We start from the raw sequence: 144,179 nt of genomic DNA on the forward strand, positions 1-144,179 counted from the left end.
CATCCACTCAACAGCTACCTAATTTTAACACCCCCATTTTTCACACATTTACTTTGGCACTGTAATTCAGTAACCCGCAGTAAAACAGCTTGGCAGTCCGACCAGCATAACTTTGGAAATTTTCTAAAGCCAACCTATCTCTACTACACTGATAGTTATACTGCATTCTCTCCTGGGTAAGGAGAGCCCAAATGATTTTGGGGCGGAACAGGCGGGAACTGATGGGCACTTTTTTCCAAGAAGGGAAATCTGAGTGCAGGATGACACATAGTCACGCCACTTTAACCACTACACGGTATTGTTTTTTGTTGCTTTCAAAGTAGATTCGTAGTTTCTCATTTTGACTCCAGGATACTATTTCTAGTTTTTTAGTGGCTTTTAGATATACACAACTAATCTGGACCGAAACTGACAAGGAGAACGGCGATGTTTTGAACGAGGCTGTCCCATCAGAAATACGAGCTATCCAGGTGCCTCGGTTCAGTGATTACACGGTGCCTGGGGCTGCCAGGTACAATTTACAGGTCCTCGTCCAAGAAGAAAAAAGATTTGGGGATGGACTGTACAAGGTACGAAAGTACTGAGTAGCAGTACCAAAAAGTGATTGAAACAAGTGAAAAATCTGCATTTGCTTTGCTTTTGCTATTTGAACATTAGTGAGGAAAGTATACTCTGAGAGTATGTCACCTCTATCAGTGTGGGATAGATCAGGAAAGAGGTTAGAACAGAGCAAGCTCCACGGCTGGTGCTCAAGAGTGACAACTAACTGATGGAGGATAGGAGCTTGTACCAGTGAGGCTCTGACGGACGCTGGAAACATTCATATTTCTTTTACATCTTCTTCCTTTAATTCACTATGCATCTTTTTGACAGGAAAGTTAATGAGGAGGAGCAGCTAATTGCCACTATACAACGCAGTATGATTTGGTCAATTTGGAGTAAAATTGCATGTGTCATTTTTTTATAAAAATGATAATGATAATATGTGGGGTGTCGTGGTTTTTGGAGAATGTACATAGTGTACTTACACGTACTAAGAATGAACGCACCTCCCCAGGCATAATAAAAGAGCTGCCCAGAGTAATGTGTTTTTGGAGACCCATAAGAGATTTTTGGGGAAAGGGACTGCTTGCTACCCTACTCGATCTATTACTAATCTTTGGACTTCATACCCACTATCACTTGGGAATTACACATACACTCGGCTGCCTAATTTTTTAGAAGTTAAGGGAATGCTTGGATTTGGCTATCCTGGGCCATTTCTATATTATAACAAGCCACAGGTTAAGGGTTATCCGGGTTGTGACAAAAATATTATTGTGATAATTTCTATATGGAAGAACAGAATTTAATGCTGGTGGGTTGGCACTACAGGCAGTTGACAGTACGTCGAGAGGCTGATTATCCTGCTTGTTGCCCCATAGTGAACATTCCAGATATCTTTTTGTACATCAATTGTTTAGGGCCGATACTATATAAACACATCTTTCCTCTAGTCAAAAAAAAGAATTCACACTCTTCAGGAATTAATTTGAGATATGCTACAGTGAATTATGAGGGGATGATATATGCACATCAAGGGTTTTTCTTTCTGTCTAATTGGACTTATTCCAGCGTCCATAATGGCCCTGATGAAGTGGCTCTTGGGATGGTACTGCCTTTGGGTGTGCCATGTAAATATGCTCTACCTAAAACAAGATGGGTGAAAAGGACGTTAACGAATTCTGTGAAGGAGTAACAGATTTGGAAGTAAATAGCTATGGTAATGGTATTACATTTAGATACATCCTCTCCTTTATTTTCACACTGCTATGGCCAGGGGTGAGAAAGCTAGAGAATATTTTGGGTGTAAACTGCAAATTCTATCCAATATTACAGTGGCGGCTCTACTCAACATCACTTCTCAGGTAGAAAGCATGCAGGTGTATTCGGAACAAACTAGATATGCAGTGAATTTTATCTTGGCTATGAGTGGTGGTGTATGCGCAGTGGTCGGCAACCAGTGTGGTTGGTATCAAAAATATGGAAAAGAATACAACTCAACACATCATGGATATCATTGACAATGTTACAGGGATGGAAAGTGGGAATTGGAATTGGTCCCTTTTCGGCAGCTGGGGTTGGATTCTTGCGGAAATTGTTCATCTTATAGTGGTGTTGGTGCTCTATTGCATCCTCATTCAATGTATTCCTATCTGTTGTTCCTATTGTGCCTCTGTTTTTACACCTAAACAGAAAATATCAGCCCATGTTACAAATGTCGCCATGATGCTCCAGGAGGATATTGACGATTTTATGAATACTGATGAAGGAATTTTCAAGGATTCCTCCCCCCCTGCTGTTCCCTTTTCTAATGCGAATAGCAAGGAGTGCCCATAATTTCACCCTGCTTACACTTCTCAATTTTAATGCTTTGTTAACTTCTGATCTGTTGATGCTGTCATAGTAATGCAACCCATGTATCACTCTTTTCTAGTCCATATTAGAATTTTTCTTTTTAGCTCATGCTAAAAGGAGGGTCTGTTAGATTAGGCCCATTGATTCTCACGCAAATGTCATGTTTTAGTTAGCATTCACTGCACCATTTTCATTTTCTGACTCCATTTTGTAAGATGATTTAAACTAATTTGTTTTAGTTCTTAGAAATGCCTTTTGCAAAGTTTTGTTTCAGTAAAAAAGATTGTTAGTGCCAGCTCATAGCTTTCTCAATAGATAAAACCTTCTCCCACCTGTCTGGTAGTTTGATTGAGGCCCAGGGTGAAACAGCCTTGGACTGTGCTGAGTCTTGATTTGGTATGGAAGGCTGAGAAGTGGTCAGTGGTGACCTGGGTGGCTGTTTTTGGGGCACTTTCTGCACAGCACATGGAAATTGAAATGATTGTATCTGTTGTTTGACTGTTGGGTTCTGAGCTCATTCGTCCACACTATCTCCTTTTAATGCTCACTTTTAATACCCCAGCAGTAAATTGTGGATAGGGGTGTGCCCGGCCCAGTTTGCATAGTCATTGTTGGACAGACCACAGGACAGTAGTGGCAAATGACCTCAACCACCATGAGTTGGGCGCCTGTTTGCCCATTACCCCCCAAACATGGTCTAACAATATACACTGCACATCATCTATGTAATGTTTACAAAACTGCAACTTGGATTGATGTGGGTTGGAGTAATGTTAAATTAGTAAGGCCTCAAAGTGGGCTACAATGGTCTTGGCTAGAATAGGCTTGAACGTGGCACTCATCAAGGTACCCAAATTTAACAGTAATATTGGGCCTGAAGTTGCCATAGTTGATCTCTATTCACTGTATGATAAAGTGCATCACTTTGACATTGAACCACCTAATCTCCCTCAAGGACCTCTGCACAGCCGTGAATGTGTACTGCTGGAGTATGCTAGGATAGAGGGGCCTCAGTGTCCACGTTTACCAAGATTTTATTGGTGAGGTAATATTCCATGTTCAACTATTCAGCATTTTACACTGTATCTCTAGTATACAAGGTCATGCTGAGGACTATTTCTCTTAGGGAAACATCATTTCATTACAAAAGAGTCTCTAGAATAGATTATGTTCCAGAGACTAGGAGGCATCTTCGTGGTGGATATTTGTTTTTGTGAAACTTTGGAGGAGTGTAATGTCTAAATGTGCAGGTATGTACATCATTCAGAAAATCAACATCTTTTAAAGTTATTCACATATTGTACTTGGCTAATTTGTACTTTCAAATTCTGAACCACCTCCTTAGCATAATTGGCATTCATCTTTATAACTTGTATTTCAACTGTACTTTATTGATTTTTGGTATTGACAGTCCACAACACACGTTGCATTCCCAAACAACCCCACCCACCCTCTTCTTCCGCCTCCCTCTTAGGTATGTGAGCAGTCAGAGTAAAATACAATAGATACCACCTTCTTATGCTTCAAAGAGAAAAGCAGAGCTTACATAAGGAACAGCAAAAGAGCATCAAGATTATGGTATTTTAGTATTTAGAGAGTCTGGGTGCCAAGAACCTGAAGCCACATACCCCTAGACTTCCAAGGGTATAGCCCTAAAACTTAAGAATAAAGCACAATGGTTCAGCACTCCCCACATCAAACAATAATAATCAAGTAAGAATTTAAGGAATCCGTTCAGTAGGGCTTAAAATTTCTTTTATTCTTTTTCTTCATACAAAAAGGTAGCCAACGCATTTCGTCCAGAGGACTTCTTCAGGGCTACAAAAAAGTGAATATACAAAAATACATATATTACACACTACTATTTACAAATAAAAACACAGTTTATAATACAACGTATTCACAAGTGCGTGGCCAATTACATACATATTAGAAATCACATTCCAACTGTATATAAAAGCATGGTTGACCTACTAGACAGAATTAATTACATATTCATCATATTGGTTTTTCAAACATGCTAGATAACAATCTTTTAAGAATCAAATGAGGGAAAGAACCTAATGGACACGATACTGAGTACAGTGTATTCACATTTAAACAATATTTCTATGGAGAAGAACTATTCATATCATGCGTTTTCGGTGATCAATTCGGTTTTAAAGGAAAAAAAACAACACATACTGACACTGTGTTAGTGAAAGGTTAGTTATTTTCTTATACACCACCTTTTGTTATAATACTTGTATATATTGAAACGTATGCTAACATGTGGGGTGGCTAATCAAATTAGTATTAAGGCATATAATTATCTTAACATAAAGTGATGAGACTATATTGATAGTCAATTTGATGCAGAGTAAGTATATTCACAGAATTTGTCTTTCAAAGTATCCCAAGGTACACAAAGATAGCCACCCGTTGTAAAAAGGAATAATTCTCCTTACTTAACTCCAGTCACTAGAACCCCTATTGTAACTCCACTATATTAGGGATACAAATCTACATACCTTGCTAATATATTGCTAGACAGTCTTTCAAGAATTTATTTCTTTTATCTATCAAGACCAAGATTTCTTTGGATGGTGCCAAGTTTCGCATCCAATCTCTGAGACTATAATCACCCTTGGCGAAGAGAAAAATTAAAATGAAAATGTAAAATATATGTAAGATCATAAGTCGTATAGATCATTGATCACATTTATATAATATAAAATGTGTCAGAAAATCACATAAAGTCTCCACATGTGTAATATACAACTGATGGTCGAGCACAGAGAGAGAACTGAAGTAGCTAGAAACCAAAGAACAGTGCCCCCCCAAGCGTCCACGCAAGATCTCCAGAGCCGAGTGACACCCAGCAAAACCCAATTCGCGAGCAGCCAGAGTGCACATGGCATGCCCTCTTGCAAGACCGTGCTCTGCCAAGACCAACCAAGCCCCGAAGATTGCATAGTCTCCCCAAGGGGACCCAGTCAACCAACTACCGGCTCCATCGAGTGTCACAGGCTCCCCCGACTCCCACAGAAATACATGTGCATATGACTAGTTATTGTCAATGTATATATGCGAAAAACTGGTGCATTAGACAAATACATAGGCTCGAGGGGAACAGGAAGTGGGCCAGTCAAAATGTTTTCAATCATAAATAAAACGGGACTACGTTGTAGTCTATAATGATCGAAAACTTCTAGGTAAACATGGGATAACACTCAATAATATAACGACAGTGCTCTGAATTTTAACGGTTTAACTAAAATGTTACCGTGCCTATGACCACATGGAATATGTCAATAGAAAAAAAGAACAAGCATTGGAAATGCAATAGGTCTCGCATTAGAAAAGTTGGAGCTATTGGTCTTGTAAATGACAAATATTTTACTTATTTGTTGGTTTTTAAAATAGCTAAATTGATAGCTTTGTCATTTACAATGCCAATAGTTATAACTTTTGCGAATGTGACACCTATAGCATTTGGAATGCAACATTGCTAGCCATAAGTGAAGGACTCTAAAGGAGTGCAGGAGTAAGGGACCGTGAGAGAGGCTTACCGGTGGAATGAAGCTGAGAGGAGTTCAGCGCTGTATGCAAAGTATAAGAAGTGTCTAAGGGGAAAGGAATTACAACTTTACAAAAGGCCCCTACCCAGCAAACAAACAAGGAAAGAGACAGACCGCATTCTACTAGCCAGACCCAGGCCAGACGAGTGACTCACGTGGCAGCGTGCAGAACAGCAGAGAAGTCGCGTAAGGACACGTTAGTCAGCGGCCAGCCCCCGGAATGCATGCAGCGTGGCCTACAGGCGCCAAGGACACAATGTCACTAGAGCTTCCAGTGACACACACGCATGCAAAGGAAACGCGTCGCTTTGTTGTTTGAAAGACTTCTTCCTCTTTCACGCAAGAGCCAGTGTGCAGGGGCGGAGCGGGGAGAGGGGAGAGGTGCGACACGGCAGGCAGAGTAGGAGGAGGAGGGGGGAGGAGAGTAGGGGAGGCACGGCCTAGCGGCCGTGCAATCAAGAAGTGAGGGGGCGGAGCTGGGGAGGGGAGCTGGGGATGAGAAATGCGACGTCTACCTCGTAGCAATAAACACTTTCAGCAGGAGACAGCTAATCTGCAGGAATTCTTGCCTTAAATGACGTTCCAAAATTACCCGTCATTACTGTCGGGTTTTGATTGATCGTGTCTTCGAGGGGCCTACCTGCGCTTTTAAGTCAGCCAGACTGTGTCGGACAGAATGTTATTGTTTTTTACGTTGGCAATGCAAAAAAAATCCACAGAAAAGAACGCAAAATTGCGCAAAAATTCATGTAAGCCAACTTTACAAAAGGCCCCTACCCAGCAAACAAACAAGGAAAGAGACAGACCGCATTCTACTAGCCAGACCCAGGCCAGACGAGTGACTCACATGGCCGCGTGCAGAACAGCAGAGAAGTCGCATAAGGACACGTTAGTCAGCGGCCAGCCCCCGGAATGCATGCAGCGTGGCCTACAGGCGCCAAGGACACAATGTCACTAGAGCTTCCAGTGACACACACGCATGCAAAGGAAACGCGTCGCTTTGTTGTTTGAAAGACTTCTTCCTCTTTCACGCAAGAGCCAGTGTGCAGGGGGTGGAGCGGGGAGAGGGGAGAGGTGCGACACGGCAGGCAGAGTAGGAGGAGGAGGGGGGAGGAAAGTAGGGGAGGCACGGCCTAGCGGCCGTGCAATCAAGAAGTGAGGGGGCGGAGCTGGGCATGAGAAATGCGACGTGCGGATAAGGGAACTGATGTGCACGCGCTTTTAAGCTCAATGCGCATGCGCATTGAGCTTAAAAGTCACGGGCACTGCAAGGAATCGCCACGATTCCTTGCAAGTTGGACAAAGAGTGGATAAGCCCCCATAGTCTCGCTTGCTCGATGCGCATGCGCATCGACAGGCGAGACCTAAAAAGTCCTCTGGACGAAACGCGTTGGCTACGTTTTTGTATGAAGAAAAAGAATAAAAGAAATTTCGAACTTACATTAGGCACTGTTTCTGAACAGCCTTATAGCATTTAGCGGCTCATACTAATCTAAGAGCTTCTTGTGTGTCAATTCAGACTATTTTAAGCCTCCAAAAGATATAAGAATGGTTTGGAAGGCAGGTAATAGACATTTTAAGGTGTACTGAATTAATAAAGAACTGCTGTTGTGCTAGTCCCTATATTAAACAAACAGCGCCACCATATATCGAACAGTCATAAGCGCCGGTGTTGACAATGAACTGCCTGCGGCGAGGACCGGAAGCCACAGCCTCAAATTAAGCACTGCTGTGTAGTATATTTTGTATTACTACAAAACATAATACAAAGTGCAGTTTGTGAAGCACGCCCTCCATCTTTATTTGTTTCAATATTTCCAGCACCTGTTAATTTCCTTGCCTACATAAATGGAGCAAATAGTGCAAACAGTGCCAAAAAGTGTAAGTTCTGAAATGTTATGGTCTTACCTAATACGTTTCCGTTGCTTTCCTGTCTTCCTCTAAGGTATAGCTCAATGCCATTTTATCTGTTATATCCAATATATATAGTCACCTAAAAAAACAAATGTTAAAGTGACATTATAGTTAGGAACTGCTAATGTATCTTAATTTGCATTAAAACAAACTTAGAAATTCACTGAAAAGAACAAAGGGTAAAGGTACAATATAGTTAACTTAATTTTGACTAAAAGCATTCAATTTTAAACAAGCAAAACCACTGAAATTAATCAGTTATAGTTATCTCAAGTAAATATAACTCGATCCTGAAGTAACAATAACTTGCGCCCCAGCAATGCTTAGTTTGTCATCAATGATTTAATTTCAGATGTTGCAGTGATGGTTATCAGCGATGTCCTATAACATCATATAATGGATTATGTAATATGTGAGGCCATAGACAGTGTATGGTGAGGGTTTGAGTTAGTAGCTATTAAACGACTTCATTGATGACATCACTGACAACATCATACTCCTACACATCATACATTATAAATGATATATGTACATACATGTACTTAGAGTACACATGTGAGTGAACAGAACAGAAATAGTGCTAGTCCTGGAGGCAAGTGTAGATGTGCATGTCAAACGTTTATATGATGCACAGTTTACCAACGGCTCAAGTTTGCAGTGCAGCAGCTCTCTACGGTTTGCAAGTATTCATTTTATCTCATTCCAAGACCTAACTATAACATTACTTGCACCTTCGGTTTCCAGGTGAATTTCTGATTTTTTTACATAATATAAAATCTTTTTATGATACTTAACTACAATTTCACGTTACCCTTTGCTTTTTTCACTTCATTTCTGGAAAGGGGCGACCACTCGGTCCCCCCGAACGTATGGTAGGGGGCCCGGATCCCCCCGGGAAACCATTTTGGGCGGGGGGCGTGTCTCGGCTGGTATGCCCGAAGCGGCGTAGCCGGGGCGCGCCTTTTTCCCGCCCAAGGAGGGTTGTCCTAGACACCTACACCGTTGGCCACGCCCCGTAGGCGTACCTGAGGAGGGTACACGCCCTCCCGAAGAAGAATAAAAGGAGCAACAATCCAAAGAAGCATCCTCTTGTTCCTGTGCTTGGAAGCTGCACCGTCTCGTTGCACGTGAGCCCTCGACGGAACAAGGAGCAATTTTTGACCCACCCACCAGCCCCTTATGGCAACGTTAGTATTGCAATAAAATTGTTTTTTTGCTTTGATAATATCCTTTTCTCCTGATGTAGTGGTTAATGAAGATGTCGATGTCTGTACTGCAATAAAATGATTTGCTGCATAACATTTTTCTCCAGTGAGGCATAGTATCACAGTCTAATTGAAAGATGTGTGGAATGTTTAAGTTAAAGACGATAAATATAGCAACGTAAAGTTTAATTTTCTTTATTCAATAGGTAGTTAAAAACGTCGTATTTATTTTTTGGTCGGGCGGTAAGGTCATGATCGGTGAGCAGTAATTTCAAGGTCCCTAGAGGGGGGCACCACCCATTATGGATGGGAGCGCCCGGGGGGAGGCGGCCATTGGCCCCTCACACGGGGAGGCGGCACCCACTAAGTATGGGGTCGCCGAAGGGAAGGCGGTCATAGGCCCCTCCCAGGGGAGGAGGCGGCGAGATGTCCCTCCTACGAATTTCCTGGGGCCAGGATATCCGCGACGGCGGATGTGAGAAGCAGTGTGGGGTGGGAGGGGGGTCCACGCTACCTTCTAGACACCTCACACGAGTCCTCGGACGACCATTAAGATGGCGTCGAGTTAAATAAGGGGCCCCCGCTAAGACAAGGGAAATTGGAAGTTGGCACAGAGGTACAGTCCTCTGTGCGCCCGCCCCTCACACCGTGAGGGGGGAATTTTGGTAGTGGGGACCTGACACCGGTTACGACCTTGCCGTTGGCCCGTAATGTTAGAATGTACAATTTTATTTAGAAAGTATGCATTTGCAGGATGCGTAGACTCGGCTAGGAGAACCTTTGTATTAGAGATTTGTTAAGGGTAGCCAATAAACATGTCTGCATCGTAATGTCATAAATATAAAATTGTAGATAATATGAAACTGTTATTTTAATGTTTTTAATTTTGTTTCATATTTTAATAAATACGGCCGGGAGGGTAACTCCCTCCCGCCTTCCAAAAGTTCAGAACTGCGTCCGTCTTCCCATCCTTGGGGATTGTGTTGGAAGGGGGTGACAGGCATCCCGGCCATATTGGTGTGTGTGATCATATTCAAACTTGAGCATATGCCCAACGCCCTCTACCATGCACTGTGTTCTCACAAAATATATAATTTGCGATGTGATAACTATTATTGTAAATAATACTATTTTAAATGATATAACTGATATAATATAAAAGAATATAAGCAGTGTATGAAGAAGGTGTGAGTTATGGTTAATGTATTGTGGCTAGCAAGTTGAATTCACCATATATGGAGGTACATGACCTACAATAATTTGAAAGTATTGCGTAAATAAATAAATTAAAGGTGCAAGTTTCGATTTTGAAATTTGTGTGTACTTTAACTTTTATTTGTAGCTATAGAATAAGTAAAGTTATATAGATGGTAAAGTGGTGCTTTAATTATAAATGTAAGGTATAACTATAACTGAAGAATTTCTAGGGTTTGTGTATTTTATATTTGGTTTGAATAGAACAAATAAACAAAGGTTTACTAATCATAACAAAGTTTTAACATATGTTTTTTCATTGTCAGTCAGTCAAATTTACTTTATTCGGTTTATGTACAAACCATAAAAGCATACTAAAAGACATGTTATGTCAAGAGAATATAAAACCATGATTTACATATAAAAACATTTAGAAATATACAGATATTTACATACACAAAACAAATGAAAAATTAATTTGGGCGAATTACATAAAACCACAACAATAAATTAAATTGATTCAGATTAAAAGGTTTGGGCAGTTTGAGCTTGACTTATTTTCCTTTTAATCCTTACAGCCGCAGAGAGGAAACTAGCAACATTGAAGATTTCCCACACATTCGACAATAACTGCAGGTAAAGGAGAGCTGGCTTAACTTGCACAAAGCCTTTATTTGCTAGGATTGGGAGAATAAAACGCTCCCGGATGCCAGTAAGATGCTCTCAGGAAAAAATAAAATGCATAGTATCCTGACCAGAAAAATCGTCACATGAGCAAACCCATAGGTCTTCCACCCTCTTCCAACCTGGCGACTCACCTAAAAGAAAACGAAGTTGATTTAGTCTAAATCTAGCCAATAGGAATCGATGATTGGGGTTTGTGACGATGTCCAAATATGGTTCCATGGTCAGGGTGGACTTCCGCAGTTGATGAGCCCTTAATGTCGGCTTTACCAACTCCCTCTCTTCTCTAGCCATTGTAGCTATTCGCAAATATGATTATTTGACCCACTTTACATCTCCACTCAGCAGCTTTTCAGGTGAATTGTACATTTTAGGTCTGCCCAGTCTTACTGACAAGTTGTGGACATATTTGAGCCAGGGGATGCGATACCCATAATCAAGAGACAAACAGTCTTTCAAAATTTCGTGATTTAGTCCTAATTCAGGGTTTAACCTGGTCACGATCCATTTTAACAGAGGTGCCATGGCAATTGAGTCTCCAACAAAACCTGTTCCGCATTCCTGATGGGCGATGTAACTAGCTGTTGATTGCGGGACAGATAGAATGTTCCTAAAGAACTTACCTTCAGCCACCTGGATGGCCTTCACATTCCTGATACCCCACAAGTCAGCCCCATACATTGCAAGGGAGCCACGTTTGGCTCTGTATATTTTTAGGAGGGCCTACATTGCTCTAGCTCCCAATTTACGGGCAAAACCTAAGACAGCCGATGTAGCTCTGGTCAGAACGTTTCTTTTAGCTAGGATTTGAGTTCCCCAAGAGCCCTGATCATCAAATAAGACTCCTAAGTACGGGAACGTAGATACCCTAGACAATACGTTCCCTTCGCAGTAAAAGGTTTTGACCCTTGTGGTCCTACAGCCAATTGCTATTACGTGGGATTTGGAAAAATTTATGCTGAGATCCAAGGATCTCATGAAGGCCGCAAAGGAATTTAAAAGTGATTGTAATCCTACCGCGGTTTTAGCTAAGAGAGCGGCATCGTCCGCATAAAGAAGTGCCGGGATCAGACATTTCCCAGCTCGAGGGATATCTTTACATGCAGCACTTAAGGTGGAATACAAGGTATTGATGTAAAGCGTAAAGAGTAGAGGAGCCAATATGCACCCCTGCCTGACACCGTTAGCGATATGTATTCCTTTGGTGCAGTTACCCTTCTGATCGTACCTCACAGTGGCAGATAAGTCCCTGTGTAGATCTGCGAGGAAGTGAACGATGTTTTTGTCAACTCCTATGTTCTGGAGCAGAGTCCACAGGTCCATAAAAGCCAAAAAAATGCACCCTTCCTGGCAACTGTGTATTTTCCGATCAATAGGTGTAGGTTTAGGCATTGATCTGTCGTGCCCATACCCTTTCAAAAACCATACTGCAGGGCTGAGAGTTTTTCTGTTTCTACTAGTCATCCCGTAAGTTGGCCTAACACCACCCTTCCAAGTACCTTAACTGAAGAATCAATAAGAGATATTGGGCGATAGCAGCTGGGATCCCATCTATTGCCTTTCTTGCGCTGTTGTTAACAACATCGATAGATAAAAGCTCATTTCAGGCCTCCTCCCTAATTTCCCTTTTACGGTTCTTCAGGGCCAGTTTGTATATTTTCCTAAATTCGGCTATGGCTAGTTTATCCGATGGAGTGGATTTTAGTGCGGCCAACAACTTCTGATGGGCTACAGAACAGTTGTGGTCGAACCATCTCTCCCCAGTCCTGTCTTGATCTTTGCATGGCAGTTTGAGGTCCCTGTCAATCTGGGCACAGATTTTAGAGTTTGCCACCAAAACATCCTTATCCACATTGCCCTTTGTCAAACAAATGGACATTTCATGACCAACCTTGGCCAATAAATTAGCATAAAACTCATATTGCACTACCCGGTACCATTTTAATCGGTGCGCTTAGTCTGTAGGCCCTATATCTGAGTTACCCACTGTTCTATTAGGTTTTTCCTTTTTCTTTAAGCCGTCCACCAAGGTCAGTGGGACAGGGTTATGGTCACTGAACGTGGACCAGGATGCGCAGTACCCACTTACCCTATTAGCCAGTACAGTGCTTATAAAAATATAATCAATGATTGAGCCAGTGCCATTACCTTTAAAGGTTGGGACTAACAATTCCCCATCAGTTAACTTTGGGTAGATCAAATCATTATCTGCCACCAGTTCCTCCAGGTAAAGTCCTTGTGGCGAGTGCTCAAAATGCATATTCTCTTGATCGATCGGTCCCAAACTGTCCCACACATGACAATTCTCTTTACAGCAGTGAACATTAAAATCACCCAGCACAAAAACCGAATAGCAATTTGTGTTTTCTTTACTATATGACTCCAAAACATCATGTAATCTAACTAAATGTTCATTTAAAAAAGATTTCTCAAAAGAGTTATAAAAATTAACAATAAGCCAAATGCCAGCATGTCTAGTTACAATTTGTACAGCCAAACAATAAGGTGTACCGGTCTCCACTTTGGTGTAAGTGCCCTCAATTTTTAGGGAGATCAGGGTCAGTAACCCACCCTTAGCCCTCCCCATAGAGGAAGCAATTGCCGGTGACCAATAAGCTGTATAACCAGCCAAATGAAAGTATTATTAATATCCCTAGTTTCCTGCAACCCAATAATATCACACTCAGTTAGACAATCCCTCCACCTAGCGTCCTCGGACTTGTTGTTTAGTCCCGCAATGTTCCAGCTAAGTATCCTTGTCCCTACATGAGTGTTCCTTATCAGAGTGCTTAATACTTGAGATTCCTTGTTTTTGATTAACCCACTATCCATATTGATCTTTGTTGGTACTGGGAAACCCAGTCAATCTAACTTCTCAAGATTAGTGAATGTCTCAAATCTGTTATGTGTTGGGACAGTAAACTCATTTGAACCCTGAGTTTGTGTTCTATCAGTCAACTCTATCCTGCTTCTTTCTGTTGGTGCCAAGTTTCGATAAAAGAATCCTAAAGGTAGAATATTGATACCTACACTCCTTAGGTTGCTCAAATCAGGTTGACAATATGCGGGGATCCAAAATTAAGTACCACACAATCCCCACTGTTCAATCTTACAGAGTCCCCTATCCAGGGAATTCTGCGTGTCATTTTGAAATCTCTGAACAGACAGCTGCCACGCCCAGTTAGATTGTCCAAATGGTGGAGAGATTTATTTCTAAGAGATGTCCAATGTTCCTCCATACCTTGTTGCAAAGGGGGGACATTTGATAAGATAACAGTATAAGGAGTGGCCTCAGGGGGTAAATTAAACTGGTTAGCTCTATTTAGTTGGTGATTTATTCCCTGGACCAGTCCCCGAGGTACACCCTTACTTGGCTCTGGCCTACTACTCATGTTTGCAGGAGTAGCGTCCATAATGCATCTCTCTACTAGAGGGGCTTGGGTGTCGGTGATTTACCCTCTAACTGGTCCCATGGGCATTTTGTTTTGTGCGTGACTAGTTCCCTTGTCCGACCAGCTAACCCTTTTAATCCTCCCCCCGCCGGGGTGCATTGAGGCAAAGATAGTTGATTCTCAATTTTACTCAATCTGCAAACTATATCCTCAAGTTTAGAAAAAATAGGCTTAAGTATAGACAGTAATTTCTCTTCAATTTTCACTACTATACGATCTTCCATGTCAGACTGAACCTGCGTGGAAGAGCACTGTGAATTCACACTTGATGACATATGTTTACTAGGGGTAACAGTCTCTGGCAAGCGGCCCTTCCTCCCCTGAGTACCTCTGGTTTTTGACACCTTGCTAGCCTGGTGTGAAGTAACTGGGATACTGCCTGCCTTCCTTTTCTTCGCTGTAGCGCTAATGCTGGCAGCGACCCCACCTTTCCCTGCATGCGCTAGTCGTTGATGACGTGTGAGATTTTTTTAGGGGGTAGGTTGATTAGAGAAAGAGTTCTCCACCGCAAGGGGTGAAGCATCTAAAACTACGACCGGAGATGCAGAAGCTGATTGGTGTATCTGGGCCTTATGAACATTTTGAACCTCCCTTGTTTCAACTGTGTCTACTGCAAATACAGAGCCAGGCTGAGGTATTCCCATAGGGGCCCGATTAAAATCTAGGGACAACCTCTTTTGGGTCTTCTCTATCTCCTGAAGTAGTTCTGATTCAGCCCTGATAAAGAAGGTGTCAAGGGTCCCCACAATGCCTAGTCCCCCAGCCCCTTTCGTTTGGCCCCTATTCATTGTTGACAAATGGTCCAAAGGCTGATACAGAAAAAAGACAGCAACAACAACCCCTGATAAAGTTCCATTTAAAATTTGTGTTTACTGACCCAAGTTCCTTAATTCACAGTAGACCGGGCGAAAGAGAGGCGGCCCAGCACAGCCTCTTCCAGTCGCGGACAGGCCCGCCATTGGCCCCCGGGCACGCCCGGTCGCGTCCCGCGCTGCGGGAGTGTTCTGCCTGATTTAAGAGCCTCCTGGCGCTGCTGGATGACGCGGCAGTCCACGACGTGAGGGACTTCTGGGTAATGTAGTCCCTGACTACAGACCCGGCATGGAGGGCGGTAGCAGCAAGCCCAAATGGTGGTCCCCCTTGGGGTCAGCGCCCCGTCCAGTGGTGATGGCAGCGAGTGTCCTGAGCAAACAACAGGTAAGTGGAGAATCCCGCGCTGCGGGAGTGTTCTGCCTGATTTAAGCGCCTCCTGGCGCTGCTGAAGGATGCGACAGTCCGCGACGCGAGGGGCTTCTGCGTAATGAAGTCCCTGACTACAGACCCGGCGTGGTGGGCAGTAGCAGCAAGCCCAAACGGTGGTCCTCCTCGGGGTCAGCGCCCCGTCCAGTGGTGATGGCAGTGAGTGTCCTGAGCAAACAACAGGTGAGTGGAGATGTTTTTTTTTTTGTTAATAAAATTTATTATGAAATAATTTAGTTTACTGTCGTCGAGTGGAGTGTTATTAAGTGGAGTGTGGTACAATACAGTAGAGGAGAATGTTGTAAAGTATACTGCTATAGAGTACTTAGTCATTGAGTGGAGTAGAGTGAAATGTGGTACAGTTGAGTGGTGTACAGTGGAATAGTGTACAGTGGAGTGGTGTGAAGTGGTGTACAATAGAATAGCGTACAGTGGAGTCGTGAAGAGTGAAGTGTCGTAGAGTGTAGTACGGTAGAGTGTAATAGCATACAGAGGAGTAGTATAGAGTTCAGTGGCATAGAGTGGAGCAGAATACAGAGGAGTGAGTGTAGTGGCATAAAGTACAATACTGCAAAGAAGAGTGCTGTAGAGTGGAACAGCGTTTAGTGGAGTGTCGTACAGCAGAGTGTCATAGAGTGTAGTGGTGTAGTGTAGAATAGTGTATAGTGGAGTGGCATACAGTGGAGTGGCATACTGTGGAGTGACATACAGTGGATTGCTGTAGAGTGGAATAGCGTAGAGTATAGTGCAAGAGTAGAATAGCATACAGTGGAATAGCATAGGGTGAAGTACAATAGAGGGCACTAGCATAGAATGCAGTAGCTTAGATAGGAGTTGCATAGAGTGGAGTAGCATTGAGTGGAGTTGCATAGAGTGGAGTGATGTAGAGTGGATTGGGGTACAGGAGAGTGGCTACAATGGCATAGAGTGTAGTGGCTTACAGTGGGATACTGTATATTAGAGTGATGTACAGTGGAGTGGTAAGTGGACTGGCAAATGGAATTCCATAGAGCGAAGTGCCATAGAGTAGAATGCCATACAGTGGAATTGCTTACAGACGGATAGTGCAGAGTGGATTGGCGTACAGTGTAGTGGTGTTCAGCACAGTGATGTAAAGTGGAGTGTGATAGACTGGATTAGCACACAGTGGAATATGCAAACATTCGCCATAAGGGTGCAAAGTTATCACCGATCAAATTTCAGAGGAGTTAGTTTAACTGGGAATTCTAACTACAACCAGAACTACAATGCAAACTCTCACAGCAGCCAAGCACACCAAATACAATACTCATGACCTCACCCTTGATGCGACAGATGCAATTACAAGTGTCTTAAATGATTTTACAGATGAGTTTACACATCATATTAGCCTTAGCATAATCAAATGGATGACTATAAATGTAGTAGCATTGATTTATTGGTTTGCCTATGTATCACTTTTTTATTATTTTGTGCTTTTACCTGTTGCTACATGATTAGTAGGTCATAAGCATTGCATTTGGTGTGTGAGTTATATACATGTGTTCTTGTATGTCTCTGTCAAGTGGTGCCAGTGATGGCACTAGCAGAATATCATGACCAGAAATAAGAGCAGTGCCCATCTGTAGGCGTTGTGAGGTATATTTCCTACAATTTTTTAGCTTGGCATAGGCACTGAGTTTGAGTGCACAGGTGATCAGAGATAGATCTGTAGTTGTCCTTTATTTAGGATGATATTTTATGTGCTTTGTTAGGATCTAGGATTAAGCAGTAAACTAAAGATCAGAAATATGTGAGCAAATTCATTGTAGCTTAATTCTAATGGCCTTTTTGATGTGCACCCACATTCAAGGCTTATATTGTAAGTCCATGATAAATAGAACTATAATTTAATTTAAAAACTCTTTAATTCCTTACACTTTGGCACCAACCCGTGTTATTTGGAAATAGCAATAATTGTTGTGATGTCCTGTGCTAACCCATCTTTACATAGTGACACTCACAGTAGTGCCTGTGAAAAGGCATATGGTATGAGTTTTGAAAACAGAATAGTGGAGTTCCCACCCAGCTACCCAGGAGTCCAACTTTGGCACTGCATGTCAGGCCTTTATCCCCTGATAGTGCATGTCACGTCCTTATCCCCTGATAGACCACTCCTTCAGGAGATCGTACAAATCAAGCCCAAGACCTTTGCCATGAAAGCCAACCTCCCCCCTCCGGACACCAACCTCCCCTCCGTCTACCCCCTCCCCTCCGATAGCGCACAACACATTCCCCCCTTCCAAAACTTATTGGAGGCCCGTCAGAGATGAGGCTCTCCAAACCCCTACCGACCACCACCCACCCCCTTCAGCCTTAAACCACCACTCCCAACAAACAACCAGCGAACCTAATCCACAGTCAGTTACTCCTTAATCTCTCCCTCCACCGACACACAAGAGACGGCGCTTGAACCGCGGCGTTATCTTCCACACCCTATATCCAGAACTACCCATAGGGACAACATGGGCAATACCAACACAAAAAGCCAACACAAAAATCCCAGCCAACACCCACACCTGACACCCACATTTACCTATACTAATCACTCAAGACCTCCCAAGACTTAACAGCACAGCTCCACCGCGACTGTTAAAATCTAGTTTGCGACATCAACATTATCGGCGCCATCTTGTCCCTTTTTAGGCTCATTCGTGCGCGTAAGTGGCAGCCATTTTGAAAGCCATGGCCTCTCTGCCCACTGCCGATAGCCAGCGCGTCTCTCTCTCTCTCTCTCCTAACCTCGCAAGCATTCCCCCGCACGCTGACAGCCCCTGCTCTCACATGCTTGGGCCATAAACCCCTCTTCAGCGCAACCCTGCCTCGGAAACCTGTCCTGTTCCCAGCTCAACACCTCACTCCATTCCTTTCCTGATCCCGTATCCTTTGATAAACCCCCTTTTCCTCTGTGCCCGATTGTCCTGCTCGTTCCCAGGCCGCCACCTGGCCCTGCGGATGCTGTTTATTGCCCCCATACAGTAGGAAGTCTCCCCCATCAAAGGATCCACAACTGATCAAAGCCCCCACCCCATGAGATCCGATCAACCACATGCATTCCGGGAATCGACGGAATGTCCAGCTGCGTGACAATCATCCCCTATTGTGACCGGGGTGGGGACTTCTACTGTAAATGTGTGTGGGAACGGACTTGAAGCCGGGATTCCGAGGATGTCTTTCCGTACATCAAAGTATTGACAAAGATGTGTTTCATGCAATAAAGTCATAAACCTGTGTATAAGAGGCCAGGCCTCAGAGATGCGGTTAGAGCACCTCGAGAAGATACCCTGTTGTCTGAGTTGACGTGTTCTGCTCCGTCGGAATAAAACTTCTGTTTCCTGCCTTCCAGTCTCCAGCGCCTGCCTCTTTGTTTGATAGATTCGAGTGGTATGAGAGGCGGTTAGCGCCGGCAATACTTAAAAAGGTTCTCGATCAACATTCGACCCTACCTTTTTCTACAATTGGCGTCCCAAACGTGGGGCCCATCAGAGACACGTGGTTCCAGTGGGAGAGGTCCTGACGACAGAGTGAACGACTGCAACGATCGGGAGAGCTCCTGTCCGATAGACCCTCATCTGACAGCCGATCATCCGAACTTCACTGGTTCCGAACAGACCTCTCTCGAGTGATCTACGGTCCTGACTGGGAACCATCAGGAGTGCCGCAACAGTCACGGAGAATAGAGGACGATCGGGCGCTGGATTCGGAAGACAAGAAACTGTCCAAGCGGTCCGGGTAAGGTTGTGTAACACGACAAATTGCGAAATGATTGTTTGATTGTTTGGAAAATACTAGTATTACTCTTTGATTGTTGGTTCTTTTTGGAGATATTCTCTGTCTGCAAACGGAGAAGAATAGAAAGATTCTCTCTTCCTTTGCAGGTAGTGAAGGGTAGGTAACGCGGACTTTTGTCCCCCGTTGTAACCCGTCGTGCCTATTTCTCTCCCCCACTGATTGATTGTTTGCCCGAACATTGTTTGTTCGAGGATTGTTCTTTTGAGATTCTCTCTGTCTACAAACGAGGAAGAATAGAAATATTCTCTCTTCCTTTGCAGATAGTGAGGGGTAGGTAACGCGGACTTTTGTCCCCCGTTGTAATCCGTCGTGCCTATTCTTTCTCCCCACTGATTGTTTGATTGTCCGAACATTGACTGTTCGAAATTGGTTCTTTGAAATATTCTCTATTTGCAAATAACGTAGAATAGAAATATTTTGTCTAGTCTTTGCAAGTAGTGAAATGATAGGTAGTGCGGACCTTTGTCCCCCGTTGTAATCTGTCATGCCTATCTTCTCCCCACTGACTGGTAGTTGGTTCAGCCCGGACCGCTTATTAGAGATGAACCATCCAGCTCCACTGGAAGGCACCCCTAATAAGGACATGTTCATGAAGCAGGGATTAATCGCCATAGCCTATAGCAAACTATGGCATAAATATACGAGAAAGGATCAGAAAAGTCAGTGGCCACTGATAGGATCCTTCAACGAGAATAAAATAAGCGCGCTAGAAACAGCCCTTTGTAATAATAGGACAACGCCCACTATGCTTGATAGTCTCGGCATGTGGCGCAAAGAAACAGAACAACGTAAAAAGAGAAACAAAATCAGAATAGAGAAAGAGCTACGAAAAGCAGCTCACCTAGCTGCCAGAAAATAAGAAGAAGAGATAAAGGAGAGAGAGGAAGCCAAACGGAAGCAAGAGTCCGAGACATCGAGTCAGTGTCCTGTTCGAACACCCTCTACGCTCTACCCTGAATTACCCTCGAAACAGCGAGCCAACAATGATCTTTTATTAGGCCCTCCGATCATCTACATGACCCCTGCATATGCCCCTTCCCAACCTTTAGCACAGCACCCGCCACCCCCAAGCACAGGCGAGAGTAGTACCAGGGCCTCGGTCCCCATGGCCTCCGCACCGGCCGAACCCCTTGTACTCGATACAGCACAAGCAACAATGTTAGATGACCCTGAGGCCCGAAAGACAGATTCCACGAGAATGAACAGGTTGAGCAAAGATGAGCGAGCAGGGATTGACAAGGTAGTAAAGACACTAGTGGAACAGAAGGAGAGTGAGGAGCACATCATGGAAATGTTCAACTCATATGCTGGGAGCCACAGACGGCACTTTGTTGCACGATTATGTTATCATGCCCTAAATGCGTATGAGGATCGATACCGAGACAAAGGTCCCGAGAGCCTAACGACTTTGTATAGAAAGGTCGATATCGGGGATGAGGGTGAGTGTGACGTGATGGACCTCCTTGCGCGTACGCTTGAGGTTTTCCGCCACCTCACCGAACAAGGGTTGGAAGCTAAACCTACGACTCCTGTAGCGACCGAACCACGAATAGAGCAAGTTGGCGCCATGATGCCAATAAGAGAGGCTGCTCCTTACTGGGTCCCCCCACGAGGCCAGGGAACACACGATGATGTTAACCATCAAGATGCAAAGGGGAGGGTAGTGTATAACTGGGTCTACCAACCATGGGATCGGCAAGATATTCTGACGTTCCGAAAATCTCTGCCCGAATTACGTAAAAACCCACCTGCCTTCTATACTGAACTAGGTACAGCCTTCGGTTCGACGATTATGACCCTAGCTGACATCGACTTGTTTTTCGGGTTATGTGTGCCAGCTGATGTGTGGAAGCAAATCCGGAAAGTCGACCACCTCGAGCTGTTTGGACATACCTGGTCACAACTCGAGGGCATGGATAGACAACGAGAGCCTGGACAGAAGCCTTTGAAATCCATTTTAGAACTCCCAGACAAAATTGTGCAGAAACTGAAAACCCTGATCCCAGAAAAGAAAGTGGACTGGTCAATATTAACGGCCTGTCGTCAGAAACCCCAGGAAGACGTATCAAAATACTTCTCCCGGTTTGAAACGGTGTTCTCCAATTACAGCGGCCAGGACATGACCACTGCAACCGGACACCATCTGTTCGTCCAGAATTATGTCAAAGGTCTGTCGCAGGAAGTCTCTCAGAAACTGCAGGCTAGCGAGAGTAGTTGGGCAGCCTCCAAACCCGCGGCGATCCGCCAGATGGCTCAATATTATGAGCATCAGAAAAACGAAAATGATAGGGCGACTGAGAAAAGGGACTTGAAGGAGAGAGTGATGATTGCACAGTTGCAAGGAGTGACTATAGGACGAGAACAGTACAAGGGGAATTACCAGTCAAATGCTCCTAGAAACCCACCTCCTAAAGACCGTACACCCGCACCCCATGTTGGACGTAAGGATATTGGTGAGGACCAGTGTGCATTTTGTAAGGGATTCGGCCATTGGAAATCCAATGAATAAGAATAGGGACCCCAGAGACGTAGCGGGTGGACCAAGAAATAGAGGACAGGGACGAGGGTCCACAAATGACACAAATAACGACAGATCAAGCAGACCGAACATATTTGACTGTCCCCGACAGAACCAGTACCAACAGTCTGACTGCGACGACGCCCACGACTTCGCATAGGACTGCAAAGGGCAAGGGTGGGATCCAGTCGAGCTCTATGTTGACCAGCAAGGTCCTTATGTCACCGCTAAGGTCCTGGGTACGAAATCTCCATTTCTGGTAGACACTGGCGCAACACGTAGTGCGTTATCTAAACGACTGATTCCAAGGGCACCCTTGTCTGGCTCACTTGTAACATCGATAGGTTTCGATGGAACGCCCTCCACTAACCCTTTGTCCACACCGATCTCCTTTGACCTAGAAAATAACATCACTGACACGACGTTTTTGCTTTCCTCCAATACCCCTGATGCCATTATGGGACTTGACTTGCTGAAACATTTCCGAGCTACAATTAGGTGTTCGCAAGATGGAGTTCGGGTCTTTCTGTACGATAACCCGGGGTCTGCTCAGACTTTGTCCTTCCCGACGCATGTTTTCCATCTCTGACGCTGACTCATCCCTGCTTGACACTCTGCCTCCGTACCTGTGGGCCAAAACTGATTCGGACGTAGGACGCATGATGATCGACCCAGTGCACATAACTGTTCGACAGGACGCAATACTCCCAAAACTTCCACAATATCGGATATCGCCCGAGGGCGAGAAGGCATTGGTAAAGATTATTCAGTCCCTGATAGATGCAGGAGTGGTAGAGGAAGTAGTTAGCAATGTTTGCAACAGCCCTATCCTACCCATCATAAAGAAGCAAGGAGAGGGAGATGAGAAAGCGTACCGCTTCATCATTGACCTACGAGAGGTCAACAAAGTAGTTGTACCTCAGTACCCCGTAGTCTCAGACATCACCACTATTCTGACTCTGATTCCTTCCACTGCCACAACCTTTACTGTCATTGATCTAAAGAACGCCTTCTTCTCTATCCCCATCCACCCAGACAGCCAATACCTCTTTGGCTTCACCCTAAAAGCCTGCTCGTATAGATTCTGTCGAGCACCCCAAGGCTACACTGAAAGCCCCAGCATCTACAGTCAGGCCCTCAAGAGACAACTGGACGCAGTCCAGTTACCAGATGGAGTGGTGTTGATACAATACGTCGATGACATCCTTTTGGCGGCTGACACCATTCCACTTGCGGTCACAGCCACCATCCAACTCTTGCACTTTCTTGCGGAAAATGGCCACAAGGTCTCCAAGAAGAAGCTGCAATTCTGCCAACCCCAGGTCACTTACCTAGGCCACCTCTTGTCCAAAGACGGAAGGAAACTTACTCCCGACCGAATCCAGACCATTCTAGAGACCCCTGTCCCTAAAACCCAGAAACAAGTCCGCTCCCTACTAGGCCTCACTTCCTTCTGCCGACAGTGGTTACCGAATGTCAGCCTCATTGTGAAACCACTGCTTTCTCTGTTAGCTAAAGATGTCCCCTTCCCACTCCCTTAGACCCCTGAATGCCAATCCTCCTTCATAGAACTAAGAGATGCCCTCTGCTCGGCCCCTGTCCTAGGAACCCCCGATTACACGAAACCCTTCTCCCTCTACACTCAAGAAAGGGAGGGATGCGCTTTGTCTGTCTTGACCCAGTCCATTGGCCCAAAGCAACGCCCATGCGCTTACTTCTCTGCCACTCTTGACCCTGTAGCCAGAGCTCTGCCTGCCTGCCTTCGAGCTGTAGCTGCCGCCGCTATATCTATCCGACAAAGTGAGGGGATCGTGCTCTCGAACTCCCTCATGGTGTTAGTACCCCATGCGGTTGACACCCTCCTGAACCAAACCAAGACGCAACAACTGACTAGTGCACGACTGACTGGATATGAATTGACTCTGCTTGCACCCCACATCACATTGAAAAGATGCACCACCCTGAACCCAGCCACTCTGTTGCGCTTACCTGAGAACGACCCCAATGTGTCCCCTGAACATGACTGTGTGACCCTCACGGACGAACAGACTAGGAGTAGGGTTGACCTCAGAGACACAGCTTTCCCTGACCCTGACGGAGAGCTGTGGGTGGACGGTTCTTGCATCAAACTCCCCGATGGCACCACCTCAGCTGCTTATGCAGTTACCACAGCCCGAACTGTAGTAGAGACAGCCCGCATCACACAACGATCTGCACAGGCAGCAGAACTGATTGCCCTCACACGAGCATGTATCCTGGCAGCAGGAACCACCGCAAACATTTACACCGACAGCCAGTACGGCTTCGGGGTGGTTCACCATTTTGGGCTCCTTTGGAAGGAGAGGGGATTCTTGACCTCACACGGCACCCCCATCCTACACGGAGATCTAGTCTCCGCCCTAACTGAAGCAGTCCTTCTTCCCAAACAACTTGCAGTAATAAAATGCCAAGCACACAAAAGGGTGACAGACATCATTGGGCAGGGGAACGCACTGGCTGACATCACTGCCCGAACCACAGCTGAGAATAGGACAGCGACACGCTTGTACGTGACCAGGTCACAAGCAGAGAAATGGACGGACGCTAGGGAAACTATTAGGGACATTCAAATGGCCAGCTCACAACACGAATTGACTGAATGGGCACGGGTGGGACTGAAAGACGATGAAGGCTGCTGGCAGACAAAAGACACAAAAAAAATGGTTGCTACCCGATTCATATCTGATCCCCATACTGACCATGGCACACTCCCCTGCACACATAGGATCTGCCCCTATGACCGAGCTTGTCTCCAGAGTTTGGCACAATGACAAGATCGCAGACTCCGCCAAACGTCTGGTCCAACAATGTCTGATATGCCTGCAACACAACCCTGGGAAAGGAACTGTAGTACCCCAGGGAGGGTTTGGGGTTCCCAATCATCCGTTTGAAGTCCTGCAGATGGACTACATAAAGCTAGAAAGATGCCAAGGACTAAAGTATGTACTTGTTGTGGTGTGCGCATTTAGCAAGTGGGTGGAAGCCTATCCAACCCGTGACAACACTGCCATTACCACTGCAAAAGTACTACTGAAAGAATTCTTCCCTCGTTACGGCCTCTGTCGAATTTAGTGGAGCGACAATGGCCCCCACTTCGTAGCCGATGTTATCCAACTCATCCTGAAGGGGTTGGGTGTAAAACAAAAGTTCCACGCAGTCTTCCACCCCCAATCTGCTGGACTAGTTGAACGACATAACGCCACATTAAAACTAAAGCTAGCTAAGATAGTGGCTACCACAGGACTGAAATGGCCAGACGCTCTCCCACTGGCATTGCTATCAATGCGTTCCACCCCCACCAAACACCACTTGACACATTACGAGGTCGTTTTCGGCCGGCCCATGAGCGTCTGGTCTGCACCAAAACCAACTTCCATTCATGACGTCCCGGACGTCCTAATGTCTGATTACATGTACAAATTAACTAAGACGATGTCTGTTATCCACCAACAGGTGCTGCATGCCATTCCCGATGCTTCCAGGGGTCCCGGACACAACCTCCAACCCGGGGACTACGTGTTGATTCGAAACTTCCAGCGTGCAAAGAGTCTGGAACTCCGGTGGACGGGCCCCTGGCAAGTCCTGATCACCACCCGAACAGCTCTTTGAGTGGAGGGGAAGCGCAATTGGGTGCATGCACACCACTGTAAGAAGATCTCCTCGACTCTAACGACGACCGAAGACGTGGTTAACCAAGAAGAGCTCCTGAACAACGACCGACCATCCCTGAACTGCTATCCTGATACAGAGACACTCGAATTGATAAAATATCCCGATCCCACTGTACCATCCAGAGAAGGGTATAACCTGCGACGAAAGGAGGGAGCTTAGGCTAAGCAGACCACTGACTAAGTCATAATTCTCAGAAGCGGTGGCCTAACACTACTAAGGCTGCCAGGAGAGAAGTCAGACGAAGTTTGTGATTCTGCCCGCTACCGAGCCCCCTTGAAGATGATGGAAGCGCCCGACAGGAAGATGATGGAAGCACCCGACAAGAAGATGATGGAAGCACCCGACACAAAGATGATGGAAGCAACCGGACATCCGAAGATTCGCTACAGAAACCCAAAGACTGACAAAATCCACAGTTCAAAGACTATTGCACTTTTTATCGCCCTTCTCTTTTGCCTCCTCCTCATGACCAACCTCTGGATTGTGGAAGAGAGCGCACCAGCTCATGAGAAATTCCTGATCACTGCACAGCCTACCACAATGAAAGAACATTATCTGATTTCTCTTTCACCCCAGCTCCGAGAAAGGCGTAAGGAGTTTTGTAACAACTCCTTTGTGCAACTGCTGCACCAGCACAATCTTGCCACCAATGCCGCCAACTGCTGGATCTGTGGGTTGCTACCTCACGCCACTGGACATTCTATACCTTTCATCCCTTCACCCTTCTCAGTTCACGGCTCCTGCCTTGCTTGGCTGATCCTCTTGCAAGAAAGCTATAGGGATAATGCCACCTCCAGCAGAACTATGACACATTTCTTTCATGAGGTCTGGCAGAACAAAACAAAGAAAACTGCTGCACACTTTTGCCCACAGACATCCAACGACTCTATCCACATGGACATCCCCGTCAAAGAACGGATTGAAATGCAGGTGTTCAACAATCCGACCAGACCCACCTTCTCCTACCTCCGGAAACGAACAGCTGCCACTCTGACTGTGGCCCTATCCGTCATCAACGTCACAGGCCTTATGTGTATCGAAGGGCTTGGGATACAGCTGGTAGGCCGAAGCGCTTGCCGCATCACCAGAACTTTGGACTCCACTGATCCACCCACTTTTGTCACTTCACCGAATATGTACTTTGTTTGTGGTACAAAGGCTTACACCTGGCTCCCCAAAGGCTGGGGAGGCACCTGTTACATTGCCTTCATCCTTCCTCCGACCTATGTGGCTCCAGCGAATCATCACAGACAAAAACGAGCGAAAGACATCGAGCAAGCCGACTCCACTGGAGCACAGTTCCTCGACGCAATGAAGGGACTTGTTCCACTCTGGGGTCCGATGACGAACAGCCGTGCGATCCGACATTTGACCCAGGCAGTTGAAACGACAATGAACATTACAGCTGGCATCCTTGCGAACAATACAGCCGAGCTTCAAGCGGTTCGCCTGGTGGCTCTCCAGAACCGCCTTGTTCTAGATGTGGTTCTAGCGGCTCGTGGAGGAGCATGCCGTATCATTGGGTCCAGTTGCTGCACCTATATACCGGACAATTCACCCTCAGTGTACAAAGCCATTGAACACCTCCACAGACTTTCCTCAGAAGTTCACCAGGAACAAGAAGAATGGTCGCTTGGTGGTTGGTTCTGGAGTACTGTGAAGAACTGGGGGTGGAGGTTATTTACGATCATACTGATACCCGTTGTTGTAATATGTGGGTTCTGCCTAGGAATTCATTGCCTGCCGCCTTTGTGTTCACTATGTGCAAATTGTATCTGCCCTAAGACTCTGGACTTCGAAACAGAACGGATGAGAGCGTTGTACGATGTTGAGGTTAGGAACTTGATGAAGATAGATATTGATTAGACAAGCTGGCTAGATATGTTGAAAAGGGAAGACTGTTAAAATCTAGTTTGCGACATCAACATTATAGGCGCCATCTTGTACCTTTTTAGGCTCATTCGTGCGCGTAAGTGGCAGCCATTTTGAAAGCCATGGCCTCTCTGCCCACTGCCGATAGCCAGCGCGTCTCTCTCTCTCTCTCTCCTAACCTCGCAAGCATTCCCCCGCACGCTGACAGCCCCCGCTCTCACATGCTTGGGCCATAAACCCCTCTTCAGCGCAACCTTGCCTCGGAAACCCATCCTGTTCCCAGCTCAACACCTCCCTCCATTCCTTTCATGATCCCGTATCCTTTGATAAACCCCCTTTTCCTCTGTGCCCGATTGTCCTGCTCTTTCCCAGGCCGCCACCTGGCCCTGCGGATGCTGTTTATTGCCCCCATACAGTAGGAAGTCTCCCCCATCAAAGGATCCACAACTGATCAAAGCCCCCACCCCATGAGATCCGATCAACCACATGCATTCCGGGAATCGACGGAATGTCCAGCTGCGTGACAATCATCACCTATTGTGACCGGGGTGGGGACTTCTACTGTAAATGTGTGTGGGCTACGGACTTGAAACGGGGATTCCGAGGATGTCTTTCCGTACATCAAAGTATTGACAAAGATGTGTTTCATGCAATAAAGCCATAAACCTGTGTATAAGAGGCCAGGCCTCAGAGATGCGGTTAGAGCACCTCGAGAAGATACTCTGTTGTCTGAGTGGACGTGTTCTGGTCCGTGGGAATAAAACTTCTGTTTCCTGCCTTCCAGTCTCCAGCGCCTGCCTCTTTGTTTGATAGATTCGAGTGGTATGAGAGGCGGTTAGCGCCGGGCAATACTTAAAAAGGTTCTCGATCAACATTCGGCCCTACCTTTTTCTACACGACCCCCCACTGGAACAAGACACAGAGACCCAAAAGAACAAGAGCCGCAACGTCCTCCGGGGACACCCCCAGCCACTTTTCCTTAGAGACAACTCAGCAACCTGCCCTGCTAGAAAACGAGATAGAAACGGTAATACAGGGCCTCAACGAAATCTAACTGAACGTCACCACACCCCGAAACCCCAACCAACACCCACACCCACACTTACCAACACTAATCACCAAAGCTCTTCCAAGACACAATGGCTCAGCTGGATCAAAACCCCCTCCTGAACCAGACACAGAACCCCAAAAGAACAAGAGCCTCAATATCCACGAATGAAGGGATAGATCTTGCCCCCTCGTATGACACATCCACTACTGTCACCTCTAGCTCCAAGATCCAGGTTATCACTGGATTCGGAATAGACTGATCTCTGCCTCCCCCCCAGATCCTCAAGACCCTCAGCCTTCCTCACTAATATCCCCAGGGCCCCCATAAAGAAGAAACTCAAAAACGAGGGGTCCAACACCAAATGCATGCTGATTAACTGCAGATCGACCACCAAACATGCAACAGAATTGGCAGAAACCATCCTCGCACACGACATAGACATCATGTTCATCACCGAAACATGGCTAACAAGTTCTCTTCCCCAATTATTGACATGCTTGTGCCCACGGGCTTCCCAATCATCTACAAAGACAGAAAAAAACACAGAAGAGGGGATATAGCAATTATACACAAGAACAACATCGCCGTCACGGAAAATGACGCCTTCAAATATAACTCATTTTTTTTTTTTTTAACGTCATTTTTATTGCATCACCAATATAAATGTACAGACAGCATATTCAGCAGAAATAACATAACATGTACAGACTTAATTTGAGACATTCGGTCTCAGTCCGGAGGGATCACCTCGCTCTTGATGCGGGTAGCTTCATCTCTGTCTTGGTCTCGTACTTCTTACAATGTCCGACCGCTTCATCATGCACATAACCCTGGAATGCTTTTGTGATTTACGCCCCTCCCCCTCCCCAAATTTCGGTACCCCAACATCCCTCCAAACTAGCTTCCTACCCGCCCTCCCCCGTGGTCGCGCTGCGCTTGAGTAACCATGTAATAGTGCCCGGTGTGATGCAGGAGGAAGTAATCATTCGCTAAGGTGTGTTCTCCTGTGTAGTGTTAGGGTCTGCTCCATCTAGTTCGCTCTCATCATCCCGCCCCTCATCGTCCACATCCCGGAGCGCCTGCACCATCACCTCCCATGCAGTCGCCCTTTCCAGTGCTTTCTCGTCATTCGACCTCCAGGCCATCTGGTATCGTAGGGTACTTTCACACGCGGCCCATCTCAGACACTCCCCATACCATCTTCTATACGTGGGCCCCACTCTGGACTTCCAATTTCGTGTGATCTCCCGCTTGGCCAAGATAAGCCCTAAATCTATAAACTTACTAGACATCTTATTTCTAGGTGTGTGTGGGAACCAATGAAGGATGCCAACTGCTTTAGTAAACTGGATATCCCTGTCCGTCGCGCCGTTAAGGGCCCGCCCAACTTCCTGCCAATAGTCGCCCAAAGAGGGGCAATCCCACAGCATATGACACAGATCCGCCCCCGCTGTATTACATCTGGGGCAAGCAGCGTCGGTCGCCCCAAAATACTGTTGGATTTTCCCGGGCGTGAGGTATGCCCTGTGAATAACATAAAAATGGATTAATTGGAACCTGGCATTCCTCGAGCTCTTCCGTGCCCGCCCCAGCAGCTGGCCCCAGGTCGTGTCTGGTATCTCCACCTGGAGGTCCAGCTCCCACTTGGCCTTCAAGGCTGCCAAAGGTTGCAAGGCCTCCCGCTGCATCCTCGAGTACAGGCACGTGACGGCCTTAAAGGTTCCCGCCGCCATCATGGCGTACTGGCAAGCCATCGAGGTGCCCGGTTCTTGCAGCCCTTCCCCCCAGTGGGCTCGCATGGCGCCCGTGATTGCCGCGTGCAGCAGATAGTCACCCCTCGGTAGGTCAAATCTCTCCTGCAGGTCCCGAAATGGCAGTAACACCCCATCTTCGTAGAGGTCACCCAGCATGTGTATTCCCGCCTCCTCCCACCCTAGCAAGCTTGACCAGTCACCTCCATGTGGGAGGGCAGTGACCATTCCCAGCGGTATTTCGGGGGCATACATAAGGCGGACACCCGCCCGCTTACGGGCCCGGTCCCAGCATAGCCGGAATGTCTGCTCCTCGACCGTCAGGTCTCCCACTCGGAGTCTCTGGTGCAGCGTAATATAGGCCAGAACGTGTCGCGGGGTGCCTTCATCTCTCGCGTCCTCGGGGCCTCTATATACTCTTGCCACCTCCTGAGTAAAAGTCTGCAGCTGCGCAGCTAGGTAATATCCTTCGAAGTCCGGCACTGCCATACCACCCTCATCTTTGGGGCGCAACAGCGTGTCGAGCGCTATGCGCCTCCTACCCGTGCCCCATAGGAACGCTATGATCAGTGACCTCAGGCGTTTGAAAACAGAGCTCGGGACCCATACCGGCAGTGTCCTAAAATAATACAAAAGCCTGGGCAGGGCTATCATTTTAAGCAGGGAGATTCTACCAGCCAGGGAGAGCGGCAGAGTCGCCCAGAAGTCCATGGATCCACGCAGGGCGTTAATACAGCGAGTGATGTTGCCATCCAGCAGGTCGGACGGGGCGTGGTAAACATAGACCCCTAGATAATGTAGGCAGCGCGGCTCCCACCGGAGTTCCTGAGCAGTGAGTGGGCACAGTTCCCCCGGCCTCAGGGGAAACAAACAGGATTTAGGCCAGTTGACCCTCAGGCCCGACAACCTACCGAACTGCTCCAATAGCCTCCGCGCCCCCTGAAGTTCGGAGCCCGCATCGGCCAAAAACATCAACAAGTCATCTGCGTACAGGGAGATGAAGTGTGGCCTCCCCCTAAAAGACAAGCCTGCGTAGTGGCGGCCCAGTCTGGCTACCGCAGCGAAGGGTTCCATTGCCAATGCAAACAGTAGCGGGGATAGGGAACAACCCTGTCTAGTGCCACGCCTAATCGGGTATTGTCTCGAGATCAGTGCGCCCACCCGGACCCTCGCCACCGCCTCAGTGTAGAGGACCTTGGTCCATTGTATATATCCGTCTCCCAACCCGAAGCGACGCATCACCTCATACAGGTATCCCCATTCGAGGCTGTCAAATGCCTTCTCAATGTCAATGGACAGGACAAATGGGGAGACGGAATCTGGCCAGTTCACACCCATCAGTCTCGTGAGTCTACGGATGTTATGAGTGGTGTTGCGTGTCGGTATGAAACCGCACTGATCACCGTGAACCAGGCCCGTCATGTGCACTAGCAATCTGTTGGCCAGAATTTTACTGAGGATCTTGTAGTCCGTCGTCAACATAGACAACGGACGATACGAGGACAGCGCTGCACCCTCTCTGCCCGGCTTCAAGAGCGGGATCATAAGGGCCTCGCACATAGAGCCCGGGAGTCGGCCCTTCTCCTGCGCCTCATTGTATACCTCGCGCAGCCGCGGAGCAAGGTGCTCTAGATATTTGCCATAAAATTCGATCGGTAGACCGTCAAGGCCCGGGGTCTTGTTTCTAGCCATCTGTTTTACAGCACAGCCTATTTCTCCGAGGGAGATGGGCCGCCCTAACTCTTCCGCCTCCGAGTCCTCCACTCGCGGCAACTGTAGCCCGTCTAAGAACTCCTCAAGCTCCTCCGTCCCTCCCGTATCACCACTCAGATAGAGCCCCTCATAGTACGCACGAAACTTGTTCAGGATCCCGGGTTGGGAGTGGCAGGGCTCCTCCCCTGGCTCCTGGATTCTCATGATCGGCCCTCCCCCCCGGATAGGATTAGCAAGCCAAGCCAACATCGCCCCCGCCTTATCACCTTCCGCATGCGCCCTCGTCACGTACGCCTTATGGTCGAAGCTACGCAGCCGCTCTAGCTCTACCGCCAGCCCCTCCCGTGCCCCGCTAAGCCCCTCCTGCAGTTCAGGGTGATTCGGGCGCCTCTTCTCGAGATCCCTCAGCCGTGTCTCAGCCTTATCGAAGTCATCCAACAGAGTCTTCCGTGCCCCTGCCGTATGTCCAATACAGTGTCCCCGCACCACCACCTTGAAAGCATCCCATTCAACCGCCCTCGTGGAGGCCGAGCCACTGTTCTCCTCAAAATACCTCTCAATACGTTCACTCAGGGCCTCCCTGAACAACAAGTCGTCCAGGGTGTCAGGTTGCAGGCGCCATGTTGGCACGCAGTTAACAGTCACCATCCATTCCAGAGACATCAACAAGGGGTTGTGGTCCGATATCGTCCTGGCCAAGTATTCCGCCCCTCCCACCGCGGGGAGCACACATTCCGAACAAAGAAACGCATCCAGCCTCACATGCAAATCATGCAGGTGTGAGTGAAAGGAGTAGTCCCTAGCGGTGGGGTGCAACGCCCTCCATGCATCCGTGAGGGCCCAGCTCTCCTGCCATTCTGACCTACGCTTGGCGATCCTATGTACTGGGGACGCGCGCAGCGGGGGATGGGACCTATCTAGTAGCACATCCTCAACTGAGTTGAAGTCCCCCCCCAAGAGGACCGGCCCTGCCAAATATCCCGCCAATTTGCCCGAGATGTTAGACAAGAAAGCGGGCAGGTCTACATTAGGAGCATACACATTACAGAGAGAAATCATCCTGCCTCTCAGCCTTCCTTCCACCGCCACATACCTGCCCCCAGGGTCTATCGATGACTTCGAGACTTGGAAGGGGACCCCCGCCCGTATCCAAATCAATGCCCCCCTTGCGAATGCTGAAAATGTCGTGTAGAATAACTGCCCCCTCCAGCGCCTTTGCAGAGCCGCCCCTTCCTGCTTATTTAGATGCGTCTCCTGCAGGAACGCTATATGAACCCCCCTACGCTTGAGGTACGCCTGAACCTTATGTCTGCGCGTCATGGACTGCATACCCCGCACATTCCAGGTCACACATTTCAAAGCCCCAGCACTAGCCATTCCCCCCTACACAACCGGCCCATACAGCAAAGAGCAATGTTCGCATAAGTCCCGCGACCACGGGCCCCCCTACCCACCCTCTCCAAACAGGAAGCCGAACCCCCCCAACAACTACAACCCCCTGAGCAACCCCAACTGCTCGCAACTCCCACCCCCCCAGGACAGGCCCCCCCGCAACTGGAAGTACCCCCATCCAAACCAACACTCCCGACCACCCCTCAAGGAAAGGTGGTAATAGTCGCAGTCCCCACTGCGATGACCTTAGGGGCCAGTAAGGCGCGGCTCAATGCTATAAGACCTCAGACAAATCAGCCCCGCGCGCTCCACCCCACAATCCCCACATTACAGTTCCCCAAAACCTCAATCAATATCGTTCCACTGCTGCGGGCCCAGTGCCCCAGTGTCCAACCAGCGAGTCCATTCCGCCAGATCAGTTCAACACGCCTCCAGTATCTCTCCCGAAGTCTGCGGCGTCACTATAGGGCCCCGGGCTCCACCAAATTCCGATTGTCCTGTCTCTGAGCCCGTGCCCGGGTCCTCCGATTCTGTACCTTTCCCAGACTGAGTCCTGGCGGTTCTAGATAAGTCCACCACCGCCTGTAGGGCCGCCTGCCTCTCCGCCTCCGTCTGCGACATCGAAGGTTTCCCTGTTCTCTTGCGGTTCCTCCTGATCCGTTGGGACTGCCTGATCGGCTTCGCCACCTTAGCCTCTTCCTCCCTGGCCTTAGCACCGTCCGTTCCCGCTTTATAAGTGTCCCACCAGTCCCATGCGTCCGCGGAGGTCGTGAAGAATAAGGACTTCTCATCCACTACCACTCTCAGCTTGGCAGGAAACAACAGGGAGTACTTGATGCCTTCCTGGCGGAGCTCCCGCTTGAGGGACAGGAAGTTTGCCCGGAGTCGCTGCGTCTCAAATGTGTAGTCCGGGAACATGGTGACTCTGTTGTTGTCCACTTGGAAGGGCCCTGCCTCTCTCGCCCTCTGTAAAAGCCAGTCTCTGTCCCGGTAATGGAGCAACTTGAACACCACCGGGCGAGGAGGGAGGCCCAGGGCTGGCGGGCGCGCCGGAACTCTATGTGCCCGTTCCAGGGAGAAGAAGGGGGACAGGCCTTCTGGTGCCACCTCCGTCCGCAACCAGTTATCCAAGTAGCCCACCATGTCGTCGCCCTCAATTTTCTCCGGCAGGCCCACTAGGCGTACGTTGTTGCGCCTGTTCCTGTTTTCTGCATCCTCGGCCCTCCTTTCCAGCACCTTCAGGCGGTCCATCACGTCGGCCATCTGGGCCCTCATCGTTGCCTGGCCCGGGGCTAAGTCCTTAACCGTGATCTCCACGGATTTCACCCTGTCTTTAAGTTTGTCGTGGTCGGCCTTCAGGAGACCCAAGCCCGTCGCCACCTGAGCTATATCCTGCTGCAGGGCGTCCTTTGTGGTGGCGATGGCTTCCAGGATACGATCCTGCATCCGCTGTAATGCCACTTGGTCTCTCTCCGCTCCTTCCGCCGCCTCAGTGTCGGTCGCGCCATCTCCCTTCCCCTTCGGCTTCCCCATCTGGGCCGGGATGGGCGGTGGTCCTCGAGTGTGTTCCTGGCCGCCCTCCGAGCGTCGCCGGGCACCGTCCTCCGGCTGGGTTCTCAGGCCCAGATATGTCACCAAGAAGCAGGAAGCACCGAGCAGTCGCAGTCCAGCCAGTGCCAGATGCGCCAGAGGTCCGGGGCTCTCGTCTCCGGGTCACTGTCGCACCGTTGTCGCCCCAATCAGGAGGCGGTCCTCAACCACCGCCCAAGGGCGCGCCCAAAGTCCATTCGGCTCCTGGGGAGAGGCGCGATGCGGCCACCAACACCTCTAGTGTGTCCGGGAGCAGTCCTCAGTGGGTCTCCGGGCAGATGTCTCCGTCGCAAGCGATCTCATGCCCTCGCCGCCATTTTGGGGTCCGCGACTTCTCGCCTGGGTTCAGCTTTCAAAATCGAAATACTGCTGTGGGAAGGCTCGGTGTCGTCCTCCGTGGGCCCCGGACCCTCCGCAGTACCGTCCAGTACCGGATAGTATCGGTTATCTCGGGGTTCGAACGAATTTTCAGGATATTTTCCGGGATCGGGCACGGAGCTCCGAGCTCACGCTGCCTACCTCCTCGGCATCCAAGCCACGCCCCCCTCAAATATAACTCATTTGAATGTCTTACTGCCACCATTAAGACGAGTGACAACAAAACACTACTCTTCCATCTCTTCTACCATCTGCCAGGAAACACCTCTTCATTCGAAGAACTCCTTTCCGACCTGATAACTCACTGCTCACTCTGAGACTCCAACAACATAATTCTGGGCGACCTCAATCTACACTGGAATGAAGTAAACAACTCGCTAATCAAAACGTTAAATGATCTTCTAATCAACAACAACCTCACCCAACACCGCACAGAGGAAACCCATAATAGAGGCTCAATCCTAGATGCCATTATCGCTCAAGCAGACATAGTCTCTATCGACCACACCTTGCCTGTTGACTGGTCTGATCACCATATCATCTTATTCCACATCAACCAAAGGATCCAATGCCAGCCCACTATGCAGGACCCCCCGCTGGGATAGAAATCGAAGTCAGATTCCCCTTGCTGACCTAGAGGAAAGGGTAAGCTCTCTCCTCCCCATTACCACGGAAGAGCTCACAACAGAACTCACCTCTCTCTACAACACCACTATGACTTCCATTGTGGATCAAATTGCCCCCTTGAAACTAAAAAGAGACATAAAGTCCAAAAGAAGAGAACTAAGAGCTGCAGAAAGACTCTGGCGGAACAACCCAACCACAATCCTACGAGCTAGATGCAAATCAATATAAAAATCACCTAAAGAATGAAAAAACTTCCTTCTTTTGTACTGCCTCTGGCAACGCAAAAAACAGGCCCAAAGAACTCTTCAATCTCATTAGGCAACAAACTCCCAAGCCTCCTTCGACATCAGTTCTGGCCTCCAAAGACCTGTGTGATAACTTTGACAATTTCTTCAATGACAAAATCACCAAGATAGAACTCTCCTTGGACGATAAGGGCAGTCCCCCTGATAGTAACTCGCCCCGAGGGACAGAAGATACCACACCCAAGCACCCACCAAACTTCTGGAAATCTTTCAACACCATCTTCGAAGCAGAGGTCATCAAAATGATATCCAACTCCAAACCATCATCACACGTCTTGGACCCCATACCTGCCTAACTGCCTAAAAAGATCAAACTTACACTAGCTCCGCTCTGGACCAAGATTATACTGATTGTCTCAAAATCGGCCAAGTCAAACCTCTACTGAAAATACTGGGTTCTGACACAAATTACCTTAATACCTTCAGACCCGTCTCCAGCCTCCATCTCCGAGCGAAAATCCTGGAAAGATGTGTTCTTCTCAACTTACCCAACACCTGGACAGCACCAACCTTCTAGACCCTCACCAATCGGGTTTCAGAAAAGGTTGCAGCACAGAAACAGTGATCCTAAATGTAATAGATGATATGCACAAGTGTCTTGACAAAGATCAAAGCTGCCCACTCATACTCCTGGACCTTTTGGCAGCCTTCAACACGGTTGCCCACAAATTACTCATTAAGGCACTTCAAGAAAGGGTAGGAGTGGAAGAGGTGGTCTTACAGTGGTTTACCTCTTTTCTACAGAACTGCACCCAAAAAATAAAAGTAAAAAACTTCATATGGAACCCCTTACCGCCATACTAAAAAAAAAAAACATTCCCTTCCGCCTCTATGCCGACGATTCCCAGATCTATCAGGAAACCTCCTCTATTGATGACATTCAGAGACTGAACGACACGCTTAGAGAAGTCCAACAAGGGCTATCACTCAACCACTTGAAACTAAACCAAGACAAGTAGAAATCCTCCTCATCTCCAACAAGGAGAAGAACCCCCAAATCACAGAATGGCTTAAAGCTATTGATGCTCTCAACTGCAACCTCACCCCAGCCGATTCTGTAAAATCGCTGGGAATTACTCTTGACCCACAATTAGACATGATCAAACACATCAAGAACACCGGAAAGAGCGCCTTCCTCAACCTTAAACTACTCAACAATATAAAACCTTTCATCGCTCCCAATGACCTCAAACAATCGACTCAATTCCTGGTGCTGTCCAGACTGGACTATGGGAATGCAACCCTCACAGGGTCAGCAAAATCTCACCTAACTCAACTCTGAACGCAGCAGCCAGAATGGTCACTGGAGTGAAGAAATATGAACACATCTCACCTGCACTCAGAGAGCTAAAATAGCTCCTAAACGAAAGGTGTGCCAACTTCAGAACTGCCTGCCTCACTCACAAAGCTCTGCACACAGGGAAACCCGCCTACCTGGCCTCCAAACTCCAGAAGGCCGGTCAAACAAGGAGCCTGAGGAGTACCAACACCCTACTTCTGATCCCTCCAAAAACTCGCAAACAAAAAAACTCATCTCGATCCTTCTCAGGAAATGCGCCCAAAACCTGGAAATCCATCCCTGTCCAGATCAGGACTACCCCCTGCTATTTAAAATTTAAAAGGCAGCTCAAAGACCTTCTCCTCAACCGATCTCTCCCGAATGGATAGTTACCGCCTAACCCTGCCCACAGCAGCACACAGACACTTTGACAAGACTTCTATCTCACTCTCCTCATGACTCCCTCCTCCACCCCCATCCCCAAACTAATCTTGTCATGAATCATTGTGCTTTTTATGACGATATTATGTGATGCGTCTTGAGTCATTGTACATACTACTGCGATAATGTGTCCTACAAGTGACAAATGCTGTAAAGCGCTCCGATACCTTCGGTTCTGGCTAGCGCTATATAAAACTCTTAAATAATAGATGAATAATAAGGTCTTGCACTTGCTGAATTAAGCTGGGAAACATCATTTGAAGCTGATAGCATAATTAGCTCAATTCACCAATGCTTTTATTCACGAAGCAAAGCAGTCTAGAGATCAGATAACGCAGAATTTGCATGCTAACCTTTTCAGTTCAATGGTATGCCTGCCCTCCACAGACTGACAGCTACAGCGCCAGAATAGATGCAGAGAGAAAGCCTTAAATGTCTCAATGAAAAGACAATAAAACAATAGAAACGGGTGAAAGTCAGATATGAAGCCAGGCTGAGCTTTTGAGATAAAGCTGTCTGTAATTTAAAGTAAGGCTGGGTGCAAATGCCACAATCATATCTTTTTAGCATTTCATTATTAGCAGGAACAAGTTCTTTTGAAAAATGAAAGCATTCAAAGGCACACAGTATCCTCAAATGTGCTCACAAAGACCACACATATTTGCATATGTGCAGAAAGAGCAACACTCATGGCAAACATTCATGCATACACTGAGCAACACGCTTATACACATCTCTGTGCACACAGACAACAGGCTAACAGACATCAATGCACAGAGACTAACAGACCCACTGATAACCATGGACAGACACCTACTGGCACCCATGCATATAGATAACACCCTACACACACACAACACGCACAACACACATAATGTCACATAGCACACATGCAGTCAGAAATGACACAAGCAGGTCTACCTGGATGACTAAGGTTAATTGCAGAGAGGTCGAGATATCAAATAACAGTTGAGCAGATTGATATAGGGCCAAAACCTCTGTCCAAAACCAATGCTGTGGACCAAAAGAACTAGAGGTGGCACCCCATGGCCAGGACATCAGCACTTCTAGCAAATTCCTTCTGCTGTCCCATGCTGGGGATGTGTACTTTTCTCTGTGACTGCTGCCATAATTGTGCCTGAGTGGAATTGGTGTGTTTGGTTGTGTATATTTTTCCTTTCCAGGCTGGACAATAATTTTTGACCTGAGGAACAGTAGTGGCCTTGATATAAGACCTTCATCTTCACCCTTCGCTCATCCCTTCTACATTTCTGAATTTTAATTTATACAAGCATATTTGTTGTTACAATACTGAGAAAGCAGGCGCTTTGCACAGTGGTGTGGTGGGTAGTTTTACCCCCACAGTGCAAAGGTCAGTGGAGGGGGGTGTTTATGGGTAGGATAGGATGGGTGCAGAGGAGGCAGATGCTTCTGTAGTGGTGTGACCATCATTAGAGAGGGTGGTGCAGTACCTGGCGGGGTCGGGTATGATCCAGATTGACTGGTTATGCCGGGATGCTGGAGTTCACAGTACAAGCACAACCCAGACTCTCTAGACTATGCTCCACCAAACTTACAGAGTGAGACGCTACCTTTACATAAGTATTTATTGGTGAATGCTTCTGACACAGTACCAATGAGGTGGGGATTTCATTAAAATTCTGCATACTGCCCTGGACAGGTTGGGTCAACCTGTGTAGGTCTGGACTGAAATTGTGGATCTATTGACTTTCACCAATGCAGAGAGAGGGAGGGGTGTGCAGAGGGCACAACATGGGAACGACAGGCAGTAATTCCATATTGGGGCACATGGATAGACTACTTTTTCATAAGAAATAATTAAAGCCTAATAGCCACGGCTATCAGGTTAATGGCTTGGGAAACTCCTGATCACTCTCCTGTACTCCTGTCTCTGGCTGAAAACGCCAGGCTGAGGGCAGGATGTGGAGAACTTAAACCAGACCAGAAGATAACGGAAGCAGGAACAGGACAGAACTGGGTGTTACCTTCACCCAGTTTTGAAAATGAGGTGTTGGTGCATATGCACGTTCATTGGAAGGCTTATAAGGAAGTGATTCAGGGCCAGACAATGTCAAAAAGTGTGTACCACCATAGACAATGAGCACAGAAGGTTGTGGAGTTCTTACTAATGTAAAAGAGTTGGTCAATGCTCCTGACCTTCTGGAGCAGGGTGCCTTCGAATAACTCATTGATGAGTAGAGAAAACTGGCAGTGGGTACTGTTAGAGGATTTTTTGGGATATAAAAGAGGCTTCATGAACTTGGTAACAAGTGTGGGAAATTTATTGAATGGTTGCAATATAAATGCGGGGCGGTTTCTAGGCTGATAGGACTCGTGGAGGCTGTAATATATAGGTCATCAATGGTGGATACGGCGTGGATTCAGTGTGCTTTCCAGGGTCCTTACTAAATAGGCTACAGATATCCACTTTCTTGAAACATCCAGATCAGGCAGCCTTCAGGCCTCAGAAAACATTCCCCTATATTTGAGATGTTTTCACAAAGCTATAGATCAGGCAAACAAGATATTGGAATGGAACCCATGGTTGTGTGTTCTATTAAGTGGAGTTTTCTTCTAAAGGTGTTTGATAAAACTGATTTAGAAAAAGATTTGTTCCTGGGTTGCCCCGTTGCATACAGGGTCTCTGGCTCCAGTCAGTGTAAATTGGTTTCTATCTTTGTGATTCCTAACAGATACAGGAACAAGGCAAGAATGTCCCCTTTCTTTGCTTTAGCACAGGAAGACATGGCATGCTGATCATGGAAGGATACTCTTATCAAGACATCTCACAGAAGGGAAATTGCTGAAAATAGCAATCTATGTAGATGAAAGCTTATTGTTTGTAGTGGGTATGTGAGATTTTGAGCTTTGGCTAATGTCTATGCTCCAGGTTTTTTTTACTACATTTGGGTTTCTGCATAAATTCGACTATGTCCAGTCTTTTCTCCCTAGAGCATTGATCCATGGTGTTTCTGTTACATCATCATCTTAATCTAGGACAGGATGTGCTCCACTAACCAGGTATAGGCATATTGAGGGTGGGGACAGGGATCTGGGACCATACTTTGGCCATGCCTTTGAACAACTTAAGCATGGTGTCCATCACTGGGGAAGACTACCCTTGTCACTTCTAGAGAGAGCTGACCTCTTCAAAATGGTTTTACCACCTGCATTTTTATAAGACCTTTTGAATAGTCCTTATTGAATTTCTAAGGAATATTTTAAAAAAGGTAGATGTGGTGCTCATGACCTTGCGCTGCAAGACCAAAAGCCCATAAAACTCTGCTCAATTTGGGTAGATCTATATAAGACAGTGGCATCTCTAAACCCTATTCGGATGCTACTGATTATCCCACCTCATGATAGCAAATGTATGGTCCTATACCCAATTGGAAGAACCACCAATATGACGTGAAAGATTGGTTATAGAACAGAAGGCCTGTGCACTCTTCCTTTGTGAAAAAAAGGGTGTTGGGGGCTACCACCACCTACAGATGTATTGATAATGCCTTAGGAGATTGCTACAAAATTGATAGGTGGGAGTATAAACTCATGAGGGAAGCCCCTTGTGGGTAAGGACTTCATGAGATCATCCATTTTGTGTTGACCTAGGGACTGTATGTTTTGGTATTTCTAAAGTGCAAATGTAGCAGGCTAGTAACTGAGCCCTGTATAGGAACAAAGGGATGTCAGAGAGCTAGTGAAGGATGTGAAGTCAACATAACTGAGGTAGCTTTCCTTGAAGAAGTGAGCTTTCAGTGCATTCCTCAATAGTAAGAACGTTTGTGCTGTTCTGAGTTTGGAGGGGATATTGTTCCAGTGAAAAACAACTATTTAAGGAGGGTCAAGGGGACTATATTTATAGACCATCCAAACTCAAATACCCCTAATCAAGCTACGAAGAACAAGAAGAGTTGGAGGGTCTGTGAACCAAAAAGCCGAGCCTATAAAGTCTTTTATAGAAAACCACACTTTTGGATTGCACTGAACCAGACCAAGTGGTCACATGACACAAGTATATGATAGATATCCTATCAGCCCACCCACTAGGCGGAGCCTCGTCATGTAGGACGTCTAGAACCAGGATGGTGAGTCCAAGCCCAGATGAATTGGCCAGACAGCACACAATTCTGGTTCATATAATGGAAGTGTCCATGCCACTGAGTGGTGCTGGTAAAGTGCAGTGCAAACAAAAAAGGTGAAGTAAGTGATGTTAAAATGACGGTCGAGGCAAAAGAAAAACTTTTATTGATATTCACCAGGACGCCAGATTAAAAAGAGATGTAGGACAGTGTGACAAAATCACTGTTTACTTTGCTGTGTTGTTAAATAGGCCAACATGTTTCTGCCAACAGGTGAAACTGCACCGGCATTCTTCAGGGCCACATATATAAGATGTTGCTACTGCAAAGGTACACTCAAGTAGTATTATGTAAAGTGAGAAAGACAGACCAAAATTTATTAACGGACTGTCAGACTAATGGAGTGGTCACATGGACCATCCTACCGTATCCTCTTGAACCAGTTGTTGATAGAGGATGCAATCCCAGCAATATGTGGGAGTCAAGCCTCACCTCACCCGGCAACAGCTCGGAGATTGAGGCCCCGCTCTCTCCGTCGGTACCTCTCGGCTAAACCAAAGCCGAAGGGGATATTGTTCCAGTTCCTCGGCAGTAGGTTGAGAAGGCTTGTTTTCTTGTGTTGTCCTTCTTGTAGTGTTTCATTTTCTAATCTGGTGATGTTAGAACGCCTCGTCTGGTGTTGATCTCCAGATAGTGTTAGTTTGTTAGCCAAGTAGACGGGGTTCTTGATGTAGAAAGCCTTCTAAGTGATGTAGAGGATATTGAAGATGATCAAGGTTTGCAGGGGAAGCCAATGAGAATTCTTTAGCATGAGGGTGATATGGTCAGATATCTTCAAGGCCTTGATGAGCTGAGTTGCCACAGGAAAAATGTCATTCAGGGGAATGAGTGTAGACTCTGGGAAGGCCATTGAGTACAGAGTTGCCTTCATCTTGGTGGGAGAGGACTAGGGCTTGAACTATGCCCTGAAGACTTCTCCTGGGAAAAAATGTTTCACTTTCTTCAGGAGAGAGAGTTGAAATAAACTTGGTCTTCTTGGCGATGTGTTGTTTATGTGAAGTGTGAATCCAAGGGATTTGCGCTGTTCTGTCAGTTGGAATGTGAAGCACGTTAGGTATAAGTTAGAGCACCATGCCTGATTCAGAGAATGTTTCATGTTGTTTTCAAACAGGAGGAATTTGGTCTTCCTGGGGTTTAGCATCAGGTAGTTTGTTGACATCCAAGTTTAGATGCATCCAAGTCAATCTTTGTGTCTCTGTATGTTGCTGGTTGAGGAAATGTTAAGACAGAGTTGGTGTTGTCAACATACTGATGGATCTTGATGTTGCTGACCGCAAGGATAGTTCCAAGCATTCCATATAAAGGTTAAAAATGATGTATGACAGGGTGGATCCCTGGAGAACACCACAGATGGTATGGTGAATCTTCGATCTGATAGTTTCCATCTGAATGAGATGCTATCGAATGATGAGTTAGGATGTAGAGCAAAGTAGCATTTTTCAATAAACCAATACAAGACTTCAAGATATGGATCAATCCAGAATGGTTGGCAGCATTGAAAGCTGCAGAAAGGTCGAGCTAAACCAAGGTAATTTTTGTCATTGAGGAACAGTGTGTCGTCACCTACTTGGAGAGTGGCGGTTTCAATACTGCAGCATGATCTTAATCCCAAATGCTAATTTGAAGTAGGTTATTATGTTCTCCTGCCTGTAGCTAGGTTGAGACTGCCCTCTCAATGATTTTTCCAACACAGGCGAAATGGGGTATAGTACGAAAGGTGGCAAGATCAGCTGAAAATAGTGTAGGCTTCTTTAGCAGGTGAGGATCTGTCCATTCTTTTAGCTGTCCTGAAAGGTGCACTGGGTTAGTGAGGCATTCACACTTTGGAGAAAGGGTGCAAGGGCTTCTCCTTAAGAGATGCTTGGAGGAGGAAGGCATGTCATCTTTGTAGAGGGTGGTTTCAGTTGGTTCAGAGGTCATAATGTGGTAGGGGTATGAGTGGGAGACTGTGCTGAAGGGCATCGAGTTAGTGGTGTGCTGCCTTGTACAGGTGATTGTGTGTATGATGATTATGTAGTGATGATGATAAATATGATTTTGTTTGTCATGGCGAAGAGGTTGATAGTGTTGCATTTGTTGGGTGAGGGTGTGACAATGGCTCCAGGAATAGAGTGGCATACTGTTTGACAGCTTTAAGAGGACTTTGCTTCTGTTTATTACTCCATAGATGCTAGTCTTGTATTTGGTTGCTTTGGCAGCTCTGATGATGGAACGAGGGCTGGAGTGGAGTGCTTTAGGAAAGGTAAGACCTTCCTGGTATCTTAATCTTCTCTTTTTCTTGTCCTTTCTTTGTGTACTGCACTTTTTATCAGCTTGGGCTTGCAAATAACAGTTTTTACAGGAGCATAACATTCTATGTGACTTTTCCGAGAAGTACTGTAGATTTGAAGAGGGTTGTTGATATATGTTGAGGGCTGGAATTGTCGGAGTGGGGTTATTAGTTCTTAATGGACTCCTTGCAGATTGATGAACTTTAAGCAGCAGTAGGTAACTTTATCCGCCCACCCCTCTTCATATGGGGAGAGTGTAAATGGAATATGGTTGCTCCAGTGTACAGAGAATCACTATTTAGCAGAAAAGGGTGAACTGGTGCAGAGCAGCAAAAAAGTATTTTCTATGAAAGCCTAGGATATACCTGATAAGACAGATGTTGATTGCCTTGGAGAGATGTCCTGATGGTGTGTTTTACAATGAGCATCTGACCCTCATTAACTTTGATTTGATCAGGCTTCGAATTGATCATACTTTAGTATCTGAATGGCGTTTACATTGATGGATGATACTCTGATTTGACTGTTTCCATTGACTGTTTCCAGTGATGAAAACTTCATATTCTTGCTCTTTTGTTCTTATCTTTCTTGTGATATAATTGATTTTGATCGCTGCCTGATTTTCTGTTGTTTTATTAGAAATTCTCATGTTGTAATGAAAACAATAAAACTTGTTCTTTAAAAAAACTCAGCTGGATCACCAGTTTGATCTTCTTGTTATGAAAGATTGCCATGGAATGATAATGCACATAAGAGATAGCACCGGTGTTGCCCCAGATCTATGCCTACAGCTTTGTGAATTGTATTCACAATGTTTTCCACTACTACAATTACATCCACTTGTAAATACCTTGTGAATTCTAGTGCAAAGGTTCTATTTATAATCCCTCACTCCTACATCGACTATGAAGAAATATCTTTTATTTCTTGAAGAAACAAATATCTGATAGGAAAATAAAGAGACAGACAAATCAATAAGCCAATAGATTCTTTAATTGGCGACTGCGAGATTCAGGCTTCGTATCACTAATATTCAACTCCTCTTTGAAGGAAATCACAATCAAGGTGAAGAAAGAAGTAGGGTGTGAATGTACAATAAATTCTCAACGTTTCTTTAGAGAAATCATATCAAATGGGTGGTGCACGACTTCTGACTCTATGTCCATCCAATCTATGCCCAATTTGAAATATAACCCGCAATTAACAATACTGTGTATTGTGCTTGCCTACTCCTTCTTTGGTGTCCTTGAACAATATACTCTGCATGCCCACACCATCAGTAGCCATTTTGCTATAACCATGCACATGCAGCACTGCAATTCAGGAACAGCATCTATTTAAGATTAATATAGGTCCCATTCCTGATTGCCAGATTGATTGAACACTGACCATCCTGTATCCACTATCTGATCCTAGGTTTTCCTTTGACTAATCCCATTTATCAAATTACTTTTCCTGTGTAGTCACAGATGTAATCAAAAAGTACTACTCCTGGAATTCACTGATTGGTGGGTGAAAACTCAGGACTAGAAACATTTATTTCCTGGCAGACAAAATATTCTTCTTTAAATCCGCCAGGCCGAGACTACTCTGCCGTCCAGATTTATAAATTACTGTATGACTGGTTGTCATTTGTAAAGGCATTGGCAGGAGCCATTATAAAAATGGCTCCTGTTAATACATTTTGCTACAGGGCTGCGACCAAAAACACAGGTGACTCCCTTGCATAACCATGTAGTTTTGTGATCAATAATTTTGAAGTCTTCACAGTATGTTTTGGGGTGTTTCCTGTCGCAGGCACTACGCCTACCCACACAAGTGAGGAACCATTTTTATCTGGAGACCTGGGGGAACGCAGGGTGGTAGGAAATTTGTGCCCGCCTGGTGATCCCACAACTTTCCCACACAGAAAATGGAGGAAAATTTGATTTTCTTAGCTAAATTCGAAGTTTGCAGGGAATTCTGGGAAGGAAAATGATGGAAGATCCATGCAAGCTGCACCTCCCTGAACTCCCCTAGATGTCTAGGTTCTAGAAATGTCTGGGTTTGGTAGGTTTCCTTAGACGGTCGCTGAGCCCGGGACAAAAAACGCAGGTGACCCCCTTGAAAAACCAGGTTGTATTGTGATACATAGGTGGGCACCTGTGTTTTTGGTCCTGTGCTTGCAGGCATCTAGGGGAACCTAAAAAACTTACACATTTCTGAAAACTTTACACCTGTGGCTTACATTGTCCCACAACATTTTCCTTCCCCAAATCCGCTGCAAACCTCAAACCTCATATTTAGCTAAAAAATCAAATTTTCCTCTGATATCTGAGTGGGAAAGTTGTGGAATCACCGGCTGGCACAAATGTCCTACCAGTTAGCGTTTTCCTCAGTCTCCCAATTAAAATGATATCTTACTTGTATGGATGGGCCAAGGGCCTATGACATGGAAGGGGCAAAAATGTGTGGAGATTGAGGGGGGCTCAAAGTGGGTCCAAAAGGGCAGTTTGTTTATAAGTTTTTAGGCTGACTCTTCTTTGGGTACCCACGAGAGTGGGAACGCTGGGTGGTAGGAAAATTGCGCCTGCGCGGTCATCCTACAACTTACCCACACAGAAATGTGAGGAAAATGCAACTTTGTAAGTAAATTGGAGGTTTGCGGATGATTCTGGGTAAGAAAACGTTTGGGGATCCATGCAAGCCACACTGCCAGACAAGAATCAGTACACGCATACCACCATCCATGCACACTACCAGCCAAGCGCCGTCCACGTACACCGCCAGCCAAGCGCCATCCACGTACACCGCCTGCCAAGTGCCACACCACCAGGCCAGAGCCAATCTACACACACGGTCATCAAGCACGAGTCCACACACATCGTTAGCCAAGTACAAGTCCACACAAACTGCCAGTAAAATTCCAGCCAAAGGTCAGTACATGCAGACCATCAACTCCAGTTCACACATTCACAAACTCTCCCTGATTTCTAGTGGTTACCTACCCCCGCTTGGGGGCAGATGAGACAAAAAAAATTCACTGAAACAGTCAAAAAGGGTATGCCAAAAAAAAGGGGGCAAACCTTGCCTATGGGGCTTCTCCTTGACTGGCCCACAAACATATCCATGGTGCCTAGTGGACTTTCTGCTCTGTGGGGGGGGCAGATAAGGGGCTATTGCTCCGATCAACCCTCGGGGGGCAGAAAGACTTTTTTGGGGGTGGAGGCATTAGCATGCATATTCTGGGCAGTCCCCACCCCTACATATAACATAAAAACATAATCCCTGGTGCCTAGTGGGCTTTCTGCTCACCCAGGGGTGGTAGATAAGGGGCAGATGTTATGTTATGTTATGTTACTGCTTTCTGTGATGCTACCGGTTCAAGTGAAAATCCATCTGACTGTTGGTTTGCATTCGCAGTTGTTATGGTTGTATCATAGGAATGGGCGGAATGTTCTAATAATAAATCACTATAACAATGTTTTTAACCACTCTAATACTGTTATGGTTGAAGAACTTGATGCTGAGGTGGAAAGGCTGTGTGGCCGTAGTGGAGTGTCTTTTGAAATTCTGTGGGGAGGTGATTTTAACATTTATATGTGTCCCTTTGTTGGCAAGAGGGTGTGTGGGTACGGAGGGGAGCTTGGGGAAGTCCAGACCCACTTCCTACATTCGGCCTATGGTGACTCTTTAAACACTCTCATTCTGGAACTGGACTTATGCATTATGCTTCCTGGCGTAGATAGTGAGGGAAATCCGGTACCAACCTTCATTGGCAGGAACTGTGCGACGGTTATCGATTACCTCATCGTCTCCTCTAGTATTATGGCTCTGTGTACCTCTCCCGTAATAGTAGACTTAGCCCTAAGTGACCACAATTGTTTAACAATGTATCTTTCCTTGTGGGGGGAGAAGTTAAAGGTGTCGTATGGCACAGTGATAGACGTAGTTCCACACAGACCAAATGGCCCAAGAATTAAATGGGGCAGGCATAATGAGGAACGCCTACTATGCACTATAGTATCAGCCTGTTTAGATGAGGTAGAAGGCTGTCTTGAACCTGACAAAGGTAGTGCCGACATTCTAGCTAGTTTTGATACCATTAACAAAAATATTGCAAAAATCTTAACTGGTACTAAACCTAAAGGCCCTAGGACCAATAGTGGTCGGTTCAATAAGGAATGTACAAAATCCCTACAAAAACTTAAAGCCGCCCTTAATTGTAAACCCAGGGATAAGGAAGCAGTTAGGGCCCTGAGAAGGGAATATACAATTCACTTGAAGGCCAGGAAACAGGAATTAAGGGAAGAGGCCTGGAACAACCTGACCATGGCAGTGGATCTTAAGGATGCCAAGCTTTTCTGGTCCACTGTCAACAGTCCCTTTCTTCAAAATGACGAAGCCCCGGTATTGTCTGCTCAGGTGAGCGAAGAACAATGGGTAGCTCATTTTTCCAGCATTTTTAACCCCAATGGATTAGTTGCAGGGGGTGATAGGGAGGCTGAGGTTGCCACCCCCTTACCCCTTAACATCACAGTCACCGAGGTGGACACTGCCATTCGGTGTAGTAAGGGGGGGAAGGCACCGGGCCCTGACGGGGTACCCGTTGATCTCTACAAAGCCGAGGTTTCGATTTGGAGTCCACTGCTGACTAAGGTGTTTAATGCAGCAGCAATGACAGCGGCTCCACAGGCCTGGGGTGAGTCCATCATTATCCCTGTTTACAGAAAAGGTGCGAGAGGAGAGGCAAAAAACTATCGCCCGATTTCTCTCCTTACTGCCTCCCTAAAAATTATGAGTAGGGTATTATTGAGTCGCTTGGAGGACTGGGTTGAAGAAAAAGGTGTCCTTGCGGATTCCCAGTTTGGATTCCGTAAGGGGTTAGGCACAATAGAACAGTGTATAAATTTGGACCTCATCATAGGCAAATACACACGTGCTAAGCAAGGCTCGCTGTTTCTTTGCTTTGCTGACCTCTCCAGTGCCTTTGACCTGGTTGACCATGGTCTCCTGTGGTCAACCCTACTGGATATGGGCGCCCCACGGGAAATCATTTACTTCTTGGCCCAATTATACAGGAACCTGTCGGCTAAGATATGTTATGGGCAATCGGGAGAGTGTTCACCTAGTATTTTGGTAGGCTCTGGCATTAGGCAGGGATGTGTCCTTGCCCCCCTTCTTTTCTCCCTTTTTATCAATGCAATTGAGTCTGAACTGCGGGCCGTCAGTGCTGACGCACCGACCGCTGACGGCCTCCCCATCCCAATACTGCTCTATGCGGATGACGCGGTTCTGCTTTCGAGAACCCCCCTTGGGCTGCAAAAACTCATGAACAAATTTGTGGATTTTATTAATGGGAGAAAATGAAAAATTAACAATTCAAAAACTTTTATAATGGCTTGCGGTAAGAAAGTCAAAAATCTAAGACCTTTTACAGTTATGGATCAAATAATACAAGTGGTTGACAAATTTTGCTATCTAGGTATCACTTTTAATAGTGGGGGGATGTGGGCGTCTGAAATGATTAATGTAAGAGCTAAAATGGCCAAGTGTTCCTTTGGCATATTTAAGTTTGCATCCAAGCTAGTCTCTAGGCGGATACCCGACATGCTGTACCTATATCGCCATAAATGTGTTGCCCTGGCCCTCTATGGTTCAGGGGTATGGGGCCATTGTAATCATAATATGCTCCATGTGGAGGAAAATAAATTTGTCAAAAAACTTTTATGTCTACCATCCTCAGCTTCAAATAAATTGATCCATCAAGAGGTTGGTCTGGAACACCTCTCTGACTTGATCAGTTTAAGACCACTGTTAGTATGGAGATCTATATGGATTAAGGAGCAGACGGGGTTCACAAGAAAGATTATTTTAGACTGTCTCCACATGGATAAATGTTCCCGGATCCCCTGGCTTAATTATATTATTTGTGTATTTAAAGATGTATTTAACATTGTTGTGTGTGATAACCCACTTTGTGTTATAGACATCCCTAAGATCGAGCTTAAACACGAATTTCTGAGGGCTAGTATGGTAAAGCGTAATGTAGCCACCTCTCAGTTTTCCACACATGTTTTTTATGATAGGTATAACATGGTTGAATCAGGATTCGCAGGATACCTTAAAATGGTTAACATCCGTTCCCACCAATATGTCTTGACAAGACTGCGGATGGGGACTGTTCATTTGCTTGTAGCGTATCCTCAAATGAAGACTTATACCACTGCGCCTTGTCCATGTGATGCGACTACAAAGCAAAGTTCGGAGCACTTTCTACTGTTATGCCCTTTTTATCTTCATCTCCGTAAAATATACCTGAAACCACTTTTTAAAAAATATAATGTATCCACTATTGTATCTGCTATGAGGCTTTTATTTGGACTTGATTCGCCGGACATCTGTTTTTTTACTGCTGTATTCATCTTGAAATCGGTACGTTGGAGGAATAATATGCTCCTTGATACATGATTGTTCTTAAATTAATTGTACTTATATGTTTTTTAATTATTTATGTATGTATGCACTTTTATGATTATTTTTAACAAATGATCGAATAAAGTTTTTGAATTGAATTGAATGTTATGTTAGCAGGAATTTCTAAAGCGCACTGTCACCAGGAGGTTTCATCAGAAAGACTGCCAATTTTTTTGGGGGTGGGGGTATAGGCATGCCCAATTTGGCCAGCCCCACAGCCATAGACATAAATGAAAAATCCCTGGTGCCTAGTGTGCTTTCAGTCCCACAGGGGGCAGATTGGAGGCTATTGCCCAAAAGGTGCCCTACGTGGGCAGAAAGATTGTTTCCAAATATATTTGGGTGGGGGTATGGCCCCACCCCTCTTCAAAAAAATCCCTGGTGTTGAGTGGGCATTCTGCCCCCCTGGGGGTCAGATAGGGGATAAGACCCCTGATTTGCCCATGGGGGTAGAAAGTATGTGGAGGTTGTTTGGGGGGTAGGGGCATTGGCATGCCAATTTAGGGAAGCCCCCACCCCTAAGTACAATTTAAAAAAAATCCCTGGTATCTAGTGTGCTTTCTGCCACCCTGTGGAGCAGATTGGGGGCTACTGCCTGGTGTCTAGTGGTGAATCCCTGCTTGGGGATCACCCTCCAGAGGCGACCCCAAACAGGGATCTACTAGGGAGGGGTACCATTGGAAAGGGATGATTCTCCCCTTTCCAATGATACCTCTCCTGTCTTTCTACATGCTTGATGGCTGAGATAGCCCCACGAGCACGTAGAAAGTGAAATTGAATTGAGCCGATCGGGTCATTTCAGTTTTGGTTTCAATAAAATGACGTCAGTGCAACGTATGCACTGATCGTCATTTCAGTGAAACAAAATAAACAGCCTCTGCAAAGACTGTTTAGGGGGAAAGGAAATTCCTCTGGTACTCACACCAGAGTGATTTCCAGTGCCACGTGCTCGGACGGCCGGGAGCCATCCGAGGCACATGACCACTGTGGCGTCGGATGGCTCTCAGCCATCCGACGCATGGAAGGGGTTAAGGAAAACTGGCTGCCCTTCAATAAAAAAAATGCTTTATTTCAAATGCATTCACTGACATGGTGGTCTGCTAACCCCAGCAGGCCATCATCCATGTGATTCCAGGTCATTCTCATTGGGTCGTAAATTGCGACCTACCTCATGAATATTAATGAGGTAGGTCATTTGCGACCCCATTGGGAATAACTAAACGTGCCTGAGACGCATTAGTATATTTCATTTTGCGAGTCTCTAACTGCGCTTAGCAAAAAATCTAAATGAGAGAATCTCAAAATTAAATGGTCATACATCAGGCCCTTAGTTTCTACATTAAACATACATTTCATTTCACAAGTGGCAAAATCCACCCTCTTTTAATTTTGTTGCTTTGAGAGGAATGCATGTTTGCAAAAAAATAAACAAATAAATGCTTTCAGTGTATTGGTCTATCAAATGTGTTCATTTAGGCGGTGTCTGCTTAGATTACAGAAGTAAATAGGTCATAGACAAGAAATAGTTTTAATAGAATACGAGGGTCATGGAATTTTGAGATGCATGATTTGTTACCATAGTCAAGCAGATGTTCTGGTAAAACAAGAAAAAACTTGGTTTCACCCAGAGATAGACCAATTAATAATAACAGGTACACTCTAAAGGGAGCCTAGGCGACACTCTATTTCTAAAGCAGGGCTCGTATATCTCTCTTGCCTGAAGAATGGCACTGGCAGCAATTCTGCATACCACCCAAGGATAATTTAATCTTATTATATCTCCAAAGAATTTTTCATTTGAATATCACACGATATTCAAATGATATTTGACATTGCAGAACAAGAAGACCATGCAGTAGATTGTTCTTCTAGTCCTTTGTTGGTATTTTGAAGCATTTGAAAGGTTAAAAGGTTAAAAACTGATATCCTAAAAAAAATTAGTTTAAATTGATCGCCCGTTCAGTCTTGGCAACGTTCAATTAACACTTGCACGTGCTATAATACTTAAAAAAATGAATTCGGGATTGTCCAAATCTTGTGATGTATATGCCGGGAACTGACAGTTTGGATATCCATCAGAGGCCATTGAGCCATGCTTATGGGATGATCTGATGTTGGGCATAGGATCTATCACCCTCTAGCTTGACGGTGCAGGCGTCATACGCGCCATGTCACTGCACCTGCTGAGAGCTCCCTGAGAGGGTGAACCAGTCTGTCTCACTCTATGAAACAGGAGAGTGTGAAGATGGGGAAATCGAATCCTCATTACCATGAATATCCCTACTAATTTCATGGAGGCCTGGGTGTGGTGATAGTGTGATGTCCAACACATACCAAAAACATCCCTCTCTTGTTGAAACCCACCTCTCCTGCACCTGGGCTTCCAACACTTACCTTGCATTGGGGCTTTAAAGTAACACACAGACCACCAGGACCCTTTCTGAATTCGATGAAAAGTTCCCTTCCCCCCTGCTACTGTGGGATAAAAGGCACCACTTAAGTATAGCATTTTAGACCAGATTTTCTGTTCATTTCAAAATCTTCTTCTAAAACATTTACGCCTTGTGACTCCGAGGCATTGCAAAGTGCTTGTTCATTGGTTGCACTGTAACTCAAACATCCGATGATCATACAGCAAGTGCCGGTCAGCTGTCTGACACCCAGGTTCAAAGTCAAAGTCAAAATTCTTTATTACGATTCATTTAGAACCATAAAAGATACATACAAAATCACTTTCCAATAATCCAAATACAATTGATAAAAATACAAATATTATGCAGCGCAAAAAAGAGCATATGTAGACAAATATGAAGGATGTAACGTACCCCCACTAAAGCTGTTAAAACCGATAATATACAATAAATATCTAGAATACAGGCATTAGTGTTCATAAAAGCATTTATTCCTAATCCAATGACCTTTTTCCGTTATTTAGACTTCCGCTTGGAATACCTTTAGGACTTCATGGTGATACAAATTTCATCAATACAGGTTTGAAATTACAGTTCCCATATTCCACAATTCGATCGAAGTGTAAATATATCAGCTTCAAGACACTATGCGCAAAATTGTAAAGTGCTGTGTGCAAGGTCAAAAAGTGTGTATGCGATTTTGTTCGGATTGTGCCTTTGATTACCATAGTATCCGTTATCAAAGCTTTAGCCCAGCTTTGGTTCTTATAAGACTTACATTAAATAAGTACCTGCTTATGATAAAGACAATTGGTTGCAGTGTATCAGTTTTCAGAATTCTCTCTGCCTCTTTGCAGAACCTGGTGTTCAAGTTTTTGCAAATGGGTATAATCCATTTCTTCCTAGGTTTATCATACATTGGGCAGAAAAATAGTACATGCAAATAATTTTCTTTGGCTTCACTTTGGCATAATACACACAGTTCATTATTTTCGCTTTCACGATTACTATTCCATCTAGATTTATTAGCATTTGTGTGTAGCACACCATATTTAAACTTTATATATAAAGATTTAGCTAATTGTGGGCGCACCTCGTCCATGAATGGCTCAAAATTTGGTACATCTTTAAAAAGAAGGAACTTGGTTGTTAGTGTCCCTGTAGTAGAACTATGTAACACACTATTTTGGGTATAAGCCCAAAAAGTTGATTTTAGCAGTTTCTTTGAGAGTGATACCAGCTGGGTCGGATCTCCCCAAAAATGGGGTAGGCCCAGCTTCGTAAACCAAGAAGAAACATGCTTGAGCCATGGAATGCCCCTGCTCTGATCATTCTTCAATATCTCCTCTAGGCCTTCCCTATAATGTTTCAATTCTGTGGTTGTCCAAAGTCTTACCCAGAATAAGAGAGATCTTAATAGAGCAAAATGATCAGTACATTTGACATTCAAATTCAAATTTCAAAGCTTTATTCGACATCAGTCATAAAAGCACTTCCTCCCTATCTCTATACATAAAAAAAGACTAATCTATATACACAATGTTAAAACAAGAATTATACAATTATAAGTCGAATACAGTAAGCTTTTAACAGGATTAAGATAATCATTAATTATACTTATAATTAAAAAGACTTTATAGGTAAAACTTCAAATCATCACAGCGTTTTTCCTAGCAAAGAACGTGTTCGGATGGCCCAGGCCCAGCCCAAGAACTTTGCAACTGCTGTTGCGAATAATTGGGAACCATCAGTCTCTAGGATTCTAAGTGCTACCACTTGGCTGTTCGTCCCCATATTAATGCAAAGAGGTCTTATCCATTTGTGTCTTGGTGTTACATATAAAGGACAACAAAACAATATATGGGAGACATGCTCAGGTTTGTCTTTACAAAAATGACAATGTTCATCCCAAGCTGTAGACCATTTCTTTTTGAACATGTTTACTGGGAGAGATCCCACTCTAAATTGGAAATATAATTTCCTGTCATAAGGTTTTTCAATCAAGTCCCAATAAGCTTCACACAATGGGGTCATTTTTAAATCCAGAAAGCGTCTCGATAACGAACAATTAGTACCACTGGCAAAAGTTCTATGGTTCACCATCTCCCAATATAGCCGTTTTATCTCGATCTTTGAGGGAAAACAAGACACATCCGGATTACCCCATAGGTGGTCAAGTTTTAGCTCTGACAGTAACCCTCGTAGGTCTTTCAACCAGGCTATTTTGTGAAACTCATCGAGCAAAACCACATCTGACAATGCTGTAGCATAATGGGCTAACTCCGGGGTTATCATTAACCGTCTCCAATATAGCAACGGACGCAACTTTGCTATGTCCACAATGTTTTTCCTACCAAGGTCCAGCTTTAGAGGTGCAGTAGGGGTACTTTGCGGTACTCCCACCAGACCCCTAAGGAACTTGTTTTCTGCTATGGACAGATTTGCTAGGTTGCCAAATCCCCATAATTCTGAGCCATATAAACTGGCGCTAATAGCTTTCATTTGGTATATCTCGAGCGCACAATTTATCGGTTTCGTTAGGGAAGCTTTATGTTTTAGTAATAGTGCTCCTATTATTTGACTAAACTTTAGGGCTGCGGTATCTAGGTGAGACTTCCATTTCATGTTCCCCTGGAGTGTTATTCCCAAATAAGTAAAGGCATCCACTTGTTCAAGAGGTATACTTTTATAGGTGATAACCCCCCTAAAAGATGTCCGACTATTCATACACATGAACTTTGTCTTACTGGAATTTAATTCTAGGCCTCGCAAGTCACAAAACTCCCCAAAAGCATTTACCGCCTTTTGGAGGCCGCTAGGGGTGCGAGATAATATGAGCGTGTCGTCCGCAAACATAAGGACGGGGACACGCGAACCAGCAATTATTGGGGCATCAGAAGGGGACTTTTTCAAAAAATCTACTATTCCATTTATGTATATCGAGAACAATGTAGGCGCCAAGACGCAACCTTGTCTCACCCCACGCTCTACCGGGAATGGCTCGGTTACTTCTCCCTGCGACCCCCACCTTATTTTAGCATAATTATTTTCATGCAGTCGTACAATAAGTGTGAGAAGTTCCTGACTTATCCCTTCATCGGACAGAACTTTCCAAAGCTTGTCTCTGGGGACCAAGTCAAAAGCTGACTTTAGATCAACAAAGACCGCAAACAAGGGGCCATTTTTTAGGGAAACATTCCTCCAATATAAGGCAATAAAATAAAATACCTGGTCTATTGAGCTTGTTAGTGGACGAAATCCTGCTTGGTATGGAGACAAGATGTTATTTTCGTCTATCCATACTTGGAGTTTGTTCTGAACCATACGGCCCATCAGTTTCTGGGCAGAGTCTATGAGACTGATGGGTCGATAGTTACAGGGGAGTGATTTGTCCCCTTTTTTTAACACAGGTATTATTTCTGCTCCTTTCCAGGACAGGGGAACCTGACCACCCATTGCCAATGCATTGGCAAGGCAAGAAAAATATTTACACCATGAGTTCCTATCACTTAGGTAAACATCAGCCGGAATGCCATCCATTCCAGGCGCTCTTCCCCTTGTTACACAGTCAAGGGCAAGACTAACATCATTCTCATTGAAAACATTGTGCTTAAAATAAACATTCAGTGGGAGGTCAACACTGGGTAGCAATTGATTTCGAGCATATTGTGGTTTAAAAAATGCTATCCAGTCATCAACGGCAACATGGTTTTGCGGAGAGGCAGACTGCCCTCCCCAACCCCATTTTACCTTGGACCAAAATGATTTGGAGTCTTTGGCCGCACAAGCAGTTCTAAGCTCGCGCCAAATTTCCTCATCCCACATCTTCTTTGCCTGCTTTTGCGCACATCGATAGGCATCCCTGGCTTCTCTTACCCCTGCTGCATTCCCCATCCGGAGTGCACTACTGAGATTATGGCGTGCCTGTCTACAGTTTTTATCATACCACCCCTGGCAGGATTGATGGTTTTTACTCTTATTACTACTTGCAGGTTTCAAGCAGAAGGTTTGTAATCTAGAGAAGAATTTATCGTGGGCCTCCATCATAATATCGCTGAAATTGGTGTTACATAAAAATGAGTTAATACGATCTACTTCCTCTCCTACTACTTTCTTAAGTTCATCCAACTTCCCCTCGTCCTCTACTAGCTTCACCCACTTTAGGTGGCGCTGGTTATTTGTGCTTACTAAATCCAAGGTCACTCTCTCATCCTCTGAACTACCCCCCCTTCCCTCTGAGTAGGGCATGAAATCCATGCACAGCGGGTTATGATCGCTTTCCAATATTTTCTCTACGGACATGTCTACCAGTTTACTCCAAACCCTGATATCTATCAGGAAATAATTGATTCTACTGGATGCACGCCCGTTATCAAACATGTTGTTTCCAACCCGATCAGAAGCTGTGCGACCGTTTGCTGCTCTAAGCCCCCTGGCCAAACAAAGACTCTTCACTTGTATAGCAACTGTACTCCATTTCTTAACTGTAGGGATCTCAAGCTAGGGGATGCCCCATTTACTGTCCTCCTCTTCGGCAAGGAATTTGTCCTCCTGGCCCAGGGGTTCAAAGGTGGTATTTAAATCCCCCCCAATAATAATGAACTGGTCTACGGGCAAGGTTTCCAACTCTTGATCAAGGACCTTTATTACTTCAGAAGATTTACCCCCTTTGACCCCCCTAGCATATATGTTGAAAATCGCAAGTTCCTCACCATTATTCCATTTAATGATAACTGATAAGATATCCCCCGTTGGGAGCATTTTTTGTTTTATCGTACAATTCAATGATTGACGAATCCAAATCAACATTCCTCCTGAAGGTCTACCTTTACCATTTGATACTGCAGGAATAAAGAAATTGAGATACCCCACCCGATGGACAGGGCAAACTGACCAAGTTTCTTGGAATAATATAATATCATACAGGTCGATAAAAGCACACCATTCATTTGATATCATTTTACTCATTATCCCCGCAAGATTCCAAGAAATAAAGGACAACAATAAACTGTCTCCAGGTGGGCCAATATCGACAGAACTTGGATAATTACCTGAGGATATGGCTTCTGGAGATGCACTAAGTGGGGCAGGCCGTGCTTCATCTAATTGAGGTTCAAATATTGGGTCACTGCCTTTACCCAGTGTTAAGTTGATGTGCCCTTCACGGTCATCCGCCCTTACCACACTTTTCCTGGAGTTATGTGTTTCCTTACAATTCCTTCGGAGTGCCAAAGCTGGTTGACCCTCTTTTGTAGTGGTATTATCATCTACTCTCACTTGGCTAGGGTATCCTGTCCCAATATGTTGCTGTGTGAGTCAATCGCACTCATTTAGATTTGAAAGGGCGGTAAATCTATTTTCTAGGTTTAAGCCCCAGTCACATCTCCGGGCACCACCAATCCCATTGCCACCCCCAACCCCACCTCTTCTGCGTGACACTGTGGTCCATTTTGTCCTTAGAATACTGGGTCTAGCAATAAAGCCTCTCCTGCTATAAAAGAAGTCAAGTGTGAGGGGGATGATTTCCGCTGTTCTACGTTGAGGAGGCAGAAGATTGGGTAGGATTTCAGGCAACACCTCTGGGCCTCTAAAATTCAATACAACACAATCGCCAGCAAATCTCTTTGGACTGCTGCCTATCCATTTTACCCTTCTCGCATTTAACAATTCCTCTGAAAGTATATGTTTACCCCAGTCAGAGATGTGCATGTTGTTAGACAACCAATATAGGGCTTTAGTTTTAAGTGATTGAGGAGACTCTACCTGATCATGCTTCAAAATTGGTACATTGGCTAAGACCAGGATTAAAGGGGAAGCTTCAACAATCAATTCCATTGGCCCTGTTTCCACGAGAGAGTCTACATTGGCCTCAGCACTAATCAATGGATCTGAGGGCAGGCCGATGTTTGGTGGTAGGGCTGGGGTAGGAATGGGTGGATGTGTATGGACCAGAGTGTCCCCATTTCCTATATTTCTATCTTCCCTAGGATTTATTTGATCTAATTTGTCTACTATCTTATTTGGCAGTTCCCCCATACAATCATTTGTATTTGACAAGAGACCTTCAAGCATGGTAACTTTATCAGTGAGATGATCAATCTTAGATAAGAGTGGCTTGATTATCCCTTACATTTTCTGTTCAAACATACCTAGTAACTTTTTAACATTAACTTCGTCCCATAGCATAGTACCCTCGTCTTCAGCCCCCTTATCCTCTGTACTATTTTTACGAGGAGGGGTAGTAGGTCTGTTCTTGCTAGAACGTAGACCACCACGCCTAAATTGGCCCTTCATGGGCCCTTTTGTCACCCTTGGTGCTGGGACTGGGGCGGGGCTTACAGTGTTAACCTCTACTAGTACTAAGTCCGGATCTATTCCGACTTGAACAGCCTCTACAACTTTACTCGGTGATAATGCTGGGGAGGCATTATCAGCAGAGCCCTCGGTATTATGCTGTGAGAGTGCTACTAATTCACTAGTATTTACCAGATCAGAGTGGTCTACTGGCGGGGGGTCGTTTAAATTGGTGCTAGCAATTGGACTCGCCCCCAGGGAGGCCCTTCTATCATGATTTATTTTGGTGACCACTTGAAACATATAATTATCCATGGTGTTTGCAAGTGCAGTGACTTTTTTGTACTTGGACATACCAATAACAGCTATAGTCCGTAGCTATGATAACCCACCGTGTGTAACAAGCATAGAATACTAAACCGCCACTTGCTTTGCTTATAAGATAGACCTAAAGTACATCAAGTGTAAATAATGGATTTGGGATTTCCGCTGATAGCGGTAATGACTCACAGGGGAGTTTGGGCAGTGTTCCTGGCCCAGTCCAGTCACTTCCAGTCGCGGACTGTCGAAGACTGTCCCGCCCTTGTCCCGGGCTTCTCCCGGTCGCTCCCGTGCAGCGGAGCTCAGCTGCTAATTTTACGTGACCGAGGGAGGTAGGAGAGGGAAGAGCCTGCAGGGAGAGCTGCCCAGGTGGCTTCAGTGTGGGCGGGCGGACGGGCGCTCCTGGGACAGGTAGTCCTGCGCCTCCGCCTGCTCGCAGCCCTGCAGGTTTTCAAACCAAAGTTCCCAGACCACTTTCAAGGAAATTGCAAGCCGGCTTTCCGGGCGACGCGGGACCCGCGCAGCGGGTACCGCTAGGTGCAGGCTCAAGGCTCGATGAGAGAATGCAAGGGGTCAATTCCGCCGCCTCGAACAGGGTGCTGGCAAGGAAACGCTGAATCAGATCCATAATAATCGGAATTAGGGGAGACTTAATATTTTTCTAAAGAATTTATTTTCTCCCAATTCAAAATTCTTTCTGCAATAGGGCCCTCAGATTTCAGCCCCATAGAGAGAGGCTGTTTGTGCTTTATGTTTAAATGCATCCAAGACCGGTGAAACCGCTTTTGAAATACCGGTTCCATGTTTTTTAGTTATCGGTACCTTGATTTGAAGCAGAATTATCTTTTTTTTCCCAACTGTGGCTTCCAACACATTTTTGAGTCTAAGGTTATACCCAAGTAATTAAAGCACCCAGGTTCACATTGGGGCTTCAGACTTTGCTGCAAACAGCAGATGAGCACCAGATGGTGAAAGCTTATTATTGCTCTAAATAAATGAATACTTTGCTTCCTAGGTGCAAATGTCACAGTGGCATTCTGGTGCCTCTGATTTAACGCCTGCGGTCCCCAGACTCTGACTAGTGCTTAGCCATATATATTTTTTGTTGTAAACATTGTTTATTCGTTTTATCATCTAGAACAAGAGAGATCCACGTGGCCAGGACGCTCTCGGCGGATTAGACAGACTTCTCAAAATCCGTTATCCCTCTCTGTTCTTTTCTTAGATTGCAAACTTTGTGAGCCTCATTGGACGCCGGGCCTGCCAATTAGCTGGGCTGACAATGACACAAGATAGTTCTTCTCTTCCCTGCGCCACAGCATACCGCGGCGGCGGCCTCAGCGCTTTCCGTGCCCTTTCACCGCGCCCGGCTGCAAGTAATTGAAAGTGAAGTGAGATGCGGAGAGAGAAAATCAGCGCGACAGCAGCCTCGTTTCGCTGACTTGCCCCTGTCACAAATGCGAAGAGGCAAAAAGTAAGGGGGATCGGTCGGGGGACAGCGGCTACTGGTTCAGAGGCAAGTGTCTAAGGTCCCATCACAGAAACGAATGCGTCTTCTAACGCGGAGATGACGTCGGACAGGTGATCGGAAGCAGAGTATCGGATGCGCAGCTGTCAAGAGGCACTAGGGCATGGGTTATGCACATGACAAACAGGCATACTCTGCACTCCCACCTCACCTAAACATAGCGCAGCCCCAGAGAGCGAGGAGCCTGCAGCAAGACATGACGTCAGAACTATAAGAGGAAACAGACCAATAGCAAAAATAGGACAAGCCCAGTGGGACCATTTTAGGCGCTTGGCTACCAGTTCCGACCACGAGGGAAAGCTAAGCCTCCGGAATGGTCTCGAGATATTTGTGTATGAGACGTCCCCTTTCGACGTATAATGTAATATTGGAAGTTAAAGGTTAGAATACCACAGGGGGGCTGGAGTGATTCCCCACGGGGATCAAGAACTTGGAGGTTCTGCAAAGGCTGATATTAGCGCTAAATGTAATAAATAAATACATTTTACAAGTGAATGAGTTTTACGAGTTGACTGTGGAATTCATGTCCAGTGCCCTTTAAACATTGTGGCCTCCATTCTAATCCTTTCAAGAAGACCATTGAAGTGTTTGTGACTCACACACCTGTGATCTGGGGAAATGTCCTGGGAATGCTAACTCACAACTAGTATGCTGCCAATGAAATTGTCAGATGGTGCAGACATTCTCATTTAGCTCTCTTAACCAGTCTTTACTACAGGGTGGGTGTAGTTTCCTCCCACATATAACAGCCCTAAGGAAGGCATACCTGAAATGGTGGAGGACAAGAGTTCACATATGTACGAATAGGAGGTACCTGGACTTCTACAGTCTTGTGGGTGTGTGGCAGTGTCGCAACTAGAGTCAAATTTCGGGGGGACGGGGGCTAAGAGAAAATTTCGGGGGGGGGGCTGAATCTTTAGGCAATCGGCAGAGTCGAGCTGCAGGGGCTCTTAGAAGGGGTGAAACAACAACAAAGCCCCATTAACATGCACAAGGTCTTTTAAAGACCTGTGAAGTGCTCGGGTGCGGCTGTGAGCGGGCCCGGGAAGTGTCTCACCCCGGGCTGCCACACGACGGGGGGGGGGGGGGGGCAATGGGTGTTGCGCGCCTCTAGCAGAAGGGGGTCTAACGATCACGTCAGCATGGTTCCTTCTTACAGAGGTCCCAGCAAGAGGCCATTCTGAGAATACACCAAGCCCATGGACATGGTACACTCTGTGGAAGTCTGTGTGCTATGCCAAGTTACTGCCACAATAATGCTTCCTGCCCTCTATCTAGCTCTTCCTGCTGCTGCAGTCTTCCCATCCCATTGCAAACACTCTCCTCACTTGAGGAGGAGTAGGCCCAAATAACTAACTGGAAATGGCTCAGTGTCCATCTCTCAGATGCCCACTGGAATATGCCCTTAGGTGGCACCAGACGAGGAGATTACCAGTGCAAATGGCCAGATATAACTAAGCAATTCTCCTGTCAGGAAAGTGTGACATCTGGTGCTGTGGCTGCCGGCCAAAGTCCAAAAGCAGGTCCCATTCCTCTCAGCTTTAAAGAGCTGGGAGTCCACTCCTGTGCCCGATATAACCCATGGGTTTGATATCCATTAATGGTGGCTCGCTGTGCATTGAGCACTTACAGGCTACACAGGGAATCAGTGGGCCTGGATCTGGCCATTCCTCTTTGCATCAGAGCACTTTGTGAGGATGGGGATCTGACTTAAAGAGTCTTGGGAAATCTTCCACTTGTGGTTTGATGAGCCCAAGTGCCTGGCCGTTCAGTCCTTGAGTCCCTATGTCCTGGGTGGATGTCCTGGGCCAAGTGGGGCCCCTTCTGCAAGGATGCTGTTTGTCACCTGCCATTAATGCCGGCCTTGGCACAGCAGTATTTGTGAGTTTATTTGACAAAAGTGCATTTGAATATAGTAATAATAAACGTAGGGGTTGGCAAAAGGATACACTACCATGGCGAAGTTAGAGAACTTTACAGTTTGCGGAAAAGAGCAGGTTCCCACCTTTGTCAGGGCTTTAAATAGGCTGAAAATGACTGAGACTAAAGGGGACGTGGCTTAAAAAGTGTACAGAAAAGCCATTTTTAAAAGGCATGACTTTTGTAAGTAAGGTTTAGTCTTTATATATTTGTTCTAGAATCTCACACTGGCCACTCCTCCACGTCCCTGATCCTCATCCTCCTGATTCTTTTCTTCCTGGTCATGTCTTCATTTTCATCCTGGTTCACCAAGTCCTATTCTTTTTTAATTTTTTAAATCTTTTTGATTGAAAATACAACAAGTTGTATAGCAGCAAATACGTCAGAGCAGCCATGCGCACCAAAGTTTCGATAACAGAGCATTTTACTTTTCCCATCGTCAACCACGGTGCTCACCTTAGGTCCCATTGTCATGACCATCAAAAGCAATTAGTCTTGGTTGGACACCGCCCATAGAGTGGATGGGGCAATGCACGGATTTTCCCATGTAGGAGTTCTATTTTGCCCCAGAACTACTCCCATTTTTTAGGGCATCCCTTTCCTTCATAGATAACTTTCTCGGCCACCATACACCAGTCCCTGTCCCTCTTCCATTCTCCTAGGGTTGGTGCTGTTGATGCTCTCCACTGTTGGGCAATGTTACGCTTAGCAATCATAATCCCCATAGTTGCCCAGGGTTGCTCCTTGCGGCTGAGATCATTAGCGTCCCATACATTGAGAAGGCTCCACTTAGGTATGGGGTGCAAGTCTCCCGATACACCTCTTGAATGCACTGTACAGTAGGTTTTAACAGCTAGGCACTCCAATAGAACATGGTAAAAGGTTCCCTCTCGCCTGCACAACCTGCAACACCCAGAGTCTAGTGCCCTGCCCATCTTAACTAAGGTACTGCAGGAAATGTAAGTCCTATGTAATATTCTGAGTTGGCTCAATCTGAGTTTAGACGTTACTGCTGCTTCTTTGGGGGAAGCCAGGACCTCCTGCCAATTTTCTACATCGGAATGCCAGCATTTCCAGAGTCATTGGAGAGGGGCAGGGGAATTATTTATCAGTTTCTGGTAGGTCAGGGAGATAGCTCTACAGTATATGTGGTCAGTTAATAGCCTGTCTTCCAAAGGCAATGCTTCAGAGAGATCTCTTCCCCGTGGAATAGCAGCTGCTAGTGAGCGTCTTAATTGCAGGTACCTAAATGTTTTTGCGGTTGCTAGGTCATATTCCTGTTGTAGATCCACAAATGGGATGACCTCCCCTTTAGACCATAAGTCCCTTCCCTTAGAGATTCCTATGATGTCCCATTTATCGAAGCCTGGGCTGCTGCTTAGTAAACTGAACATTTCTGCGTCCCACTCTGGCATATCTTGGGCTACTTTATTATACCACCCCAACTTCTTATGTATGAGGTGCCAAAGCGTGACTGTGTGTATTGTTGGTCCTGTAAGATGATGATGCTTGGGGTTAGTGTACAGTGCCTGAGTGTATCCCCCTGGACTCAAGACCTATCTATTTATTCAATATGCAGGCTCATCTTGCCGTCGGTGTACCCACTGGTTTATGACCGCCAGTTGCGTCGCCCAATAATATGTCTGGATGTTGGGTAGAGCGATCCCGCCATCGTACCACCCTCTAGCCAGCTTCTTTGTGGCTATCCGCGGAGGTCTCCCATCCGACAGCAAGGTTCTTATCTCACCCTCTATGGCCATGGAGTAAGACTCTTGTACCAGTTATGGTGTATTTTGTAAGGTGTACAGAAATAGTGGTAGCACCATCATTTTAAATAAGGCCGCTTGTCCCAGCAAAGAGAGTGGCAAATTCCTCCAGTGTTGCACGTCTCCCTGCAGTCGCTGCAGGGGGGGAGAGGGGCAGTAGATTTCAGGTATAGAAGAGATCTGGGTCTGTTGTGACAAATATTCCAAGGTATCGAATACCCTCCATCAACACTGCAGCCTCACATTCTGGTGGCGGGATCGGGGCTGGACCTCCCAATATGTATATCATGGATTTGAACCAGTTTATCATGTAGCTGGAGTAATTAAGAAGTAGGTATAAATATTTAACATTCTGAGGATGGAGGAACATGGGGGCATGTTATCAAGAAACTGAGTTAAAATGATTGCCGCTTTAGCGGCAGGAAACTGCAGCTAAAGCGGCGATAATGGGCTTGATAATATGCCGTTGTGAATTCCCATAGAAGCCCATGTTCATGGTGTGAACATGGGCTTCTATGGGAATTCTCTACGGCATATTATCAAGCCCATTATTGCCGCTTTAGCGGCCGGCAATAATTTTAACTCTGTTTCTTGATAATATGACCCATGGTGTTGTAATGTGTATTAACACATTGTCAGTGTACAGGGATAATCTGTCCTCCCAGCCATCAGCCCAACATAGCTCCCAAATAAATGATTCTCCTTGACCCAAGTCGCCAGAGGTTTAAGAATTAAAGCAAAGATTAATGGGGGCAGGGGGCAGCCCAGTCTTGTTCCGCGATTGAAAGGGCCCATTCATTACCACTTGCGCCAAGGGGTCCACATTAGGCATGAGCGGATTGTGCGGATTGGCAATCCGCGAATTTGCGGATTTGCGGATTATTTTTTTTTAATGTTCGCACGGGTTTCTGCAAGTTCGCAAGGGTTTTGTACAATTTCGCAAATTGCGAAATTGTACAAAACGCGTGCGAACTTGCAGAAACCCGTGCGAACACAATGTGCCCAGTAGGGTATGTGCCTCTTGTGTGAATAAAAGGTCAGAGAAAGATCAGTTCAGCAGATGAAGAGAAATAAGCGACTGGTCACAGGAACAGCACGGGTATTGCGCTCGTGAAAGTCAAGGATGCAAAGCCTATCCAGCATCACAGCTGATTTTCCACGGTAAATTTGGGAAGAAGGCACACCTGTCCAGCCTCGACGACGCTCACGATTGTTTTTGGGCTAATGAATGAATCACTGAATTTGAGCATCAACTAGTTCGAGCGACCATGTGTGTGTTACTATGCAATCGCCCTGAAGGGCGCAGGGGTCCCTTGAGTGAGCTGCAGACCTGTGCCCAGCCATGCAACTATTTTACAATGGCGCCCGCAAGCTGCCAGCGCCGTTGTAAAATAGTTACAAAGTTAGCTTGCACAGGAAGCACTTAGATAAAATAAAGCAGCACCTGCTTCGTTTTATCTAGTGGTTCCTGTGCAAGCTAACTTTGTAACTATTTTACAACGGCGCTGGCAGCTTGCTGGCGCCATTGTAAAATAGTTGCATGAGTGGGGGTTCAACTTTTGAACCCGTTACGTTCGCAGATTTTTTTTTGCGGATCTTGCGGGAAATCTGCAAAATTCGCGGATTGCGGATTTCCCAAAAATCCGCAAAATCCGCGAGCGTAACGGATTTCCCGCTCACCCCTAGTCCACATAGAGCAGGTGAAGCCATGGCAGACATTTTTTGACCAAATCCCAGCTGTTCCAGGACCATGAATATGTATGACCATTCAACAGTACCAAAGGCCATTCTGGCGTCAAGAGACAACACTACTGCGTCCTCACGTATTCTATTTACCATGCCCAGTACTCCTTCAAGCTGGCACAGGTTGAGCACTGCGATTTGTCCCGGCATAAAGCCGGACTGGTCGGAAGCACCAGTTTAGTAATGATTTTGATCAGCCAGGATGCCAGTAGTTTGGCCAGGATTTTGGCTTCCGCATTAAGCAGTGACATGGGGTGGTAGGAGGTACAATTCTCCAGCGGCTTGCCTGCCTTGTGGATCACTGCTATTGAGGCAAATGTTGGTCTTCAGGTATACTACCCTCTTTCTACTCTCTAGGTACATTTTGAGTAAGCAGGGTGCAAGCAAGAAGCAGTTTGTTTATAAAACTCTATTGAAAGACCGTTTGGCCCCACAGCCTTTCGCCATTGGATTCTACGGACAGCATTAGCTACCTCTTCCGCTGTGGGGTCACTCTCCAACAGTGTCATATTGTCAGGTAAGAGAGTGGGGAGAGGAAGGTCAGCCAGCAGGGCTCTGGAATCATTTATTGGAGCTGTGGTCATTGCAACAACCCATCGGCTCAACCATTCGCACCTATCGCACCAGGCAAACAATTTCCCTGCTTTGTCCCCTAATTCATACATTTTGTCTTGCATCTCAGAATGTCTGGCTTTTGCTGGATCTGTTGCTAGGTATCTGTATTCTGGCCTCTTAAAGTCTAGGGCGTGTTTAGCGGTCTCAGTGTCGTCTACTACTCGTTTAGTGTCCAGGTCTAATATTTCGTTTTCCATCACCTCTATTGCCACCCTTTTGTCCCATTTGTGTCTGACTGTGTGAGTGAGTGCCTCCTCCCAGAGAAGGAAATCTTCCCAAGAGTCTGTGGGGAATCAACGATGATTAATTTTATTTCAAATAACATTCCATGGCCTTTATCGGCCCGCGCTTATATGTGGAATTTTTAAGTACCAATAATTTTGTGATATGGTCTTTCGGGTGCAGGGCACAGCCACGGCATAGATGGCCCATATTGGGGAGTGATCGTAGATTTCCATTGCCAGGTGTTGCACCTCTATGAAATTGGGCACACCAGCTTTTCTGAAAGAAATCGAAGACCTGGTGAGTCCTGGGTTAACAGAAATTTTCAATTCACTATTTGATTCTGGTAATTTTCCATCCATGCAGAAAGACGCCTCTATCCTTCCGCTGTTAAAAAAACCCAACTTAGACGCAACCGATCCAAATAACTATCGTCCTTTTGCCCGATTGCCGCTGCCTGCCAAAATTATTGATAAGCTTATGAATATCCAACTCACTCAATTCGTTCGCGAAAATAATGTACTGGACCACGCTCAGTTTGGGTTTTGCCAAGAGCATAGCACGGAAACAGCACTCATTAAAGCTACAGAGGAGATCAAAGCGGTGATGGATGGAGGAGGTGTGGCTGCACTAGTACTCCTTGGCCACTTTTGATACCGTTGATCATTCTCTCCTGCAACAGCGGCGGAAGCATCTGGGGGTCAGGTGCACTGCACTGGCCCTACTGTCCTCCTTTCTCAATGATAGGAAGTTAACAGTTTCGATTGATGGGTACCACTCTGAGCCTTATACCCTCCTGTTGGACTTGGCCTTTTCCCCCAAAATTTTTCGCTTTTGACCCCCTAATTTGGAATGTCTCCCCCATGGGATTAAACCTGTATAGGCCATGAGTGGTGTGAGACACCTTGTTAAAATTGTAATGCTATGTAATGGTGTGAGCACTTGTAAATTTCCCCATTTTAAAAATGCACCTGACTGAAATGTCCTATGTTTAAAATGGATGCCATGGCCATGGGTTTTGCCACTGGACTGCCATATTTCAGCGGTCTAGATAATATTACCCAGCCACCCCTAGCTTTTGGAGGGAAAGCCTGGCACCCAGGGTGCTCACCCCCTCCCCTTGAGCCAGTTTAGGCCAGCTTTGCCAACATTCTAGAAGGTTCTGGCACTGCCTGGGAGGAGGGTATAAGTAAGGGGGAAGTGCCCCCAGAGAGTCAGTCAGAGCTGGGACAAGGAAGAGAGGGGACCTGCTGTGAGGTGCTACCGCCACATGGGCCTGTGAGCTGGGCCCTGCACCCCTATAAGCCCCCCCTCTGCTGTCCCCATGGGCCCCTGACAAGGGAGGGCCCCATCCCAGGTCACTGAAGCTGTTTGGACCGGGTACCACGCCAGCGCTGCGTGAAGAAGCACCCAGGAGGTGAGGAGTGTTCCCCTGAGGAACTGCTGTGGGACTGTCTGCCCCCATGTGAAGCTGTGGCCCACTTTGAAGCACCATGGGGAAGATTGTGCCCCCAAAAGAATTGTTGCTGGCTGAGGTGCTGTGAGGCCCTGTGAAAGCGCTGGGCTGTGGGACTGTTGTGGCCCCCTAGTGCTGTAAAGCCTGCCTGTCAAGCGCTATAATTGCGAAGCGCTGAGGAAGTGCTAAATTCCTGCCCCCTCTGCGTGGTCTGAGGAAGGAGCTAAGGTTGTGGGCAGAGTGAGGAGCAGTGCGCTGTGAATTGCGCCGTTTGCTGAGGAGACTGTGAGGAGAAATAGCGCTGGAGGAGCCTACCCTCGTTTTGGTGCGCTGTCCGCCATATAAATAAATAAATTGCCGCCGAAATCACCGCCGTGGCCCGGCGCTGTCAGGGAGGCCCCCCCCCGCTGTGGTGGGTTATCGACGCGGCGGCCCCCGGTACCAGGAGAGGGCCGCCAAAGTGAAGAAGGGGCCGCGCTAGGCCCTGAGGCCGCGGCACTCGCGTCACGTGACGGGAGTGCCCGGCTGCGTCATCGGCCCGCCCCCGCCAACGCCGCGCAGGGATTGGCTGCCGGCCCAGGCGGCCGGGAAGGCAGGAAGAAGCCGAGTCTAAGCCCCGGGTCCCCATGAGGTAGGAGGGGGAGGTAGGAGGGGGACCCGGGTGAAGCTGGTTGCGGGGCCCCCGTGCAGAGGAGGGAGCCCCGGGAGAAGTGACCGGAGCGGGAGGCCACCCCGCCGGTCTGTGCCCCCGAGCGAAGGGCCGGTGAGGTAGGCGGGGCCGGGGCACACTGTTGGTGCCAGCCCCGCCTCCTGACCTGAGGTGGCCGGAGTAGAGAGACTGCGGGGCTCCCGTGAGGTCGAGGGAGCCCCGATTGAGCCGCCCCGAGGAAGTCTTGAAGCCCCGGGTCCCCATGAGATAAGAGGGGCCCGGGTGAAACCGGAAGCAGCGAGAAGGTGCTGCAGGTCCCGAGGGGCTCCCGGTTGGTCAGGGAAGCCCCGCGAGTGAGAGCGCTGTGCAGCAGGGGCCTCGAGGCACATTGTATGTGCCTGCCCCTACCGCCAAGGAGGCCCTGGACAGCCCGGTGAGTGTGGGCAACAGTATACGGTGTGGGGGGTGGAGAGGGCAATGGGACACAGGGTCGGTGTCCGCCCCCCCCCCCTCTGTTGACTGAAGTGGGGCCCAAGTGCCCAGAAACCGAGTAAAGGCTGCTGGTGACTGCTGCCTCAGAGTCCCAGGATACCAGTAAGGCCTACTGAACTGCCTACAGAAGCCCCTGCTCATCCTAAAAGTCACAGGGGGAGGTAGAATGTTGTTGTGGCCCCCAGGGAAAGGTTTGACATGCATAGCCAAGTGAGAGGCTCATTTAAATGCACCTTTTTGCCTGTTGCCTGATTTTCCCTGAAGTGGTTAGGCCTGACATCCCACCTATATATGTATGCCCCGAGGAGGGTTTGCCCTAGGTTGAGGTTCTTAGGCCTAGAGTCAGGCCCCTGTTAGATTCAATGTGATACGGGCCTAGTGGTTATGTGACTGCTACCTGCCTGACCTCCCTAGTTAGGGCTGAGCCTTATGCTAAAGCAGGGTGCCTAGCGTACTGCGTCCCCTGCCCGGTATTGGGGACGTCTGGGGCCTAATGAGGGTTGGCTGTTGTGTACACCCTGATGTTTGATACCCCTAGGTTGATGGTAGAGGGAGCCTAACTGTTTCCTTACAGGTGTTCCTGGTCTATGAGGAGGGCCCCTACCTGATATTGATGCTGGGCGATGTATGTTCTGCCTAATGTTGGTCTATAGGTTGGCCTGACGTGTCATTCCAGGCCCCTGGTTATATCCCACTGATTATTTATGACAGGTGTTCCTGTTTGTTGGGATTTACTGTGATGCCCTGATGATTTTTCCTTACCGGGGTTGGGTTGGCGTTATCGTGCATGATGTATATCTATGCTAATGTGGTATTTTGCAATTACTGCCTACCCCTAAGGATGAGAGTCTGAGTTGGCCCCGCCAGATTGGTCCCAGATCTAATGTCATTTTAAACATTCTTCTTTATTTGCAGCTATGGACTTACAGACTCAGCCCCTACTTCCCATGTAAATAATCCCCCCTTTATACACTTGGCTCTGGGGCCAATTGGCGTCCTGTTGTGACACTACTGTTTTGCATGTTTTTGCCTTGCAGGTTGGAAACACTACTAAACTACTTATCTTTTTCCAACTCAAACTGGTGTCCTGCCTCTTTTGTGGTGTGCCTGGTGTGTTGACTGTGGGTACTGAGTGCTTCACATGTCCTCCGAAGTTTGGCCTGGCCGCCTGGTTCCATGCTACCCCCTTGGAGATTTGGGTAACCCCCATTTCTTACACCTCCCATGCGGAGTGCCACAGGGATCCTCTCTGAGCCCGTCTCTGTTTAACATATATGTATCCGAACTGGCCCCTTTGATCCGGGACTATGGGTTCAATCTTACATCTTACGCTGACGACACCCAGATTGTGGCGGCGGCATACAAAAATCAGATCCCCCTACTCAGCAATTTCAGAATTGTATGTGTGCGATTAATCATTGGATTAGCACACACGTAACTCTGATAAAACAGAGATTTTGATCTTTGGCAGCTTGCAACCAAACTGGGGCAATCTGTGGTGGCCGGCAGAGATGGGAGATCCACCAAAACCTGCGGTTAAAGCTAAGAACCTGGGTGTGTTATTTGATAACAAACTTTCTTTCACCCAGCACACAAATGCAACCGTTTCCCCTGCCCACTTTCTCATTAAGAAAGTTAGGAAGATCCTTCCTTACATCCCGGTGGACACCAGAAAAACTGTAGTTACATCATTGATTCAGTCTAAGCTAGACTATTGTAACAGGCTGTTTTTAAACATTCAGAAACAGTGCCTAAAAAAGCTTCAGAGCGTACAGAACTCAGCGGCGCGGTTACTGTCTAATACCCCCACGTACAACTCTGTTTCAAAAGAGATTCGCAGCCTGCATTGGTTACCTGTGGCACAACGGATAAAATTCAAGGCGCTGTGCCTGGCATATAAAGCACTGCAGCACAGAGGTCAGTTCTTTCTGCAGGACCTTCTTATCTGGTATGAACCAACCAGACATCTTCGCTCTTCAGGAGCTAAACTCCTGACAGCGCCCAGAATCCGAACATCCCTTTGGGGTGGCCGCAGTTTTTGCTTCAACACCTCTAAACTCTAGAACTCTCGTACGAGTGAGCTCAGAAGTGCGAGTTCCCTGTCCTCCTTCAGGAAGGGACTGAAAACCTGGCTGTTCCAGAACTAGACACCCTAGCATGCTCACTGTTGTCCTCACTGCCAAGACACCCCCGGGTATACGTGCACTCTATAAATCACAGGAACATTAACATTAACATTAACATTAACACTGAATCTCAGTCTCATTGAGTAGGCAGGCCTGTTGCTGCATTACTGTTAATCTGCTACCCATATAGTCGATCAGGCTGCTGGCAGGTGTGACAACACTAGATTAGTCTCTGATTCTGGGTTCTATTGCTGTTCAGCTGAGGCATGATATCCGTCACCACCGCAGTCACGAGCGGCGTGTATCCCTGCGTTGCTTGGATTTCACCTTTGCTATCAGCCGGTTCCACCGCCCAGCTCCCGTCTTACTGTACAAGTGTTAATGCAGTTGCGGTCCCCTCTTCATTCATAGTGGGTGGTGTGGGTCTTCTAGGTCCTCTGTTTTGCTCCGAGGCCGCTAGGCTTGGATAGCCGATGGACAATCAGAGGGAGGAGGAATGTCCGTTCCACAGGGGCTGGCGGAGCTTTTCTGTTATACGTGGGTCCTGCGCACTCCCACCAGTTATATTGTTGCAGGCCTCCGATACCTCCCCGGCTGTGTTCAGTCTATGTTCCCAGGCCTGCCACTCATTGGCCAGTCAGACCCTTCTGGCCACCTCCGCTGACATCTCCCACAGAGGCAATTCTTCTATTGCCTGGCTGGTTGCGGTGCTGTGTCCTTGTTTCTCTGGTGAAGGTGCCAGAGCAGTTAAGCCTGCCACCCGGCTCCCTTCTTGCTGCACCGGAGGTAATGCAATTATGGGCCCAATCCTTTCATGGAGCGTGGTGCTGGCCAATTCTGTCCTCAGACCAACGCTGAGGCCCTTGGGTTTAAATATCTGGTGGACAGACCGAGGGGGGAACACCCAGTCGTTTCCGCAGGAGGCCTTCAAAGCATGATATGCGGGGCACAGCTCTATCCAGCTCCCGGCTGCACCACGTGAGCAGGCCTCACATCGCCTCTCGCTCAATCGATCTAGCAAACACCCCAGACAGCATTGGACGGCACAGGGTGCTTTCCAGCACTGCACCACTCATCTGTGGTACCTAAGGCTGTTGTATCATATGACATTGGATTTTGGCGGGTCACTGCGGGAGCCTCTCTAGTTAGTGGCCATCCTCGGCAGCCGGCCACGACCCCTCCAAGTCCTATTCCTTATCCTTCTGGGTCTTGTGGTCCTCTTGCCTTCTTGGCCCTGATCATCCTAGAATTAGTGGGCCTAGTCATCAGGGTCTTTATAGTACTGCTCCTTTTGGTCATCAGAGTTGTTATCATATGCCTGGGCACTTTACACATATCAGGATGGTTTCAATGTATTCAAGCATATGCCCATTGCTATTTAGGTATTCTGGTAAATATGCAGGTTTGCTAGAGGAGTCATTAATGCTGACATATGTGAGTACTAACAAAATGTTTTCCTTTCTGTGTTCTTTTATATATATATATGCAACAACTGTCATACGACTTACACTGAACCCCCAGGAATCTATTTGATAAATCTAGCAACAAGAAACTTGATATTCACCATTTATTCATAATTTGATGGCAACAATATTAAAATCACATATGAATCTTGGCACAATAGAACAACAATTTAAAAACACATGATTAAATAAACTACATTTTTGGTTCGGCAATTGACCAGATCATTCATCCAATGTGAGGTTCCATTTGGTACCATTCTGAATGCTTATTTGGCTACTCATCTTTGGTTCCCTGTAGGTTTTAACTAAACAATTACGGATGGTTTTGTTCCTTCTATGTGCAAATGTTGGTTTGCACAGTCGGATCGTCCCTGGTTTATTTAAAAGGGACCAATTTTTTGTTAATCAGATTCTTTAATCTATTGCTCATTCCATTATAGTTGGATACCATCACTATATTTGACTAATTTTTAGTAGGTCTCTCCTTATTCTCAAAAGGCTATCTCTATTGAAATACTTAGCTCTTTTGTAAGCCTTTTTGATCAGTCTTTTCGGATACCCTAGCTGTGTTAATTTCTGTTTTAGGATCATTGCATGTGCTTCATAGTCTCTCATATCACTGCAATTGCGCCTAATGCGTAAAAATTGGCTAAAGGGAATCCCATCTTTCTGGCATTTAGAATGGTAACTCGTATGGTGCAATAAGGTGTTTCTATCTGATGGTCTAACATATAGTTCAACCAATAGTTTGCGCTCCTTTTCTTTAGTTTTAATATCAAGAAAATCCACAGATTCCTGGCTTTTGTTGGCCGTAAATTTTAGGTTTGGATCTCCACAGTTAAGCCATTCTAAAGAAGAGTTGAGGTCAGTTTCCTCCCCCTCCCAAATAAAAAACATGCCATCTATAAACCTAGTCCACGGTTTAATATTTGTATATAGGTGTTTTCAAATAATCCGGACACACAGAAACGCGTCGACATAAGGACATTATTATTATGTGTTGTAATGCATTGTTTTTAACTTATAGTGATGTAATGATGTTTGCATAATATGATTGCAGTTCAATGTTTTATATGATTGAAACAATAATCATAAAAAATCTCTTAACCAAAAAAAACTTCCATCTGGATTTGAGGCTATTGTAACCTCGAACTGATTTATGTTTATTTAGAATCATGTGTTTTTAAATTGTTATTCTATTGTGCCAAGATTCATGTGTGATTTTAATATTGTTGCCATCAAATTATGAATAAATGGTGAATATCAAGTTACGTGTTGCTAGATTTTCCAAATAGATTCCTGGGGGTTCAGTGTAAATTGTATGACAGTTGTCGCATATATATAAAAGAACACAGAAAGGAAAACATTTTGTTATTACTCTTTAGTCCCGGTCCTTTCTGGTTTACCAGGGTAACTCTCTTGTTTTTAACAACATATGTGAGTACTTCTCTTTGGTTGGGGATGTATCTCCTTGTGCCAAGTCACTTTTCAGTGTTGCTCAATCGAATTTTGCCACTTCTTTCCTTAAGACTACAGAATATTGACCATGACATATTCAGGTCCATCATAGAATACATTTCCTTTAGGGTAAATTAAGTGTTGTGTTGCCAGTTTCTGCAATATCCCATTTGAAAAGAAACACCTAAGGATGATATCCTCATTGTCCAAGTATGCAAATCAATTCTGCAATACCTGCGTATGAACAGCAACATATAGCGGACACTCCATGCAACACTATTATGTAAGGCACAATATTCGGGCCAAGACTGCAATAGTATGAATAGCACTATAGCCAGGTAATTATTGCCTGTGTTTGTGAAGCATCATAGCCAACCAATAGCAATATGACCCAGGAGAGGATCACAATGCAGTTAGGCCATCCTTCATAATTCCCCAGTGTGTTTTATTGGCATCTGAGTGAATAAATTTGTCATGAAGCTTGGTGGTGCATATCTTCCGGCAGGGTCAAGCCAGTAAATATTTACTGTTGGTCTCGCACATCATACGAGGAATGACAACACACTCTCAGGATTTTGCAGCAAGGTGCTTTTATTGTGCACAGAACTGTTACAACGCCCAACACGTTTCGGTCCTCTTGTTAAACCTTGATCACGGGATAAACAGCACTTGAAACTTGTTGTGCAAGAATAATTTAAAAGTTATAACATATATAAACTTTATAAAATTATTCATTTTTTAAAAACTTGAGGCAAGTCTTTGTGATCACAACTGTCTTTTGTGTTTGTGCTTTCATCTTAATGTAATTTTTTTTCTTGTTCTGCTAGTGAGCCAGTATCTTCTCATTTATTTTCCATTTTGAAAATGTCATCATTATTTTAATATACACATTGCTTGTTGTAGTTATGGAAGCCCTATCCAAGTTATTCTTATGCTGTGCTCTCCAGTGAGCAATCTCAGCCCTCTGTTCATCCGTACTCCGTTAATAATTTTGGGGTACAGTCAAAATATCGAGTTTTTTATATCGAATTACATTAATATCGATTCAAAAATATAGAATGGACACAATATCGACTGGACAGACTATAGACTACAAAAATATTGACTAGAATAGCAATAATATTGATTCCAAAATATAGAATGGACAAAATATCGAATGGACAGAATATAGACAACAAAAATATCGAATTAGAGGTAAGTAAATTAATATCAATTTTTTAAAGTGTTTTTTTATGTTACTACATGTGTGAAAAGTGTATATTTAACTTATAATTTATTTTCATTAATTAATTTTATCATATTTTTTTGCGTAATATAAATCAGTAGCAGGTTGTGGGTTTATAGGGGAACATGGTGGGAAGTGATTTAATTATAATTAAATATGTTAATTTATTTATTGGTATTTATTTTGAATTATTTGTTAACTATTTATTAATTGGTAATTAATTGAAATGTAATTGGTAATTCATTTTAATTAATTGATTAATTGATAATTATGTTAATTATATTCGTTTATTTTCTGTAGCGGGTTGTGGGTTTATAGTGGAATAGGGTGGGAAGTAATGTAATTATAATTAATTAAATATGTTAATTTATTTATTGGTATTTACTTTTAATTAATTGTTAATTAATTATTAATTGGTAAATAATTAAAATTAAATTGGTAATTAATTTTAATTAATTGATTAATTTATAATTATAATAATTATATTAATTTATTTTCTGTCGCGGGTAGTGAGTTTTTAGGGGAATAGGGTGGGAAGTAATTTAATTAAAATTATTTAAATATGTTAATTTATTTATTGGTATTTATTTTTAATTTATTTGTAATTAATTATTAATTGGTAATTAATTAAAATGTAATTGGTAATTAATTTTAATTAATTGATTAATTGGTAATTAATTAAAATAAAATTGGTAGTTCATTGTTAAATTATTAATCATTTTTAAGTAATTAAAATATAATTGGTAATTCATTTTAATGAATTGATTACATTTTAATCATGTTAATTGTATTATTTTCTTTTCAGTAGTGGGTTGTGGGTTTATAGGGGAATAGGGAGGGAAGTAATTTAATTATAAATAATTACATTTTTTAATTTATTTATTGGTTATTTTTGTTGAAATTAATTAATTTATTATAAAAAACCAATAATTATTTAAAAAACAAATTATTTGGTATTCATATTTAATTAATTTTCATTCATATATGAAGTATTTATGTTCCCTACTGTTGCACTCTCAGGAGTGGGAATAGTAATCTTTACCCCTACGCTATCCAATGTTTTCCCTACTGTTGCACTCTCTGGAGTGGGAATAGTAATTTTAACCCCTATGCTATCCAACGTTTTCCCTACTGTTGCATTCTCTGGAGTGGGAGTAGTAATTCTAACCTCTACGTTATCCAACGCTTTTCCTACTGTTGCACTCACTGGAGTGGGAATAGTAATTTTTACCCCTACGCTATCCAACACTTTCCCTACTGTTGCACTCTCTGGAGTGGGAATAGTAATTTTTACCCTCCCGCTATCCAATGTTTTCCCTACTCTTGCACTCATTGGAGTGGGACTAGTAATTTTTATGCCTACGCTATCCAACGCTTTCCCTACTGTTGCACTCTGTGGTGTGGGAATAGTAAATGTTATCCCTACGCTATCTAGCGCTTTCCCTACTGTTGCACTCTCTGGAGTGCGAATAGTAATTTTTACCCCTATGGTATCCAACGCTTTCCCTACTGTTGCACTCTCTGGAGTGGTAATAGTAATTTTAACCTCTAAGCTATCCAACGCTTTCCCTACTGTTGCACTCACTGGAGTGAGAATAGTAAATTTTACCCCTACGGTATCCAACGCTTTCCCTACTGTTGCACTCTCTGGAGTGGGAATAGTAATTTTTACCCTCCCGCTATCCAATGTTTTCCCTATTGTTGCACTCACTGGAGTGGGAATAGTAATTTTTATGCCTACGCTATCCAATGTTTTCCCTACTGTTGCACTCTGTGGAGTGGGAATAGTAATGGTTATCCCTACGCTATCCAACGCTTTCCCTACAGTTGCACTCTCTGTAGTAGGAATAGTAATTTATACCCCTACACTATCCAACGCTTTCCCTACTGTTGCAGTCTCTGGAGTGGGAATAGTAATTTATACCCCTACACTATCCAACGCTTTCCCTACTGTTGCACTCTCTGGAGTGAGAATAGTAATTTTTACCCCTACGCTATCCAACGCTTTCCCTACTGTTGCACTCTCTGGAGTGGGAATAGTAATTCTTACCCTCCCGCTATCCAACGCTTTCCCTACTGTTGCACTTACTGGAGTGGGAATAGTAATGTTTACTGCTACGCTATTTAATGTTTTTTCTACTGTTGCACTCACTGGAGTGGTAATAGTAAATTTAACCCTCTCGCTATCCTATGGTAAATATATTGTATATTTTATTATTAATACTATGTATATATATATATATATATATATATATATATATATATATAGACATAGAGAATTAATATAATTTAAATATATATATATATGATTATATATATATATATATATATATATATATATATATATATATATATATATATATATATATATATATAAATCATATATATATATTTTTAAATTATATTAATTCTCTATGTACAGGAATGGAGACAAATAGGTGGAATGGAATACACACTAACTACACCCATTGTCCCAGGACCACTAGATTTAAATGCAGCAGCTATAGTCTCTCAATGAACACGCTTGGAGCTGGCCACATCTGATTTCCAGCTTCTAAGGCACAAAAATACACTGGAAAGAGTGTTTCAGACTGCTCGAACAGACCTGACTTCTCCTGAGACACATAGCACCCCTGATAATTTCATAGAGTAAAAAGAGTGAAAAACAATAGTTACTGAGAACTGTTCTGCCCAGCAAGGCCTTTGTTATTATGATATATTGAACGGTTAAAGAAAACTCTTTTGGACTGGCTTTGAAATAACGATCTTTGCTGGCCACAGACTCTTTGCATTGCACCAAGACCAAACCACACAGTACAACAGTTTTCTGTGGGTATGAGCTGAACTGGTTAAAAAAATATTATTCTTAAAGCGGAGAATGGAAAGCAGGGGTGGCAAATTAGTCCTCCGGACAAGTAGACAATCTCTTTAACCCTTGTGCATCTAATATGATCACAAACCAGTTATTTCAGATTGAAATCTGAAATCTTAGTAAATGCGCCTTTTTATAGGTAATTACGGTAACCAAGCTAAGCCTGGCTGCAGCTGTGAGCAAGTTTGTGCTCACTGTCAATTCGAGAGATGGAGACCTCACACTGCAAAGATGTCAGTGAGTGATGCCAGCTATCATGTTAGTTATGCTTCCGGGTGCTAAAAGTTGCTGCAGGCGCGCTCTCAGTGAAACAATAAAGATATGCCAGTAGTGGTGCTGGGCGCATTGCCCTGGAGTGGCAGAGGCATGCGTGTGCAGGGTCAGGGAAGGTGCATGTCGTACGTTAAGAGTCCTTGAGAGTGCACAGGAATGATGTGTATGCAAATTCTCGGAAAGAGTAAGAAGTAAGAGGAGCCCTGCGAGCTCAAGTTGAGGGAAGCTGAACAAGGAGCATGTGGTGACACAAGACGCCCTAACCACAAAAAGGGTTACTTACGGATATAAGCTTTTCTTGTTTGATAAAACATATACAGATGCCTCACTGCTTAAAAGCTCCTGAAGTCAGCTCTGTGTGAAATAACACCAGAGAGCCGGAAGTATTTGATGCCCTTGAACAGCGTCCTGAGGTCCCTGATTCAAGGAACTGCTGGGACATTCCTATATTTACTGTGTATAAAGATTACAAGCTGCCATTTGAATGCATCAATGCCATTTTCCACATGAAAGCCCTTTCTGTCCAGGGGAATCAAATAGATCTGTTCATTTGCGTAGTAGGCCCTGAAGACCGAAAATAACGGGCTTGTTGGAAATATTTGGCAGAGATGTGGCACTGGTCAGATCACAGCACTGCAGGTAAGACAGACACTTATTTGCGTGGAATAGTTGGAGAACTCCTGGCGCACGCAGTCTAGGCCTAAAAAAACAGGATAATATAATAAGGAGCACAGGAGGCCCCTCATTCTTCACATGCCCCTGCTGGCACAACGATGAGCCGATAGTAAGCAACGCATAAGTAACTGTTAATATGTGAAATCCTCAACGTGGCTTTGACCATACATGCTAAAATTCTGAAATGATAAAGAGGGTGATTTAAAATAAATAAATGAAAAAAGATCGTGGGACTGTATTTTGTCCATATACCTTCATTGAAGCAGAGGCATTTTCAGACGACACACTGCTAAAATAATACTATTTTAAACCAGGAGTCTCTTGTCTGAATCAGGTCTGTTGGCATCTATGGCTCCAACAGTTTTCAGGGGCATCGAGCTTGGCTCATACGGAGCAGCAGGGACAAAGTGATGTGTGAGAGGATGAGGGCCTCCAACTCAGGCAGCTAGAGATTAACAGTGTCAAGGTTGATGAAAATATGACATGCCCACTGCACTGCAGGAGCTCCCAGGAGGCACTTGCTGAAAGCGCAAACACTTCAACTAGTGGGACCCAAGTCCCAACCAAGAGGCAGGCAGCAAACAACAGAGTGGGACATGGGGCGTGTTTCAAAACGCTCAAGGTTTCTTTTACTACATTGTCTCAAAGGCATTTGTTTCCGAATGGAGGTGGTACTGACCTTTCTTCACTGGGAGCTCGCTGGTGATGGTAAGTGCACCCACTGTAACATCTAAGCTGCCCATTCCTCCTTCTCCCTGTCCTCCCCAGTTTTCTAACTTCACTGTATTCTGGTCCCGTTCAAGTAACCTAACCGTGATCTTTTCTATGACCAGATTCCCAATCTTTGGAATCCAGACAGGTCTTGCTGCGACAGGTGGTTTTTCTTCAGAGGCTGTTGGCTTTTACTTTGTGTTACTTAGACTTCTTCTTGTTTCATTTAAGTCCTGTAAAACAGCCAAACGATCTTTGATATCAAAGGTTTTTTGTTCCACCACTGAAGTCTGATAGAGGGCTTCAATCAACATTCTAGTACCAAACAAATGTTCATACGGAGTGATTCCACCCAGAGAATGTCTTGGCAGATTATTAAGACTATGTTGGACACTTATTAGATGTTTGACCCACCCGTCACCCGAACCTAATACCCTCGCTGTTATAGATTGCTTTATGTCATGTTTTTTTCTCTCCACTACCGCATTACCCTCAGGATGGAAGGGACTAGAATACCGCAATGCAAGGCCCAAGCTGGCCACCGCCTTCTTGTAAGCTCGAGAGCTAAACGCAGGACCCTGCTCAGAATGTAGCATGCCGATTGCGTATGTGCCCATAAAGACTCGCAAATCTTTTATAACAGTTCTGGCGTCAGCCGAGCGCTGGGGCCACATCCAAATGAATCTTATCTTACTATTTGTGGGGCCGCATTTGTCGTAGGGACGCCTGCGTGTAGACAGTCTAATGTTATCTAACAGAGGTGTCTGGGCTGGACTGACAGGGCTATTGTCAGTTTCCTGGTCCGGTTCATAACTGCGATCCCTGTTGCAGTTTTGACAATCAATTGCATAGTTAAAAACTTGCACGCTCATTCCCGGCCACCAATACATCATTTGTATTTCTATTAGAGATTTTAAGATTCATTGATGTGTCAGACCCTCTCCCATATGTGCTTCTTGAACCAAGTAAGCCCTCCGTTTCCTGTTTGGAATTACTCTGTCCCCCACTCCAGGGATTTGAGCAAAAGGAACAGAGTTTGCATCAATTATGTATGTATTTCTGAGTAGATAATTTAGAGGTAACGCCGCATAGTTGCCATCCATTGAGGCTTTTACTGCTAGTAGCGTTTCACCATCTATTCTTTTTTTAGAACGTTTGATTGTATCTACGGAAGCCGTTTGCACAGCTGCCTTCGCGGCTTCATCAGCCAATGAATTCCCTGCAACGTGAACGCCATCACGTTGATGAATCAGTGTATGGATCACGTGAGTCTTTTGTTGTTCTTTCTGTAAAAGAACTACTTGTTCCCATAGTATTTTATGCTTTTTTGTGCCACCTTTCGCATCTTTGAAACCATTTTGAACCCAGTTCTGCAAGTATTCATTGTAAGACTGGACGCAGTAATACGAATTGCACACAATTAGTGTGGGGATTTCGCGATCGGTATTCTCAAGCGCCATCTTGAAAGCCTGTAGTTCAGCTCGCTGAGCTGTACAGTCTCCGAGTGATTGAGTTTTAGTGACCTTAGGTCTGAATTTACCTTTGTGCCAGCGACCTTTAACAATCGCGCACGCAGCACTGTAAGCTTTTTTACCCCCAACTGCGGGATGTGCTGATCTGCCTGTATATATTATACAGCCGTAATGTTCGAGAGGCAGAATTTCGATCGGCAGAGGACATTCATACTCGTATTGGAGAAATTCTTGTGTTTTCAAGTTAGGATCAAATTCGTAAATTACGTCTGATGCAGCAAGAGAATGAACCCATTGTATCCATCTCGGATGTAAAGCTTTAGCATTTGGAATGCTTGCTCTTGTCACTGCTTCTAGGGCAGGTACAGATGTAACGATTATTATACGTTTACCATGTGCGAGGGCTCTTTCTTTTGCTACAGCAGTTTGAACCACTGTCAGAATGTTCTCAGTAGAAGTGAATTTTATTTCAGCTTGTGTGTACAAGTGTGATTTGTAAGCTATTGGTACCGTTTCCTTTTCATTATAAGTCAGGTACGTGAATCTGCATCTTCCTGGGATGACTCAGATTACAAGGTTGCATACGTTTACGCATGTTTGCAGCTTTGTTTTAGCTAACATGTCTGTTTGTATTGAACATAACATTTCTGTGTGTTTCTGTGTCCAATTAGTTTGTTTGAAATCAGGTTTAATTAATTCGTAGAGAGGTTTAACCCTCTCTGCGTAATTCAGAACGTAAGTTCTTCCAAAATTCAAGAAACCTAGAATTGATTGTAAGTTTTTCAGTGTTTTTGGAGCTTGGAGCAGCGCACATTTCTCTAAGAAATTGGCTGCCAGGCTTTTGCCTTCACTTGATAACTCATATCCTAGAAATAGGACAGTGAGGTGGGCAATCGGCGATTTGTTTAAGTTGAATTTGTACTCTTCTGATGCGAACCCAAGTACAATGGTGTTCCCTTTTTCCAAGTGCCTGTCCAAATCATCGTCTGTTAGATAGATGTCATCGACATAAGATAATGCCTCATCATCATACATTTGTAGTAACTCAGTTACTCTCGCTGAAAATAACCCTGGGCTATTCTTGAATCCCTGGGGGAGATGGCAAAATTGCCTCTGGGCCCCCATACTGGAGAAAGCGGTCAAATACCTGCTTTCTGGTGCAATGTTTTGACAGAAGAAACCATTTGAAATATCTAATGTCGTTTTATATTTTTTGTGCATGATGTTATTCATTAGTGCTGCACTGTGTGAATTTTGTACTGCAAATGTTTTGCAACAAGTGTTTAAGTGTCTGTAGTCCAATACTAGACAATATGAATTGTCTGGTTTGGAAACAGGAAACAAAGGATTGTTCCTATGTGAGGTGCATCACCCAGGTATTCAATTTGATATAAGATCACCCTGACTTGTTTTTCAGCTTCTTCCTTAACAGGATACTGCCTTTGTGCAGTAGGTTGATTTTTTAACTGGATTTTATGGTGAGGAGATTCCTCATCTCATCCTACATGATTTGTTATAATGCAGGGGCTTGAGCCACTGCCCATTTTCTAGCATATGTGTATTTTTTATGAATTGGATTGTGATTTGAGAAGGCAGGTATAATCATTTCTTCGCCATGTGGGCACTCCCTAACAAATTCTGGTGGCCAGTCTTTCTCAGCTAGAAGGATATCATAGCCTTTAGATAGCTTCTCCCAAAAGAGACCTCTTATTTTCCTAGTTTTGTCCCCTTCTATACGTAATGTTATTTCATATAATTTATGGGGTATACTAAATCTGGTGTCTGCAGTTTCCACCTGAATGTACTCATTCGTGTCCACTGTCTCCAGAAGATTGATCAGGATCTTGCGAGCTATGGTCACTTCTGCTGCACTGTCTAACATTGTCTGGGGCAATTTATGCTAGCTACCTTCTTTTTAGAAAATTGTGATTTTTTACTTTGATGAGCAGGTTCCTTGTCTTTCGACTTGATGCACTCTTCTTTATGTTCTGACCGTCCTCTTTTTTCCGATTTCTGTGAGGAAGTCTGAAAAGACCGAGAGGGACGTGTATCATTATCTTGATATCTGTCAGGTTTTCTCAAACTATCCCTATTTCTGAGGTCATATCTCTTTTCAGAGGGCTCCCTTCGGGGAGACTTGTCTCTCTGTTGAGGAGATCTTCCTCTGGGTTGAGAATATTTTTCTCTAGGAAGAGTTTGTTTATTACTCTTCCACTTCTTTTTTGGAGTAGTGAGATTATTCTTAATAAAAGTTTTTTCAGGATTTTCTGATAGTTGTGGTTTTAGTGGTTTCCCACGCAATCTATCTCTACCTAATTCTTCATAGCACTTTTCAATTATTCTGGCAAGTTCAAAAGGCTGGTCTGCTATTTCTGTTTCTTTTCATTTTTGGCGGATCGCCACAGATGCTGCTTCTCCTCTAATGTTGGCTAGTAGTATAGCCGAGACTTGCTTAAAGTCTTTCAGTAATTTCATACCTAGATTTAAAGCAGACTCTGGACCGTATTCATTTTGAATCTGTCTTAGTACGTCTGGTATAACCGCCATAGACGGAACACCATGTGTTTTTGTGTAGATTGAAGTAAAGACTGTTCCCTAAGTGTCACAGTCTTCCACATGTGGCCCGATCCCCATTGGTAAACAGATTGTCAGAATTCTGTGTTTTTCATGAGGTGTACTATCAGGGAATACTGCCTCTATTTGAGTAATTTTTTGAGCCCACCAGAACGGAATTTGTTCCCGTTTTGCGGGTAATTTACCAATGACTGATTGTATAGTCTGTGGTGTAATTTTGTTTGTATTCCCCTGGTGAGGGGTGTGCTGTGGAATTTTTATAGTAGGTTGGACTGTTAAAGTCCGCATGACATATTGGACCAATTGCCTATGTATTTTAATTAATTGTTTTAGCTGAGCTAAAAGTTCTCTGTCTGACATTTCTTCAATGTCAGGATGTGGTGTATAGCTGGCTAGAACCGGCCATGTAGCTCCTGGTCTACCTAGTGGACGAGCCTGGTAATGTGATTTTTATGTTTTAGGGCGCCATTAAACCAGAGCTGATGCTCCTGGTAAGTTAGTGGAATGTCAACGTCCTCGAAAGGAACGTATTCCGTTGGAGGTTCCTCTGTTTTGTAGTAGTGGAACTCGTGTCACAGCATTTGCTGCTGGAAAAGATATCCATGAACAGAATACCTCTGTCTGCCGATACTCATGTGCCTCTATTACAAATATAACTTTACCACCTCTCGATGATACCCCATTTTCTATAAGTTTTATAGTTATGGTTTTCCTTATGTTTGCCGGGACGAATATAGCATCCGGGTCATTTTGTTGGAGAGGTGTCATTTAAGACTGCTTCAGTTGCTATTCTAGCTCTCTCCCTTTTGTCATCACTCTCCGTCATTTTACCTACTGAAAGTTTGCAGAGCAAGTTTCAAGGAAACAAAGATTAGGTGCACATTGTTTTGGAACACTGTATCCATCAACGTTGAGCAAACCAAAAACTAATACATAGGCTTCTCCTCCTACTAAGTTTTGGCGGATATTAACCTTACTGTCCTCAGTGCGCCAAAATATCCACACGTCCTTACGCCTAATCACGATCAGCAAGAATCTACAACAGTCCTCAAAGGTACAAGGACCAAAAGCCTAGGTGGGGGGGCGAAAACAGGGAGGCCAAGAACACAGCTAAAAATTAATATCTCACATAGAGACACACAGCGAAGAGTGCAGCCGCTCCAGCAAGTACTGGCCCACACGGAGGATATATAACGACAGGGTCCCTAATCAAATATACAGCAATGAAAACACAGAACGTTCAAACCTAATTAGCGGCCAAGATCATAAGCTAACCCTTATCTCATGGAACATTGCCAGGTAAATAACATTTTTAGAGACAAGGCCTCACTTGATTATCTCGCAAAGGGGGGCATATTGTGCTTTCAGGAGACCTGGGCTAGGTCAACTACCCCAATTAGTGGCTTCTACGAACATTACATACCAGCGACCAAAAGGACTATCTTTGGATGCCCGTCTGGGGGCTTATCCATTTTTTAAAGTCACGCTTGCAAATTTAAAATCAAAGTAGAGTCATCTGACCTTCAAGCCCTCACAATAGAGGGGCCGAAAATAGGACAACAGCCCCATCCTCTGTTATTAATCAATTGTTACATTAACCCAACCAAACATCAAACGCATCAGGCCATGGAATCCCTCACCAGCATTCTGGAAGACATACTCATTAGATTTGAGCATCATAACATGATAATTGCGGGAGACTTCAACACAAGAGGTCTGGGTCAGACCCCTGTCGCACCCCAAGGGAAGAAGTCGGGCCCACTGATTTCACTTCTCACAAACTTTAACTTATAATCCACTCATGGACAAAGAAAATCAGCCATCCCTCATGGATCGCTAAACTGACCTTCAGGAATGTCTCCACCATTGACTATATTTTCATCAATGAAGGGCTTGCCCATAAATTATGTGACTTCACTGTGGACGATAGAGACGAAAGCGACCACAGGCCTCTCTGCGCCTCCTTTAATCTGGCGCCGGAACAGGTGGAACCCCAGGAAATAATTGGAGCAACCACCGGCGATGAACATCATCTAGTCCTCAAAAGAATAAAATGGACGGCCAACCTCAGTCACAGCCTGTCGGATTATGTAGCCACAAGGGAGGCAGAACTAAAGACACAAGATATAAAATACATCACACATTTTTGGGAAATACTGATAATGGATTTACTTGCGTAACATCAACCAATCAAGAAGCAGCCAAAATCAATACAGGTGAGAACATCAAAAATCATGGAGCCTGACACAAAGCAAACAAGTCCTCAACAAGGCAATCAAGGCAAAAAAGAAAGGCATCTAATTGTCACAGATGTCCTCCATCCCTGCCTTGCGAGCCACTTATAAGAAGAAAGTTTGGGAGTTGAAAAGACAGTGGACAGAAAAGAACTGGCTTAAAGTGTTCTCCCTAATTAAAGAAAAAGACAATAGCAAGCTATGGCGCAAGGAAAATAGTGTTGCAGGCAACGTGTGGGAAGAGTATGTGAAGGGTCTGTACACCTGTGGAGCAAACAAGATGGACTCTCTTAGTTCAGAGTGGTCGCAGGTGGCAGCTGTAACCATTAAAACTCAGAGCACGCTGAAAGATATTACAGTGCCCAGTCAGCCCGTCATTTATACAGAGGAGGAGACAGTAAGGTACATTAGGGCAACGAGAACAGATGGGGCCCATAGCCCAAATGTTATTCCCGACCAGGTCTTCAAAACTGCCCCTGCCTTTTTTGCATCCATACTTACTCCGCTATACAATCATTCATTCTCCACAGCAATCTTTCCAACATCCTGGAAAGGCTCAGTCTTATTTCCAATACATAAGAAGGGAGACCACTCGAACCCAGCTAATTACAGGCTCATAGCCCTTCTTGACATAGAAGCCAAGGTATATGCCCGCCTATTACTAAGGGACCTAGAGGCCTGGGTGGACAAGAACGGCATTCTCCCGCCTTTTCAGACTGGCTTTAGGGCCAATAGCTCCACCATGGACAATATCATAGCGCTCTCCTACTTCTCGAAGCAAGCCGTTTTGAGGAACAAACTGCCCCTGTATTGCTGCTTCATAGATTATTCCACGGCCTTCGACTGAGTCAATCGATGACGGATGTGGGCAAAACTTGAATCTTGGGGATCCCTCAAACCCTGCTAAAAGCTGTAAAAGCCTCCTATGAGGGGACATGGGTTCAGGTCAAATTAAGTCCAACAATCGCAACATCAAGAATTGAAAATAATACCGGACTAAAGCAGGGTTGTGTTTTGGCCCCCCTACTCTTCAACTTGTACACAGCAGACATGGGGCAAGCCCTGAAAGACACCAACTTAGTACCTCCGAGATTGGGGAAGTTGGCCCTGGGAACTCTCCAGTATGCGGACGATACAGTGGTCATGGACCACACCAGGGTGGGGCTCCAAAGAGCATTAAATAGTCTTACAATATACAACAAGGAAAATAGCCTACGGATTAATGAGAGCAAGACCAAGATAGTAATCTTTGGTAAATACCCTTACAAAAAACAATCAACATGGTCATTGGGTGAGCACCGAATCAAGACAGCCACATCCTACAACTATCTGGGGGTATGGATGTTGGAGACGGCCACTGCAGTCAAACACATAAAGGAGTTAACACTGAGAATTAACAAAATAATCCTGTCTTTTAGACGTCTAAGCCATCGCTTAGTTCGTCCATCAATAGAACCCATGTTTTTTTTTTCAAAAACCTTTATTATACCATCACACTCTCACACTGCACATTGCCAACAACCCTTCGGGCCGGCTGCGTTTAGTATAATCTGTAATCAACATCATTATTGTACACAGCTCCATTACCGACATCCCGGCGGTCCGGCAGCGTGAAAAAGAACTTTAGTATATATCATATACAGTGTATTGCATGGCACTATTGTAACAAAGGTCTTCGAAGATTTATGCGTCCAAACTGTAACCCCAACATGAGCAGCACTAGAGGTGGGGGGGAATCATCCCTGTCATATTTGAATATAGCAGAAGTTTGTAGTTGCAATATCATCCAGTATCTATATACCACATGAGGCACATCTGGCAGGCATCAGCATAAAGGCACATCATTCCCAGAACCAGTACACAGCAGGAAAGACCTATTACAATAAAAACAATGCACAAAGGGGGAAGATTTACAAGACAGCTCCCTTGTGTTTCTAGTGGTCATTACTGCATAAATCAATTGTCAAATCTAGGCATAGGTAATCATACTCAGTCAGTTTCCCGGGAACCCTCCTGACCCTACCTCGGGCTATATAGAGGTCAATCTTTGCAGTGTTTGGCGACCTTTCTTGCCCGATCGTACCCTCACTGACATCAACCTGGCTCCCATCCTTTGATGCAGCTGTGGTGGCCAGCAAGTATTCTCGAAGCGGGCCCCAGTTATCTTTAGTCTTACTGTTCACAGGTTGAGTGTCTGCATATGTTATGTATTGATCCTGACAATAAATCAAATCCTCCAACCAATCCTTAAATTTCGGAGCTCTACCTCTCCCCCATCTGCACGCAACTCTTCGTTTCGCCAATAATAATGCTACATCTACTAATTTCCTCACCGATCTTGGTATTTGCATAGTGTATCCTAACGGAACTGTGAGTGGATCTTTAGCAATCGTCTCTTTAACCATCTCTTGGAGCGCCACATGTACCTTCGTCCAGTAGTCAAATATAGCTGGGCATTCCCATGCCACATGTAGGAAGCCTGCCGCTTCCGATCCACACCGTTCACATCTAGCATTATCTGATAATCCAAACCTCATCTTTCTCTCTGGTGTATAATACCTCTGTAAAAACTTATAATGTATAATCTTTAGTCTGGAGCTAGGCGAGACATTAGCCGTGAGGCCACAGCAATACATCCACTGTGCCTCTGTTATTTCCCTGCCAATATCTGCACTCCAGTGTTGGAGTGCTCTATTCTCTCCACTATCGCATTGTCTGCGTATATTTCGGTAAAGATACATCACCAGATGTCGACCATCCGCCGACACCAGCATGACCTGTAGCGGGAGTACTACCTCAGGTTCATCTGGGAATCGTGGTAGGACACGTCTAAAAACTCTCCATACCTTACTTCGCCGGATCTTTGTGTGGTATTTAATCTTTCATAATGTGCTGTAAACATATCTAGTATACCCTTCGTATCCTGACATGATCCCCCCCTCCTGTGTGTGTACCTCAAGTATATGCGTGTTACCTCTTGGATGTCTGGTGATTTCTGTTAGAACTCGACCCGGCCTTTCTCCCTCACAATAACGCCTCGCTTGCCAGTGTTTACCCCTGAACTTGGCTTCTCTGGCCGCCTCTTCCTCATATTGCGTGATCTTGACTCTAAAGTCCTTGTGTATAGATCCCATCGGTTCCCTAGTCATCTTTACCTCCAGTTCCTTCAGTTCATGGTCCAGTTTTGCAATCATCCTTTTAATGTCCCGCAACACCCCAAAGCTCTTCGATATGCAGTACCCCCTAATCGTCACCTTAAACGCCTCCCAGATAGTGTCAACACTTTCTACAGAAGTCTGTGATCTCCTCTTCCAATTCTGCTTTGAAGACTGCATCCAAAAGCATCGTAGGTTGCATGCGCCATATGGGACTCACCTTATCGTACCCAGGGATAGCAATTTGAACTAGTACCGGACAGTGGTCTGAGTAGGTTCTTGGCAAGTGAGCAACCTTGCCCAGGTCAAGTGCCAGTCCACGAGACAGGAGGCAATAGTCTAGTCTAGCCCAGGTATCAGCATGCGTCGTAAAATGGGTTCCTTCACGTAGCCCAGCATGCACAAACCTCCAGCTGTCTATCAAGGCTCCTTCCCTAATTATACCTTGTAATGCATCCCTAGCGTGTTTATTATATTGATGACAGCCATCAGATCTATCCAAACCTGGAACCATGGCAACATTAAAATCCCCCCCCCAGATAATGTGCATCGATCCTGTGCTTAGTATCTTACCACACAAATTCATGAAGAATTCCGGTGTATCCACATTAGGTGCATAGCAATTTACTATTGTGACCGTATCAGTCCCAAGCCTGCCCCATAGCAAAACAAATCTCCCTTCTGGGTCAACTATCTCCCCTAGCTTCGCAAATTGCACTGACTTTTTGACTGCCGTACCTCTGGCATACGCAGAATAAGATGAGAAACTTCTCATATTTGCCCATTTGCATGCATATGTGATGTTAGAGCGGGAGCGTCGATGTGTTTCTTGTAATAATGCAATTTGCACATGGTGCCTATCCAGATATGCAAGTACCTTCCTACCTTACCTGGCATCGTTTAAGCCACGAACATTCCAAGACATAACTGTTATTTTAGTATCCCGTTCCATGCACACCATCACAAAATCATGCCAACCAATCTGTCTGCAAAAGGTCCACCTGTGGCTCTTCCTTCATTCCAACCCACGCTTCTGTGCCTACCAAACTTAGTTCTATAAACAGTAGTTATACATGTATATACGCAACAAACTTTATCTGCTCTTCCCAAGCTAATCTTCTTCCTAGGAAGATCTCCCCCCTCTCGCTGACCTCCAACTGGCTGCTTTACTCCACCTGTGTCAGATGTCTCCCCCTCAATAACCCCAACTGCCCACCCATTCAGTGTCACGGACTCAGAACAACCTACCCCCCTCCCACCCACTGTGGCCAGCCCAACTTGCCATATTTCCCATCCCTCCCATCAGTCATGCGAACTGTAGCTCCTATTCCATCCTCAAGCCACCACAGTATGGTAAGAAATGTCATGTCGTACATTGTTAATGCAACAACTCCCATTTTCTTTGGCTCAAGAACCAGCATCCTTTCTCTATCCCAACTAGTTGCCTGCAACCATTCCTCTTCCTTCCCTGTCAACAAAAACCACAACAACTCATCCTGTCCTATAAGTAAACTACAATGCCCGCACCCTAGCCTACTACAGTTATGCAGTTGCAATGTACAGTCATCAGTACGCAGCGTGGTAGCGCATGGCTCATTGCAGCACTTTATAGACCCAGCCCCTCCCTCCTCCCACTGAAGCATCCCCAACTTGCTAGAAGTTCCTCCCCACCCACCATCCCAGTTTTTAAGTAAATACTCCAACATCCATATTGTAACAAACATGACCAATGGGGAATACCCTTCAGGGGTCATCTGAGGCATGCACATATCCACCTCCCACACCGCACCCTTCACCCTGCAGGGTCTCAGGCGGGAGCAGTCCAAAGGAGGGGGTGGGGTGGTGCCTGGAATACGTTACCACCAGTAGTCCAATATCCTTCCATGTTACTCTTGACTCACGACGTCATTGTTCCACAATTGAGGCCACTCTGCAAGTTCTCTCGTGCCCTCCATTAGAACTGTACAGTTTTTCCGCTCTTAACAATGCAACGTCACTCATCTTCCTCCATTAAATGTTCATCCTCCTAAACCCTCATCTCCGTTTTGTCGACGTCCAGATCTCGCCCGCCTTAGTCCCTTCAAGAAATCCTCCACCTGCTGAGGATTCGTGAAGAAGTGTTGTTTAGCCTGATGGGTCACTCTCAGTTTCGCCGGGTACAGGAGTGCATAGTCTATTTGTAACGTGCAGAGTTTTTTCTTAACATCCAGAAACTTACGTCTCTGCTCCTGTACTATGGGCGTGAAGTCCAGATAAATGGAAAAATTGACTCCATCACAGGACAAGTTTTGATTGGTACGTGCAGCTCCCAATGCGGTATCTCGATCACGGTAATTAAGCAACCTTGCAATGATGGGCCGTGGTGGAGCCCCTGGCTTGGGTCGCGGTCTAAGTGAGCGGTGCGCTCTTTCAACGATGAACTGTTTAGAGAACGCATCGTTTCCAATTGCAGCAAGAATTATCTTTTCAACGTACTCTTCCATGCGCCCAGTATTGGTGGATTCTGGTACGCCTATGACGCGAATGTTGTTGCGTCGGCTGCGGGCCTCCAACTCCATTTTTCACAGCAATGACTCTGAGGACATTATCCGTTCTCGAGAGTTGGGTGGTATGCGCAGCGGTAGTGTCATCATTTGCAGAGATACGCCTTTCAGTCTCAGTGAGTCGTTCCTCATGCACATCTATTTTCTGTGAGATGGCGTCCATTCTAGACGATATTCTATCGACTTTATCAACTATTGTGGCAAACCCTTGCCTCATTTCCTGCATAAGCTGTTGTATGTCGGAAGGAGATGAACCAGTGCTCACTTCAGTGTTCGGCGGGCTTTGCGCAACCATTTCGTCCGGCGTTTTTCGCGATCCCTTTTTGGATGTCGTGGTGTCAAAGGACAGCTTAGGTTGTCGATTATCCAGCTTTGTGGGCTTCCTGCAGGGCCTTGTCGCAGTTGGCGAGGATTGCTTCCCACGCTCTTCTCCGAGTTGGGAGGAAGCTCTGCTCATGAGCAACGATCCGGCCTTAAGGTTGTCTCCACTTGTGTTGGGCACAGGTCCACAAGGCGATACACTCAATCGCGATCCCTCAGTAGGCGGCAGGGTCACCACCCACCAATGCCAGCGACCGAGATCCACCGCCTCGAGGTTCCTGATCTCTAGTATGTTCTCCGCAGCACAAGCCAGTCGAGCAATTTAGGGTTTCATGGAGCAACACATGCGATTTAGCAGTATATGAAGACCAGTGTCCTGAACAGCGTCTCTTCCTGTGGTTTCCGAGTGTACTCACTGGCCTCTGATGTGCAGTTCAAAATCGCATTGCGGGTAAAGAATGGTTTGCTATCTTCCGTTGTGCCCACGTCTTTGTTTCCCGCCAGCGTAATGTCTCTGCCACAATGCCCTCTGCTCAATCAGCACCTCAGGTCATACATCTGCTATCCCTTCTCACTTCGTACAATCGCGCTCTCAGCTACGTAGTAGATCCACCTCCTGCTGGTTTCAGTCAATCTCGGCCGCCAAACACAGCATGATGCGACCAGCGCAGCTCACCTTCTATGTAGACCGGGTCTCCAGTCCTCAGCCCAGTTCCGACAGCGTTCCCGGGCCACAGGCAGGAGTACAAAAGTATAGCTCACCGGAGCAGGCCGTGTTATGATGACCCACGCTTCTCCTAGGCCAGCCAGGCCCAATCCGCACTCGTAGGTTTCATTAGCGGGTGGGGGGGTGGAGGGGGGGGGGGGGGGAATCGTTCACTTTCACAGCGTCCAATACCAGTCCTCACCAGCGTATGCCCCCGTATCGGATGTTCCCCCTCCGGTTCTCCGTCTGTCAGCCCCGCCGCAATTCATGCACCATAACTCAATAATCCAGCCAGCCCAAACAGTCCATCACTGCACCTCTTCTCGATGTTCAGTAACTTACTGGGTGTTCCTGATGGTGCTGGTAGGTCACAGCGTGGCTCCGGTGCCTTCACAAATCCCTTCGGCACAGCGGCGATGAAACGCGGGAGCTATTTCCACGCCTTATCTGTTGAGGCCTGGACACCTCGTGGTCCGCCGCGGTGTTGCATAGTTTCGGGCTCCCGGCCGTGCAATCAGACAGGCTCCAGCCCAGCTCCCGGTCTCACACTTCCACGGCTCTATCTTCAAGTCGGAGTTGCCGATCACTCCCAAATCTGCACTGAGTCTGCAGATCGATATAGTCTACACCTGCACAATATTTTTATAGGGTTTGGCGGAGAAGGATAATGAGAGGATCATTTGTCCAGGCAGCAGGAGCCCCACTACAGTGCGGCCATTCTGCGTGTGCGCCCTTTAGCGCCCCATCAATAGAACCCATGTTGACTGTACTTAGGGCAAAACTGATTCCCGCTATCATGTATGGTCACTTAGCCTTCCCAGGAGCACTTGAGAAAGTCATCAATGCGGCGCAGATGAAAGCTTACAAGACTGTGCTACAAGCTCCCAGACAAGCAAGGAACACCAGGCTAAGGCTGGAAATAGGTTTGAACCGCCCGGAGTTGGTAGTACAGGGGGACCTAATAAAATACTACATCAGGGTACTGAAAGCCCCTGAAAAAAATCGTAAACACTTTCTAAAAATTATTTTCAGAGTAGCGGGCTCCCCATGGCACTCCAAGTTGGAACAAGCAATAGACCTATTGAAAATCGAGGGAAAGAGCATGCCCCTTCAGGAAATTCCTTATTCTGCCTGGGCCCAAGCTGTAAAGCGCCAAGTCCAGACCATCTCGTTTGAACTGGATCGCTCATCACTCTGGTACAACCCTCTCACATTGGCCCTGGACAACTCATATACTCCTGGCAAACTTCAACCATATTTGCAAGATTCACTTTCAACTCAAGCAAGAAAGAAAATTCTGTATTTGCGCCTCCTGGCCGTTAAGATTTTGGATTTTAACCCAAAATGGGCATGAACTGACAGTACCATCTCCTGCCGGTTATGCAACTACCACAGAGAATCTTGGCTACACCTTTTATGCTGCTGTTCAAAGCTGGTCAGCGATCGTCATCGTCTGCTGCGTCCGGCCCTAAGGAACTTGGGCTTCAGAACTTGCAGAGAGGCCTCGGGCTGGTGCTTCTCAGAAACCACAACTTGTTTACTTGCCAGGGTGGGCAAGTTCAATCAATCAATCAATGACATTTATAGAGCGCACTACATACCCGTAGGGTCTCAAGGCGCTGGGGGTGGGGGGGTGCCGCTACTGCTCGAACAGCCAGGTCTTCAGCTTCTTCCTGAAGGAGAGGTGGTCTTGGGTCAGGCGCAGGTCGGTCGGGAGGGAGTTCCAGGTCTTGGCGGCCAGGTAGGAGAAGGACCTTCCTCCTGTAGTCGCTCTTCGGATGCGGGGTACGGCGGCGAGGGCGTGGTTGGCTGATCGGAGGTGGCGTTTGGGAGCGTAGAAGTTGATTCGGCTGTTGAGGTAGCTCGGGCCTTGGTCGTGTAGGGCTTTGTGTGCGTGGGTGAGGAGGCGGAAGGTGATTCTTTTGTTGACGGGGAGCCAGTGAAGGTCTCTCAGATGTCCGGAGATGTGGCTGGTTCGTGGGATGTCGAGGATGAGTCTGGCTGAGGCGTTCTGGATCCGCTGGAGTCTCTTCTGGAGCTTGGCGGTGGTACCGGCGTAGAGGGCGTTGCCGTAGTCCAGTCGGCTAGTGACGAGGGCCTGGGTGACGGTCTTCCTGGTCTCGGTGGGGATCCACCAGAAGATCTTCCGTAGCATGCGTAGGATGTTGAAGCATGCCGAGGAGACGTTGTTGACTTGCCTGGTCATGGAGAGGGAGGAGTCCAGGATGAAGCCCAGGTTGCGTGCATGGTCTGTCGGTTTGGGTGCGGTGCCCAGGGCGGGAGGCCACCAGGAGTCGTCCCAGGCGGAGGGTGAAGAGCCCAGGATGAGGACCTCAGTCTTGTCTGAGTTCAGTTTCAGGCGGCTGGTCGTCATCCACTCGGCTACCTCTTTCATCCCTTCGTGCAGGTTGGCTCTGGCGGCGGCGGGGTCGTTGGTCAGGGAGAGGATCAGCTGGGTGTCGTCGGCGTAGGAGATTATGCTGAGGTTGTGTTGGCGTGCGATGGCCGCGAGGGGGCTCATGTAGACGTTGAAGAGGGTGGGGCTCAGTGAGGATCCTTGAGGGATGCCGCAGATGACTTCGGTGGCCTCTGACTTGTACGGTGGTAGGCGGACTCTCTGTGTTCTTCCGTCGAGGAAGGAGATGATCCATTCCAGCGCCTTGTCCTGGATTCCGACGTTGCTGAGGCGCTGTACTAGGGTGCGGTGGCAGACAGTGTCGAATGCCGCGGAGAGGTCTAGGAGGATGAGGGCCGCTGTTTCTCCGTTGTCCATCAGGGCTCGGATGTCATCGGTGGCGGCGATGAGGGCGGTCTCGGTGCTGTGGTTGGCTCGGAAGCCAGACTGTGAGGGGTCGAGGGATCCATTAGTCTCGAGGAAGGCGGCCATCTGCTTGTTGACGGTCTTCTCGATGACTTTGGCTGGAAACGGGAGGAGCGAGATGGGGCGGTAATTCTTGAGTTCGGTGGGGTCCGCTGTGGGTTTCTTGAGTAGAGCGCTGAGTTCGGCGTGCTTCCAGCTCTCAGGGAAGGTGGCGGTGTCGAAGGATGTGTTGATGATGTCTCGCAGGTGGGGTGCGATGACAGCGTCGGCCTTGTTGAAGACGTGGTGAGGGCAGGGGTCGGTCGGTGATCCGGAGTGGATGGAGTTCATCGTGCGGATGGTGTCTTCGGTGCTGATCGGGGTCCAGGCATGGAGGGTGGTGGTGGGGGGTGGTTGTTCGGTCTTGGTGTGCGTTGGTTGGTTGTTGAAGCTGTTGTGTATGTCCGCGATCTTGTTGTGGAAGTATGAGGCGAGGGAGTTGCAGAGGTCTTGCGATGGGGTGATGTCGTTGTTTCCTGCGCTGGGGTTGGATAGCTCTTTCACGATGTTGAAGAGTTCCTTGCAGTTGTGTGCGTTGTTGTCCAGCCAGTCCTTGAATGCAGTTTTCTTGGCGGCGCGGATCAGCTGGTGGTGCTTCCGGGTGGCCAGCTTGAAGGTGGTCCTGTTGTCCGGTGTAGGTTCCCTTCTCCAGACTTTCTCGAGGGCTCGGCAGTTCTTCTTGGAGCTCTTGAGTTCGTCGGTGAACCACGGGGCTTTCTTGCTGCCGGGTCTGCTGGGCGGGGTCCTCAGCGGGGCGAGCTCGTCCGCGCAGTTGCTGATCCACTTCGTGAGGTTGTCAGCGGCCTGGCTGGGGTTCGCTGAGCTGGCAGGAGGGTGCTGGCTCAGGGAGGTGGCGAGCTGGTCTGCTGTGATCTTGTTCCAGCTTCTGCGGGCAGCCTGTTGCTGGTGGTGGTGGGTCGTCGTTCTCTTGAAGGTGAAGTGGACGCAGCTGTGGTCCGTCCATTGAAGCTCTGTGGCGTGGCTGAAGTCGATGTCTGTGCTGGAAGAGAAGACTGCGTCGAGTGTGTGTCCGGCGAGGTGGGTGGGGGTGGACACCAGCTGCTTGAGTCCAAGATTGGCGAGGTTGTCGAGCAGGGTGCTGGTGTTGCGGTCGTTGTTGTTCTCCAGGTGGAAGTTGAGGTCCCCCAGTTTATCCATTAAGTTAGAATTGCACTTGATTTCCATCAAAAGGCCACAGAACTCAGGGGTCCTGTCATTCTGCAATGAAAATTATCTGGTGCCCTAACCCTGTTAGTTTCACCTAATTTAGGGATTTCTTGCAAAGCAACTGGAATCACTGGAATCAGAAATCCAACGTAGGGCCGGACAGGGGGCTCGTTAAGAATTTATCGTATTGACAATTAGCATTATGGAGAGAACAACCCTGTCGGACTCTTATACAACTATTTGATCCTTGGAGGTGCAAAGATGCGAAACGGTGCTAACTCATCATTTTAATTAAAAAAATGTTTAAAAAAAATCTTTTAATTGAAGTTTTAACGGACACAACGTAGTAAATAGAGCCTGTGCAGCCACAGTGCTATTTTAAAGCTGAACATTGGGTTTTTACAGGGGGATGGGTACTTTGGGTGGGGGGTGTTGTTTATGTGTTTTATACTGTAAAGATTTTAAGTAATCGCACAGTTAATAAAGTTACTTACTTACTTACTGCTAATCAAAAGGCCCTTAACCCCCGCCCTTAACCCCCTCTCTTAGTATCTGAAGAGCTGAGTGTGTGTGACTCCTGAGGTTTATCATGCCTACAGCTAGGCGCACCAACCACATTAGCTAAAAGAGCTTCAGCTGCCCCACCCACCATCTACCCAAGACATGGTAGGCCAATCCATGGGTGCTGGCCCCACTCACTGAAGTTTAGCAGATGTGCAGGCTTAACTTCCCTTTGTAACGGGCACAGCATGGCAGCAGCAGTGAAAGCGGCAATCAGTGGTATGAAGGTTACACACAGATCTTTGGAGTAGGTGCTAAATCCAATGAAATGAGTACATGGGTGAATGAGTGAGTAAATGAAAAGTGCTACTGCTACTCTGACATAGGTGGAAATCTCCATCAGTGCACTTCTAGTCACACTCATTCACTCCTGTTTTCACTTAAGATGCTGTCAGTGAAACTTCTGGCACATCCTAAACCCGTAATGCAGTCACAACAACTCCTGCTGTTTTCATGTCCTGAAGTCTTACTGCTGTCACTGAGTCTTACTGTCACTATCTCAAGCTCTTACCAAGGCCATTCCCTGCAACCCCTTCAGCTGTCACTGCTCGCAGCTCCTACTGCTATTATATCCTGTCAGTCCCTGCCGCTGTCACTGAGTCCTGCTGCTGCTTTATTTCTAGAAAGTGGATGGATGGTTCACCGCCATGTATTACAATGCAAGCACTTCACCTCCTTTCTTTGCCTATCGAAGGATCCGCAAGGGAATACAAAGCATTTTTCATGAGACTGCACGCTTCCTGTTAGCCAGGAGTTTATTTAATATTTCAGAACAATCTTACTGACCTTGTCAGAAAATGTCTTCCCTCCACACAGCTCCGCCTGGGAGCTGTTGCCCCCTGACCCTTCCAGGTCCTACGCCCTTATCCCTGGTGGTACAGTGAGGAGCATCTCTACTCTGCTGCTGCTCTCTGCACTCTGTTTTTCTGCTTTCTGCCTTTTTTGCTCCTCTGCTCGTTTTTCTGTCTTTTGCTCCTCTGCTCTTTTCTCATCTTCCTTTTATCTTTTACTGCTTTTTTCTCTTTCTCTAAAATCTCCTCTTTTTTGCAGCCTTTTTTCATCCCCTGGGTCTGCACTCCTCCAGCACTGCTTTCCCACTTCCCAGCTGTACAGTCTTCCCTAAACACTACCTAGCAGCAGTGCCGCTGGCGCGCCAAAGGTAAGCCCGTCTTCACCTTGACCGCGCCCAGCACCATGGACCCTATTCCTCGGACCTTCCACAGCTATCATTCCAGCACCCTCCACATAATCAACCCCAAACGGTACACCGCCTGCCACCTCGCATTACCGAAGGACACACAAGGCCTGTTCACCTGCCACAACTATGCCTTCTCCTTGCTCTACACACCAGACCCACCGACCGCACGACCTTCAAGAACTGGACCCAACCACCTCAGATGCATCCTACTCAACACCTGCTCCGTCAAAAGCCAAGCCGTGGAGATCTGGAACCTGCTCGACTCCATCTCCCCGACGTCGCCTTCTTTGCGAAAACGTGGATAAACCCCACCTCAGCACTGGACATCGCAACCGTCATCCCCGACAGCTACAATATCATTCACTAGAGCCACGCCAACCGACCGGGAGGAGACATCGGCATGCTCCACAAAAACACCCTTCGCCTCACAACCAGCTGCGATGACCACTTGCCCGACATGTAGCACCTCCACGTCAATATCCAGACCAACCTGAACACCACCCTGGCAGCACCCTCATCTACAGACCTCCCATACCTAGCCCCCACTTCAGCGAAGCCATGGCCCACTTCATTGCCACAACGCTCTTACCCCAATGGACTATATTCTCCTCTACGGCCTTAATTTCACCTGGACATCCTCAATGACCTCAAAACCTCATCCCTACCGGAGAACCTCGCCACCGTCAGACTCAAACAACTGGTCACATCTCCAACCCACTCAGCAGGACACACCCTCGACCCCATCTTCGCAAGCAACAACATCTCCGTCAGTCGCACCTCTGAGACACACTGAACCGACCATTACTGCAACCACTTCTCCTTCACAAATTTCACCTTATGCCACCACACCCATATCAATCCTCACAGGATCTGGAACAAGGTCACCGAACACCAGCTCACCACCTACCTGAACAAAACCCCATCACCGACATCCACGGATGCCAGCACCTCAGCAGGCCACCTCCACTTTTGAATCTCAGACTGCGCCAACAAACTGGTCCCCATCAGGAAACCCCCAGGCAAGCAGCCCTTCAAGAAAACTAGCTGGTTCTCCTGAACCCTCCAAGAGTCCAGGTGCACCTGCAGACTGCTCAAGAAAAGATGGAGGAACAGCAAGATTGTGGCAGATCAGCAGCCTTCAAAAACGCCATCTCCGCACACCACCACCTCATCAGAGCAACAAAGAAAGTAGCCAGTCAGGAACCCATCAATGCCAACGCACACAACAGCCATGGTCAAAAAATTCAACAAACCCAGCACAGAGACAGTAGACATTCCTCCCTCTCCAGACCTCTGCGACACCCTCCCCACCTTCTTACACTGCAGGATCAAGATCGATGACAGCTTCGCAACCCAAGACCCTCCCACCCCACCTAAAACCACTGCACCCAATAGCTCCAGACCCCAAATCTTGCCCAACTGGACCAGCCTCACATCTGATGACACCCTCATGGTCATGAATAGCATCCACTCCGGAGCCCCTTTGGATTCCTGCCATCACTACATCTTCAACAGAGCCGGTACCGCCATTGAACCCGAACTCTGCCACACCATCAACTGCTCCATTGAGTCCGTCACCTTCCATGAAGACTCAAAGCATGCAGAGATCAAACCCCTGCTGATGAAACACTCTGCTGACCCGACAGACCTCAAGAACTACAGACCCATCTCTCTACTCCCCTTCCCAGCCAGTCATTGAAAACTCATCAACGCCCAAATCTTGGAGTTCATCAAAACAAACCACATCCTGGAACTCTCCCAATCGGCCTTCAGAAGCAACTGCAGCACCGAGCGTGCTCTCCTCACCGCTACAGACGACATCCATCCACACCCTCCTCGACTGAAGCAAAACTGCTGCCCTCATCCTCCTGTACCTCTCAGCCACCTTCAACACCGCCTCCCACCACATCCCCTGCGCAAGACTTCACAAGGCTGGGGATCCACGACAAAGCCCTAGAATGGATCCACTCCTTCCTCACTGGTCAAACACAGAGAGTCACACTTCCACCATTCAACTCAGAACCCACAGAGATCGGCTGCAGAATGCCTCAGGGCTCCTCCCTGAACCCCACCCTCTTCAACATGTACATGGCACTGATTGCCGCCATCGCCAGAAGCCACGGACTCAACATCGTCTCCTATGCTAACCACACCCAGCTGATTCTCTCCCTCACAGACGAGCCCACAGCTACCAAGAGCAACTTCCACAACCGGATGAAGGGAGTCGCCACCTGGATGAAGGAAAGCTGCCTCAAGCTTAACTCAGACAAGGCTAAACCCACTCCGCCTGGGATGACTCCTAGCGGCTGGCAGCCCTCAGAACCCCCCACACCCACAGACCACCCGCGAAACCTCAGCATCATCCTGGACTCCTCTCTCTCAATGAACTGCCAAATCAACACAGTTTCATCCTCCTGCTTTCCACAAACTGCGCCTGCTTCGTAAGATCTTCAAGTGGATTCCCACCAAGTCCAGAATACCCATCACCCATGCACTCGTCAGCAGCAAACTCTACTATGATAACACATTCTACACCACCACCACCCAGAAACTCTTAAAGAAACTGCAGAACATCTAGAATGCCTCTCCCAGACTTATCCTGAACACCCCACACTTCAGCCACATCACTAGCCACCTGATAGACCTTCACTGGCTACCTATCAAGACCGGACGCGGTAGTCTGTGAGCCCATAGATGATGCTAGCTGCTCGCATCTACACAAAGGTTTTTTAATCGTTATCTCATGATTTATTTTTAAAATGTTCACGGTGCATGTGACAGTCTCATTGACAGTTTCATTTACCTGCTGTTCTCATTCCTTCCTCCTTGGCCCCGGTCCGACAAGGCTTGTGCCGATTGATAGGAGGGCTTCCGGGAGATCTCTGGCACTTCCGCCTTATGCTCAGGTCAGCGCTCCAGTCTCTGGCGCCACCACCAATATTTAATGCACGCAGAGAGTGAACACGCAGGGGACGCGGTAGTCTGTGAGCCCATAGATGCTGCTAGCTGCTCGCATCTACACAAAGGTTTTTTAATCGTTATCTCATGACTTACTTTTAAAATGTTCACGCTGCTTATGACAGTCTCATTGACAGTTTCATTTACCTGCTGTTCTCATTCCTTCCTCCTTGGCCCCGGCCCGACACGGCTTGTGCCGATTGATCGGAGGGCTTCCGCGAGTTCTCTGTCACTTCCGCCTTACGCTGGGGACAGCGCTCCAGTTTCTGGCGCCACCACCAGTATTTAATGCACGCAAAGCGCGTACGCAGTAGTCTGTGAGCCCATAGACGCTGCTAGCAACTTGCATCTATACGAAGGTGTTTTAATCGTTATCTCATGATTTATTTTTAAAATGTTCACGCTGCTTGTGACAGTCTCATTGACAATTTAATTTACCTGCCGTTCTCATTCCTTCCTCCTTGGTCCTGGTCCAACACAGCTTGTGCCGATTGATCGGAGGGCTTCCGGGAGATCTCTGTCACTTCCGCCTTATGCTGGGGTCAGCGCTCCAGTCTCTGGTGCCACCACCAGTATTTAATGCACGCAGAGCGCGCACACGCAGCGGACGCGGTAGTCTGTGAGCCCATAGACGCTGCTCGCATCTACACAAAGGTTTTTTAATCGTTATCTCATGATTTATTTTTAAAATGTTCATGCTGCTTGTGACAGTCTCATTGACAGTTTCATTTACCTGCTGTTCTCATTTCTTCTTCCTTGGCCCTGGTCCGACACGGCTTGTGCCGATTGATCAGAGGGCTTCCGGGAGGTCTCTGTCACTTGCGCCTTATGCTGGGGTCAGCGCTCCAGTCTCTGGCGCCACCACCAGTATTTAATGCAGCAAGGCGCGCCAAAGGCAAGCCCATCTGAGCTTGTCTGCGCCTTAACCGGGCCCAGGTCCATACCCCTGCCCAGCAGCGCCTAGCCCTAATGAAATCATACTCAGGTAAGGAACTCTTACAACTACGTCCAACATTTAACAGAGCATGTACTCAGCTGGTACTTGACGGCCTGGTTAAAATGCAGGCAAGAGCATGCCCCCACTGTCATTTCAAACCTGCCATCGTTCTAAATTTAGACGCCAATACCACACAATGTACTAACAACAAAAATGGAATTACTATAGTAGCCGCCCTTATCAATGCCCGCTCACTGGGCAAACACAAAGAAGTGATAGCAGACCTCATCATTGACCACAACATTGATCTCCTGTTTATTACTGAAACATGGACCGATTTGGCATCAGAACCAGATCTGGCAGTACACACTCCTGAAAGCTACAACACTTTGAGACAGGACAGAGTAGATAAAAAAGGGAGTGGGCTAGCAATAATCTTGTGCAGTAATTTTACAACTAAGATGTCCTACGCTCCCTTGACAACCTGCGAAGCAATATACTTTTCTATTTCACTGACCCCCTCCCAAATCTTTAAAGGTATTCTACTCTATCGACCTCCTGGAACTAGGATGGAATTTCTGACCACCTTTAGCGATGTGGTGGAATCCATAGCAGTCGAACGCACCTTTACTATTCTAGGTAATTTCAATTTCAACCTTGAAAATGTACAGGACAAGGACACTAGTACCATATTAGCAGATCTAGAATCGGTGGGCTTATCACAGCTAGTTTCGGAGAGCACTCATGTAGCTGGTCACACATTATAAGGCCTTTTTTACAACTCCAAAAACATCTTTATAAAAGAAATCCTGCCTTTAGCCTGGACCGATCACCATGCTGTTATATTTAATATACTACCTGATAACAACTCACCTATTAACGTGCCTGTGAATGGGCCGGTTATATTCAAGGCATGGAAAAATTTAGACAATCAACAGCTGATGACACACTTGTCCTCTACTCAACCTGATGTTTCGGCTGATCCAAACATAGCATCAACAGCATATGCTAACTGGCTGCTCAATGCGATGAATGTGTTGGTGCCAAATAAAACCATATCTAAAAATCGGAGCTCCCCATCAGCTCCCTGGTTCACAAATTCACTCAGGGAACAAAAGCAAAGATGTAGAAATCAGGAAAGACACTGGCGTAAATTCTATGCCAACGAAGAAAAACTTTGTTATAAGAATGAATTAGCTAAATATAAATCAATGATTATGCAAGAAAAAAGCAAATACTATACAGCGCAGATTGAATTGGCAAAGAACTTAAATAAACAACTTTACCAAGTAGTTGCTAAGCTATCATATCAAGCGTCAGAAGCAACTCCTGTACCCTCACAATCGTTGTGTAACTCCTTAGCGGACTATTTTTATGGCAAAGTAAATAATAATTATGCTAATTTCTCTGCCCAAAGAAATCCAGCTAATCAGCCCATATTCACTAATTCCTCTGTTCACTTCTTAGCGCAATTTGAAAAAGTTAATGTAGCACAAATCACTAACATAATGGCTACTATCAAATCTGGATCAGCTAATGCTCCTTGCCCACCAGCTGATTTTGTACCTGTCACTGAACTAATAGCCCCTGTATTTACAGAGATATGCAACGCATCTCCTCAGGGATATATCCTACTGCATGGAAGAACATTATACTTAAACCTCTACTAAACAAATCTCACCTGGATCCGGATGACTGTAGGCCTATAGCTAGTCTGCCTTTCCTGGCCAAAGTGGTTGAAAAAGTGATGAACCATTAAATCTCCAAATTCATAGAAGACCATCATCGGTTAGATGACACCCAATTTGGGTTTCGTAAGGGTCATGGCACCGAGACCACTCTAATCAAGGCCTTAGAAGATATAAGACTCATTTTGGACCATGGAGGCACGGCAGTTCTCATCTTGCTGGACCTCTCCGCTGCATTTGACACGGTCGATCACAATACTTTGATCGACCGTGTCACTGCGACGGGCATTCAGACCAAAGCAAAAGACCTGCTGTCATCCTTTTCACAAATCGGACCCAGACGGTAATGCTGGGCACTTTCCATTTTGCCCAGATGACATTACCGTGCGGTGTTCCGCAGGGCTAATCCCTAAGTCCGACGCTTTTTAACATCTATGTGTCGGACTTAGCCAGAGTCATCAAGGCATATGGGATGGGTCTAACATCGTACGCCGATGACACCCAGCTGGTGCTCGCAATAAATAACAATGGAGAAAGGGTTGTAGCTAGTTTCCAAAAGGCATGCTGGTCATCAGTAGCTGGATGGCCAGCAATTGTCTTAAATTGAACTCCGACAAAACGGAGGTCATGATCTTTGGTAAGCTGTCTCCCACTTGGTCCAGCTCCTAGTGGCATCGGCTCTTGGCTCCCCACCGAACCCTGTTACGAAGGTCAGTTATCTAGGCGTCATATTTGACAACAAACTGACTTTTGCACCCCATGCTAATGCAGTCATCCCAGCCTCGTTTCATAAACTCCGAATAATTAAAAAGATCTTACCGTATCTTCCTTTGAATGCAGGAAGAACCTTGGTCAGTGCACTAGTTATATCATCTTTAGACTACTGAAATGGACTCTTCGCCAATGCACAGAACAGGGTTATTAAAAAAATACAATCTGTTCAGAATGCGGCAGCCAGATTGCTGTCGGGAACCCCTTAATTCAAGTCCATCTCACATGTCATTCAAAGATACCAGTGGCTGTCGTTGAGGAACCGGATCAAATTTAAGGCATTATGCATTGCCTATAAAGCCTCCCGTAATACAGGTCCCCAGCTCTTAATAAAATGCCTAACCATCTACATTCCCAACAGGCTAGTACGATCCTCCAATGCATTTCATCTGACAGTACCTCAAACCAAAACTGTCTCTTGGGTCGATTGACGCTTTGTTGTCACGGTCGCAAAACTCTGGAATTCTCTCCCGCTGGAGATCAGATCCTGTCAATCTCTGTTAGCCTTCAGAAGGAGAATAAAGACTTGGTTGTTTAACCAATAACTTGCTCATCACCCTGCCACTGTCCGCAGCGCCGTGACACCCCTGGGCATTTGTGTGCTCTATAAGTTTAAAAAATAAATAAAATAAATAAATATCTACAAACGAGTTACCTTCAAGCTCCTCACGTACGCCTCCACAGCCCTCCACAATGCCGGACCTTCACACCTCAACCACCGCCTCTCCTTCTTCACTCCCAGCAGACATCTCTGCTCCACCCAACTGGCCCTGGCCACCATCCCACGGATCCACAAGAGCATGGCTGGAGGAAGATCCTTTTCTTACCCGGCTGTGAAGACCTGGAACTCCTTTGCACTTCAGGCAATCACTATTGCTGCCACAATTCAGAAAGGGCCTCTAGACCTGGCTCTTTGACTGAACCGCAGATCTACCCCCTCCTCGACCCAGCACCTTGAAACCCCTACCGGTGAGTAGTCACACTTTATAGAAAACTGATTGACTAATTGGTAGATTACTAGACAAAATACACTCCATTATGGCAATATTTAAATATAACCAAAACTGCCCCCTCGCACAAAACAAAAAGAATACCACATGCTGTTTCCCATAGAAACACCTCCGGAAATGTCTGAGCACAGCTTGTCACTCTGTCTCCCCCTTGTGCTGTGAACGCACATCTGTCCTCCTCCTCTGTTACCAGAAAGAAAAAAATTATTTGCGTAAGGTTTTTCAGACTTGAGAGGTGCCAAACGTATCTTTTTTATTCTATTTTTCAAGATGCGTTTACAGTTGTCCCAAAAACTGGGACATGTAATTAAAATTAAGAAAAGCATCAGGACGCCGGGACAGCCCTCTAAAAACTGGGACTGTCCAGGGAAATCCAGGTGCCCTAGGTGCAAGGAAGCACAATGTGACTGACACGTGAATAGATCAATTGATGAAGACAAATGACCAAAAGACCTTATTATGTAAGTATAGGAGGTGCATATTTTTTATAACAATAGGCTGGCGAGACTGCTATATCTATCTTTAAGGCCAGGCCTAAAAACTAAAATCAAACAAATGTCTGATTGGCTAACAACTCTCAACTTTTATCATGCATGCTAAAAAAACAAAAGCTGTCTTTGGGTAGAGACCTGATCTTAAAAGAAAAGGTAATTTTCATTTTTCGACTGGTTAGTTTTGCCAGCGAGCTCCACAATTCCAATCCTAGGCTCCCTAGTTTATGTATGTATCAATCAATCAATCAAAACATTTATAGAGCCCAACAAATCCCATTTGAGGGTCTCAAGGCGCTTGAGCTATCTGATGCTGCATGGAGGTTTGGAATACTCAGAACTTCCAGGTCTTTAGATTTCTTCTAAATTGCCGGAGCAGTCCTGAGGTGCAGGGGGGAGGGGGTTGTTTCAACCTTGGCTGTCATATGTGAGAAGGAGCGTCCTCCGCTGTGGGCTCTGTGGATTTGAGGCGTGTCTGCGAGGGAGAGGGAGGCTGAATGAAGGTGCCTGGTAGTTGGTGGAAGGTGAGACCTTTGTTGATATATGCTGGTCCTTTGTTATGCAGGTTCTTGTAGGCGTGGGTCAGCATCTTAAACTGGAATCCCTTCTGAATCGGGAGCCAGTGTAGCTTCTTGAGCTGTGGTGTGATGTGGGTCCTTCTGGGGAGGTTGAGTATGAGTCTTGCCACTGTGTTCTGTATGGTTTGGAGTCTTTTCATGAGTCATGCAGTGATTCCCACGTAGATTGCATTTCCATAGTCCGGTCTACAAGTAACAAGAGCCTGTGTGATGGTCCTTCGGTGTTTGTTCGGAGCCCCATGAAGATCTTTTGGAGCATGTAAAGCATGAGGAAGCAGGTGGATCAGACTGCGTTGATTTATATTGTTCATGCATAGTTTTCTGTCTGAGATAATGCCAAGGTCTGTGGGGGTGGACAATGCCCACTGGCGAGCTCCATAGGCCACCACGTATTGTTCCATGGTGAGGTGTTGCTTCCAACAATGAGGATGTCTGTCTTGTCCGAGTTGAGATTGGGACAGCTATCCTTCACCCAGTTCACGACGTTCATCATTCACCTGTAGAAGTTGGCTTTTGTGGTGGACGGATCTTCGGACAGAGCTGTGTGTCATTGGCATAGGAGATGATGCTGAATCCGTGTGCACTGACAGTGTTGGTGAGGGTGTTTATGTGGGTGTTGAAGAGGGTCGGGCTGAGGTGTGAGCCTTGGGGATCTTCACAGATAATCTCCTTGTCCTCCAAGTTGAACGGTGGGAGATGTATTCTTTGTGTTCTGCTGGTGAGATACAAAGTTATCCATCTGAAGTGTTTCCTTGGATCCCGATATTGTGGAGTCTGTTGATCAGGATGTGGTGGGAGACAGTGTCAAATGTGGTGGACAGGTCCATGAGGATGAGGGCAGCTGTTTTTCCATGGTCCAGGAGGGCTCTGATGTCATTGGTGGCTTTGAGCAGGGCTGTCTCTGTGCTGTGGTTAGACCGAAATCCGGATTGGCAGGGGTCCAGGAGGTTGTGTTCTCCAAGGTGTTGCATGAGTTGCTGGTTTATTACTTTCTCTAGGACTTTCACTGGGTACGGTAGCAAGAAGATGGGCCGGTAGGTCTTTAGCTCTGCTGGGTCAGCTGATGGTTTCTTCAGGAGGTGCTGCACTTCAGCGTGTTTCCAGTCCTCATGGAAGGAGGCAGCGCTGATGGAGGTGTTCAGGACCTTCCTCAGCTAGTCACTGATAGTCTTGCGTCTGAGGTTGAAGATGTGGTAGGGGGCATGGGTCTGTGGGTGCTCCTGAGTGCACTGAGCTCATGATGGAGAAGGTATTTTTCATTGTGAAGGGATTGCAGTAGATGAAAAGGTGTTTGGGTTTGTGTCCATGGGTGTGAGCCTGTTGATGCTGTTGGTGGTGGCAGCAAAGTGTATATAGAAAGTGTGACCAGACGTTTAGGTCAAAGGGGGAACTTCTGGTGCAATAATTGGTGGTTTTCTCTTGTGGGTAGCTGGAACAAATACAGTACACATTTGAAGATTCAACATAGTCGTTCATGTCTGAGTTTTCTCCTTTTTACCAGAATCTGGAGGCAAAAGCTAGCATTTTGGGCTCTATTGTTAGCCAAGCCACATGTTTCTGAGCCAGATACAATGAGTTGGCAAAGTCTGATTTTGAGTTATCAAGCTAAGTACTGACCCTACAATGGGAGCAAAACCAATGTATATTACCATGGGGCATATCAGCAACAGACGGCGATAAATATTGCAAAGTGCTGTTTGTGCTTTATTATTTATCACCGTCTGTCTCTGGAATTTATCGCCCGATTAGCGTGTTAACGACAACCCGTATCAGCGAGGCGATAAGAAATCCTGCAAAAGCGTCGATGTGCGGGAATATCGATGGAAATCCAGCGATATTCCCTCAGTGATAGGGGAAAGCTTGATATTGGGGAAATGTGGATTCAGCCGTAGAATCCACCTCCCATGATGTGTATAGCTAAGTCTGTTTTTTTGCAGACTTTAGCTTATGGCAGTAATTGGGGTTAGCGCTATTTTTCTGGATGGAACACAGGCATTGATAATAGGATGAACTTGTCTTTGCAACTGTTTCCCTTTACTGTTAGTGAGGAACGCCTACTTTGCTTGTCATTAGCGATATATATCGCTGACATGCAAAGCGGCTAGAAAACGGGGGCTATTGCCAGTGAACTGTCGCTAACAGCTGTTAGAGACAGCTTGCTAATAGGGGGATAGAAATATCCCCGCTTTAGCGGCAAAAAGTGCCACTAAAGCGGCGATATTGCCCTTGATAATATACCCCCATGTTTGTTATCCTTTTGACCGGGCAGAGATAATGCTTAAGGTTTTTGTCACGGCCATAAAAATGCACATTTCACTTTATTGTGAGTGTGTTTACTTGACCAAACAACGTTTTAAGTAAACAGTTGAACGCAAGCTTTCATTAGGTCACACCTTCCTCGTGTTGCATTTACTCCACTTTTTTGTAACATATTGCAAAGCAGCACGAGCTGCTGTGAAACATGGCTTTAACAAAAAGCTACGGCTCAGTCAAACCTGGCCATACCATAGCACTTTTTTTCATGTTTTGAGCTGTGTACGTGTCTTGGCCTTTTCAATTGCAGCCTTCTAGAGGTCATCAAACCTACATATGGGGAGGAGTGTGGTCCTTTTTTGCAAAGTGTCATGATATTTTTACTGTATTTACTAGGAGATTTACAAATCACTAACCTTTTCCTAGGCCCCTTCATAATGCTAAAGTAGAACTTATCTCCAGGGGAACTAAAATTCAAACTAATGCATAGGGTGGGCATGGATTCAGCATTATTCAGTACTCTCCATACTATGAGCAGGTTTTACTCAGAAGCCAGACCGTATAAGCAGACTTTGCTTCGTTCATGGCTTCAGTAATTTTCACCCTTTCAAACTACATTTATATGGTTGGACTGTGTATGTGTCTTGGCCTTTTCAAATGCAGCCTTCTAGAGGTCATCAAACCTACATATGGGGAGGAGTGTGGTCCTTTTTTGCAAAGTTTCATGATATTTTTACTGTATTTACTAGGAGATTTACAAATCACTAACCTTTTCCTAGGCCCCTTCATAATGCTAAAGTAGAACTTATCTCCAGGGGAACTAAAATTCAAACTAATGCATAGGGTGGGCATGGATTCAGCATTATTCAGTACTCTCCATACTATGAGCAGGTTTTACTCAGAAGCCAGACCGTATAGGCAGACTTTGCTTCGTTCATGGCTTCAGTAATTTTCACCCTTTCAAACTACATTTATATGGTTGGACTGTTAGCCAAAACCTTTTGATTTTATGAAAGTTATATGTATAATATACTTACTTAAAGAGGCTTCTAAGCCACTCTCTTCATCTATTCTCTTCTTGTTGTGTCATTCACATTTTGCTTCCACCCACTACAGCATACAGCACGAGGCAATGGGTCAGCCTCCTTAAGCCACTGGTTAACTTCACTTTCAGTGACTTTATTTTGGACTCTCACAATGACCACATCCACTACAGTGCCAGTGTTTTTTTTAACTTTATAATTACTTTAGCTTTGCTTTTGTGTTCAGAGCCTGAAGTAAAAGCAGGGTTCTTTATACAATATGTAAGCACAGGCCACATTCCACTCTTTATCAGTTCCTGACTCCTATCAATACTGTTGTAAATTCTTTTTCTAGTGTCTTTTGTTTTCCTGCTGGTATTTCACAGGATAATAGATTGAGTCCATTTTAAACTGTTCTATATTAAGTTATCCACTGTTTACTATGTAAGCATCCACCAACCACAAGCTTTACTATTAAACATGTGAATTTATAAGCAGACAATTCTACAGAACACATTTATTCTGGACTCAATTTCACCAATGTGTGTTTTTTAATAAACATTGCCCAAGAAGAAACCTGGCCTTTATCGTGTTTAAATTACAGCACTTGTAATACTTTTGTTTTCAATAAATATTTATTTTTTCTGTTCTTTTTTCTTTCTTTTTCTTTGCTTCTTTCTCTCCTTTGTTTTTTAGGTCTCTGCCTAGCACACACTGCGCAGCAGTGTTGCGCAGCCGAGATTTTATGTTTACAAGCATGGGGGCTTGAACCGCCCCTCTTCTCCATTGGCTGGCTTCCTAAACAGAGGCCAACCATTGGATGAGAGGGGCGTCACTCCGTTCAAGCCCCGTCTTTTTCGGATTCAGGGGCGTGTTTTTTACAGTTTTTAACTGCGTGACATCATCCATCACTCAACAGCAAAAACCACGCCCCCGAATGCGAAAATGGCGGCGCTTTTCTGATGCCATTTCCGCCCGACCGCCGCCGGAAGAAGTCAAGAAGCTGCTGAGTCCTCCGGTGAGTGCGCGCTTTTCTTGCCTATCTTCCCTGATTGTGCCCGTGTTCTTGCCTCTGTCCCATCATTGTGCGTCTGTCTCCTCTGTTGTGCATCTGCCCCCTCGTTTTGCTTGGTTTCCGCCCCCCTCGCTGTGCTTGCTCCCCTGCCCCATCGCTGTGCTTGCTCCCCTGCCCCTCGATGTGCTTGCTCCCCTACCCCCTCGATGTGCTTGCTCCCTTGCCCCCTCGTTCGTTGTGCTTGCTGAACGTGCCAACGTGAAACTGTCGGCGTAGGGGACCAGCGGGGCAGACTCAGCACTTGCAGCCCAAGAGCAAACAATAAGACAAGCAGTTGGTAGCAAGCTGAAGCAGGGTATCAGCGACAGGGCATCGCCACAACCCCCTCTCTCGTGGACATAAACCAGATATGATAACAGCGACTGCCGAATATAAATATTGAGCAATGTTAAGACAGAGAGAGCATTTGATGAATGCCATTGATATGTACCTTCTGCGTGCACTAGTTAAGCATTGACCGGTTGGGGTGGCCGATTGCGCAGGTGATATTTTTGTGAGTCTTTCTCTGCCTCTTTGCCCACCAATCTCTGCTTTCCTCTACCCCTCTTAATTTCCCTCATTGTCCCTCTCATCTGTAACAATGTGCACCCGCCTCTGTAATCCTCACTGTCCTCAGATCATTCTTACCAATCTGCGGGTTTCCCTTTCCCCCTGCAGTTCTTGTACATCATCCATGTTTCTCCACCTCGTGTCACTTCCGGCAACAACTCTGAAATCAGTTGCCAAGAGCAACTGATTTCGGGCCACGCCCCTCACATACGGTTACCAGCATTAAACCCACCCACATTTGACATAATCGAGCTGAATTTTGCCTGAACTATTCCCACAATTCTGTTAGCGGTTTCACCTCTAAGGGAGGGAGTTTGGCCTGCCCCCCCGTTGTGTTTGCTCTCCTGCCCCGCCCTTGCTGGTTGTGGTTGCTCTCCTGCCCCCCTCGTTGCTTGTGCTTGCTCTCCTGCCACCTCGTGCTTGCTGTCCTGCCCCCTCTTTGCTTGTGCTTGCTGTCCTGCCCCCTCGTTGCTTGTGCTTGCTGTCCTGCCCCCTCGTTGCTTGTGCTTGCTCTCCTGCCCCCCTCGTTGGTTGTGCTTTCTCTCCTGCCCCCCTCGTTGGTTGTGCTTGCTCTCCTGCCCCCCCACTCGTTGGTTGTGCTTGCTCTCCTGCCCCCCCTCGCTGGTTGTGCTTGCTCTCCTGCCCCCCCTTGCTTGTTGTGCTTGCTCTCCTACCCCCCTTGCTTGTTGTGCTTGCTCTCCTGCCCCCCCCTCGTTGGTTGTGCTTGTTCTCCTGCCCCCCCACCATCGTTGCTTGTGCTTGCTCTCCTGCCCCTGCCCCTAGTTGGTTGTGCTTGCTCTCTTGCCCCCCTCGTTGCTTGTGCTTGCTCTTCTGCCCCCTCGTGCTTGCTGTCCTGCCCCCTAGTTGCTTGTGCTTGCTGTCCTGCCCCCTCGTTGCTCATGCTTGCTGTCATGCCCCCTCGTTGCTTGTGCTTGCTCTCCTGCCCCTCCCTCGTTGGTTGTGCTTGCTCTCCTGCCCTCCCTTGTTGGTTTTGCTTGCTCTCCTGCCCCCCCTCGCTGGTTGTGCTTGCTCTCCTGCCCCCCTTTGCTTGTTGTGCTTGCTCTCCCGCCCCCACTCACTTGTTGTGCTTGCTCTCCTGCCCCCCCTCGGTTGTGCTTGCTCTCCTGCCTCCCCTCGTTGGTTGTGCTTGCTCTCCTGCCCCCCCATCGTTGCTTGTGCTTGCTCTCCTGCCCCTGCCCCCTCGCTTGTTGCGCTTGCTCTCCTGCCCCCCATCGCTGGTTGTGCTTGGTATCTTGCCTCCCCCCCTCATTGGTTGTGCTTGCTCTCCTGCTCCCCCTCGCTTGTTGTGCTTGCTCTCCTGCCCCCCCTCATTGGTTGTGCTTGCTCTCCTGCCCCCCCTCGTTGGTTGTGCTTGCTCTCCTGCCCCCTTCGCTGGTTGTGGCTGCTCTCCTGCCACCCCTCGCTGGTTGTGCTTGCTCTCCTGCCCCCCCTCGCTGGTTGTGCTTGCTCTCTTGGACACCCCTCGCTGGTTGTGCTTGCTCTCCTGCCCCCCCTCGTTGGTTGTGCTTGCTCTCCTGCCCCCTCTTGTTGGTTGTGCTTGCTCTCCTGCCACCTTGTGCTTGCTTTCCTGCCCCCTCATTGCTTGTGCTTGCTGTCCTGCCCCTTCGTTGCTTGTGCCTGCTGTCCTGCCCCCTCGTTGCTTGTGCTTGCTCCCCTGTCCCCCCTCGTTGGTTGTGCTTGCTCTCCTGCGCTCCCCTCGTTGGTTGTGCTTGCTCTCCTGCCCCCCCCCTCGTTGGTTGTGCTTGCTTTCTTGCTCCCCCTTGCTTGTTGTGCCTACTCTCATGCCCCCCCTCGTTGGTTGTTCTTGCTCTCCTGCCACCCCTCGCTGGTTGTGCTTGCTCTCATGCCCTCCCTCGCTGGTTGTGCTTGCTCTCCTGGCCCCCCCTCGCTGGTTGTGCTTGCTCTCCTGCCCCCCCCTTGTTGGTTGTGCTTGCTCTCCTGCCACCTCATGCTTGCTTTCCTGCCCCCTCGTTGCTTGTGCTTGCTGTCCTGCCCCTTCGTTGCTTGTGCTTGCTGTCCTGCCCTTGTTGCTTGTGCTTGCTCTCCTGCCCCCCCCTCGTTGCTTGTGCTTGCTCTCCTGACCCCCCTCGTTGGTTGTGCTTGCACTCCTTCCCCCCCTCATAGGTTCTACTTGCTCTCCTGCCCCCCCCCCTTCGCTGGTTGTGCTGGCTCTCCTGCCCCCTCATGTTGGTCGTGCTTGCTCTCCTGCCCCCCCTCGTTGGTTGTGCTTGCTCTCCTTCCCCCCCTTCGTTGGTTGTGCTTGCTCTCCTGCCCCCCCTCGTTGGTTGTGCTTGCTCTCCTGCCCGCCCCCTCGTTGGTTGTGCTTGCTCTCCTGCCCCCCCTCGCTGGTTGTGTTTGCTCTCCTGCCCCCTCTCGTTGGTTGTGCTTGCTCTCCTGCCCCCCTCGTTGCTTGTGCTTGCTGTCCTGCCCCCTCGTTGCTTGTGCTTGCTCTCCTGCCCCCTAGTTGGTTGTGCTTGCTGTCCTACCCCCTCGTTCGGTGTGCTTGTTTCTTTTTCTCTTGCCTTCTTTCTTTCCTTCTTTTCATCTTCTTTATTTTCTCTTTTCTCTGGTCCCTTATTTTTTTCATTCTTTCTTTAATTCTTTCTTTCCTTCGTGCTTTTTTCTTTTTTCCTTCCTTTCTTTTTTCTTTCTTCCTTATATCTCCTTCTTTTAGTTTTTCTTTCCATCTTTCTTTTCTTTCATTCTTTTTCCTTCCTTTTTTCTTTCCTCCTTTCACCTTCCTTCGTTCTTTACACCTTTTTTGATTCCTTTCCTTCTTTCCATTTCTTTCTCTCCTGCTTTCTTTATTCCCGTCTTTCTATCCTTCGTTCTTTCCTTCTTTTGTGTCTTCTTTCTTTCTTGGCTTATTCCTTCCTTTCTTTTGTCTTTCTTTCGATTTTTTTTTACTTCTTTGTTGCGTTCCTTTTTTCATTCTTTCTTTCTCACTTTCTTGCCTTCTTTCTTTCCTTTTTGTTTTCCTTACTTTTTTCATTTCTGTCTTTTCTTTATTTTTCCTTTTTTGTCTTGCCTTTTTTTCCATTTTTTTACGTTCCATCTTTCAGTCTTTCTTTCTGTGTTCACCAGAAACTTTTAAGGTTACTAAAATAGTTACTTATATGGGGTTTCCAGCCACACTTCATCCATTTGTGTGTGGTTGTGTCATTCACATTTTTCTCCAACCCGCCTTGAGCATGCATCAGTGGATCAGCGCACTTCAGCCATTAGTTGATTTCACTCTGAGTTAGTGTATGCTGCCCTATCACAGGGAGCACATCCATACACAAATTAGTTCTATTCATTACTAGGGAGTACTATAGTAATGTGTAATTTTTTGAGACACAAAAACATTTTTGCCTGTAGACTGTTTTTTTTTTTTATTGTTAAATGCTCGGCAGCTTCCCAAACGTTAATGTTTTACAAAAACTATGGCAAAACAAAGAAATGAATTGACAAAAAGCATACGGACATTGCCAGACCTATTGGCTCTGCCAATGCCTGTTTACCATGGACTTCGAAAAAGTATGAGGCCAAGAACCTTCAAAACCACAAGCTGTTATCGGAAGCCTGGTAAAGAGTTATTTCATTAATAATGTACTGCTGCCACCTCATGGCTAGTTTAGTGTATAGCCTGTAATCCACATGGAAACTAAGAGAAAAAAAAGGTAGGTGTTGTTTATTTATGTACAAAATAATAAAACATCGCCCCGCTTGGTTGTGCATCAAAATCTTTTAAACCGATGGGAAACAACGGCGCTCAGTAACCAGTTTATCATGAACATGTTAGCCGTGTTATTACGCAGCGCATGTAGGAACCGGTGGAAGAGGTGGGCTGCAGCTCCTGAGTCACAGATTCCACATAAACATCTTCCCCTTCCAGTGCTTAATTTTACCCGGTGATTTCCGGTGCTCGGCACCGACATTTAATCATCAACACCGGCGCTTATAGCCCACACTCGGCCCAAAGGTATTTTAGAGCGCTTTTCATGAGGACCAGTTAAGAACATATTCATTTTTTATGGGCATGGGTAGATTAAGTGATTTACCCAGAATTACAGGATGTTGATCCTACCCGAGACTCGAACCTGTCTCCAAAGTCGGCAGCTTTATCCATTACTCCACATCCTCCCTCCACGTGTAGTTAGTTCCGTTATAGGCGGCTCTAATAGGAGCAATGGGCTGGTACAAGCTCCTAGTGATGAGAGCCCCGGCACTTATGTTTTTTGCAAATTAACCATTGTCCTCTTCCCACTAGCAGGGTGTGTGCCGGAAAGGATCCTCCATTTCACCATGTTTGTGTGGCTCTTAGCAGATCCCTCGCAGATCTTGGCTGCTATCACAAGTTACACTGCGATTTGACTTTTGTTCACCCTGAGAGGATGGAATGACCAAAATCAAATGAACACAGATCAGGGGCTGGCCCTTTGGTTTTAAATAGCGTTAATGAACAAACTCTCTGATGCCCCAGAACATTCCTTGCTGGTACAATGTGCCCTTCTAACCGTGGCTTTAATTTGTGATTGGAGGTTTGGGGCCTTATTCTGAGTTTGGCAGAGAGGGTGCCCGACCGTACACTTGTAATCTTCACCCAGGGGCATGTCCTCCGCTAAGGAGCAAGAGCGTCACCCTACTGCTGTCAGTGCAGGAAAAATAAAATGATAATAACGTTATTATCATTTTATTTTTTGTAGGTTCGGGCTGGGTTAGGGGAGGAGCGGTTTACACACTCCAAGTGCGCATGACTTTTTTGCCGGCCAGTCATGCACACGTTGCATGTAGGGTGACCAACCGTCCGTAAATTTCACGGACAGTCCGTAATTTCGGCCGTCTGTCCATTGTCCGTGAAGTAATCTTTAACGGACGCCATTTGTCCGTCATTTTAACAGGGCACCGGTTGCTCCACCCTAAAGCCATAGCTAAGGAAAATCCGGCACAGCTTGCACCCACCTCTTTTCTTCGCTCCGATGCTGCACCAAAGCTCCTCATATGCCCCGCAGCATTGGAGAGGCACAGCGGGATGGCTACCCTCACACCTCCAGCCCTTGATGACCTGTTAAGAGGTGCTTCGAAGGTGACTGAGAGGGAGGGGCTGCCGGGTCAGGAGCAGCGCAAAAAGAAACAATTCCCAACTGGTCTTAATGAAAGTCAATTAAATGCAGTATGCAATTAGCATTACAAAGAACAGGACAGAACCAAGGAGTCTCAAAAACGTTTTTTTAGGAAAAGCTTATTATTTAGCAGGTTTTTAGGGGTCTTTCACATGGCTAAATACAGTTAAACAGCACTGTGTCGAGCAAATCATGTGACAACCGAAAAGGCACTTGGTGAATGGTGATATTTACAATAAGTGAAAGTGCAAGTGCTAGAGTGAGCAGCGTGAACGGCGCATAGTGACAAGAATTATATACAGTGATGGCTCCACAGTTTCAAGTTGCAGTTACTTTGAAGCAAAATTCAATAAATTTTTTGGAGCACAAAACGTAAAATGCGTCAACAAATAATGCTGCAATGTCGACGGCGTTTCGATCCCCGTCAGTCGGGATCGTCTTCAGGACAAGGTTGTCGATGAGGGCAGTGCCGCGCACGCGTACATAGATTGCGTGAGGTAGGTCCTTCGGTCTGGGTCTGCGAAGGGGCGGGCTGATCGTTGCTCCTGCATCTATTGCGAGCCCACCACGCCAGGAGAGCACTCACCGCCTGCTCCAGCCCTGAAATAACACAGGCTTCCCCGCCGTTGACTCCTAGAAGCAACGATCAGCCCGCCCCTTCGCAGACCCAGACCGAAGGACCTACCTCACGCAATCTATGTACGCGTGCGCGGCACTGCCCTCATCGACAACCTTGTCCTGAAGACGATCCCGACTGACGGGGATCGAAACGCCGTCGACATTGCAGCATTATTTGTTGACGCATTTTATGTTTTGTGCTCCAAAAAATTTATTGAATTTTGCTTCAAAGTAACTGCAACTTGAAACTGTGGAGCCATCACTGTATATAATTCTTGTCACTATGCGCCGTTCACGCTGCTCACTCTAGCACTTGCACTTTCACTTATTGTAAATATCACCATTCACCAAGTGCCTTTTCGGTTGTCACATGATTTGCTCGACACAGTGCTGTTTAACTGTATTTAGCCATGTGAAAGACCCCTAAAAACCTACTAAATAATAAGCTTTTCCTAAAAAAACGTTTTTGAGACTCCTTGGTTCTGTCCTGTTCTTTGTAATGCTAATTGCATACTGCATTTAATTGACTTTCATTATGACCAGTTGGGAATTGTTTCTTTTTGCATTACTCACCCATCCCAACGTGGTTCATGGGTTTACTCCTGTTTATCTAACACAGGGTCAGGAGCAGCGACATCTATTCACATGCAAACAGCCCTGAATGTGTCATGTCTCTGCTATTTAGAGGGGGGCTCACACATTCCATTTCTACCCAGGGCCCCATCCGAGACTCGGCCAGATTACACCCCTGATTTCACCGAGGCAGCACATGGTTCTCTTCTCAGAGCTTAATTACTGTCACTAAATTGTAAGCAAACCTCGGTTCTTCAAACATGCAGTCTATAATGTAAGAAAATAAAGAAATGGCACAATCGCACCCACACTGATTAACAAAGTATGGAGGACAATCAGTTCAATCAGTTCTCTTAGAGTATCTCCTGTAAGTACTGTACATCACAGTGGGGGATGGCATTTTGGACAGAGAGCCTGTCTTCTCGTTGTCTTGTGCAGGAGAGGAGCCCAAGATGATACTAGAATACTGCATGCCCACCCCTGTGTTCCCTCTCCTGTGATGGCTCCTGCCCTCCCGTCAGTGATGGCACCTGCCCCCCCCATGTGGTGGCTCCAGTCCACCCCACGCCTGGGATGCATGGGCGTCCGCAGAAATTTTTCCAGGGGGGGGCAAAATGTTAACGTCATCACCATCCTCTGACATGATGTGTGTCAGGTGGGGCACACGAAACACTGGGGTGCAGAACTAGGATAGACTCAATTAAATGCCAGGAATCCAGGACATGTGACTGACCCTGCCACAGGCCAACAAACACCACCTGTAGGGAGAACATTAAACTTTCTGACAAGGTGCTTAATCTCTGTCTGCTAGGTGTGCAGACTTCTGGGTCCTCGATCCAACACCAATCAAGGCTGTCTTCAGCATGGTTCGATTTTTATCAGAATACTTTAAAACAGCCTATGATTAAAGCACCAGAATAATTATACTGTATGCACAGTGCATGTTAAGGATTATTTGTAGCACACATATTTACTAATATTGGCTTCTTGGTGCTAGAATTCATGATAACTTTTGTCCAAAGTTAAAGCACAAACCGCCAGATTCATCATTCTCCCGTTTTGCGAGGCCCTAATAGCGATTCATAGCGAATCGCTATTAAGGACTCGCAAAACGGGATTCATGTAGGAATCGCAATATTTTTTGCGATTCCTACACATTCTTTATTTGCGATTAGCAAATTGCTAATCGCAAATAAGGAAAAACTCCCCATGCATTCCTATGGGCCAAAAGGCCCTTAGGAATGAATGGTGAGTATTCCTTATTTGCGATTAGCAATTTGCTAATCGCAAATAAGATAGCGATTTGAAGGGTGCCAGGGGTGTCCAAAGGACACCCTGTAGCACCCCTCAAATGATCTGTGACACAGGTGTTGCACACACACATGTCCAAAGGACATGTGTGCGTGTAACATGCAACTCAGAAAAATGCATTTAAATACATTTTTCGGAGTTTTCGCAATTTACCGCGAGGTCTGACCTCGCGGTAAATTGCGCCTGGAAATTGCGAATTCGCAAATTTAAATAGGATGTTGAATTGCATTTAAGGAATCTCAAATAGAGATTCCTTAAATGTCATTCCTCGCAAAATTGCGAGATCGCAATTAGCGATTTTTACATTTGGGATGCTGAATCCCAAATGCAAAAATCGCTCTCGCAAAGGGCCGGATTCTCAGAATCTGGCCCTTTGCGAGCGCAAAAAAGCTTGATGAATCAGGCTGAAAGTCAAAGTTAGTAATAAATATTGCAGCAATCACAAACGCTAGTGATTTGACAGTGGGTGCTCCCTTTACTAGAATTCCCCGGGCATTGCTAAATTTCACACACATTCAATGAATTTATACAAAATAAAATGTATAGGTCCAAATGTTAGCTATATTTTTTTAAAGAAACTTGGAGTCCCTCTACGTGTAGTCAATATCAAGCTGGCATCGTGCGCACGTTTAGGGATATAATAATGGCCAGCTCCCTTTTTCGGAAGCCCGGCACCATAAACGGGTGGCACATGCGGCGCACACAGCTACGCCTCATCACAGGTCCAGGGATGCTGAGTCTTACACAGTGGTCGAAGTGGGGGGAAAAAAGTAGGGGAACAGTGGGCGGAGAATCAGAGGGCGGGAATAACCCAAGGATTGGATCTGTGGGTGGAGCCAGAGGTGTGGCTAGAATGCGCAGACATCCCAATTTTTAGTATTTGTTTGGCATTTCACTGCCCAGTTTAATCAACCAATGGATACACATGATTATTTAAGGTTATAATGAGGTATTGACATTAAAATATACTCACAAAGTCGGATATGCTTCTAATCACAGAATGTACCAAATATGATAAAATGTGGAAACACAAGCACTTTGTCTCCGAGCCATGGAGTTTCTGTCGTCAGCACTTCACCCTTTTTCAACAACAGCAGTTCAAACATGAATGGCAAAATATCCTAGTTAGCAAATGTTTTCTCTACAATTATGGCTCTGCATGATCTGACCATTTAAACTAATAAATTGTTTGTAGCTCAAACATATCAAAAGTTAATATAAAATGTGACTTGTGTTGCTGCGAAGTGAAAGGCCTATTGTAAAGGTTGACTGGTCACCTTTCTCACTGCTGCATTTGTATGTTACACTGGTACTAATAAGGTAAAATCTTTCCAGAGACTGTTAGCATGTGTACACACATCAAAATAATAAAATATCTGAAAATATACTGCATTACGCTGAAGCCTTTTTTTTAATGCATAATTTAGTCAACACTATGGCATAATGTTGTCATCCTTTGCTGCATAATTAATTCCAGTGGCCCCACTGCAGGCAGCACATGTTAAAAGTGCTTGTGAATGAAGCAGGGAGACTGTGAAGTTTGCGAACTTAGTTTGGTGTGTGAAAATCTTGCATTGCCAATCCCTGGTGAATTGCAGCTACTGCTGCTGAAACAAGGCCAATGGAGGTACCTTTGGGTGAGGCAGACTGGTCTCAAGGGCAGGGCCAGCCATAGCACTGGTGGTGTCCTGTGCATTAATGTTTGTTAGTGCCCCCCAATGACCACCTCTGCCATGGATTCCCTCACTACCACCCTTTAACTGTGCCCCCCAAGTCTCCATAACCTCTCTCTCTCAGATGCATTTAATTTGTTTTACAGCGCCACTCATACTATTGTAGGGTGTCAGAGCACTTTACATCACACACATTACACAGAGGCAATCAATATGTGTGTAAATCACTGTATAGAAAATGTTACATAGGACTAAGGACTACAAGGTGTAGGAGTCACATGACAACCATACTAGTAGCCCATATAGTTTTATAGTGATTGGTCTGGAGAAACACAATACCCGGAATTTAAAACGTAATACCATGGTTGGGGGGTTCTCCTTAATAATCAGAATTGATTTCTATCCAAAAGAACACTTTTTGGGACATTAGGATAATCAAAGACTGGGGGGCAGGGGGGGGGGGACATAACGGTCGAATTTATAACTTGCAGTTTGTATGCAGCTCTTAAATGACTGTTAATAGCTCACTGTTCTAAGTTAGGATTTTAGCTTATAAACTGCAAGTAACAAAAGGATCTCTGACAAAAGCAGTAGCCCACTGACCTATTTACATTATGTGCACTTTGTGATCTGCATGGCGCATGTTCTTTGCAGCCGGTACATTAACCATCTGAGCTACCTTTCCATGAGTCAAAACTTCCACTAGACAAAATTCTGATCTCTCTCTATGAAGAACATTAATCACCAGAGTCATCAAGACATTTTTATTGTTGCCGAAAACTGCTGGAAGCCAGGAAGGAGGCAGCAAGCGTTTTTAAAACCATAATATACTTGCAAACCTGATGCCTCCACCTAAAGTCAGCACCCGGTGCGGTCACATTGGTTGCACCGCCCTAGAGCTGACCCTTCTCAAGGGTCCTGTGACCTCATTGACTGTTGTTCTAGGTGGGGTGTGCTGCTTCATAGGTCTGCCCGCAAGACTGGAGGTGAACTTCAGTATGGATAGTGGTGGACAAGCACTTGTCATGCTAGGGTCCGCCTGCTGGTACGAAGACACCAGGACTTCTAAGGTGTTGCGAAGCCTTCTAAGGTCTAGCATGTGATTGTGCTCTCACAGGAGAGTGGGAGAGTGGTCTGGTGGGGTGGTTATTAAGCCTGAACCTGGTTCCCAGTTCCAAATTCAGCAGCTCTGACCATAGTGCCACATCCTCTCCACAACGGAACACCGTACTGCCCCACTGAGAGAAAAACTCCCACTGTTTTCAACTACAACCCAATTGTTGCCCGCTATAAACACCTGGATGTGCAATTTAAATTACGCACTAGACAAGATCAATATACGGCCTACAAAAAAAAAAGGAACAACATCCTGGAAGAAGCAAACACTTATAGGGAATGCAAAATTGAGCAAACCATGGGAAATGTAAGCAGGAACAACATGGTTACCTTAATGCTTTTACACTCACTATTCAGAAATCAGTGAGTGCTTTTGCCTGAAAAGTTAAGGACACAACTACAGGGCCCTGAATGAACATATTTCAATGTCCATTGCTTATATCCTTACAAAACGTAAGCAGTATGGTAAAAAGACCACATCCCCGGACGCAGAGCCGCAGCACACATTTTGTTTTCCAATCCACACATTTTGGTACCTCCAGGATTGGTGCACTAATTCCAAGTCCAGGGAAAACAAAGACAAGAAAAAAAAAATAGCGCTTCACTGGCAAACTCTGTAAAAGTGGCGCTAATGTGTTTCAGTGAGAATAAAATCAGTTTGGCCAGTTTGCTACCACTCTGTCTTACTTTATTTAGTTATTTATCTATTTTTCATATGTTTAGCCTTTTATTCCCAATGCTGCACTTTGGAATTAAAATGTCAGAAAAATACTACATTTCCAGCAAAACCGTCTTTCTTTTTTGGATCCATTTCAAAGGGAAGCAAATACAAGAAAGAGAGGAAAGAGAGCGAGAACGCCGTCTTGAAGTCACGGTTTTCATGGGCGTCTGTAGGGGGGGCAAGGAGGGTGCTCCGGGGGGGGCAAGCGCCCCTCCGTGCCCCCCCCTGCGGACGCTCATGCTGGGATGGCTTCTGTCCCCCCATGTTGTGGCTCCAGTCCACCCCCACCTGTGGTGGCTCTTGTCCCCCCCTGTGGTGGATCCTGTCTCCTCCCTGGGTGGCTTCTGTCCCAGTCCTGGAACAGCCCCTGCAGCGAGGGTGAAGTTCTTGATGGGCCTCTTCTCAAAAGGGCTCAGCTCAAAATTAATATGGAAAGGTGGGCGAGTAAGTAAGTGAAGGGATGGGTGAATGGCTGGATGAATTAGTGAAAGGGTGAATGGATGAATGAAAGATTGAATAAATGGCTAATGAGAGAGGATGGATGGATTGATGAGTGAGGGGAAGGATGGATAGAAAATGTAAATAGCTGGATGTATGGGTGGAAGGGTAGCTGGATGATGGATGAGGGGAAAGTTTATGGATGAGGAGAAGGAAGGATGGATGGATGGATGGATGGATGGAGGGGAAGGATGGGTGGATGGAGGGGAAGGATGGATGGATGAGGGGAAGGATGGATGGATGGATGGAGTGGATGGATGGAGGGGAAGGATGGATGGATGGATCAGGGGGTGGATGGATGAGGGAAAGGATAAATGGATGGGATGGATGGATGGGTGAGGGGAAGGATGGATGATAAATGAAAGGAAGGATGGATGAGGGGAAGGAAGGATGGATGAGGGGAAGGATGGATGGATGAGGGGAGGGATGGATGGATGAGGGGATGGATGGATGAGGGGAAGGATGGATGGGTGAGGGGATGGATGGATGGATGGATGAGGGGAAGGATGGATGGGTGAGGGGATGGATGGATGGATGAGGGGATGGGTGAGGGGATGGATGGATGGATGAGGGGATGGATGGATGGATGAGGGGATGGATGGATGAGGGGATGGATAGAGGGGAAGGATGGATGAATGGGTGGGTGAAAGGATGGATGGATGGATGATGAGGGGAAGGATGGACGATGAGGGGAAGGATGGATGGATGGATGATGAGGGGATGGATGGATGATGAGGGGGTGGGTGAAAGGATGGATGATGAGGGGAAGGGTGGATGGATGGATGATGAGGGGAAGGGTGGATGGATGATGAGGGGGTGCGTGAAAGGATGGATGGATGGATGATTAGGGAATGGATGGATGATGAGGGGGTGGGTAAAAGGATGGATGGATGATGTGGGGAAGGATGGATGGATGATGAGGGGAAGGATGGATGGTTGATGAGTGGGTGGGTAGAAGGATGGATGGATGATGAGGGAAAAGGATGGATGGATGATGAGGGAAAAGGATGGATGGATGATGAGGGGAAGGATGGATGATGAGGGGAAGGACGGATGGATGGATGGATGATGGGTGGGTGAAAGGATGGATGGAGAGTCGGTGGGTGAAAGGATGGATGGATGATGGGTGGGTGAAAGGATGGATGGATGATGAGTGGGTGGGTGAAAGGATGGATGGATGGATGAGTGGGTGGGTGAAAGGATGGATGAGTGGGTGGGTGGGTGGATAGTGGGTGGGTGAAAGGATGGATCAGTGGATTGGATGGTGGGTGGGTTAAAGGATGGATGAGTGGGTGGGTGGATGGTGGGTGGGTGGATGAAGGGTGGGTAGGTGGATGAGTGAAATGATGGATGGATTGATGGATTGATAAGTGCAAGGGTGAATGAATGGACGTATGAGTGAAAGGGTGGATGTAAGGATGGATGAGTGAGTGAAAGAGAGGGTAGATGGACAAAAGGATGAATAGATGTGTGAAGGAGTGAAGTGATAGATGGATGAGTGATAGGATCAATCGATGGATTCATGAGTGGATGAGTAGATGAATGGATGGCTGGGTGAATGGATGGATGGAAGGAAGGATGGCTAAGTGAAAGGGTTGATGGAGAGAGAAAGGGAGGATGGATGGATGACTAAAATAGTGGATGGGTGGAAGGATTAGTAAGTGAAAGGATGGCTGGATTGGTGAAAGGGTAAATGGCTGAATGGATGAGTGAATGGATGGATGGGATAAAGAGTGGATGGATAAGTGTACAGATGGATAGGGTGAAATGGTGGATGGATGGATGGATAATGGAGATGAGTGAAAGGATGGATGAGGGGATGGATGAAGGGATGGATGAGTGAAATGATAGATGGAAGGATACATGATGGATAGGTTTGCAAACGGTTGAATATGTTTGAAAATGGCTGGGCTTACTTATATACTATTGCGCGACCTCTGATGTGTCTTTAAAACGTACCTATTGTCCTGAAGTTTTGTCCTGAATTTTGACCTTCTGTCCTGAATTTGTGTCCTGAATTTTGACCCTTTGTCCTGAATTTTTACACTCACCGTCCTGAATTTGCACCAATGCCAGTTGGTCACCCTAGTTGCATGTTCCCCACCAGACTGTAATGCACAACCTGGTGGGGAACATGCACAGGCTCCCTTTCCCCGTCTGAGCAACAAACCATGGCGCTCAGACCAATCACAACGCTGCATTGCAGCATTGGGATTGGCTTAGGGGAGCCTGTGTGCTTCCTGCTTCTGGGAATCGCTGGACAAGGGGACACGACGGTGGAGAGATGATCACAGTGGCTATGAGATGGTAAGTCTCTTTTTTTTGTATTTACCTCCCTCTCCCCACTCACCACTTCTGTTCCCTGCCAGCCGCTACTGACTTCAGCCTCTTCCAAACTTGCTTTTCTCCTGCTCTGTTGGTCAGGTGAGGTGGCGGGTTTACACTGGTGTATTTTTCCCCTGTTCAAACCTATAGTGTGGAGGCACAAGTACCAAAGGTTCGGCAGGTTGCATTGATGGTCATAGCCTTCGATTGAAAGCTGGGCAACCATCGCTCAATTTCCCTGCTGATGTCCTGGTCGAGATGCTTGGCAAAATGGGTCCTTATACACAGAGTGAACATACCCTATGCAGCGGGACATTTTTTGCTTATTGAAAAGAAATTCCACTTTGGGAATTTGGTTTCTCTAAGTTTAATAAGTTGCTGATCAGACATTTTAAACTCGGTGCCTGCTTGGCAAACCTTCACTGCTATTAAGTGACAAGACGGCTGGCCAAACATTCATGTGCACTTACAGAGTACCCACCTCTCCTCCCCCTGCTCTGACAGCAGGGCAGCCCTGCCCCGCCCCGCAAAGCTGCAACAGCAGGACATTTTTTTTATAATAAGTTATTTACATTTGATTTTTCCTTTATTTACACTGCTGAAAGCAGTGGGGCAACGCTCCTCTGCCTCGTCGAAGGAGCCGCCAGAGGCAGTAGGCATGGATCTCTAAATAGAGTAGACAATCGCATGCCTCCATCCCCCTGGCAGAGCCACAGATCATCCATCAGGGTATACATGACTTGCTTAGGGGCATATTTACGAGGGGATATTGCCACCAGAACGTCACTTTTAGCGATGTTCTAGTGGCGATGCGCCCTTCTCCATATTTACAAAGCAGCGTTAAGCCACTTTTTGTAGCTGAACGCCACTTTGTAACTAAGGCCACCCCGACACCCATTGCTTTTTGACGCTGCCCCAGATTCACATGGAGGTGTAAATCTGTGGCAGTGCAAAAAACGAACCCCATGCAAGAGCAAGCATTTGAATGGCGTACAAGGAGAAATGCTTTTATTTCTTTGTTTTTGCTTAGCACCAGAAAAACGCATTAGCCGCCCTAACATAATCTGCAACCACCACCATTTTACCCATGATCACTCCTAAGTACACACTGCATGCTACTTGGAAGTATGTATATCTCTTTTTCTATCTTTACATGGACCTTCCTGGATCTATGTGACAAAATAAAGGAATGACTCTACACCAGTGCATTAAAAACACAGACCCTTACCCTAAAATATCAAACCCCTTCAACATCACTACACTAAAAGTATTCCTGGAAGATCTTTTACAATCAATGAACATATTTTCTCTTAAATGAAACCCCTCTAAAACTGAATTTCTACTCTCGCGGTCCACCATCCGAGTCCAAAACTGGCTGTAAAGTCTCAATGACCGTATGGATCACTCACAACCTGACCACTGCCGCACAATTCATCGGATTCACTATTTACCAAACATCTCCCTGAGGCCACACATTTCCAAGTTCAGTAAAACGTTATCTTCCCAGTTCCACCTTCTCAGAAAGCATAAACCTTTCACTCCATCAGAAGATGGGAACACTGTACAGGAGTTGGTCCTCACGCACTTTGATGGGGGTAATACTGTACTTGTAGGCCTTCCAGAAACAGCACTATCCCATCTCAGAGCTGTCCTCCACTCTCCTCCCAGTCTTGTAAAAGGCACAAAGAATCCAGACCATATCACCCTCATCAAGAAAGAACTACAGTAGCCCCCCTAGATGCCAGAAGTCACTCCAGACTGGTGATTCATCATTCACAAAGGCCAAGACCTAGGCTTACCCATAGTTGAAAGACAAACTCATGAGCACTGGAGGGAAGAGAAGTATCGGGTCTAATGGCACCTGATAATGGAAATCCCAAAAGTATAAATTAACGAAAACACTGAACCCATCCTTTTCATGTCTAGTCCAAAGACTATGAAACAGTCTGCCCGAGGATCTTAGCCTGAAGGACCTGCTTTCATTGAGAGATAATATGAACATCTAACATGCCCACTGGACCCTCGCCATTTCCTGTCTGTTCTCTCTGTTGTTACTGTAATTATTGTTCTCGGTTCCCTACATAACTTACAAAGTATTCCCTGTCACCCATAAAGCACCCCATTGCCCACATGACTCTGGGTCTGGTGGCTCAGTGGGCTAATGTGTCCACTTCAGGGATGTTCGACCTCATGGTCACAGGTTCAAATCCTGGCGTGTCCACTCAGCCTTTCATCCATCTGAGGTCGATTAAATGAATACCATTGAGTTGGGTAAAAATAGACATCTGTTATTCAGCACCAAGATACCTCCGGGTGAACGTGCGATTTAGAAATACACATGTTATGTTATGACTCGATCCACCCTGTAGAAAGGCTTAACGTGGCCTGCAGAGTTTGTCAGAACTGCTAGAGTGAGGTGTGCATTCTGACATGACCTGCATCATTAGAGATGTGATCTGCTCGACACTCTACCAAGCAATAGCGATAATTATCGCTATTGCTTGGTTAGAGACAAAAATTTACCGCTGAGCTGCGGTGATTTTTATCGCAAATAAACCTTGGTATTACCAAGGTTTATCGCAAATGCGATAAAAATCGGCCGCAATGCATGAATATCGCTGAAAAGTCAGCGATATTCATGCATTACCGAGCTAATGCTCTTAGCCATGTTATCCACCTCCCATTCGATAACATGGCTAAGAACTGCTCAGGGCAGGTGTTAGCTTTTGGAGATATTCGCGCTTAGCGCGAATATCTCCAAAAGTTGGTAATAGGAGATAGCGATGTTAGCGACTGTTTCCAGTCGCTAACATCTTGGCACGCCCACTTTGCATGTCATTAGTGATAAATATCACTGACATGCAAAGTGGGGCCCAAGATGGTCGCTATCTCCTACTAGCTGTCGCTAACTGGTGTGTGCGACAGCTAGGTAATAGGGAGATATTTTTATCTCCGCTTTCTTGGCTTTTAAAGCCAAAAAAGCAAGGATAAACCCCCTTGATAATATGCCCCTCTGTGACAGGATCGGTATATGCACAGCAGTGGCTTACAGACAATCCATGGATCTGCAGAGCTATAGCGGTAAACTGTCCACTGTAGCAGGCAGGTATTACTATTCTAAAAACCAGATGTGGGAGGTTCAGGGACTCCTGTTTCTTTCTTGGTATCCTGTGCTTCAAGTGTTAGATTTTTGATAAAAAGAGTTAAAAATCACAATGGCCTGAATGCAAAAGCAGGACTAGCTGATATATATATATATTTATAACTCACCTCTCTCTTCTCTTGGCACCATTTAGGACCAAAGCCTGATCCTAAACTGACCGCGCAGCGGATTTAGCGCTGCCACGGACTCGAGAAAACACACACTTCTTGCCGCCATTACCTGCGACCCGCGAGGCCACGCCCACTTCGAGGCCACGCCCCACGCCCAGACCTTATAAAGATGCTGATTGCAAGCGCCGAGTCAGAACCACTTTCTCTCCTGAGGTGGAAGCCGGGAGCGCGACCTGTACCTAATTTTAAAAATTTGAGAGTCACTTATTTTGTTGTATTTTTATAACTCACCTCACTCTTGTCCTGGCACCATTTAGGACCAAAGCCTGATCCTAAACTGACCGCGCAGCGGATTTAGCGCTGCCGCGGACTCGAGAAAACACACACTTCTGGCCGCCATTACCGACGACCCGCAAGGCCATGCCCACTTCGAGGCCACGCCCCCGCCCAGATCTTATAAAGACGCAGATTGCAAGCGCCGAGTTAGAACCACTTTCTCTCCTGAGGCGGAAGCCGGGATCGCGACCTGTACCTAATTTTAAAAAATGTGAGAGTCACTTATTTTGTTTTGTTTTTATAACTCACCTCACTCTTCTCTTGGCACCATTTAGGACCAAAGCCTGATCCTAAACTGACCGCGCAGCGGATTTAGCGCTGCCGCTGACTCGAGAAAACACATACTTCTTGCCGCCATTACCGGCGACTCGTGAGGCCACACCCACTTCGAGGCCACGCCCCCCACCCAGACCTTATAAAGACGCTGATTGCAAGCGCCGAGTCAGAACCACTTTCTCTCCTGAGGCGGAAGTAAGCATGAGCGAATTTTGCGGATCTCGCGTTCGCGAATTTTGCGGATTTGCGGATTCGCAATCCGCAAAATCCGCGAATTCCCGCGAATTTGCGGATTTTTTTTTTTTGTGTTCGCCCGTGTTTCTGCCAGTTCGCGAGGGTTTTGTACACTTTCGCAAATTGCGAACTTACCTGTCGGGTCGCAAGTTTCGCGAACTTGTTGTTTCTACGTGTCCAGCCTGTTTGGGACACTCTTCTTCATCACTGCCACTCTCTGTCACCACTGCCACTCTCTGACTACTCATGCCACCCTCTGGCCCACCCATGCCACCCTCTGTTTCATCACCACACCCTCTGGTTGTCCAGTGTACATTATTTTCGGCAAAGCAAAGCACACCTTCCCTGCCTCAAGTGACCTGAATTAATTTGGGGCTGATTCATGTGTCACAGAATATTTTTTTAGCTGGCACCTGCTTCCTTAGTGCGCCCTGATTAGTGATCTTTTGCACTTGCTAAGTGCTTTCATTGTTGCAAAATTAGTTACAACACCTGCCCTGCCCCAACTGACAATAATGAATTAGGGGCTGATTAATGGATTTTAACTTCCAGCCTGGCTCCTGCTTGTCTCCCTTAGCTGTAATTCAGGACCTTTGTGGCATATGTGTAACTATTCTGAGGTTCAGAGCAGGGTCACATACTAGTTTCAACTGGCAACTGAACTCTGGAGGGGCCCCTCAGGAAGCACTCCAGGAAATGGCTACTAATGATGAGCCTGAACTTTTGAACCTGGTAAGTAGTTACTTTCAGTTTTGCTAAAATCGTATTTCTGCAATTTTGCACTTATTCGCGGGGCGCGAACTCACGCGAACAGTGCGAGCAGTGCGAGCAAAATCCGCTGCTCGCGGATTTGCGGATTTTGCGGGAAATTCGCAAATCTCGCGGATTGCGGATTTCCCGAAAATCCGCAAAATCCGCGAGCGGAACGGATTTTCCGCCCACGCCTAGGCGGAAGCCGGGAGCGCGACCTGTACCTAATTTTAAAAATTTGAGAGTCACTTATTTTGTTGTGATTTTTTAACTCACCTCACTCTTCTCCTGGCACCATTTAGGACCAAAGCCTGATCCTAAACTGACCGTGCAGCGGATTTAGCGCTGCCGCGGACTCGAGAAAACACACACTTCTTGCCGCCATTACCGGCGACCCGCGAGGCCACGCCCACTTGGAGGCCACGCCCCCCCATCCTCATCGCCCCATAAATCATGTGTATTTCCCGGACGCGCAGCGGACGAGCGCAGCAGGCGCGCCTAAGGCAAGCCCGTCTTCGCCCGTCATTGCCAAGACATTGCCTCTCGCCTGTCCCACTGGCCAAGCTTCATGGGAACTCCATCAATATGATAGAGAACTCCTTATCACCCTGAACCCTGGACAGAGCTTTGAGGAGATATCAGGCTAACTCGGACAGACATGCCTTCAATGCAAGTCCTGCCATTTTGCTACACCCACCCCCTGTTATTCTGGGCAGAGATTAGGCTCGCCCAAACATACCCCTCTTATCGTCCTCCAACTCAATGTTAGGTCCCTTGTAAAACATCATTTAGAGGTAAACACTCTCCTACTTGGTGAGAACCCTGACATTCTCTTTCTATGTGAAACCTGGCTACGTGATGACATGACTAGTCTACCTAACCTCACGCTACCAGAGAGTTACTAAATAGAGACGCGAGAGGTGGTGGTATCGCAGTCATCTATAAAAAGCAATTTATTTGCTCCTTCACCAAGGAAGATATCTCGGGCTGTGAAAGTGCATGATTTAAGATCACAACGGGCCCTCACTTTGCCCTGTCTGGCCTCTACATCTATCGTCCCCCCGGACCTGCTTCTAAATTCATCGAAGCTCTCCTTGAGGCGGCAAACTCCTTAGTGGTGAGGTCGGCCAATTTCACTATATTAGGAGACCTCAATCTTCATTTCGATCTGTCTCAAAACCCTACCATCAAAAACCTCCTGGCCGACTTTGCTGCCTTACAACTCAACTCTCTAATCCAGGCCGCCACACACTCGGCCGGGCATATATTAGACCCTGTTTTCACTAACATCCCGGAGGTCAAGACAGAAGTGCCCAACCCTATGGGATGGACAGACCATTAGCTTATTAAAATTACTATGCTAGTTAGAGAAACATTTAATAAGAATGAGCCAAGTCGACGCCTAAAGAGACCTTGGCATAAACATTTAACCAGTGACCTGCACTCCACTCTAGGAGAATTCCATCATGAGGCAAAATTGGATATCAATATGACTTATGATGCCTTTCATGATTGGATTACTAGAGGACTAGATGCTCTCATCCCAGCCAAATAGACTAACGGGCGCAGCTCTCCCTCCAACCCATGGTATAACGACAGCCTGAAATCCATACGAAAAGATTGCAAAAAAGCTGAGCGAATCTGGAGAAGGGAATACAATGATAGGGATAAAGCATTCTACCTATCCAAACAAAAACTACCATAAAGCTATTTGCTCCGCGCGCGCCTCTTTCTATGCAGAAGAAATTAACTCTAGCTCGAATCCCGCTAAAGTTATTTTTAAACTGGTACAAGAACTGCAGAGCAGCAGATCCCCTTCCTCCAGTATTACCTCCACGCAGCATTGTGAGGACCTTGCCACGTTCTTTGTAGAGAAAGTGAAAAGAATATACAGATCATTTCCACAGCACTCTTCCAACCCGCCTAACTCCACTAACTCCATTACTAATGGCACCACTATGATGCTTATACCAGAAATCTCGTATGAGGACCTAACTAAACTCTGCAGGAAAGTTAAGTCTGGCTCTCCAGCAGACCCGATGAGGCCGACCCAATTTATGGAATCGCTAGAATTTTTTCTGCCTTCCCTGGCCTCTATACTGAATCTTTCCTTTTCTTCGGCTAGTGTTCCGACTGTCTGGAAACAAGCTTGGGTCTCCCCCATTATAAAGAAGCCCACTCTAGACCCTTCCAAACTGGAAAACTTCAGACCTATCTCGCTGCTCCCATGGCTGTCTAAACTTGCAGAGGTTCATGTTAACAACGTCCTGTCCCTACATATGGATCAAAACAACATCTTGGACCCATCTCAAAATGGGTTTAGGCCGGGCCACAGCACTGAGTCTGCCCTCCTGGCCACGACTGAACATCTCCGGACGATCCTCGATGCCGGTCAGAGTGGTGCACTGATTCTGTTAGACCTCAGCGCAGCCTTTGACACGGTATCCCATAACATTCTGTTAAATCGTCTGGCGACAGTAGGGATTTCCGGTCTTGCCCTGGAATGGTTCAGTTCCTTCCTGAAGGACAGATCCTTCCGGGTGTCATCTCCCCTGTTTCTTTCAAAGCCCCATTCCATCGGACAGGGAGTCCCTCAGGGCTCTGCACTAAGCCCATCCCTTTTCAATCTTTATGTGCAGCCACTTGCGGCAGTGGCTAAGGAGTGGGACCTAACGCTGGTGTTATACGCATATGACACACAGCTGGCCATCACTCTCACTGAAGGCCCTTCTACTTTGGCCTCAAGATTTAGGGATGGCCTTGCTGCAGTAGCCCAGTGGATGACGGACAATTGCCTGCAGCTTAATGCTGGCAAGACGGAGGTGCTGCTCATCGGAAGGAATACCAGCTACTGGAATGAGCACTGGTGGCCCTCGTCACTGGGCACTATTCCTCCACCTAAATCCTTGGTCAAAAACCTAGGCGTCTGGATGGACTCCTCGCTCAGTTTTCAGACCGACACAAAAAAAGTGGCAGCTACTTGTGTGGGCCTGCTGAGGAGTCTCAGCCCGATACTCGGCTTTTTTGACTCTAAGGTTCGCCAACTCATTGTCCAAGCCACAATTCTCTCCCGCTTGGACTATGCCAATGTTTTACTTCTGGTCGCCAACAAAGGGGAGATAGCACGACTGCAACGCGTGCAGAACTCTGCGGCAAGAGCCTTGGTTGGTCTTCCAAGCAGATGCTCGGTCAGAGCTACTATTCGAAAGTTGCACTGGTTACCCATCAAATCCCGAATCCAGTTCAAAACCCTCATCATGACATTTAAAATCCTCAAATCCGGATGCCCAGAACTTCTGCGTCCACTCCTTACACCGTATGTGCCTCAGCGCAACCTGCGCTCATTAGGCCAGCACTTATTGATTGTACCCCGTACAAAGCTCTGCCGCACTGGTGGTCACTCCTTTAGGGTTTTGGGAGTCAAGCTCTGGAACGCTCTGCCACTGAACATCCGTTCTTTGGAAAAACCTGTCTACTTTCCGGAAGGCCATCAAGACCCACCTGTTCCCCTCTCCTTAGGACTCTTGTCTGTCCCACTCCTTTCTTCCTCAGTATAGTGTCTGTGGTTCCCTAGCGCCGGAACGCCTCTTTGCTGGGGCAGCTGTTGCGCTCTATCAAAATGATAACATAACATAACATAACATAACATATACCCCACCCCCCTCCTCCCCACTCCTCTCCCCCAATGGGACAATTTGAGACCTCTTAGTGAGCACACTTAGAAAGTATGCTTTACTGTCAGGGTCGAGAAGTGATTGAGGTTTGTCAACCTCAGGGAGGAAGTGGATGGTTGTTGGTTACCAGGGCTTCCTTTCCTCTGAGGCTGGTTCCAATCCTCCGATAAACGAGAAGGCATTAACCTATTAAACCTCTTCTGCCATGTGTGACATGTTCAGTTAGTGTTTTTCCCACGCAAGCAGTCCATTTCAGTCTAGGACTTATTTAATCCAATATACAAAGCACAGTTGGGTTAATAGCCAGAGATGGCTTAAGATGTCACACATGACATGGCTCTACTTCGCCCGCATGCAGCATGTATGTGGGGATTTTCAAGCTGATTTTTCTAATAGTAAAATTGTTACTAAAGTTTCAGAGAACACGATAGATTTAGTGAGGTGCAGACAAGGGTTTGTCAGGCTATGTTATTATTCTATGTATATATGAATGAATGGGGTCTCAGTTGCTTCCTACATTCCAAAGGCTCCCTAATCACCAGGTCCTTATCCCCCCAGAAGGCAGCAGCAGCAACCTCTGTCCTGCAGGGTAAATTTTCCTTTCCTAACACCCTACCCAACCTTTTAGGAAGGACACCTTTAGCTGGGCGCTTAAACGGTTTGTTTCCTAGGCATTGGTCGGAGATTTCAAGTTCATGATATCTCATTCCGCCCTAGGTTTTATTTTGTTTTCTGGGAAAGTTGGGCTAGCTTGGGCTCAAGATGGATCCATTCTCGTGAGGCTTTGCGTAAGTGTTCAGCTGCTTCACCTGCGATCGCCCAGACTGAAGACCCTGAGTTCCAGAGATGACTTCGTGACATTGGAGCAACGCCCTGACCATGCATGGGATTCACTGAAGTTACCATTCCATGCTACTCTCGTCAGTCTCCCTTTGAGCCCCACCCCCCTGTGACTGACAGCAAAGACCAGGTGCACTAGGTCTGGAGGAGTCAGCAGTGGCAGGCCTGGGTACAATGTCTGGGAGAAGCACCAGATAATACAAGAAGAGGCGTCGAGAGTTGGGTGAACCAGAGATTGCTGCCTGCAGCGAGGCTTGTGTGTTAACTAGAGCCATGGATAGACTTGCCTCGCGTGACCTGGGTAGGAGTGCTCTGCTAGTAAAGTCGGCAGATGCTGGGCCTTGATCAGTGGACCATATTTGTTCCATGGGATTTTGGATGTCTCTCCTTATCTATGGACCCAAGATGCAGTCCATTCACGCTGAAGGAGTGAGATAGTTAGCGGGCTGCCCCATATGTTCTCTGACTACAAGGAGGACTCTGGATAACCTGGGGTGTCTTGCTACAGCTGTGCGTGTTTCTCTACAGTAGTGGGGGGAGAGGGCGGGGGGGGGGGGTGAAGCAGGAAAGAAGAGTTATTTAAACCATGCACTTGAACTCAGAGGAAGAAGACTAAAGAGAGGGATATAGAGCGCTGACTAAAGGTGGGCAGAATCAGTCTCATCCTACGTGTGGAGCTTCAACAAAAGATCGCTTCAATTGAAGCGGCAGTCAGAGTGGCAGAGGAGAAACGTAAGGGAATGACAGGATGCATGCTGAGAGTGAAGCAGACAGCTGGGAGTGTGAAGTCTAAAAATACTTGGGAGATAAGCTGGAGAAAAAAGATCAGCTCTGAATGGCTAAGTGGACGAGAGGAACAGCGCCAGAGAACATTGTGGAGCCCAAAGGTTTTGACAATTTGCAGAAGGGGCCCCACCTCAGAAATGCCCTGGTTGAATGCTGAAGGATCACCCCTGGCGCCAGTGTAAACACAGCTAGACATTTAATGGTGGTGTCTTGAGATGAGCAAGATGTCCATGTGGTGTGCAAGATGTAAAGACCACCCTTGAAGAGGGGCTGACAAAACACAAGAGAGGTGATTCCATGAAAACCACTAAGCAGGTATCACAGACTGTAATATGCAGAAAAATAGTGGTGTTTGAGGGCACTCACCCATTAGTGTTCCCGGACCTATCCTCCTACTCTCTGGCTACGAAGAAAGCACCAGTGATTATTAAAAGAGGTCTGAGTGCAAGAGGAATTGAGAAAGCCACATGGGTATCCAGTGAAACCAAAGAAGATCTTTCAGATGTGAAAATATGATTTTTCAAAGGTGAAGACAACAAAGAACCTTTTAGGTGGGTTGGATGAGGATGAAGCAAAAATATATGGTGCAATGTTCTACATCAGCTGGGAAAGCCTTCTTTGGTGTAAAGAAGATTATACACTGAACTGTATAAAAATTGGGAAAAGCTAACCTCAATCAGCGGTGTTTGGGACTATGGATGGTAGATCTTGTTGCATTGTTAGCGGCTTCTACAGCATTGGAGCTTTCATATATTCAGATGCTTGAATCATTCCCTGTTGTCATGCCGGGTATGCCTGCCATTTCTACATGACAATAAACAGTATTAACATGACCATAGGCAATACAATAGTGTAGTTTTAGCAGCACATCCTCCTCATCTGAAACTACCCAGACTTCAGCCAATAATAAGATTGTGCTGAACACTCCACTCGCACTAGATGCCACAAATAGCTTAGATTTCTACTGAATGCCATGTATCGGGGTACCAAAACAAAGCTCTGCTATATCTCTTACTCAGTGATTTACCTACACAAATCTCCTCCCCTTGCATCCTGCCTCATCTCCCCTCCAGCTGTTTGTTGCAGCATGTAGTTTCTGGATGATTTGGCACGACCAGGGACATTTTTGTCTCATTATGACAGATGCTTCTTGTTAAGAGAAATGTTTCTCGTCAATTCCTAGGGGCTTATTTACAAGACCCTTGGACCAGCGGTGTGTCACTTTTAATATGCGAAAAAATTACATATGAGCAGTGCAAGGGGCATGTAAATAAGACCCCTAGTCTATATGCTGGGGCAAAAAAAGATTTTCCAATGCTAATGGCCCCTCTGGTTACTTCTATGCAGAAGGTATAGAAAAGTGTTACTGTGCGATGCCAGAACTGGAGGATCTTTGTACACAAAGGAGTTCGGTCCTATTGTCGGGACTGAGGGTGGCTGGACCGTTATACTAGAACAAAAAACCACAAGTGCCCACACACTCGTATTTTTATAATGCAATTATTCCAAAGACCAAATGGAAAAAATCATTAAATCTGGTCAGGTACTTTTATTTATACCTATCACTTGTTATTTGACGTTGCTTTGTTTTTTGGAATAAGAAATTGATTTACAAACAGTGATAAAATGAATGAAATTTTAATGTTTAATGTTTACTGTCAGTTGGATGTATTTTTGCTTTATGTACATTTTTTGTTAAATTTGCCTCGTTTGTAATGTCATACATGTGTATCTTCTTTTGCCAAAAAGAATAATTTCTTGAAAAAAGTGTCAAAAACACAAGTGATAGGTATAAATAAAAGTACCTGACCAGATTTAATTAATTTTTCCATTTGGTCTTTGGAATAATTGCATTATAAAAATACGAGTGAGTGGGCACTTGTGGTTTTTTTGTTCTAGAACTGGAGGATCAGCATACACAACTCTAAGACATCAGAAAAACCTCTTGAATGCTCGGTTCAGAAAAGGTGCCGAAACCTAGCACATTTGAGTATCTGCCACCTTTCCTGTCAAAATCCTTGACGATGGAAAGGTAGCAGAACCTTTTCTAGAATGTTTGTGGATCATCCACATCATTAGCAACCACGTCAGCAGGGCCTCCATCAACTTTGTCAGCACCTACTTTGTTGGTGCCAATCATTCCTCCAACCTATTGCAATCAGGTTACAAAATGCAAATTGAAACACAGGCCAGTACTCAATGCAGGCGAATTGCAATTGGAAAGACCACTTTTCGCATTTCGCAAGAATAAGAGTATTAAAGAGCACTTGGAAAGAGCTAGCCTTCTCTCGATCAAACCTTTACAAACTTTACCAGAGATTTGGGGATTACCACCAAGAGTGGGGAATTTCAAATGTGGAAATTGTACTATCTGTCCATTCACATCTGATACTAAAAACGCTACTTAGAATCATGTCAACATTGTGTTGGACCAATTTTCTAATATTAACTCTATGAACTTTATATCTGCCATCACATGCCCCTGTCAATTGTTTTATATTGGACAGACAACCCAAAAAGTATGTATACAAGTCTGTCAACACAGAAGCCGCATTCGATACAAAGTGAGCAGTGCGCCACTGGTGGATCATTTGCAACTTAAAGGCCACACTGCGGACGATTTGCACTTGCAGGTGATCACTGTGGTCAAGCCTCCACTAAGAGGTGCTGACATTAATTCGCCTCTGAACAAAGATAGTAAAAGCGACAGCTAACGCGTGAAAGCTTGCACTAACGCATGTTAGCGCAGGCTTGATAATAGGACGATAAAAATATTGCTGCTTTTTTCGGCAAAAAGTGCTGCAAAAGTGGCGATATGGCCCTTGATAATGTGCCCCTTTGTGTTTAATTGAAGTATACATGGGGGTTCTAAATCAGCTCCTAACATCCAGTGGTCTTAGTGACGGCTGTCACCAAATTGTATGGGTGGGGTATAGAAAAATATATTTAAAGTTACTTAGCTTGGCAGGCTCAGAGAAGGAACAGAGAGAGCACGCTCGGCGCAAAGGGCTAGCTGACATTTGGGAAAGGCTGGACAGATATATCCTAATGTGCTATTGCCAACGGCTACATGCTGAGGGCGACAAGCCGGGTCGCATGTTGGCATGGATTTTGTGGAGGGAGCAGGCTTCCACAATCAAGACAGCCTTGGCTACACATAGTACAAACAGTTAACAGGGTACCCTGTCAAAACCTAGCACCTTGGCTACACAGGGAGGGAGGCTAGTCCACACTTGAGCTGGCATCTTAGAGGTGTTTCAGCAGCACCTGCAGTGAGTTTATACTGCTGACCCCGGAGTAACAGCAGATATGTATGTTCCAGTCGTCGAGGACTTTGCACTCCCACAGCTCCCGCCGGAGGGCGTGGAAATATTAGGTGCTAAGATCACTGTCGGGGAAATGCAGGCAGCTCTTTAGGCCATGCCAGGATTTAAGGCCCGGGCGCAAACTTGTTTCCCATGGCTTTTCTACAGGCATACTCAGCACAGTTGATGCAGCCTCTGTTGCTAGTGTATGAGGAGGCTTTTTGAATTGGGGGAGCAGCCCCCGTCAATACGCAAGGGTGAAATAGTAATGCTTCTTAAGCCAGGGGGTAACACGCAGAACCCCTCAGCTTATCGACCAATCACGATGATTAATTCGGACGTCAAAATCCTATTTGAAGTCCTGGCTACTAGACTTGCCCCTCACATGACAAATTTGGACAACGAGGATCGATTTGGCTTTATCCCTTCTCGTAATATGGGCATGAATATTTGGAGATTGTCCGATATCATACACTAAACAAGACATGGCGACGAGGAGTTGGCCTTAGTCTCCATTGATCTGGAAAAGGCTTTGATGCGTTGGACTGGGAATACTTGCTGGAAGTGCTCAGGATGGCTTGGTTAGGCCCAAAGTTTAGAAGATGGATGCAGATCATGTATTTGGCACCTAGTGCCGGGGGAAGGGTGGGGGGAGCAGGTCTGGTAAATAGAGGCTTATGAGGAGTACACGTCATGGCTGCCGCTTCCTGTCCGCACTGGCAATAGAGCCGCTGGCAATTTGGGTGTGGAGGGACTTAGCCGTGAGAAGTGTTCAGATGGGCGGAATACCCCATGTAATATAGTTGTATGCAGATGATGCATTCTTCTATGTCTCCACACCCCGAGAGGAGGTGCCGATCCTCTTGCAGATACTGGAGGAGTTTGGTAATTGTTCCGGCTTGAGAATAAATAGGAGCAAATCATTACTCTTTCCACTGGCTCAGTTGGTCAGGCGGCCAAGGGAACCGCTGCCTCATCTGGGACTGAAGTGGGTGACCGGGCACTTTCGGTTATTGGGCATACAGGTGGCGGGTGAAGACTCCCAAATGTTGCAATTGAATATTTATAAGCTGTTGGAGGCTTAAGGGGTTCGATTGGATTTTGGAACACTTTACCATTATCCCTAATGGGAAGGTTTGCAATAGCCAAAATGGTGGTGCTACCTCGCTGCCTTAATATGGTACATGATCGTTGTCCAATACCAAGACGAATATTTAGGGCTCGGGACTGCCTGTTGATAGATCTCTACTGGGCGGGAATACAAAGTAGGGTAGCGCTGACAAAATTAAATAGCACATATGAGGTAGGCGGGCTTGAAGCCCCCAGAATGGAATTATGTTACTATGCAGCCCAGCTGCAGAACGCTACCAAGTGATTTGCCTAGGAGGACAATTGGGAGAAGAGGCTCATAGGACATAGAGTGCCAGCGGCTGACCTGCTGATCTTATTAATGGAAGGTGCAGGCACCCCGGAGACAGCACTGTACGTGGTTAAACAGACGGCTTCGGTATGGAAGCAATTTGTGGATCGAATCCTTAAGCATGCACTGTTCCACAATGAGTTGAGTGTGTGCAGTCTGGCATCAAGCCAGAAGGTGATGGCCAACATGTCATTCAGGGCCTGCCATGAGGGGGGCTGTAATTCTCTTTTGGACTTGTACCCGGGTAAGTGCTTCATCACTTTTGAACAAGCTTGTGGGGACATTGGACTAGGACAAGGGCAATATTTACATGTGGCCTTAGCCAATATATTTAGAGATTTGACCCACGTACCCACAGATACCACAACTTACACACTAGCTACCTTACTCACTAGTCGGACAGGTAAGCGCATAGTATCTCTGCTGTATAGGTCAATTCGGGCGGCCGCAGGCACCCCCCACCAGAAGCATATGCGGCTTGGAATGCAGATTTGGGGGAGCCCCTGGAGGACAAGGACTGGAAGGTGGTGGGAGCGCTCATGCACACGATTTCCTGTAATGATCGATTTCGCCTGATGCATTACAATTATGTACACCACACATATATGACTCCGGTGAGGATACATCGCATGTCGCCAGATAGACCTAATTCATGCCCACAATGTCATAAGGCTGGGGCGAACTTCTTACATTTGGTTTGGGAATCCCCGGACGGCAGCGGCTTTTGGGCGGAGGTAGTGGAGATAATAAAGGGGAAGGTGAACAGCGAAAATCAGTCGATGCCAAAACACGGCCTCTTAGGATTGATGCGGAAAATAAAAAAACAAAGCAAAATGGGATATAGGCTACAGCAGTTACTGCTGGTACTGGTAAGGCGTAGAATTGCAATAGTGTGGATGGGGACTCGTGCCCCGGAATTTCAGGCATAGTTGCGAGATGTGCCAAGTGGACATTAGCTGAATTTATTTATTTATTTATTTAAAGAGTTTTATATAGCGCTGGCTAGCCCCGAAGGTATCAGAGCGCTTTACATGAGAATCAACAATGTAACAGAAAAAGTTAAACAATTACACAATACAGAAAAAAAAATAGGCAATACAATTAGAAGAGGAGAGAAAGGAGAGAGAAAAGTAGTTGGGGGGGCAGGGGAGGTGAGAAAGGGAGGATAAGGGAAGAGACAATAAGGAGAGACGAAAAAGAAGTCTGCCTAAAGACCGACTGGGTAGGTGATGAGCAAGGAGGGAATCCACGGCCCATCTCCCCTATAGCTAACCAGGTAGCTCCATCGGGCATCAGACAAATTAGTTCAGTCTCAATACATTCAGAGGGAAGAGAAGGAGAAACATAGATAGAGGATGGAGGCGGGAGGAGATGACAGGAGAGACGAAAGTGCAACAATGTGGTTCAACAATATAACAGAAAAAGAACAACAGTTACACATTACATCAAACAATCAGCAATACATTAGGAGAGGAGAGAAAGGAGAGAGAAAAGTAGTAGGGGGTAGGGGAGGTGAGAAAGTGAGGATAAGGGAAGAGACAACCGTAGAGACAAAAGGAAGTCTGTCTAAAGCCCGACTGGGTAGGTGACGATCAAGGAGGGAATCCACGACCCATCTCCCCTATAGCTAAACTAGGTAGCTTCATCGGGCATCAGACAAAATAGTTCGGTCTCAAGTGTTGAGGGAAGAGGTTCACAGAAAAACAAGGTGGGGACAAGGGACAGGGGCAGGTGAGGGCAGAGGACAGAAGCTGGAAAGAGAAGGAGCAGAGAGGGGAGAGGGTTGGGGGAAGGGAGAGGGGGAAGATAAGGTCAGGAGAGACGCGGGAGCGTTTGCCCGAAGTCCGGCTATGTAGGTGATAGTCAAAGGAGGTAGTCCAAAGTCAATCTCCCCTACAGCTCCTGAGATAGCACCATCAGGCATCATACAAAAGTAGCTAGATCTCAGCTGTCTAGGGAAGTAAGCAGGGAAAAGGACCAGGTGGGTGACCTTTCTTCCATGGTTGCGT

The 144,179-nt window shown here is 46.2% G+C and overlaps 1 long non-coding RNA gene across 1 annotated transcript; it reads right to left on the reverse strand.

Moving 5' to 3' along the window:
- Positions 1–3,775: 3,775 nt before the first annotated feature.
- Positions 3,776–103,725, reverse strand: LOC147730731 (uncharacterized). The gene is made up of 3 exons (XR_015308597.1): positions 102,787–103,725; positions 7,866–7,950; positions 3,776–4,215 (listed from the first exon to the last, which is right to left on the reverse strand). It is a non-coding gene; the product is annotated as an uncharacterized LOC147730731 (long non-coding RNA).
- Positions 103,726–144,179: the final 40,454 nt, after the last annotated feature.

Source organism: Lissotriton vulgaris, chromosome 2_1 (genome assembly GCF_964263255.1).
Source record: "Lissotriton vulgaris chromosome 2_1, aLisVul1.2, whole genome shotgun sequence".
In the NCBI taxonomy this organism is placed as follows: Eukaryota; Metazoa; Chordata; class Amphibia; order Caudata; family Salamandridae; genus Lissotriton; species Lissotriton vulgaris.